General features: G+C 38.4%; 1 protein-coding gene across 2 annotated transcripts; it reads left to right on the top strand.

The window, feature by feature from the left end:
• Positions 1–13998: 13998 nt before the first annotated feature.
• Positions 13999–90173, top strand: YTHDC2 (YTH N6-methyladenosine RNA binding protein C2). 2 transcript variants are annotated; one of them, XM_080679940.1, is made up of 29 exons: positions 13999–14400; positions 15553–15643; positions 22909–23105; positions 25154–25353; positions 31664–31830; positions 34056–34158; positions 34979–35135; positions 38234–38341; positions 41514–41662; positions 44312–44447; positions 48640–48766; positions 49213–49278; positions 52307–52485; positions 52729–52825; positions 52906–52993; positions 53080–53160; positions 57629–57711; positions 60766–60871; positions 62575–62694; positions 62999–63271; positions 66362–66488; positions 67720–67925; positions 68278–68473; positions 71843–71952; positions 73253–73545; positions 83251–83422; positions 85837–86040; positions 86816–86998; positions 88230–90173. In XM_080679940.1, the coding sequence occupies exons 1-29, from the start codon at positions 14187–14189 to the stop codon at positions 88308–88310; spliced, it is 4314 nt and encodes a 1437-aa protein (XP_080536066.1). In that variant the 5' UTR covers positions 13999–14186; the 3' UTR covers positions 88311–90173. The 2 variants fall into 2 exon arrangements, with proteins under 2 accessions (XP_080536066.1, XP_080536067.1); XM_080679941.1 differs by lacking the exon at positions 85837–86040.
• The last annotated feature ends 36298 nt before the right edge of the window (positions 90174–126471 follow it).

The following is a 126471-nucleotide window of genomic DNA, read 5'->3' as shown; positions in this document are numbered from 1 at the left end:
GGCTATCTGAAACCAGGAAGAGAGCTCTCACCAGAACCAGTTCCTGCTGGATGTTGATTTTGGGCTTTTCCACCTCCAGCACTGTGAGAAAAATAAATTTCCAGTTTAAGCTACCTGGTTTGTATGTAGTATTGGGTCATGGCAGCTTGAGCTGACTAGTACAATATTTTTAAATCTTCCTGGTGTTAGCCAAGAGACAATTTGTCAAAATGGACATGAAAGAATGTCCCCAAAACATCTGCAAAGGAATTATTCTCAGAGGTCACCAAGCTGGCCTTTCTGCTGGTGCTACTGCTCAGGTTGACTACCTTTGGATGAACTTGACTACTTTTGGATGATGCATCCAAAAAGGTGATTGCAGTTTCTAAAAAACAACAACAACAATAACAAAAAAGCACTACCACTTCTCTCTTAACCTGTCCCGCATGTGAAGTAGGTTTGCTAACTTGATATGTGTTAGAACTAAAAGACTTTTCATGATTTAAAACAACAACAATAACAGTCAACTTTTTCAAACATGCTCCAAAGTAAAGAAAATGGTACAAAGAAAACTCATATATTCATCATCCAGATTCAGTGATTCAAGGATTTTGCTTGTGAAGATTTTAAAGAAAATTTCAGCAAGAGACAAAGTATATTTACAAAGTACTAGCATGGCATGGGGAAAATAAACTCATTGTTTTGTGGGGTGTATATAAACTATCAAGCTATTGAAAAATGTACCTAGTCCTTTTTCAACTATATGTAAAGGTAAATTTGGCCTAAGCTTTAAAAACTGGATTCTTTAATAAAGTGAAAACATGAAATATTCAGTGGTAAACCTTTTTTCTTTCAGTAGGTTTTTGATGTTTCCTTCTCTTCGGAGTGGCCCAAGAGGGGGTTCCCAGAAGAGAGCTCCATGAATAGACAGACTCTCCCTCTTCATACCCAACTTCTTTGTAACTGTCTCCTGAGGGAGAAGCCTAGGGATATTTATTCTCCCAACCCTACTGCATCTTCTCAGAGATTCTCATCTGATTCCTTTTACAATCAGTTACATCCTTAAAGTGTCATCATTTCTACACTTGATTTTTACAGCCTAGTCTTGACTGACATTTTAACAGCATCATTTCCTTTCAATTCTGCAAGGACATATGCCAGCTGACATATTTATATCTCTCCTATCTTTAAAACTATGTAGTGGTTCTACGTCCCAGTAAAGTAAATTTCCTCTGCTACTAGACCATAGACTAGACTCACCTTGATCATCTCAGGTCACTGATTTTTTCCTTGTGTCCTTCATCCTGCCTCTCCATGTTCCCAGTGAGTGGTCCTCAGGGTTGGACTTGGTACTTTCTCTTCTACATCACCTCTTCCCTTAGAAAGTTCTCTGTAAGTTCTTCTTCCAATCTCTTCTTCCCCTTTTATTGTATCTCTTTAAAATTAGATCTACTTAAAACACACACACACACACACACACACACACACACACACACACACACACACATACACACAGCAAGACTGCCTGGAAGAGATGATTTTCTTCTCCTCAGCAAGAGAACAAGTGCTCCGTAAGATACACAATGCATTTGCTGACCTATTGTGTTCACGTTTGTGGGGCTGAGATTTAGTGTTTGGGAAATGGTTTAAGGGGTTCCAGGTGGTTTTGAGGCACATCCTATAAAAATATTCCTTTAAATTTTAAATTCTAAGACTTAAGAGACCATGTCTATTTACATTTTTCTCTATAAGTGCTGAATGTATTTAGGGTTTGATGTTTAGAATATGCCATAATGATATGATAGTAGTTAAGAAAAAGAGGAAGAATATGAACTAATTCATAGCATCTCCAGAGAATCTATTTTTATAATTTTTAAGTATAAGCGCTGCCTCATATGAGCACAGTTGCTGCTGTCTCAACCATTAGTATGATGTATATATTCACAGCTGTATGTTAAAATCAATGACCTTCATGATGTAGGACCTAAAGCAAAAAAGATAGCTTTTTAGTACCACCTTGTGGCTAACCTCTTAATATACATTTTTAAGCTGATTACTATGTAGATAGGTAAGTAGAGACATATACAGAGCTTTAGCAAAATATGCATTTTGATGTATATATAATTATATAGGTAACAAATGGTAGGGCAGGAAGAAATTTTACAATTACTTACACTTCAGGTAGGGGGGATAAATTTCATTTCACAGATTCAGAGATGAAGGACTTAATTTCTCTGTAATTAACTTAATCTCATTCAGGGGCCCCCTAGCCCATCCCTAGCTTGTTTCTAAATTCAAGGCCGTGTGGGAAGGGGCTTCCAACATCAGTCACTTTTGAGTCCTTCATTGCTTTTTTCCAGCTGCAAAACACCTTCAGGTCTGGTGTGTATCTCTATCACTTCTAGACCCTTCTTAGGCACCAGGAATTCTCTGCTTCTCTACACTGCACTGAGCTACCTGCCTAGACATAGCATAGCACCATTCTTCCCTGGGCTGCCCTCTGGCCCTCCACCTGGGAAAGCAGCACATGTCATGCTGTTCTAGGATTTCCCAAACCATCTGGAGGTTTTGTTAGTCCTCTTCTAGGAGCACAGGGCTCAGGATCTTTTTTAGCGACTCACTTTGTGTTAGTACATGACTTCTTCTTCCGCTAAGTCTCCATATTTCTCCTGCTCCCCAGCCACTGGCAACCATTTTTTCTACTCTCTATTTCAATAAGTTTGATTTTTTAAAAAATACATTTCACACATAACTGATTCCATGCAGTATTTGTGTCCGTGGTCTGGTTTATTTCATTCGGTATAATGCTCTCTAGGTTCATCTATGTTGTTGCAAATGACAGGATTTCCTTCTTTTTGTAAGACTGAATAATATTCCATTGCATATATATGACATTTTCTTTATTAATTTATTTGTCATCAAACAGATCATTTTCAAACCTTGGCTATATTGAATAATGCTGCAATAAACATGGAAGTACAGATATTTCTTCAAGATAATGGTTTTGTTTCCTTTGGATATATACACAGAAGTGGGATTGCTGGATCATATAGTAGTTCTGTTTTTAATTTCTCGAGAAACCTCCATACTGTTGTTCTTAGTGGCTGCACCAATTTACATTCCATTATTCATGTGCCTGTGGGCCATTTGTATGTCTCCTTTGGAAAAACGTCTATTTAGGTTCTTTGCCATTTAAAAAAAATTTTTATTGTTGACACTAATGCAGATGTCTCCCATTCCTCCCTCCCCACCTTTATCCACCTCCACCCATTCCCTGCCCCCCATCTCTTGGCCCTCTTCACACTGTTGTCTGTGTCCATGGACTATTCGGATATGTTCTTTAGCTAATCCCTTCACCTTCCTTTAACCAGTCCCTTCCACCCTCCCTCCCCTCTTACATTTATTTGTCAGTCTGTTCCATGCATCGATGTCTCTGGTTCTATTTTGTTAATCAGTTTATTTTGTTCATTAGATTCCACATATTAGTGTGATCATATGGTATTTGTCTTTCTATGATTTCTTTGCACATTTTACAGCTGGGTTATTTGTCTTATTGAGTTGTATGAGTGTTTTATATATTTTGGATATGACCACTTATGGGATATGTGACTTGCAAATCTTTTCTCCCATTTCATAGGTTGCCTTTTCATTTTGTTTCCTTTGCAGAGCAGAAGTTTTAGTTTGAAGTAGGCCTCTTGTTTATTTTTGTTGTCTTTGTTTTGTGTGTCAAATCCAAAAAAAAAAAAAAAAATCATTGCCAAAACCAATGTCAAGGAGTTTTTTCCCTAGGCTTTATTCCAGGGGTCCTCAAACTTTTTAAACAGGGGGCCAGTTCACTGTCCCTCAGACCGTTGGAGGGCCGGACTATAGCTTAAAAAAAAAACCTGTGAACAAATTCCTATGCGCACTGTGGGCCCGGGACGAGTCGGCTGCTAAGCAAGACAGGCAGTGGCACCCGGCGGGCCGGATAAATGTCCTCGGCAGGCCGCATGTGGCACGCGGGCCTTAGTTTGAGGACCCCTGCTTTATTCTATGAGTTTTATGGTTTCAGGTCTTATGGTAGTCCTTTTTTTGTGTATGGTATAAGATAAGGTTCATTTCATTCTTTTGAATGTGGCTGTCCAGTTCTCCCAGCACCATTTATAATTGTAATCCTTCTGTAAAGAAGAGCTGTCTTTTCTCTCATTTATTTAATTATTTATTATATTACTGTGGGCTCACAGCTATTTATGTTGCTCTTTGGGTTATAAATCAATAGTATTTTAATTTTATTATTCAAATTGTGCCAGCATTAGTCCTTAGGAAGGAGTTCCTTAAGGTTGGCTCCTGTGTTCTTTTGATAAGCTTGTATACTGTTTTGAGCAATTCTTTATTTTCTGATATATCCAGATGTTTCATGCTCATCTGGGTTTTGTCCTGTCCCAGCCCTGGGGACAACCTTTGCTCTAGAGAGCCCTAGTTTCTTTTTTTTAGGAGAATGGCATTGAGAAAGTAGGATTTGGGGACTAGGTGTACTTAATGGTTGGGATGTCATTTCTTCTAGGCCTTCCCAGTATTTATACTCATGCATACATACTCATACATTTATTTTTATTTCTCTACCCATCTGTGTGTGTGTATATATATATGTATATATATTAAAAACTATGGTGTGGTTGTATATATATATATGTATATATATTAAAAACTATGATGTCATACTGATACTACTAATTCCAATCTAACACCACAGGGTTCATTCTAGATTTCCCTCTTTCCTTATTTGTAATTCCTTACCCCAACATATGGCTGAAGACCAGAGAAGAGAAAGAATCATAGGAGGGTAGTGTAAATCACTATATGCAGATGCCAGACTTAGCCATATGGCTTCACAATTTCAATGCAAACATAAGGGCAGAAATGTGGGGGAATATGAGTGTTATACTCAGAAAGAAGAGGAGAAACATGAACATTGATGAGCAGTCGCATTCTTTGCCATACCCAGATTGCAATGCAAATATTAAAAATTTTTTTAGTGTGCCATGAGGTGAAAAAATTTGGGAAGTACTGATCTAGAGATACTAAATAACTTGTAAAAATTAAGGAGTAGCTAGTTTTCTTTCAATTAAAGCACAGTATCTAATTAGAGCTAAACACAATTTTAAAATTATTATTAGGAAATATTTTCATATGTAAATAATGAAGTCAATGGGAAAACACCAAAATTTAAATGTAATAAGTAGATTTAGATTTAAGTTTTTAATTCAGAACACATTTTTTTTTCACTTCAATATCTAAGACAAATAACTATCTGAGTATTTATGTATTTACTAGAGGCCCGGTGCATGAAAATTCATGCACTGGAGTGGGGGTGTTCCTCAGCCCATCCTGCCCCCTCTCACAGTCCGGGAGCCCTCAGGGGCAGGAGGCGACCCGGTGATCAGGGGAAGGCAACACTCCATCACACCTCTGCTGCTGCCACTGCCAGCAGTGCAAGCCTCGGCCAGCCCTGGTTACCTGAGCCTAGGATGGCCCTGGGCGGCTGGGCAGCTGCCATCCTAGGCTTGCCTGCTCCTCAGGCGTCGGCTGGGCAATTGCCATCTGAGGCTTGCCTGCCCCTCGGGCCGGCCCTGGGTGACTGGGGGGCTGAGGGGGATGGGGGACTCCAGAGGCAGGTGCGTGGAGAGGCCAGGCCCACCTGGGGGCAGGCCCGGCTTTGCCGCAAGCCTGCTGCCCCAGCAGGACTAAGGGGACTGGGCGCCGCCATCTTGTGACTGTGGGTGCCGCCATCTTTGAGGCCAGGGCAGTCAATTAGCATATTCCCTCCTTATTGGCTGTGGGCGCCACCATCTTTGAGGGCAGGGCAGTCAATTAGCATATTCCCTCTTTATTGGCTGTGGGTGTCGCCATCTTTGCGACGGCGTGAGGTTCAATTAGCATATTCCCTCTTTATTAGATAGGATGCCTGCTTGTTGGGTTGTTTTTGGTTTCCAAATTATCATTATTTATAACTCTATGACATTCTTTTCAGCACTGTAAGAAAGTGACTAACTAACATGGTGGGGGTGACAGTTACTCTAACAGATATTAAGTTGTCAATTCAAATTCTGTATGGATGGGGTTGTATGTTCTTTTCAGCTTCAGTGAAGAAGACAATTATTCTCTGGATCTTACTTTATGATACATTATGAAGTTTGTAATGCATCTTCTAAGAATTAGGATAGTTTATTTTCAAAGGTGAATATTTTTCCCCTTTCAGCATAACTATCACTGATGTTTTAGCACAGACTGGGTGACTATATTTGCAAAAAATTAAACATATTTACTTTAGGTAAATTAATTATCTGAGCTAAACAAACTTGAGAATTAGTACCTGTATCACACAACATTTGATTAATACAGAATATTTGATCATGCAAACTGTGCTGGAATTAGCTTTCAATTTAAAACATCAAAGATCACTGTGTGTCTCTGTCTATCCAGAGGTCCCAGAATAAATTTTATAAATGGGGAAAAGGGTATCTGTGCCTTATTATATTATGTAGAAAAAATACTCTAAACTCAGTCTTATAAGTTAATTTAAAAAACAGATGTATTAAGGTATACTCAACATACAACAGCACATACTGTACAATTTGAAAAGTTTTTATTAAGTGCACATATCTGAAACCATCACCAAAATAAGGTAATGAACATATCCATCACCCTGCCCTCCCCCCCAAAAAAAAACTTTCCTCATGCCCCTTTGAAATCCATTTCTCTCCAGTCTATTCCCAGATAACTACTGATTTGATTTCTATCACTACAGATTAGTTTGCACTTTCTAGAGTTTTACATAAATGGAATTATTTGGTATATTCTTTTTGTCTGATTTTTATTCAGCACAATTATCTTGAGTTTCATCCATGTTGCTGTTTGTAACAACAGTTCAGTCTTTTTATATTTGAGTAGTATTCTATTGTGCACACAGATCACCATTTGTTTATCCATTCACCTGCTGATGGACATTTGGATTCTTTTTAGTGTTTGGCTATTATGAACATTTGTGTTCTAGTCTTTCTATGGACACATGCTTCCATTTTTCTTGGATAAATACCTAGGATAGAATGGCTAGATTTTACAGAAACTGTGTTTTAACTTTTTAAAGAAACTGCCAAAGTGTTTTCCAAAGTGCTTTCTTTCCTTCAATAGTGTATGAAAATTTTAGTTCCTCTACTTCCTCTCCAATACTTGGTAAAAATCAGTTAATTTTAGACATTGTAATAAGTATGTGTGTTTAATTTGAATATTCTACTAATTAATGATAGCTACTAGCATTTTTTAATGTGCTTATTTGCCATTTGTACATCTTCTTTGAAAAAGTGCCTCTTCAAACTTTGGCCAATTTAAAAAATTGGGTTGTTTTCTTATTAGGGTGGTTTTGAGAATTATTGCTATATTTTGATATGTGTTTTATCAGATATATAATTTGCAAATATATTCACCCAGTCTGTGCTTTATCTTTTCATTCTTTTAACATCTTTCAAAAAAGAAAAGTTTTAACTTTGATAAAATCCAATTTATCTATTCTTTTTTATGTCGTTTCTTTTTGTGTTATATCTAAACAGTCTTTAACTCAAGGTCACAAAGCTTTTCTTTTATGTTTTCTCCTAGAATTTTATAGTTTCAGCTCTTATAAACCCTATAATTCATTTTGAGGTAATATTTGTATATGGGGTGAAGTAAGGTTTGGGGTTATTTTTAAATTTTTATTTGCATTTGACCATTCAATTATTCAAGCATTATTTGTTGGAAAGGCTATCTTTTCTCAGCTGAATTTTCTTTTTACTTTTATTGAAAGTCAGTTTTCCAAATATATGTGTACCTAATCAAGAAAGAAATTGAAGAAGATAAAAATAAGTGGAAGCATACACTATGTTCATGGATAGACAGAATTAACGTTATTAAAAAGTCCATACTACCCTAAGCAATCTATAGATTCAGTGCAATTCCTATAAAGATATCAATGCTGTCTTTCACACAACTAGAAAAAATATTCTAAAAATTTAAATGGAACCAAAAAGACTCCAAACAGCCACAGCAATCTTGAGAAAGAAGAACAAAGTTCATACTACCTGATATCAAACTATACTATAAGACCATAGTAACCAAAACAGCATGGTACTGGCAGAAAAGCAGACATATAAATCAATAGAGCAGAATAGAGAGCCCATGAATAAACCCACACCTACATGGTCAAATAATATTTAATAAAGGAGGCAATTACATACAATGAGGTAAAGATAGTCTATTCAATAAATAATGTTGGGAAAATTAGACAGATATGTGCAAAAGAGTGAAACTAGATTACCTTCTTACACTCTACACAAGAATAAATTTTGTGCATCAAAGAAAACCATCAACAAAATGAGAAGACAACTTATTGAATGAAAGAGCATATTCGTCAATGATACATCTGATAAGGGCTTAATATCCAAGATTTGTAAAGAACTTAGACAACTCACCATCAGAAAAAAACAAACAATCCAATAAAAATATGGGCAAAGGCTCTGAATAGACACTTCTCCAAAAAGGATATGCACAAGGTCAATATACACATGAAAAGATGCCCAACATCACTAATTATCAGAAAAATGCAAATTAAAAAACACAATGAGATGTCACCTCATTCCTGTCAGAATGGCTATCATCAATAAATCAACAAACAACAAACTGTTGTTGAGGATGTAGAGAAAACCCTCATGGACTGCTGGTGGGAATGCAGGTTGATGCAGCCACTGTGGAAAACAGTATAGAGTTTCCTAAAAAAATTAAAAATGGAACTGTATTATGACCTAGGTACTCCACTTGTAGGAATATATCTGAAGAAACCAGAAACACAAATTCAAAAGAATATATGCACCCCTGGGTTCATTGTGGCATTATTTATAATAGCCAAGATTTGGAAGCAGCCCAAGTGCCCATCAGAATATGAATGGCTAAAAAAGCTGTGGTACATATACAATGGAATACTTAATACAAAGGAAGGAAATCTTACCTTTTGTGACAGCATGGATGGGCCTGAAGAGTGTTATGCAAAGTGAAATATGCCAGTCAGAGAAAGACAAATATCATATGATTTCACTTATATGTAGACTCTAATGAACAAAAACCAAACAAACAAAATAGAAACAGTTATAGATATAGAAAACAAAATGACAGTTGTCAGAGGGCAGGGGTTTTGGGGGCTGAGTGAAAAAGGTGAAGGGATTAAGCAAAAAATAAAAATTAAACTCATAGACACAGAAAACAGTATGGTGATTATAAGAGGGAAAGGGGCATGGGGGAAGTGGGAAAAAGTAAATGGGGATAAATGATGACAGAAAGAGACTTGATGTTGGATGATGAACACACATACAATATACAAATGATGTGTTATAGAATTGTACACCTGAAACCTATGTAATTTTATTAACCAACTAGAGGCCCGATGCACGAAGATTCATGCAAGAATGGGCCTTCCTTCACCTAGCTGCCTACACTGCCTTTGCTCTGGCCCGGAGCCGCCTTTCCGCCTTCCCATGCTGCCCAGAGATCCGGAGTGGCTGGGGAGGTGTGGAATGCCAGATAAAACAAGTGTCCCGCCTCCGGCTGCTTGGCGCCTATGTATGCAAATTAACCCTCCATCTTTGTTGGGCTAATTTGCATACTCACTCCTGATTGGCTGGTGGGCGTTGCAAAGGTACAGTCAATTTACATCTTTCTTTTTTATTAGTGTAGATGTCACCCAAATAAATTAAAGAAACAAATATATTTGTCTATTAATGAGTATTTATACTGTACCAATGATCTACTGTCTATCTTTATGTGAATACCACACTGTGTTATTGAATATAGCATTATAATAAGTCTTTAAGACCAGTAGTATAGTCCTCAACATTTTTTTTCTATTTCAAAGTTGTTTTGGCTATTCTAGTGCATTTCCATATGAAGCATCATCTTGTTTGTTTTTAAGAAAAAATTGTACTGGTATATTTTTAAATTCGGATTGTGTTGAATTTATAGACCAATATGAGGAGAATTGATATCTTAACTCTTTTCAGGTTCTGATCCCTGAACACAGTATATCTTTTCATTTATTTAAGTCTTTCATTTTTCTCAGCAATGTTGTAGTTTTTGGCTTTAAAAAATCAATTGTAATAAGATAATTCTCTTTCTTATACATGTTTTTCTGATTATTTGCAGTTAATTACAGTGAAAAGTGAGGTAAACAAAAAGGTGACATATTATTTTAGCTCATTACTCATTAGTCAGAAGTAAATATATGTTCCCACCCAACTGTAAGGGGGCCAGGAAGGACAATTCTGTTACATACCTGAAAAGAAAATAAAACCAGAAATATTTAGTGAACAGGATTGTTGACTGACATAATATTCTTGGTTGCCTACCCAACAGCATTTAAGCATCCCTTAGTACTTGCTAAGAGAACACCAATGTTATCCACTCTTTTCTAGGTGACGATCTATTTTAGGAAAGACCAGACCTTTCATGATAATTCCATTTCCCTTTTCTGGTTATTGGGTTAGCCATGTTCTGGTTAGGATATATAAGGATGCCTATTTTTGGGATTTCCGGGAAAGTTTTTCTCTCTTTTAAAAAGGGACATCAGACAGGACACTTACCTTTCTTGCCTTTACCTGGTGCTATGTGATGATATACTTACATGGAGCTGCAACCAAGAGGAGTAGCAGACACTCAAAGAATGGCAAAGTGGCAAGCTGGAGAGATTCTGAGTGATTGAGGGTATTGGTGTACAATGTTGAAATAATAAACTCTGGAACCACCCTACCCCTAGACTTCTTGCTACATAAGATGATAAATGGCCTTATTTGGGGCATTTTTTGCTTGGTTTTCTGTCATTTGATGTCAAAAGCATCTAATTAGTACTGAATGCTAAGGATGAGACAGTAAAAGCATCTAATGAGTAGGGAATACTAAGTACTTCATCTGCATACGGGTAATATAATCTAATTTAATCCCCATAATAAAGCTATGATATAGGTATTTTATCATATACATTTTATAGAAGCAGAAATTAAAGCATCTATAAAATGTATATGATAAAATTCTTGCACAAGGTCACAGAACTATAAAGATTAAAACTTTACGTCTGTCGGACACTAAAAATAACTTGAAATCATTTAAAAATACTAGAGTTCTGGTGCATGAAAATTCATGCACTGGAGGGGGGTGGTCCCTCAGCCCAGCCTGCCCCCTCTCACAGTCCGGGAGCCCTCAGGGGCGGGAGGTGACCTGGCGATCAGGGGAAGGAGATGCCCCATCACACCTCTGCTGCTGCCACTGCTGGCAGCCCAAGCCTTGGCCGGCCCTGGTTACCTGAGCCTTGGGTGGCCCTGGGTGGTTGGGCAGCCACCATCTGAGGTTTGCCTGCGCCTTGGGTCGGCTCTGGGTGGTTGGGGGGCGCTGAGAGGACTGGGGGACTCTGGAGGCAGGCGCGCGGAGTGGGGCCCGGCCTTGCTGCATGCCTGCTGCCCCAGTGGGGCTGAGGAGACTGGGCGCCACCATCTTGTGGCTGTGGGCATGCCATCTTTGAGGGTGGGACAGTCAATTAGCATATTCTCTCCTTATTGGCTGTGGGCGCTGCCATTTTTGCAACAGCATGAGGGTCAATTAGCATATTCCCTCTTTATTAGATAGGATTCCATATTTTCCCTATTTTATTTTATTTTATTTTTTAAAAATATATTTCTTTATTGATTTCAGAGAGGAAGGGAGAGGGACAGAGAGATAGAAACATAATGATGAGAACCATTGATCGGCTGCCCCTGCATGCCCTCCACTGGGGACCGAGCCCACAACCCGGGCATGTGCCCCTGGCTGGAATTGAACATGGGACCCTTCAGTCCAGAGGCCAATGCTCCATCCACTGAGCCAAAGCAGCCTATTTTAATTTTTTTCTGAAGCACAAGTAAAAAGTAGAATTGCAGTGTTTCACCCTAAGAACCCAGATATTTCCAGGCATATGCAAAAATATCAGATAATGTATAATCTGATTAATCTTATTACTTACTTCTATGTAACTTTAGGCAGGTCTTCTCTTTTATTTCAACAAACATGTTCCATATCCTTACTGGGCACTAGAAATACAAATACTTAGAGCATTTATCTAAAAAGAAAGGAAAGAAAAAAGGAGAAGCAGAACATTAAATCAATGCTTGATACTTGCATATTATGTCACATTAAAATTCTGTAAAATGAATATTAAATATAGTCATTTACAGATAGGAAACCTGAAGCTTAGCCACAAAGCTAGTAAATAGTGAAATAAGTAGTCAAGCCACAAAGCTAGTAAATAGTGAAATCAATAAAAAAAATGGAACTAAGAAGTTGTGAAGTGAGATTGAAAGCAGTATGTGGCTGACCACATGTATAATGTTTTCAGTCTTATCGCAATATATTTAGTGCATCCAGCTATTATCTACTATCTATGTTGTCCTGGTATGAAGCTAGGCTGGGCCTGGTTTTCATCCATAACTCATTACCAATAAATTGTATGGCCTTCGGCCAGTTTTAATTTCATCTGGCCTGTTTCCTCATTTGTATCATGATTTAATATAACTACTTCATCTAGTTTTGTGAGGATTGGAAAAATAGTGCCTCTGGGCACTTAATATATGGCAGACATTATTATTGCACACCCAAAGAAATTAAGATACACGGAGATCAAGGTAGTAGTAAGTGTTTACACAATTCATTGGTAACCCTGAGAGGACCAGAATGTAGGACTTATTTCTGCTTATCCAGAACGCTTTTTAGTAGCCAGCCAAAGAGATTTTGGAGGGTAGAGACAATCAAACCTAATTGTAGATTCTAAAATATGGCCAAACAATGCTTATTTATTGTGCATCTAGCTGCTGATGAAATAGTGACCAACAAGATAAACAAGGTTCCTGATCCTAAGGTGCTTATATTCTAGTGGGAAAAGCAAATAATATATAAACAAAATAATTTCAAACAGTGGTAAATAACAGATTGATGTGGGAGAGCCTGTCCAGGTAAGGGATAGAATCCCGCTTTAAATGACAAGAAAGAGGCATCCATATGAAGTACTGGGGGGAAAACTGCCTTGTGCAGGAGGAAACTATGCAATTGGAAAGTTCCTCTGACCATAATGAGCTTGTTAAACATCAAGGTACAGAAAGAAATTAGTGCAACGGGGGAGCCTTTGTTGTGCTTTACATAGGCGTGTCATTCACCTGGCTTATATTAAAAAGATAACTCTGGTTGCAGTCTGGAGAATGGATCATTGGAAAACCAGAATGGAAGCAGTTAAGGTAGCTGGGATTAGGTTTATGTTAGTGGAATTGTATACTAGAAAGTGGGAATTCTCATAATCTTCCTTGACCTCCTAAATTAAAGGATTCCACCTTCCTATTCCATCATCTCATATGGCACATAACTATCATTCAGTCATTTACTTGTTTATTGTCTGTCAGTCCCATTTAGGACTGGCGATAAAATACAGACGCTGTTAAATTTGTATTTCAGGTAATGCATGTATGTATTCTTTTAACCAAATGTGTTTCCAAATATTGCACGGTACGTACATATGCTAAAAAATTATTCGGCATCTGAAATAAAAAAACAACTGGGCACCCTGTATTTTTATTTGCTACATCTGGCAACTCTACCCTCACTAGAACGTAAACTCCAAGATGGCAGGAAACCTGTATGTTTGGTTCCCCAATGTATATCTAGGACGTAGCATAGTGCTTGCAGGGCACATAGGAGGAGCCTACCCGTGCTTACTGAATAAATGAAGGAAGGAAGGATTCAACACAGTAACGAGTGACTGAACAAAGGTATGAATAAGAGCGCCTTGGTTCGAGGGGCGGATGGAGACAGGAGAAGACCAGCTGGGTTGGGAGCGTTTGAATGAGAGGTGCCGCGGCCCGAGGGGTGGGGGTGGGGGGGGGCGGCGGCGGGCGCGCTGAGGTCACAGGCGCCGCGGCCCTGGTGACGTCATCACGCTCGCTCTCTAGGCCACGCCCGGGTTTTAGTGGCGCCCGCGCCCTCGGCTGTTGTGGTGACTGACTGGGGCTTCCTGGTGACTTTGGCACCGCGCAGGCAGCCAGTGGAGCGGTCCGGTCCGGCAGAGGCCCGCTGTCCTTATCGGTGACTGTCAGCCCGCAAGCCTGGCCGCTTCCCGGCGGGGTGACCTCAGGGCCATGTCCAGGCCGAGCAGCGTCTCCCCACGGCCGCCGGCTCCTGGCGGCGGTGGCGGCGGTGGTGGCGGCGGCGGCGGCGGCGGGGGCGGCCCGGCTCAGTGCGGCCCTGGGGGCGGCGCCCGGGCCAAGGGGCTGAAGGACGTTCGCATAGACGAGGAGGTGAAAATCGCAGTTAATATCGCTCTGGAGCGCTTCCGATATGGGGACCAGAAAGGTGAGGCTCCCGACCGGGACCCCGCCAGCGGCCCCACCTCCCACACCCTGGCCCCCGGTGCGAAGGGGCTGCCTCCGTGCAGGGAGGGCAGACCGGGCCCAGCTGGGAGCCTCCAGTGGGATGTGAAGGACCGCCGGGCATCCTGCTGATTGGCGGCGTCCGGGGCGCTGGTGTAGGTGTAGCATCAGGTGAAAAAGTCCGGTTGCTGTGCGGCCGGAGGCGTTTCTTTTCACCAGGGAGAGGCTGTTCGGCAGCTTTGGGCGTCTAAGCCACCGTGTTGAACTACTGATAAGCCCCTACATTTTTTTTTTTTTTTAAGGAAGTTGTGGTACGTTTAAGCCACACAAGAAGAGCAGAAGGAAATCAGAAATCAGACAAATAAATGCACTGGCAATATGTAGTGCTTTGGTTAAATCCTAGAAACATCACGCTAAACACATTAAAAAAAAATCAAACCTGTTTTGGTCTATGAAACTTGCACACCTGTTAAGGTTGGAGAGCTGCTTGCCTTGCGTCACACGGTGCAGACCCAGCAGCTGACCTCTGGTGATAAGTGCAGTAGAGTGAGGCTCACTTGGGTTTGCTGGCCTAAATAGGGGGCCCCTAACTCTGGAGGCTTGCAGTTCCAAACTGGGAATGACCTGTACAGAGTGATTCTGAACTTACTGTAAACAAAGGTACAGCCTCAGCAATAAATAACAGCAAATCTGTTTTGAGCTGGTGAAATAGGAAGTCTGTACAGTTTTGTAGGCAAAGAAAATGCACTCAGGTGTTTGATGTCGATCATTCGTAATGCTTGAGCATATAAAACCATGGAAGGAAATGAACATTTTGTTAATTAAGCAAGTAAGGACTAAGTTAAAATAGTAAAATATCTTCATCGGTCATCATACCAACACAAGCTTCTAGCATAAATAAGTAGAATCTTTGGTGAACCATTAGAATTCTTTACACACTTGGATTTAATTTTTATTACTATAACTGTGGTAGACATTCAGTAGCTATTGAATATCTACTTTTCACAGAAAATATAATGTGATTATATGCATATATGATTTTTTTCATATTTTATATCTATGTATGCATATTGAAGCACTTTGAAAGAAAACTACCTGTCCCCAAATGGTACTTTGTGTGTTTTTTCCCTTGTAGAAATGGAATTTCCTTCTTCTTTGACCAGTACTGAACGAGCCTTTATTCATCGATTGAGCCAGTCTCTTGGGTTGGTCTCTAAAAGTAAAGGGTAAGCTGATAGCTTTTCTTACTTAAAGACAATCGTTTACCAAGAAAAGAACAATTATTCTGACTACATTTAAAGTCAGTACTGTTCTAGATTCACATTCTTAATTATATTGTATGTATATAAACTGATTCATGTCTGTACTAAACTTAAGCTCTTTCCTTTTCCTTCAATCCCCCCTTTTTTTTGTTTTCCCTAGGGGCAAAAAAAAAAAAAAAAGAGTAAACTTTAAGATGTAAGAAAAAATAGTTTAAAATTTGAAGTTGATTGCTTGAGAGAAATACTTCCTTATTTTATTGAAACAATCTTTTTTTTAAAAGAATGAATGGACTAAAGATAATAAATATAATTATTTACAGAATTTCTCTCTTTTAATGTTACAGTACTGTAATGGTAAGCTTTAGAACACATTGATTTTTTTCTTCTTACTAAATCAAGAATCTGATGATTAGAACTGATTAAATAAAATGGAACAGGAGGAATCAGTACATATTTTTGAGTCACTGAACCATAGTGGGGAAAGGTCATTTGAGCTATCCAAATTGCAGAGCTTTGAAATTCTGTGGAACTTTCATTTTGAGACTAAGGATGGTGGGATTGCCGTATAGCAGGGCTTCTCAATATTGGAGCAATTGGCATTTTGGACTGGATAATTCTTTATTTTGGAGGGCTTTTTTTTTTTTGCAATGTGGATGTTTAAGCCTTTACACCTATATATACCAGTAACAACTTTCTCCCCAGTTGTAACAACCAATGCCTCTAGACATTGCTAAAATGTTCCCTGGAGAGCAAAATTGTCCCTGGGTGGGAACCATGGGAGGGGGGCATAAAATTTCAGCTTACTCACTTTTAGGTTAAGAGGAGGAAAACAATACTTTATTAAGTAAATATATTAATAAATAAATAGTAGGAAGATTCTAAGGTGAAATTAGCTGATGTAGTTATGTCTTGCATATGAATGTCCACAACAGTGACAGATTACTGACAAGGGATTTAGCTTAGGTGAATGTTAATTTTGAACATCACTGAGGCCAGTGCTGGAACAATGGCTAGGTTCCTAAACACCCTATATTAAGTCCTCTGGATAGGTAAAATACTGCACTTGGAAATAAAAATAGAATATAGGGGCATAATCCTTTGTCCAAAAAACACCTTGATTAATGTTTTGAGATTCAGGTTTCTCTGATTTTAGAAAGGTATTAGGATATAATTTCAATATGTTATGTAATACTCCTAATAAAGTGTAGGCATCACCTTCAATCACATTAATATTTCTACTCGGAAATGTATGATTATTCACACTAAAATAAATAAAGACTGGAAATAGCCTCATGTCAATTTAATCAGGTTTTGCTGCCAGTTGAAGTTGCTGCAGACTTATAAAAATCTTTCAGAACTGTTTGGGTTTAAGAGTTGCAGATAAGAGGTTGTGAGCCTGCATTAGAAAACATGTTATAAATGCACAGTTCTGCAGTTATACCATTTCTGTGGTTAAATGGGTTCTGAATTCTGAACAATTAACTTAGAAATGACAATTACAAATTACTCTTAGAAAAGCAGTCTATTTGAATAGACTACCTCTACTTCTGTTCAGTAGCGTGATCATTTAAGGAATGGCCTAGGAATGGAGACACATCTGGGAAAGAGGAGAGCAAGAAAAGTTATCAGGACAAAAAGGGGGTATAAGAAAACACTGAAGAGACAGGGAGAGAGGAAAAAAGGAAAACAGATGCTAAGGGAAGCAAGGTAACCCTGCCTACTTATCCAGGCTCTAATAGCAATGTCCAATGTTCCACAATACCTCTTAGGAATTTCCTTAGCACTTTCGCTTCTCATTTTATCTTTTTAAAAAAATATATATTTTATTGATTTTTTTACAGAGAGGAAGGGAGAGGGAGAGAAAGTTAGAAACATCGATGAGAGAGAAACATCAATCAGCTGCCTCCTGCACACCCCCTACTGGGGATGTGCCCGCAACCAAGGTACATGCCCTTGACCGGAATGGAACCTAGGACCCTTGAGTCTGCAGCCCGACACTCTATCCACTGAGCCAAACCGGTTAGGGCCCCATTTTATCTTTTAACAAATGTAGTACAATATTTATCTAGTGGTCCTTGTGCTTTTCAAATGCCTTTCCTTCTTTTCACACATACAAAGAACTAAATCACTTTGATTTAGTTCATTGGTCATGAACTAAAATGAAGGACCCCCGGGCATCCTGCTGATTGGCGGCGTCGGGGGCGTGTAGGTGTAGCATCAGGTGAAAAAGTCCGGTTGCTCTGCGGCTGGAGACGTTTCTTTTCACCAGGGAGAGGCTGTTGGGCAGCTTTGGGCGTCTAAGCCACTGTGTTGAACTACTATTACACCGTGTTGAACTACTATTCTCTATTTTGGAGGGCTTTTTTATTTTCATTTATTTGATAATTTTTTAAAATAAATCTTTATTGTTCAGATTATTACAGTTCCTCTTTTTTCCCCCCATAGCTCCCCTCCACCCGGTTCCCACCCCACCCTCTGCCCTTACCTCCCCTCCCCCCACTGTCCTCATCCATAGGTGTACAATTTTTGTCCAGTCTCTTATTTGAGAATTTGTGCCTGACTTACATTTCATGGGTTTTTCTGTTCAACCTTGAGTAAAGATTTTTTTTTTAACCTCTTAGCATTAACTTCATTAATTTAGGAAGTTCGTTTTTCTGCTTTTTAAATGTTGTGCCTGGTATTTTAATCCCTTAATACATATTTGAGAGAGAACCTGGTGTAGAGGAAAGGTCAGGAAACCTTGATTTTACTCCCAGTCTCTCACTGCCTTATTCTCTAGCTTTGGTCATGTCTTTAAACTTTAAAGGCCTATTTTTTTTTAAGGCTCATTTTTTAAAATGTAAAATATGAAGGAGTAAATTTCTTTGTTTTAGTTAAGATTCTGTGATTCTGTGATAGTTTGAGTTTCTTCTAAGGTTTAAAAAAATAGATTCAAGGCTTACAGTGATAATTTATAATTTTTTTCTGATCACTTATTTTTTAATCTCCCTTCTTTTAAAAATTTGAAAGATCTTTTCATCTATCTGCCTAACAGAAGTATAAATTAAGGAGATATGAAATTAAGCATTTACTGGGCATCAAATGCATATGTATTATTTTTTTAGAGGCATTAGTTCCTTGGTGGCTGTGAGCTTTTTAAGCAGTCATTTTAGATTTTGGTTCTTATCTGATCTTTTAAACTGTTTACAGATTTGGAAAGTGGGGAATAGTGATGCATATGGTTGTATTTGAATATCTTAAATAGTAACATGCTATATAAATGTTATGTAATTGATGAACTGACTCTTAAAATTGCATAAATTTGATTAGTTATATCCTTTTTTTTTAAAAGAAAAGGCATTGAAATGCCAATACTTAATCATAGCATGTATTTGATACTTGTACCTTTTATTTTATTTATTTTAAAATATATTTTTATTAATTTCAGAGAGGAAGGGAGAGGCAGAGAGAGAGAGAAATATCAATGATGAGAGAGAATCATTGATCGGCTGCCTCCTGCAGGCCCCCCACTGGGGATTGGGCCCACAACCCGGGCATGTGTTCTGCCCAGGAATTGAACCGTTACCTGGTAGATTCTCAACCACTGAACCACCTTGGCCAGGCTACTTTTACCCTTTAAAGTTAGGGTGTTTCTATCTGTAATTTTCATGCATTTATTTTTATACTTAAAAATTGCATATGGGGCTTGCATTTTATTACTTTTAAAAGTTCATTTGAAATTCAGTTATCTAGCATTTTTTTCCACACCTTGTAGCTAGTTTCTAGTTAATTTTGCTTTGTAAAGGAGACTTATTTTATCAAAGCATGGTGTCATTTACTTTGGAATGAAAGCATAATGAGGATATCTCAATGTGTTAATTTACACAGTAGGACAAATCTGTGATGTATTGAGTGTTTCCATCCTATGAAATAATAAATATTTTACCAAATTTTACTAATCTTTTTTTAATTGTCAGTGTCACTGTGGTGTTGTGTGGTAGGAACAAGCACAAGTAGAATCTTTTAGTAACACATTAAAAAACTATGAAGTTGATGTTATCTTTCTGTCCCACCATCAATGTTCAAATTAATTCAGTAAATTTTAGATGGTAGTGGCTAAGTCCTCACACTTGCTTTGTATGAGTTTTGTTTTTTGTTTTTTGTTTTTAAAATATATTTTTATTGCTTTCAGAAAGGAAGGGAGAGGGAGAGAGAGACAGAAACATCAATGAAGAGAGAGAATCACTGATTGGCTGCCTCTTGCATGCCCCACCCTGGGGATTGAGCCTTCAACCTGGGCATGTGCCCTGACCAGGAATTAAATCACGACCTCCTGGTTCATAGGTCAATGCTCAACCACTGAGCACGCCAGCTGGGCTGTATGAGTTTTTTAATGCATATATTTAAAAATGTATATATTTATGCATATATAAATAATTTAATAACATTATTTTTATGCATAAGTGCTGTATTATTATTAGGCATTTTAATTATTAGGAAAGTTCAGTCTGACTCATTATTTTAGTTGTGAGCTTATTAAAGAAAGAGTATATTTTACTCTGTAATCCCAGCTTCTAGCACAGTGTCTGGCACACAGTAGGTGCTCAATATATGATGTTTGGTTGAATGAATTAAAAAATGAATTAAAGGTGAAACATAGCAAAAATTTCCTAACATGATTTTTAAGGAAATGAAAGCATTTTGGAGCTGATAGAAATAGAGATTTTATTTTTTTATTTTTTTAATTTTTATTTATATATATATATTTTTAAATATATTTTATTGATATTTCACAGAGAGGAAGGGAGAGGGATAGAGAGTTAGAAACATTGATGAGAGAGAAACATCGATCAGCTGCCTCCTGCACACCTCCCAATGAGGATGCGCCCGCAACCAAGGTACATGCCCTTGACCGGAATCGAACCCGGGACCCTTCAGTCTGCAGGCCGACGCTCTATCCACTGAGCCAAACCGGTTTCGGCAGAAATAGAGATTTTAAAATGAACTAGTATGCACTGTCAGAAAATTACAATGATTTACTTTTGATCATATAGTTATTTCGTTGAAAGAGTATTACTAGCTGAACAGAAGCCTCCTAACTCTTGCTTTAGTGCTCACTTTAGCATGCTTCCTGCCTTCTGTAGTTTAAAATTTTGTAAAGTAAATATCACAGAAGGGGAATGAGTGATTGAGTCTATGGTAGCTGTGCTGAAGTTTTAGAATGGTCTGTGTACAGAGCATATCTCTAGAATCCAGTAATTCCACTTTACCGTGGAGATAACTAAAATTTCTAGATCAGGTTAAATTTAATTATTTCATATTTATGACATCATTTAAGTATCACTAAGCATATTAAGGAGTAGATAACAGTATAGAAAACTTATAATTCATTGAAGAAGTCCAGAAATTAAAAATCATGGTAAATTGAAAGCCTCACTTTGAAGGCTTAGTTGGCTAAAACTATAGAGGTTAACCCCTAGTTACATATCATTCTTATAGTGAAGATACTGAAAAAATTTTAATCTAATGAAAATTAGGAAAATCATACATGTATTTGTCATTGTGTTTGTGGCTATGTTGCTCATTTCTGTGATATGAGAGTGCATTAACAAATGATAAAACATTTAATCAAATATTTGGAGTAAAATTTTAAAAAATGTAAGAAATGATATTTTCCCCCTCACTATAATTATAATAACAGGTTTCATTTATTTAGTGCTTACTGTGTAACAGATACTGCCCTTTATATGCATTATCTTATTTAATTGTATACATAGTCCTTTAAGGCAGGTGGTATTATTATTATTATTATTATTATTATTATTGTTGTTAGTACTAGTGTCCTGGTACACGAAATTCGTGCACATTAAAAGGGAATTAATTAGAGGAAATATTTTAATATTGCTATTTGCCCTTTCTCTATAATAGAAGTGTCAGAGAAGAAAGAAAATTAGTAAAATGTATATGAAAATCTTTCTCCTGTCAGAGTCTGGGGCATGCCGCAGGACCCAGAGTCAAGTTCCCGCCCTCCCGCACACGCACCTCGAAATAGCGCGAGACCCAGACCTGGCCGGCCCCACCCCCGTCAAGCCCCGCTGGGCGGGGGGTGCAGCCTCAGGTCCTCCACGCACGCTGGGTGGGGGGGGGGGGGGGCGCGGCCTCTGGTCCCCGGCCTGGGACGGAGCAGGGGGTATGGCCTGAGGTCCATTGTCAAGCCCGCTGGGTGGGCGAAGGGCACAGCCTCAGGTCCCTGTTGATTGTTCATTATGGCTCATTATGGGAACCCCGCCTCCGCTGTGGGCGCAGCCATCTTGTGTTACAGGAACCCAGCCTCCGCTGTACGTGTTGCCATCTTGTGATGGCGTGAGGGTCAATTTGCATATTACCTCTTTATTATATAGGATTATGTTAGGCTCAGAGCTATTAAATAATATACTTATAGTCCCACAGCTAGTAAGTGATAGAACTGGGATTCAAAACCATGTCAATGAGCTATTTACCAGTACTACTTTGAACTGTATTATAGAGATATATATTATTAAATCATTCAAAACACATTTGAAAATTTCCTGTGTGTTTAACATGGTCAGTCCTGGACCAGTTGCAGAAATAAATATACCTACCTCAAGTAATTTGAGAACATTTATAAATCAGCATTGCCTTATATATGAAGGCTAGTATCAGAAGCTTTGAAAAATTTTTTTCCCCAGTATGCATTTGAAAATTCTTATCAATAATGTTGACTTACGCTGTTTTGGGGGTCCAACCACTAATGTTGGCTCTCTTAACAGGTCTTCATGAAATTGTGACATTACCAGCATACTGTGGAGACATTCAGTGGGATATGTTAGTCTGGACAGTGAACCATAACTTTTTTATTATCACTTTTAGATTTTGTTGTTCAGATTGAATTCCCCACCCCCGCCCCCGTATGCTTCCCAGCATGCATGAATTAATTGTTGTCTTACTCCATGAAGTCCGCTAGGACAAACTTTAACACTTGTGGGTAAGTAAGCCATTTTTCTGATTTAAAATTGGATTTCCAGCATTTTGAAATTTTAATTTAAAGTGGTCTTGTCACTAGCACCACAGCTCTCTTTAATTGAGTTTTTGAGATTTTCAGCATCTTTTCCCAAATCATTTTGATTTTTTTCAGTGTTTTGCTTGAGATGTGTTTTCTAAGTAGGCATACATCATATGTGAACAAATTGACTATATATAGTAAATAAATGATTTTTATTAATATTCAGAAAGGGAGCAAATAGATACCTAACTGTGAAGAAGAAAGATGGATCAGAGACAGCTCATGCAATGATGACCTGTAATTTGACTCATAATACAAAACATGCTGTTAGGAGCCTAATTCAAAGATTTCCTGTCACCAATAAAGAACGTACTGAACTTCTGCCTAAAACAGAAAGAGGAAATGTGTTTGCAGTTGAAGCTGGTATGTATTTTCTGGGGAGCTTCTGTGTTTATCCTATTATTTGATGACTGTTCTTTTTCCATTTTAAATTTATTTTTAAAAACTAAGATGAAGTAAGATTTCTCAATGTGAATAGCTTATTGAAATGATTAAAACTTATAAAAATTTTGGAATGAAATGCAGTGTTAAGGCATGTCATGAAGTTAGATAAGTTTTCTTTTTAACTGTCATAGTAATAGCTACCATTTATTGAGCATTTACTCTGTGCTAGGCAGTATACTAAACTCTCTATATAGGGCCTCAGAGCAATTCTTACAAGGTAGGAATTTCCCCTATCTCATAGGTGAATAAACTGGGATTCAGAGAAGTTAAGTAATTTGTTCAAGGCCATTCAATCAGCCAAAAAACTGAAGAGCTGGGATTTGACTATAAGGTCTAGACTTTCCTATATTATGCTGCTGTAACATGCTAATGAGTGAGATTTGGAATTGAGTTTTAGCTTCTGGTAAGAGACAGGACAGAATGTTCAGTACATTAATTTGTTGAAAAGTAGATAATATATATTTAGGTTATAAAATTAAGTTGCAATTTCACTGTTTAAAAAAATAACTTCCCTAGTGAGAAAATTATTTATTACCTGAAGTGACAGTGTGTGCATAATTTTCAATCTATTGGAGTAGGTTTGCAGAATCCAGAAAACACATGGTACTAGATATCAAGGAATTTAAGTTCAAATACACACATGCAAAATATTTTTAATTGTGTGGAGAATATAAATACATCACGTCTCTATTTGATTCCTGTCTGTTTAGGTAAGTGTAGATGTTGGCCAAAATACTCAATTAGGAAATTTGATAATCATTAGGGCCTTATATCCTATACTAGAGGCCCAATGCACGAAATTCATGCAAGAATAGGCCTTCCTTCCCCTGGCTGCTGGCACTGGCTTCCCTCTGGCACCTGGGACCCAGGCTTCCCTCTGGCCACCAGGAGGCACCCAGAACCCAGGCTTCCCTCACAGCCCCAGCTTTGTCTGGAAGGTTGTATGGTCTAATTAGCATATTACGCTTTTATTATTATAGATAATAAAACCTGAATATGCAAATTGACCGAATGGCAGAATGACCGGTCGCTATGATGCACACTGATCACCAGGGAGCAGACACTTAATGCAGGAGCTGCCCCCTGGTGGTCAGTGCACTCCCACAGGGGGAGCGCTGCTCATCCAGAAGCCGGGATCATGGGTGGCAAGCACAGCGGTGGTGGCAGGAGCCTCTCCTGCCTCCAAGGCAGTGCTAAGGAGCAGTGAGCCTGGCTCACGACTGGCGGGCGAGTGAGTGTAGTGGTGGTGGCGGGAGCTTCTTCCGCCTCTGCTGCAGGTGGGCGGTAAGGAGCGGGGCCCCCGGACTGCGAGAGCCCTGGACTGCGAGGGGGATGTCTGACTGCCAGCTTAGGTCCGTTCCCTGGGGGTCGGATGTAAGCCGGCAGGTGGACATCCCCTGAGGGGTCCTGGACTGTGCGAGGGCGCAGGCCAGGCTGAGGGACCCCTCCCCACCCAGTGCACAAATCTCATGTACCGGAGCTCTAGTTTACATGTATTATTCTATTTGGTCACATGATCTTACATGTTTAATTTAAACATATAGAGTATTTTTTTCATGACATGTTTTCACGTTGTACTTTGTAAATATAATGCACATTGTTTCCTATTATAATATTTCCTAATTTTCTGGTCATTGATAGAAACAAGCCTGAAAATCGTTTTAAGATATCAAATCATGCTTTATTATTAATGGTTATTGAATGATTGATTTTTGTTTATTTGTAAACATTATGCACCAGAAATACTTTTGAGAAATTTGTTTCCTAAATAATACTGAAATTTGTAACATACTCTCTTAAGAATAGTAAGTATAGGAGTACAACAGTTGAGGCCTTGCTTGCAAACTTTATGTAGGCTGAGTAGAGAAGAAATACTTGAATGAAATTATATTAGAAATGACTTATTTTGTTTTTAACACATTTTTAAATGTTGATTATGAATTTATTTTTTCTATTCATTTTCAAAGAAAACCGGGAAATGAGCAAGACAAGTGGGCGACTCAACAATGGCATACCTCAGATTCCAGTAAAAAGAGGAGAATCCGAATTTGATTCTTTCAGGCAGTCTTTGCCAGTGTTTGAGAAACAAGAAGAAATTGTTAAAATAATTAAAGAAAATAAAGTAGTTTTGATTGTAGGAGAAACTGGGTCTGGAAAGACTACACAGGTTTGTTTCCTTGTTGTTTATAGCAGAAAAAATATTTTATCTCATGTGACAGTTTTATAAAGTAAACCCTTGATTTTTCAGACCTTTATTTAACAGACCTTGGATTTAACAGACAAAATTTCCAGTCCATATCATATGTGAAAATTAACACTCTGTTAATTTAAAAATGCTTTTAACTAAGATTTGCTTATAATTAAATTAACAGGTTATTTTTTTGTTATTAGTTACTGTTATTTTTAACAAATTTTAACAAATAGGCCATTGTTGGAAAAACTGTAGTAATTTCACTGACATAAATAAATATTACATGTCTACAACCATAGTGTACATATTTAAATCCAAGAATCTCTGCGGTAAACAGTGTTTGGCAAATGATTAGCTTGTGATCACACTGCATTGCAGGTAGTAACTGGTTCTGTTGTTGTGTAGCGTAACTTTCTGCAGTAGTTTTAATGTGTGCTGGCCTATGTCTGGATGTGCGCTAAACAATCCCCCATCCGTGTGCATTTGTTTACTCTCAGTGACTGGTGAATGCATGCATTTACTAGACCTATTCAGTATAAATTTAAAATTACTGTAATACATATAGAAAACTTTTCTATGAAGTTAAACTGTTTATACATATTTAATTTTAATTATACAAACATGTCTACATAAATAAAAACAGGTAAACTAATTTGTCAATTTTTTAACATACATATTCAGAAAGCTTACTTTATTACATAAAAGACTTTCCACTTTAATGGACATCCCCTTGCCTGAATGGGTCCATTATATCAAGTTTTTACTGTATTAAATTTATACTATGTGTATTTAAACAAAAACAGGCAAAGAAACTTCTGGTTACTTTAATGGTTATTTCAGAAATAAGTTATTACTGGGAGTTAATTTAAGACTTTGTAGAAAGGAAATATTTTCAAATATTTATTTTTAAATTAGTACATTGCACCTTTATTTAAACGAAGGTGAGGATGTGATTTGGCATCAATAGAAGGAATGTGGACTTTGACTTTCAGTTCAAATTCCACTTTCCTCATTTATTGGGTGTAAACTTTTAGGCTGTAAGCTAGAGTTTTCATTTGTAAAATGGAACTAATAATAGCTACTATTCAAGGTGAAATTTAGAGATGTATATAAAGTGCGTAATACAGTGATTTTATAAGTAGCAGCTAAATTAAAAGCAATGTTAACAACATGCTAATATAAAATTGACTGTAGAATAGAATTAATATTACAAGTTTGACTTGGATGTTCAGAATCAAAGTGCTTTATTATCATGAAGTTTCAGTCCTGGTGAGAGTTTGGAAGTAAGAGTGGTACAATGATAGGACCTTTTCTTGGTTATGTTCTCTAACATGTTAGTATGTTAAAATAGTAAAATCACTTTGCTTTTGATAGAGATTCAGATAGAATAGCTAATATAATTTTACATTCTTTTCTTTTATGGACAAATATATTTATTTTGACAATTGCTTAAGATTTCTTATGGTTATGTTGGTTGGTTTAAAAAACCGTCAAGGAATGCAAGGTGGTAGGAGAGTCTGACTATACACTTTACAAATTATTTACTTGTAAGATTTAACTGTTTTCACAGAAGTGTAAGTCTTTATCCCTAAAACTTGACACTAAAACCAAATAATTAAAAACATAATTAAATTCTTATCTGAGGATAAATAATAAGATTTTTCTTCAGCATGGATTTCTTTTTTTTTTTTTTAATATATTTTATTGATTTTTTACAGAGAGGAAGGGAGAGGGATAGAGAGTTAGAAAGAAAGAAACATCGATCAGCTGCCTCCTGCACACTCCCCACTGGGTATGTGCCCGCAACCAAGGTACATGCCCTTGACCGGAATCGAACCTGGGACCCTTGAGTCTGCAGGCTGACACTCTATCCACTGAGCCAAACCGGTTAGGGCATGAATTTCTTTATGATTAAGTGAAATTCCATGGAGTCTAATCTGTCCAGATGTCTTAGATTGTTATGGTTGTTTTAGTATTACTATAAGTTTTGCCAGTGAGTGTTATTTGTAGTGTTTTTAATTTTATGAATAGAGATTGTGAAAACTTTGGTAAATATAATGAATATATTTTTATTAAAATTCTTTGAATGTCCTTGCTATTAATATTTGTACATTGGAATTATGTATGCCTATTTTCACAACTCGGTATATCATTTTACTAGCTATGAAAGGATACTTGAGAAATTAATTAGGAATTAAATAATATGCTCTTCGTTAATCTGATAGGTTTAAACCTGAGAAATAATTGTATGTTGTTTGGGGAATTAAAATAAAATAACGTTTCTGGTCTATGAAATATAAATATAACCGGATTTAAAATTAATATCATTAGCTAGTTTCATCTTGCTTTAGTAGCATTAGGAAGTTAAGTATCTTTTGAATTTTCATGTTCATTATTCATGTTTATTATGTAAAATTCAAACATTCTGAAAAATATTACATAGAAAGTGAAAGATTCCTAATTTTCTTGCCGTACTCTGTCATTGTGTTTTTGTCAGAAACTTGGAGTATATATTTCTCTGTTGTGTTTTTTTTTGTGTATGTGTATGTGTGTTTTGTTCTATCTATACTAATAATAGGGGAATAGGCAAATTGTCCAGGATGCCATCACAGTAACAGTAACGACCGAACAGCAGGCTGCATGGGGCGACCAGGCTGGCAGGGGGGTTAGTGAGGGGTGACCAAATGACTGAACAGCAGGCTGCATGGGGCGACCAGGCCGGCAGGGGGGTTAGTGAGGGGCGACCAAATGACTGAACAGCAGGCTGCATGGGGCGACCAGGCTGGCAGGGGGGTTAGTGAGTGATGACCAAATGACTGAATAGCAGGCTGCATGGGGTGACCAGGCTGGCAGGGGGTTAGTGAGGGGTGACCAAACGACTGAACAGCAGGCTGCATGGGCGACCAGGCCGGCAGGGGGGTTAGTGAGGGGCGACCAAATGACTGAACAGCAGGCTGCATGGGGCGACCAGGCCTGCAGGGGGTTAGTGAGGGGCGACCAAATGACTGAACAGCAGGATGTGTGGGGGTGACCAGGCTGGCAGGAGGGGCATTTTGGGGCGATCAGGCTGGCAGGGTGGGCAGTAAGGAGAGACCAGACCGGCGGGGAGGGGGGGGCAATTAGGGGTGACCAGGCTGGAAGAGGGGGGGCAGTTGGGGGAAACCAGGCCAGCAGGGGGGGCAGTAAGTGGCGACCAGGCCCGCAGGGGGGCAGTTGGGGGTGACCAGGCTGGCAGGGGGGGCAGTTAGGGGCGATCAGGCTGGCAGGCAGAGGCGGTTAGGGGTGATCAAGCCGGCAGGGGGGTCAGTTAGGGGTGATCAGGCAGGCAGGCAGGTGAACAGTTAGGAGCCAGAGGTCCCGGATTGTGAGAGTGATGTCCAACTGCTGGTTTGTTGGACATCCCTGAAGGAGTCCTGGATTGGAAAGGGTGCAGGCTGGGCTGAGGGGTCCCCTCCCCCACCCTCGTGCACGAATTTTGTGCACCGGGCCTCTAGAATACTAATATATATATATATATATTTTAAACAAACATGGGAATAGTATCATACATATATTTTTCATCTTGCTTTTTTTCACTTAATAGATATTGAGTGGTGGTTGTTTTTTATGTCAATACTGAGAAATTATCTCATTTTTTAAACAACTTTATAGTATTCCTAAACATTTTTTGTAATAAAATGATAAAAAATGACAGTTTATTATGTGCTTGACTTTTGCAAGAGTTCTAGCATTTAAATCAAGATGGGTAGGCTATTTATGATCTCTTAAATAAGGAATAAAAACTAAAACTTGCAGATGTTAATCTGTCCAAATTTACATAGGTAGGAAGTGGCAGAACAGGAATCTTATTCTTGTGTTGTACTTACTTATATTGTATCCTAATGTTTCTGTGTCAATTTGTGGAAATGATTTAATACAGTAAATTCCTAGAAGTGGATCCTAAATGATGGATCAAGAATGTGGCACTTAATGTATTGCTAGTTGGATTAACTAGTTATTGTCTATTAACCTGAAAAATTTATTGTATTAAAATTGTATTGAAAGATTCTATTTCTCTAAACCTTGGGCTACAGTGGATATAATTTTTTTTTTTTTTACTTTTATCAATCTGACAAGCAAAAAATGTTTTAATTTGCATTTCTTTGCTTCTTAGAGAGTTGGATATTTTTATTTCATTACCTACTTATATTCTGTGACTTGCTTATTTACATCTCGTTTTTCATTTGGCTTAATCATTTTGGATTTACTTTTAATAGTACTTTATATATCATAGATACATGCCTGTTGTCAGATATCTTGAGCATAATTTTTTTCAATTTTTTGTTTGCTTTACTTATAGTATCTTGGTTAGTAATTTCACATTTTTACTTAGTCAAATCTATCAATATGTTTTTAAGGACTTTTGCAATGCTAAGAAAGGCATTTCCTACTCCAAGGTTAAGCATAGGGAATACAGTTAAGCAAATTGCCGTAACTTTGTGTGGTGATAGATGGTTACTAGACTTCTTGTGGTGATCAGTTTGTATGATATACTGCATACATGTCAAATCAGTATGTTGTACACCTGAAACTAATATATTTTCCTATGTCAACTATACTTTAATTAAAAAGAACTTTACATTCCAGAATGAAAAATTTTTTTCCCTATAATTATTTTATCTTAATATCTTTTTATTTATAGTTTTAAAATCCATCTGGAATTTATTTTCTCATATCAAGTAGAAATCTTACTTTTTCCCTCATGTTAATATCTAGTTGTTCCAATATAATTTTTAATTATCTTTTTTTCCCTTATTTAAGATACCACTTTTGATCAAATACTAGGTTTCTATAGTCCGTGGGCCAATTTCTAGAATTTTTGTTATGTATATTTAGTTTTATTTTTGCACTAGGATCTCACCTTTTGCTTTTTGTAGCTTTATAGTATGTAGAACAATATTCCTCTTCATTATATTTTCTTTTAAAATGTTTCTTAGCTTGTGTACATGCATGCTTCTGGAAGTAGTCGAGTTAAAAAAAATCCAGAGGCTAAGATGTGTATGAAAAGATGCTCTCACTCATAGTTAAAGAAATGAAATCTGAACAATTTAATTTTCAATTATCAGTTTGGCAGAAATTTAAAAATGATCAATATCCAATATTTGCATAGGTGTTGGGAAAACAGCGTCTTCTGCTTTATTGATAGGAGTATACATTGTTTTGTAGGGAAATTTATAGTTTTCTGTTCAAATTTAATTTATATTCTCTGACTATAAAAGTATGTGAAGATAGATATTCAGTTCAGCACTGGTAATAGCAAGTAACAACATCAATAATAACAAACCCAAAAAACTGGAAATTATTTAAGTGTAGTTATATTTGTTAAATTATAGCACATCCATAGGATAGGATATACAGTTATTAAAGTGGATTAGGTAATCTGATATGTTAAGTGAAATCTACAAATTACAAAATTGTGTAAGTAATCACTTTGTTTGAATAAAAACCAACTTAGATACACAAATATTCTAAATTGTGTAAACATTTTTTTTTTTTTCCCTGAAAGAGTTCATAAGAAACTTAATGGTAATTTTTTTTTTTTTTTTTTTAGGAGAGGACTATTGGTAGTGGAAGGGGTAGAAAGACTTACTTTTACTTTTGAATATTTCTGACCTGTTTGAATTTAATCATAGAAAAGTGTCTGCAATCCTAGTATTAGGCTATTTTTTTATGCTTTTCACTATTAAAAACCCCAGTGGAATTTTGATTGTCGTTTCATTGACTTTATAGAATAATTTGAGAGAATTGACATTTTTGTAATATTGATTGTTCACCTTCAGGAATATATCATTTATTTATATATTCAGATCTTTTATGCTTTTCATTAGTGTTTTAGTAGTCTTTGTATAAGTGTTAACTATTTCTTTTTATATATTTGATTATTTTTATCATGTAGATTCATGAATATTTATTTTATATATGGTTTATAATTAATTAGTTTAAATTTTTTTACTCTCCCAGATTTGGCCATTAAGTAATCCTTCCACTTGGTTCCTGTGTCCTTTTGGCATGACTCCACATCACTTTTTTACCACTTCCTTACTTCGTGGCACCGCAAGATGTTTCAAGTTGATCTTGAACAAGATCTTTTTAAATCACATTTCTAGTCGATTATTAGCAATTACATGAAAGTTGTTGATTTTATGATTATTTTGTATTTGGACATGTTACAGAATTTTTTAGTTTTAATGGATTTTCTGGGTATATAATTATGTCATTTTATAGCACTTTAAAACTTGTATTTCAGATTCCTCAGTTCCTATTAGATGATTGCTTTAAAAATGGTATCCCTTGCCGAATATTTTGTACTCAACCAAGACGATTAGCAGCTATTGCTGTGGCTGAAAGAGTTGCTGCAGAGAGAAGAGAAAGGATTGGTCAAACAATTGGGTATCAGATACGATTAGAAAGCAGGTAAAGATAATTCTTCACTAGCTTATCTCATCTCTTATCATTCTTAGAAAAGATAAATGCCTATGCTTCACTGAATATGGAGAATGTGTTAGTTGAAAAGTTAGATGATTATTTATTTATTCAAGTAGTAATACTTCTATGACAGATCATTGAGGTTATGTCTAAACTTAGTGAGATTTTTAATAAATAGTTGAGAAAGGATTTGGGACATAGGTACATTTCTGAATTTCATAGTTTTATGATCAAGTACAAGTTATTTCACCTCTTTGAGTCTCAGTTTTCTCATCTGTAAAATGGGGCTAATAAAGGCATTTAGAGTACGTTTATGTGAAATTTATAGTAAGTACTCAATAAATGTTAGTGACTGAATTGAATATTGTTAGTATTAGTAGTACTTCATCAGTAGTACTATTCTGTGCTCTAATAGTTTGGATATGGTGGTTTAGAAAGCTGATCCCTTTTATGATATACTTTTGTCCCCAAGCAAAAAGTACAGGGTGGCTCCAAAAAACTTATGCACACTTTGAATGATTATAAAGTCAATGTTTATACAGTTTATTTTCAAAATTAAAAGAATTTACAGAAATGAATAAATTTTTTTGTCAATGCCTGTTTTCAAACTGATGACCGTTCTGGTCCAGGCATTACTGATAACATGAAGCAATGGAATGACAAACATCAATAATCATTTTGTTTGGTATTTGTGTGCCCTCATTTCATCGATTATTGCTGGTATTGTATCATAAACTTTTTTTTTTTTAAATATATTTTATTGATTTGTTACAGAGAGGAAGGGAGAGGGATAGAGAGTTAGAAACATCAATGAGAGAGAACATTGATCAGCTGCCTCCTGCACACCCCCCACTAGGGATGTGCCCGCAACCAAGGTACATGCCCTTGACTGGAATCGAACCCGGGACCCTTGAGTCCGCAGGCCGACGCTCCATCCACTGAGCCAAACCGGTCAGGGCTGTATCATAAACTTTACCTTAATGAATCTCCAGTAAAAAAAGTCCAGTGGCACTTTAGGATAAATTTTCTTTGCTCAGAACTTAGTCTGGCTTCACTCATTATCACAAATCAGTTAAACCTGAAAAAGAGTGAAAATTAAGTAGTTATCAGCTGTTAAAGTATATATACATTTTTTGGGAACATTCTATATTTAAGGTCTTTTAAAAAATCTGTTTATGGCTTTTTAACAAAATAATCATCCTATCTAATAAAGAGGGAATATGCTAATTGACCGTCACACCCTCACAAAGATGGCGGCACCCACAGCCAATGAGGAGGGAATATGCTAATTGACTCACACCCTCAAAGATGGCGGTGCCCAAAGCCACAAGATGGCAGTGCCCAGTCTCCTCAGCCCCGCCGGGGCGGCAGGCACGCGGCAAGGCCAGGCCTGCTCCCAGGCGAGTCCGGCTGCTCTGCGCACCTGCCTCTGGAGTCCCTCAGTCCCCTTAGCCCCCCAGCTGCCCAGGGCCGGCCTGAGGTGCAGGCAAGCCTTGGATGGCGGCTGCCCAACTGATGCCCAAGGAGCAGGCAAGCCTTGGATGGCGGCTGCCCAGCCTCCCAGGACCGCCCGAGGCTCAGGTAACCAGGACTGGCTGAGGCTTGCGCTGCCAGCAGTGGCAGCAGCAGAGGTGTGATGGGGGTGTTGCCTTCCCCTGATCGCCGGGTCGCCTCCCGCCCCTGAGGGCTCCCGGACTGTGAGAGGGGGCAGGCCGGGCTGAGGGACCCACCCCTCCAGTGCATGAATTTTCATGCACCAGGGCTCTTGTTTAATTAATTAAAGGCTGTTTGTAATAAAAATTTTGTGAGATTGTCAGGCATAAAATAAATATTTCACATAACTTTGCTAATAAATCATATATACAGTATTATATTATTTACTTTAAAAATATTTTTATTGATTTCAGAGAAGAAGTGAGAGGGAGAGAGAGATAGAAACATCACTGATGAGAGAGAATCATTGATCATCTGCCTCCTGCATGCCTCCTCCTAGGGATCAAGCCTGCATCCTGGGCATGTGCCTGACTGGGAATCAAACTGTGACCTCTTGGTTCATAGGTTGACACTCAACCACTGAGCCACACCAGTTGGGCTATATTAGTTACTTAAAGTAACATTTGTTAAAGTGCATATGAGACTAGCATTTAATGTGATCATGTTTTAATTACATATAATGCTTGTAATTGTGCATGCTATTTTGATTTTTTAAAAAGGGTTTCTCCAAAGACACTTCTGACATTTTGCACTAATGGGGTATTGCTTCGAACATTGATGGCAGGAGATAGTACATTGTCAGCTGTGACACATGTTATTGTGGTAAGAATATTGCTGAATTTACCATAAATTTCCATAAAATTTAAATACATAATTACATTTTTAGAATAGGCTATAAGTGAGAACCAATTTGTTTTTGTTTGAACAGGCTATTATAATCAATACATATTTTATATTTAAGCTATTCTTATCAGATTTTATGAGAAAATAGATAGTTTTTTCAAAAGTGTTTTTTTATGTATGAAAACGATACATGCATGCATTTACTTAGAGCTCTCTAGAATGGTGAACGTTTTCTTTTCTCTGTATGTATGCTTAGTTATCTGATTCCTCCTTTAATATGTATTTACCAGCCTTAGGGCATACTTTACAGTCACTTAACTTCATGGTGAAGCTGCTAAATTAACTAGCTGCTAATGAAGAAAGTAGATGAATTACCACCCTACTTAAGAGTTATAAGCTTTTATCCTGTTTGTATAAAAACAAGTAGATTGAATTTTATAAACTTGTAATAAGCAGCTTTTGTAAACTTATTAGTTCTGTGTATTCAAACCAAAGGATGCACCTGAGCCCTGATGCTAACAGATTTTGTATATTATATTAAAAGAACATTAAATCAGACTGTACTAATTCAGAGTTTATTTTAGTTTGTGTGGTTTTATATTCTGTGAAAAACAACAACCTATATTAGGTTATTAATGTCTATTTCTGAATTGTCCATAAAACAAAATTTTCACTAATACTGATTGGTCTTGTCCACAGTCAATTTGAATTAGTGTAAAACCTAGCAGTTCCATAATTGTAAAGACTTAGTCATCTATAATTTTTAACTATTCCATGGTTTTATTTTTGTTTACTGCAGGATGAAGTACATGAAAGAGATCGATTTAGCGATTTTTTACTTACAAAGTTAAGAGATTTGTTGCAAAAGCATCCAACTTTGAAACTAATTCTTTCTAGTGCTGCCTTGGATGTAAATCTCTTTATAAGATATTTTGGGAGTTGTCCAGTGATATATAGTAAGTTAAATTATAAGATTTCTTTTAGCATTTTTACAAAAGAATGCTTTTTGGCATGATTATATTTATTGTAATCAGAATTGGGAAATATTCTGAAGTAAAAAGTATCCATTTTTGTTTCCTTTGAGATATGCTTAATTAGTTGTTGCTCAATTATTTATCCTTTTCCATCTACAACTCTTTGCTATTGTGTTGTGAGGCCAAATCTTTAATACTAAAAGGAAATATTCTTTATTTTGGCCCTGTATTCCTCTTTAAATTCTGTCCTATAGCTTCCCCTTTATTGCTAGACTCCTTGAAAGAGTAGACTACATTCCCTTGTTTATTTCTCATGTACTTCTGCACATGCTGTCACTTACCTTTATTCTTGTCCTTTAATCAAGGACAAGGATAAAAAAATATTAAATTTATCCTCAAAAATAGAAAAAGTTGTGTTTACTTCAATGATACAGTGCAAACATATATAGGAAAAACTTCACAATTGCCCCTGTCCTCTTGTTATTCCATGTTCTACTTTCCCGAGATTAATTGATGTTAAAGCTTAGTGTATAGCCTTTTTTCACCTTGTCCATGCTCATACGACATTTGCAAATACACATATATATTGCGTTACAGAAATTGGTTTTACAGAAATGAGCATATACATTATTTTGCAGTTTGCTTTATTCATATGACACTACATCGTGAATAGTTCTTCAGATCAGCGGTCCTGGATGTAGTTCATTATTTTAAGCAGCTGTTTTAATATTTTATAATATGAATGTACAATGATTTATTTAACTATTTCTTTATTTTTTTATATTCAGATTGGTTTTAGATCCTCCCTTTCCCTACAATAAACAATGTTGTAATAAACATTCTTATATGTATGTCCTTATATACTGGTGCTCTTATTTCTAAGGATAGGTTCCTGAAAATAAACTTGTTGGTAAAAGAATATATTTTTAATTTTAACAGATTTTTCAATTTTACTTTCTTAGAAGTCTGAAATTATTTACATTTCTGTAGTGTATAGGCCTGTTTATTTGTATATCCTATCCAGTATTGTTTTGACACTAATTTAATTGCCAAGCCTATGGTTCATATTTTACACAAACATCTTAATTAAATTTTCTTTAGTATTTTTCATGGTTGGCCCCCTTTTGTGTGTGTGTGTGTGTGTGTGTGTGTGAAATGCTCAGATCCCATAATTTATTTGACAAAACTGCCTTCTGAGACTTAATTACATTATAGTTTGCACTTTCTTTTGTGGTCTCCTTTGTAGGTTTATTCTTTTGCATGGTGCTTAAATGTTGGTATTATGGTTATTCCCTTGATCTATTTTCTTTTCCTTATACACCATCACTTCCTTTCTTTTCTTTGTTTTTCCTCTTCTTTTCTGCTCTATGCTACACTCTGTGAGGTACTGGAGATACACAGTTAGTGTCCCTAGAAGTTCTCAGTGCCCTTCTACTTTTTTATTTTTACTTATTTAAATGAGTTAAAAAAATTTTTTTATTGATTTCAGAGAGGAGGGGAGAGGCAGAGAGAGAGAAACATCAATGATGAGAGGGAATCATTGATCGGCTGCCTCTTGTACGCCCCCCACTGGGGATCGAGCCTGCAATCTGGGCATGTGCCTCTTGGCTGGAATCGAACTTGGGACTCTTCAGTGTGCGGGCCAATGCTCTATCCACCGAGCCAAACCGGCAGGGCTACTTTCTTTTTTAGACTGATGATTCCTGAATCTTTATTTCCAACAGACTCTTTTCCCCAATTCAGACTGTTCTCTAGAGCTTTGGTCTTAGATATATTATAAACAGCTTACTTCTAATACGACCCAAACTCAATACTTAATAGTTCTACAAAAATCTTTTCTTATGTTGTCTGTTTTGATTAATCATACAATTGACCTAGTCACCTAAGTCACAAATCTGTATATTTTTCTTCTCAATATTCTTGGATGATAAAGCACATGAAATACGTGCATCTGCTAATTGAAAGCTAATTTTGGCACCTCACAATTGACATGTCTAAAACAACCCCAACTTGCACCAGCTAATTAACTTGTTCCTTTTTCAGTTTTCCTTGTTACATCAAGGAATAATCTCATCATCTATCCAGTTTTGTAAGCCAGAAATCTAAGACCCATGATTGACTTTTCCCTATCATTCCTCCATATCCAATTGAATGATGGGTTCTGTGGGTTTTACTTTCTGTCTCTTAAGTCTCTTTCTTTTTTCCATTTTTACTATCACCAACCTCATTCAAGTTGTTCTCTTTTTTTACCTGAACTTTTGGAATAACTTCTACCTGCTCTGTTCCATCCACTTTGCTCTCTTTTAAATCCATTCTCCATGGTGCAGTCAGAACGGTCTTTTCTGAACTGGAATTCGATGGCGTTGAACACTCCCCTGAGCTTAAAACTTTGAATGACCGTTACTTTAAGATAAATACCCTTAATAAGACTTACCAATTCTCCTGCCTCATCTTAAATTACAATCCCTCTCAACACCCCCTCTCCTACTATGTTCCAGTTAGCTTGAAACTAGTTTGGTCTTTTCATATCTTTCCCCACAGTGGGCTCTTTGCATGTGCTATATTTCCCCACATAGCTTAGTTATTTTGTTTACCCCTTCTCTTGGCCCTCATTTTCTCAGTGAGGATGCTTTTCTTAACTCAGTAACCCCCTCACCCCCATATTACTGGTAGATATTGTCATGACATCTTGTATTTTCTCTTTGATAACACTTGTCACAACTCTATTTTAAAATTTATATTCTGGATTATTGGATTAATGTCTGTCTCCTCTGCTAGCTTGCAAGCTTTAAGAGATCAGGAGGTAGCTCTGTTTCTGCTTATCATTTGTATTCCTGGTGCCTAGCATGATGCCAAACACATGATAAGTAGAGGGTAAACATTGCAAAAAACAAGCATATGAACAGTTTTCTAAAATAAAGATCACAGTTATATTTAAAGGGCAATATCATGAGGATCACTTGACCTATGGAATTGCTTTTGGATTTTACACTCAATGTTTGTTAACTTGGGAATCTCATGGTTTTATGTGAATTATCTCTGAGATGCAATAACTACTTTTAAAAATGTATGTTGTTTAGTACAGGGAAGACCATTTGAAGTAAAAGAAATGTTTCTGGAAGATATTTTAAGAACTACTGGATATACAAATAAAGAAATGTTAAAATACAAAAAGGAAAAACAGCGAGGTAAGCTTTTTTATTTTTTATCCCTCCTCCCCCCCCCCATTGATTTTTAGAGTGGAAGGGAGGGACGGGGGAAGGCAAGAGGAGAGAGAGAGGGGGGGAGAGAGAGAGAGAGAGAGAGAGAGATCAACATGAGAGACATATCGATTGGTTGCCTCCAGCATGTGCCCCGACTGGGATGAGGATCAAACCTGCAACCCATGTATATGCCCTTGACCAGGAATCGAACCTGAGACTCTTTGGTGCTCAGGCCAGTGCTCTAACTACTGAGCAGACACTGGCCAGGGTGGGAGGTTAGCTTTTTATTAAACACATATAAAAAGAAAATTACTATTCCTATTGACTTTTTTTTTTTTTAAAATATATTTTATTGATTTTTTGCAGAGAGGAAGGGAGAGGGATAGAGAGCTAGAAACATCGATGAGAGAGAAACATCGATCAGCTGCCTCCTGCACACCCCCCACTGGGGATGTGCCCGCAACCAAGGCACATGCCCTTGACCGGAATCGAACCCGGGACCCTTCAGTCCGCAGGCCGACGCTCTATCCACTGAGCCAAACTGGTTTCGGCTCCTATTGACTTTTTAGAATACTCCAGTATTATACTATGGAGGTACAAGGACAATTGAAAGTGCCTTGTATATAATTGTGTAATATTATATTAGAATACTGTCCCAAATATACCTTTTACAATATGGTTTATGTCCAGAAGTTATAATCTATAGTGAGGAATTGAAAGTGGATGCCATATGGTGAATACTACAGAAAAGGGTGGGTGGGGAGAGGTAGTAGAAGGTAAAAGGGGGATAAAAGACTTGATTTGGGATGGTGAATACACAATACAATATACTTATCATAGAATTGTATTATAGAATTGTACACCTGAAACATATAATTTCATTAACCAATGCCACCCCAATAAATTCAAATTTTAAAAACTTAATTAAAAAGAAAGAAAGGGAATACCAGAATTGAGAAGGTTGTGTGCATCTATATCCAAAGATTCAACCACTGCCCTGGCTGGTTTGGCTCGGTTGGCTTGGCATTCCATGCACTGAAAGGTTGCTGGTTGCCACACTGAGTTCCAGCCAGAATGCATGCCAGGGTTGCAGGCTAGATCCCCTGTAGGGACATGCAGGAGGCCGCCAGTTGATGTTTCACTCTCACATTAATGTTTCCCTGTCTGTCCCTCTCTTTCTAAAAATAAATCAATAAAAATACTTGAAGGAAAAGATTCAACCATTGTTTGAAGGAGGGAGAAAAGTATGATATGCCACAGCATATCTTAGGACAAGAGTAGGGAGCGGGTGGGAGGGAACTCATCTTTGATACAAATGTCAAGGTTTTCAAATCTTGATATTGTTATGAATTGCTTCTATTCTTTGATTTTAGCATTATTTACCTATTAATACATTTCTTATGACATATCTCAGATTTTGAATTAGGATTAACCTCTTTTTATTTACCTTCAGCTACATTATTTATGATGGAAGATTTGGCTTAAAGCTTTGATTCTGTTGTTTTGTCTGTATGACCTTGGATAAATAACTTTGGATTTTCCACTTAATAAAGTTGTTAGCAATACTTATTTCATAGTGCAGTGCTAAATCACTAATGTGTAAATTATAAAACTTCTAGATCTTGAAATTTTCGAACATGAAAATTGTATAGAACTTATATCTCAAACAACTAGCTAGCATGGTGGCAGAAGTTCAATAAATTGTTGTCTACAAAGCGCTATATGAATACCAGTCATTGATTTAAACAGTATTTATTGTATGGCTAAAATACTGTTCTTTGAATTATGGTTATAGAAGTAAACATTTTACTAATAGATGAATAGATAAGGTTTTTAAGCAGTTTCATGTGTCCTTATGATTCAGCATAACACATTTCATTAAATGTTGCTAATTAATATTAAAAAAAACTATTTATATAAAAGGCTAATATGCTAAGTGTCCGACTGACCAGTCACTATGACGCACACTGACCACAAGGGGGCAGATGCTCAATGCAGGAGCTGCTGTGACGTGCACAGAGAAATGGCACTGCGGATCTGGCGCCCACAAAGCAACACTCAGCTTCTCCCAAGTGGGACATAGGCCCTGCCACCACCCTGGAGTGACAGCCCACCAAATCGCAGCCGACACTGCCAAGACCCCATGGCGCAAAATGTGGCCCACAGCCCCGCCCAGCCTGGAAGCGGTTGTTGTGGGCACCGGGTAATGATGTCACATAGCAACGCCTGGCTTCCTCTCCCTAGAGACGACTAGCCTCCTTGCAGTTTCTTCAGGCCAGGAACATGACTTGCTTTATAGCCAAGTGCAAATATTTTACATTTTAACCAAATGTCTGTGAAGCATTTTCCCGTGCCTCATCTCATTTGATCCTCACAGAAGTCCTGGAGTAGGTAGATAGGAGACTTGGTGGAATCCTATTTTCTCTTCATTAGCTGGAAAACGGAGATTTAGAAAGTTTAGAAACTTGACCCAACTGAAAAGAAGTAAGAAATGGTGGACCTTGAAAATGACTTCAGGTTTTCTCACTGCACAGAATATAGTCAAACACTGCTGCAGTTAAATATTTTACCCTTTGTTCTCCCTGCATGATCTACAATAATAATTTGCATTGTGTTGGTATTTACTGCTGTGTTGCTGACAATTACTTGAAAGAGAAGTTGGGGTGCTTCACTGGGCTGGAAAAAGTTTAGCTACATCAGAAAGCAGGTCTAATTAAGCAAGTTTATTATGTAAAAGGCTAAGTTGACTCACACATGCGCGATACATACAAAGCTCTTGCGCCAATCGTACACGTGGGTTTCGATCTGTCATTGTCGATTGTGAATTTGGTTGACACTTCTATTATAAAGGGTGAAGAGCGATATTAAAATATTTCTTCTAATTAATTTCTGTTCAATGTGTACAAATTCGTGTACTGGGCCACTAGTATTTAATAAAGGGAGTAGACTCTTCTCTTTCTGACATCTGGCTGTATAAAGATGTTAATGTCTTTGCTCAGGTTTTTCACGTTACTTTAACTGAAAATATGAGTGTAATTTATTTTAAATAAGGCCAACTTTAAAGTATTTTCAGATTCATTAAAGTCCTAAAACAAAGGAATATATTTTGCAAAGCAAATAATATATTTATAAATTCTTTCTTTGATAATTAATTTAGAAGAGAAACAACAAACCACACTTACAGAATGGTATTCAGCTCAAGAGAATACTGTCAAGCCTGAATCTCAGAGGCAAAGAACAATTCCAAATGTGACTGAAGAGTATGATTTATTGGATGATGGTGGTGATGCTGTTTTCAGTCAGTTGGTAAGACCTAATTGGTTTCATACTGATATTTTAAGTAAAAATTTTATAGTTTAAAGAACATCGTAAGAGATCATAATATTTTATGCATTTTTTGATTGTTTAAAGTATTATATATGCCTCCTTTTTCCCCAATTGACCCCCCCCCCCCCCGCCACTCCCATGCCCTAGGACAAGCCCCAACTGCCCCAGTGTCCGTGTCCATTGGTCATGCCAATATGCATGCATACAAGTCCTTTGGTTGATCTCCCACCCCATTCCCTCCCCTGCCTTCTCTCTGAGGCTGGACAGTCTGTTCAGTGTTTCTTTGTCTCTGGATCTATTTTTGTTCATCAGTTTATGTCGTTCATTATATCCCTCATATGAGTAAGATCATGTGGTATTTATCTTTCTCCGACTGGCTTATTTCACTTAGCATAATGCTCTTCAGGTCCATCCATGCTGTTGCAAATGGTAAAAGTTCCTTCTTTTTTATAGCAGCGTAGTATTTCATTGTATAGATGTACCACAGTTTTTTAATCCACTTATTTGCTGATGGGCACTTCAAAATATCAGACATATGTTGTAGCAATATCTTTACCGATACAGCTCCTAGGGCAATGGAAACTAAGGAGAAAATAAACAAATGGGACTACATCAATATAAAAAGCTGCATAGCAGAAGAAACCATTAACAGCCAAAACCGGTTTGGCTCAGTGGATAGAGTGTCGGCCTGCGGACTGAAAGGTCCCGGGTTCGATTCCGGTCAAGGGCATGTACCTTGGTTGTGGGCACATCCTCAGTGGGAGGTGTGCAGGAGGCAGCTGATCGATGTTTCTCTCTCATCGATGTTTCTAGCTCTCTATCCCTCTCCCTTCCTCTCTGTGAAATATCAATAAAATATATTAAAAAAAAAAAAAAGAAGAAACCATTAACAAAACAATAAGAAAGCCCACTGCATGGGAGAACATATTTGCCAATGCTATCTCAGATAAGGGTTTAATCTCCAAAATTTAAGGGAACTCATACAACTTAACAAAAGGAAGATAATCCAATCAAAAAATGGGCAAAGGACCTAAATAGACACTTTTTGAAAGAGGACATACAGAAGGCCGAGAGACATGAAAACATGCTCAAAGTCACTAATCATCCGAAAGATGCAAATCAAAACACCAATGAGGTACCATCTCACACCTGTCAGAATGGCTATCATCAACAAATCAACAAACAACAAGTGCTGGTGAGGATGTGGCGTAAAAGGAACTCTTATGCACTGCTGGTGGGAATGTAGACTGGTGCAGCCACTGTGGGGAACAGTATGGAGTTTCCTCAAAAAATTAAAAATGGAACTCCCATTCACAACCCAGTAATCCCACTTCAGGGAATATATCCGAAGAAACCAGAAACAGCAATCAGAAAGGACATATGCACCCCTATGTTCATAGCAGCACAATTTATGCATTATTAATTTTTTTTAGTTTATTTTAGGCTACAACACATTTTTTCGGAATGACTTCCTAACTTTTCTTTTTGTAAATAATGCAATATCTTTTACTGTTTCATTTTAACTGTAAATTATTTCAATATTTTCTCTAAATATTTTGAAGTACATACTTGTAGATATTATGCATATGCATTATTATTGCTTGCTATTTTGTCATCTCAAATGTTTAAGCGCCTATGAGCTAACTAATATAAGACATGCTGACTTAAGAGAAAATTGAGAAAAGATAGTTGGTGTTAGAGCAAATAATCAATACTGTTATTGTTTCTATCACCAATCAGCTTTGTGACTGTATAAAATCAATTGCCTACTAGTTCTCATCTCTTATTTTTACAAGTGAATATTTTGTAGAAGCCCTGCCTGCTCATCCATAACTCTTCATCCCCATTCCCAAGTGGTGCCTCTCCTACACTGGGTTCCGTGAAGTCTGAAAACTGGAACTAGCTGATTTCCGAGGACCCTTCTGGTCTTTGACTCTGGTTTGGAATTCTTTAAAAGGCGTTGATGATAATGCAGAATATAGCTGGGACTATGCACTTTCTATAAAAGAAATTTAATTTACTGTTTTGAGCATGAGAAGGTATATAATGCAGATATGCTGCAGTTTTTTGCCATTATGAACTACACATGAGTTTTAAAATGCTTTTAAAGAATGTTTAAAATTGTTTTTTAATATAGGGAACATTCATTGATTATTAGTTCTTAAGACTGGGCTACACATTAACATCACCTAAGGAACTTTTAAAGCCCTATGGAATCTGGCCTCCATCATCAGAGATTCTAATGTACTTGCTCTGGGGTGGAACCTGGATCAATATTGAAAAGCTCCAGGTGATGGTCCCTCTGGTGTACAGTTGGGAGAGAGAACCACTGGTATACATTTTGCAACATCCTCTCAGAAGCATACTTAGTTAATATTTTGTCTGGATCATACTACTTTGTTGACAAACATTCTTATTCTCAGATGAAAGATGAATGTAAGAAGAACATATAGTAATGTAAGTGATATGTTTATGATGAGATGAGAAACTTATGTCAAAGTCTATGCTATAATATTATATGGTTAGTAGTATGTGATCATTATGGCCATTTCATGTTCTTTGCAAGCAAAGGTTAAGCTGTTAGGTAATTTATAACCTTTGCTTTTTTTTTTTTTTTTTTTTGTAAAGACAGAAAAAGATGTGAATTGCCTTGAACCATGGTTAATAAAGGAAATGGATGCTTGTCTTTCTGATATATGGCTGAATAAAGATGTTGAGGCCTTTGCTCAGATTTTTCACCTTATTTTAACGGAAAATGTTAGTGGTAAGTATAATTTATTTTAATTTATTACTCAGAATTATGCTGAAAATTTAGTTTAATTCAAAATGTATGTACTACATTTTTTATTCACAACCAATAATTTATTCTTTTGGAGTACTTATTTGAAATGCACATATTAGGATCTTCTTATTAGCATAATACACTAAATAAATGTTGTGTTAAATCAGGATTTTTAACCTAGTTATACTAGAATAGTTTAATGGGGTCTGTGAGTGTATGCCAATTATGTGCAAAAGTATTTTTTTTTAAAATATATTTTATTGATTTTTTACAGAGAGGAAAGGAGAGGGATAGAGAGTTTTAGAAACATCAATGAGAGAGAAACATCGATCAGCTGCCTCCTGCACACCCCCTACTGGGGATGTGCCCGCAACCAAGGTACATGCCCTTGACCGGAATCGAACCTGGGACCCCTCAGTCCGCAGGCCGACGCTCTATCCACTGAGCCAAACCGGCCAGGGCCAAAAGTATTTTTATGTTTATGTATTGTACACATACCTTCCCACTCCCAGGGGATGGCTTGGATTTTTAAAACATTTGTGATTTCAAAAGGAGAAGAAAAAATTAACTTTGCTCTAAATTTTTAAGTAAGTGAATGGAGAATTTTAACATATCTTTAGTTATATGAGCTCAAGTTCTAATTCACATGTACATGCTTTCACTAGTGAGTTATCCTGGCATGTTTTCACTAGTGAGTTATCCTGATGTTAGTTGATGATAGTGGATATTGGCAATCAGAGATGAGTTTCAGAACCTTGAAGGCTTCCTAGTAAAAGGTAAATAAAATATCATAGAAAGTCAGTACTGGAAAGGATTTAGATGTTCTTTCACCTAAACTTCTCAGCATTATCCTATATAATAAAAGGCTAATATGCAAATTGCCCCCTCTGGAGTTGTACCGACCGGGAGTTCGACCGCTCACTATGATGTGCACTGACCACCAGGGGGTGGCACAGACGGAAGGAGCCCCAGCCAGCATTCGGCAACTGTGGGAAGGAAGGCCCTGGTTGGCCCTGATCACCGGCCAGGCCTAGGGACCCTATCTGTGCATGTATTTCGTGCACTGGGCCTCTGGTTATTATAATTACTAGAGACCCGTTGCACTAAATTCGTGCACTCGGGAGGGAGGGTCCCTCAGCCTGGCCTGCGCCCTCTTGCAGTTTGGGAGCCCTTGGGGGATGTCTGGCTGACAGTTTAGGCCAGCCGTGGGCAAACTACGGCCCGCGGGCCGGATCCGGCTGTTCTATCCGGTTCTCTTGCTCTGCCCTCCGCTCCTTTACTTTGAATTTATATTAGTTCACACAAACACTCCATCCATGCTTTTGTTCCGGCCCTCCGGTCCAGTTTAAGAACCCATTGTGGCCCTCGAGTCAAAAAGTTTGCCCACCCCTGGTTTAGGCCCACTCAGCCGTCAGTCAGACATCCTTAGCGCTGCTGCGGAGGTGGGAGAGGCTCCTGCCACCGCCGCTGCACTTGCCAGTCTTGAGCCCGGCCTCTGGATGAGCGGCGCTTCCCCTGTGGGAGCACACTCACCACTAGGGGCAGCTCCTGCATTGAGTATCTGCCCGGTGCACATCATAGCAACTGGTCATTCCGTAGTTCGGTCAGTTTGCATATTAGCCTTTTATTATATATGACTAGAGGCGCGGTGCATGAAAATTCATGCACTGAGCGGGGGGTTCCTCAGCCTGGCCTATGCCCTCTCACAGTCCGGGAGTCCTCAGGATATGTTCTACTGATGGCTTAGGCCCGCTCCCCTAAGCCGCAGTCTGGCCTCCCTCTGTGGGAGGCGACCATATGGGTGATCAAGGGATGGCGCCGCCCCCATCACCCCGCCGTTGCCACCTGGCCTCCCTCTGTGGGAGGCATTCGGATGGGCCCATCAGGGGACAGTGCCGGCCTCACCCCATCACTCCTCTGCTGCCGCTGGTCGCCGCTCCCCCCATCGCCGTTCCCTCCCTCTGCCCGTTGGCATGCGCCTTGGCTGGCCTGGTGCCACCTGCTTGCCAGCCCTTCCCACCCCCCCCAGCCAACTGGTCGTTCCACCAATTGGTCGATTTGCGCGTGAAATTGCGCAGCCCTGCCCACCCGCCTGCCTCCCCGCCTTGACACCCTAACCTCTATACCCAGAGCTTGAGTGCGCCTGTCCCTGTCCCTGACCCCTCTGGCCTTCTCTGGCTGCTTCAAGCCCCGCCCTCAGTCCCATGAGTCGCCTTGGGCTGGTCCCACCTCCTCCTGGTGCTTCCCTGCTTCCGCCCTATCTTTGGAGCAACGCAGTGGCTCTGCCCCATCATGGTGCCGGAGGAGAGCGTGGAAGCGTCGTGCCTGCTGCAGAGTTTCGAGCGCTGCACTCCTTCCCCTGGCAGGTGGGTGGTGAGGTGCTCTGAGTGAGAGTGGTGGGTGGCGAAGGACTGGTGAGGGGGCACTATGGGCTCTCACCCCCGCCTTCCCTGCCACGGGATGGTCCCGCCTCCTGCTGCCTCCCTGCTTTTGCCTCATCTCTGGAGCAACGCGGCCGCTCTGCCCTGCCGCGCTCGCAGCCTCCTGCTGATTGGTTGTTACAGCATGAGGGCATCACGACCATTTGCATATTAGCCTTTTATTATATAGGATTATTGATCACTCCCTTCCTGAAACATTTTTTTTACATTAACTTCTGATATTCCATACTTGATTTTTCTTCTTCTTATCTCCCTGGATGGAACTACTTGGTTTTCTTGGTAGTTTTATTCTTTTTTTGGACCTATAAATATGAAATGTCCCAGGCCTCAGTCCTTTGACCTTCCTTATACTTACTATGGATCTCATTTAATCATAGCTTTATGTATTTATTTAAAATTATTTGTAATTTTATGTCTCCAATCTTGACCTCCCTCTCTCTTCAATATATCTGATCACTTGACATCTCTAGTTGGATGTCTATTGGATAAAACTGGATTTGCCCCAAACAACTTTTGATTTCTTCTCAACTTGCTCTTTCCTTAGTGTTTCCTAAGTATTCATAATCAATTGTAGATCTTTTTAAAAATGCAGGTGCCTGGCCATCCGAGACCACCTGAATCTGAACCTAGAGTACTATCATTCACTTACTAGTAGTTGCTAAGTCAACAAAACATAAAATCACCCTTGACTTTATTCTCACACCCCACATATAACCCATTAAAAAATCCTGTTAGTTTTACCTTCTAAATAAATCCAAATCTGACTACTTTGCACTTTCCCTCTGCAGCCATCCTTGTATAAGTCAACATTTCTCTCCTGGACTATAGCAGTAGCCTATTAACTGCTTCTGTTGTTATTTTAGACTCTTCTCCAGAGAACAATCAGATTGTACCTTTCAAAAAGGAAATTAGATCATGCTGCTTCTATGGCTCTCAATTACACTTTGAATAAAAATCAAAGACCCTTCCCTGATTTGGTCTTTGGTTGCCTTTTTTTATCTCATTTTCTACTTTTTCCCTTGTTCACTCTGCTTTAGCCACCCTTACCGTCATTCCCATATTTGGGCCTTTGTTTTGTTGTTTCTTGTGTCTGGAATTTTGTTCCCACAGATACTCATAAGGCCCAATATCTATTCCATTTAGCTCTCTATTTAGATAGTGACTTCTCAGAGAGGTCTTTTCTTATCATTTTACTAAAATTGCACCCTTTTCTCACTATATTTCCTTACCCTGCTTTATTATTCTTTATTGTACAGTTGACACTTGAACAGTGTGGGGTTAGGCGTGCAGTTCCCCATGCAGTTGAAAATTCCACATATATTTTGACTCCCCAAAAACTTAAGTACATTTCCACCCTGGCTGGTGTGGCTCAGTTGGTTGGAGTGTTGTCAAGTACCAAAGGGTCATGGATTCAATCCCTGGTTGGGACACATATGGGAGGAAGCCCATTAGTGTATCTTGGTGAGCTTAAGATAGTCTAATAACTATCTTTACTTCTCTGAAATTCCAAAGATAGTCCCTATCCCATCCTGTTTATACTAAGGGCATATTAATAACAGATCCTTTGGGATGATATGAGTTAAGGGTTATGTAATGCTGTTAATCATATAGTTAGGTGAAGTAGCCAGTCCCAGTTAATTCTTCTGATGCTCAATTCTTTAATTTAAATAAAAGTTAAAATGATTTTAAATAATTTGGAAATTTAACACATATATATCTTTTTCTTATTTTAGTCGATTACAGACATAGTGAAACCAGTGCAACAGTTCTGATGGTTGCTGCAGGACGAGGTTTTTCAAGTCAAGTGGAGCAGTTAATTAGTATGGGAGCCAATGTCCATAGCAAAGCATCAAATGGCTGGTAATTTTAAACTGCATCCATTTTTTGTGTATCTTTGTATAGGTACACGTATCTTTTTTGATTTTTCATATTTATCTTTATATTAAAAGCTATTGTGTAATAATTGCTGGTACATCTCTAATGGGTGAATGAAAAATTTTGAGCAACTACTAGTTTTGTAATTTTTTTTTTAAATATATTTTATTGATTTTTTACAGAGAGGAAGGGAGAGGGATAGAGAGCTAGAAACATCGATGAGAGAGAAACATCGATCAGCTGCCTCCTGCACACCCCTTACTGGGGATGTGCCCGCAACCAAGGTACATGCCCTTGACCGGAATCGAACCTGGGACCTTTCAGTCCACAGGCTGACGCTCTATCCACTGAGCCAAACCGGTTTTGGCTAGTTTTGTAATTTTGAGAATATTTTTTCTTTGTCTTAATTTGATACCTTTGAATTTTGGCAGGATGGCTTTAGATTGGGCTAAACACTTTGGGCAGACTGAAGTTGTGGATCTTCTAGAATCTTACAGGTAAAACTTTATACTATGTTTAATTAATCTTAACTGCTTTTTAAAAAACCTTAGCCATGTAAATGATAGAAAGTGACAAATTTACAGTCTCTGAGATTTTTGTGTGTGTGTGTGTGTGTGTGTGTGTGTGTGTGTGATTCTAAGGAATTTTTCTGATTTTTTTGACGTAGGTTGCTAATAAGATCCACTGTGGTATAATATTTATCTTATTTTTTATTTTATTTTGAAAAAGCAGAAGGGGAATCTCCAGTTTAACATGGTAGCTACAAACATGTTTTTATCGCTGCATTTTCCCAAAACTTTACTAAAATGGTAAGGAAAGGAATATAAAATGTGTAAACTGGAAAAGTTATTTGGCAGATCCAAGTGTTAATTCTAGTATGGTGGGTTTTGTTGTTATTTTAATAGTAGCACTCAGAACCGGCAATCCTTTTAGTGCTAACATTTTGAATGTTTCAGACATTCTTTTTTTTTTTTTTTTTAAATATATTTTTATTGATTTCAGAGAGAAAGAGAGAGGGAGAGAAAGATAGAAACATGAATGATGAGAGAGAATCCTTGATCGGCTATCTCCTGCACAACCCACACTGGGGATTGAGCCCACATACGCCCTGACCAGGAATCGATCCATGACCTCCTGGGTCATAGGTTGACGTTCAACCACTGAACCACGCTGGCTGGGCTGTTCAGACATTTTTATGGTGTCAGGTATAGCACACTAGACACTACAAATTACCAAGTAAAGTTATTATCTGGGTAATATTTTAATTATCCTGGTTAATTGGTCTTTCTTTTTATTTCCCAGATTATGACATTATCAATTAGAAATTTCAGATATTTAAAATTAAATTTATTATGTTTGTTGCATAATTGGTATTAAAGTTTATAGCTTAAAACAAAGAATGTAATAGCATCTTCATTTACCTGTTGAAAAGCAAGAAAAAAACTTTGAATGTTTTAAAATGGATCTTAAAGTTTAAGTACTGCAATTATAAAGTTGCATAAGTTTAATATTTTCCCTACTTAAAGCAGTCTTATGTTTATCTTTCTGCTAAACTCTTTTAGAGAGATTAGAGATTGTATTATACTAATTTCCTAGAAATCTTATTGGTAAATACTTGTGATGGTAGTAGTTTATATCTTTACTAGAGGCCCGATGCATGAAAATTCGTCCAAGAGTAAGCCTTCCTTCCCCCAGCTGCTGGCACCGTCTTCCCTCCAGCACCCGGGACCTGGGCTTTCCTCCTCTGGCCGCTGGCAGGCACCTGGGACCCGGGCTGGCTTCCCTTGGCTGCCCGCAGTCACCTGGGACCCGGGTTGGCTTCCCTTGGGCTGCCCGCAGGCACCTGGGACCCGGCTGGCTTCCCTCCAGCCCTGGCTTTGTCAGGAAGGACGTCTGGAATGATGTCTGGAAGACATCTGGTCTAATTAGCATATTACCCTTTTATTATTATAGATATATAGGATAAAGAATTAAGGCATTTATTTCAGTAATTTATGCTGATTCTGGCTTTTGGAAAATAGCATAATTAACCTACTTTTAGTATAGAACTACCAACTTAAGAATCTTGTTAAGTTGGTACCTATAGAATTTTTTTAAAATGTGGAATTATCTTCAGAGTGTTGTTTACCGTAGTGAAGAATAAGAAACAACCTACTAAGAAAATATAAATGATGACCAGAAGTTTGGTTTTTAAATGTTTATTGAGATAAAATTCATAAACCATATAATTCACCCATTTAAGTGTACATTTAAAGTTTTTTAGTATGTTTACAGTGTTATGCAGTCATTATCACAATCGATTTTGAGAACATATTCATTACCCCAAGAGGAAATCTATACTAATTAGCAGTCACTCCTCATTTCCCCCAACTCTCCCAGTACCACTACTGTACTTTTTGTTTCTATAGATTTGTCTATTCTGGGTATGTCATATAATTGGAATCATATAATATGATTGATGGTCTTCTGTGATTGGCTTTGTTCACCTTGCATGATGTTTTCAAGGTTTATCCATGTTGCAGCATCCTTTTTCTAACTGAGTAATATTTCATTCTGTGGACAGACCACAGTTTTTTATCCATTCATTAGTTGATGAACATTTTGGTTGTTTCTACTATTATGAATAATACTCGAGGCCCGGTGCACAGAATTCATGCACTCAGAGGGGGTCCCCCAGCCTGGCCTGTGCCTTTTCACAGTGTGGGAGCCCTGTGATTGATCGCCCCAAAGAGGTAGGCCCCGCCCACCCATCTGGGGCTCCTTGATGGATTGCTCCAAAGAGGTAGGCTGGAGCTGAGGGTCCCGCCTCCACAGCAGGCGCGCAGGGCTGTGGGAAGCCCGGCGAAGCCACATGGAGTAGCCGCTGGGGCTGTGTGCCCGCGTGGCCACGGGAAGCCCGCCTCCGCTGTGTGCACAGCCATCTTGTGATGGTGTGAGGGCATCACACGTGAGGACATGATGACTACTTAGCCTTTTATTAGTAAGGATTAGTATGAACATTTGTCTACAAATTTTTATGTGGACATATATTTTTATTTCTTTTGTATATACCTAAGAGTCAAATTGCTGGGGCATATGGTAACACTATGTTTAACATTTTGAGGAACTGACACATTGTTTCCAAACTGGCTGCGATATTTTACATTCCTAATTAGCAATGTGTGAGGGGAAAGTTCCAATTTCTCCACACCCTCTCTAACATGTTTTTTAATGAAGTGTTATCTCATTGTGGTTTTGATATTTGTTTCTCTAATGACTAAATAACATTTTTTTCATGTGCGTTTTGGCCATTTGCCTATTTTCTGTGGAGAAATTTCTTCAGGTTGTGTTTTTTAAAAAGCACTTATTGCAAATTTACTTAGAATAATGTACTGTAAGCCAAAACATGAATTATAGCTAGGACATTAAGTATCACTTATCTTTCTTGATGTATATTGAAAATTTGAAGAAGGACATAGTGGGGCTCATTGGCCTTAAAGGGTTACTCTTTTTAATTAAAATTGACTTGGCTGCTTTTTTTTTTAGTGCTTCATTGGAATTTGGAAATCTAGATGAAAGTTCTCTGGTTCAAACAAATGGAAGTGACCTCAATGCAGAAGATAGAGAGCTCCTGAAAGCTTATCATCATAGTTTTGATGATGAAAAAGTAGACTTGGATTTGATCATGCATCTTCTGTACAATATCTGCCATAGTTGTGATGCTGGTAAATAAGTGTGGTCTAAAAGATCTGGAACAAGAATGTATACTTTGATTTAAACATTAATAATTTGTGTGTACAAATTTTTGTATAATTTCCTTGAAAATAATGCATAACCTCTTAAGTATCTTAAGTATTACAGTTTATCAGTACTTGAAAACATTTGATATAGTTCATTATAGCTAATTCTATTGCTTGGTTCTGGTTTTACAATGAAATTTAATATTGACAAAATAATTTCTCTCCAAGGTGCAATATTAATTTTTCTGCCTGGATATGACGAAATTGTTGGACTGAGGGATCGCATCCTATTTGATGATAAGCGGTTTGCTGACAATACACATAGGTAAAAGCTAAAGCTTTATATTTTTTGATTTAAATAAAAGATAGGTACCATAGCATATTTTCTCTTTAAATTGTCAACAGATATCAAGTCTTTATGCTTCATTCAAACATGCAAACATCTGATCAAAAGAAAGTTTTAAAAAACCCACCTGCAGGTGTTCGAAAAATAGTAAGCTTCATAAAATTTTCTTTTTTCTATTTTAGTAGTCATTGGTTCTGTTTTCATATTAACTATAACATAACATCCCATTGCAGATCCTTTCCACCAATATTGCTGAAACCAGCATCACAGTCAATGATGTTGTCTTTGTTATTGATTCTGGTAAGGTGAAAGAGGTATGTATGCTTAAGTTGTATTTTCAACTCAAATGAGGAAGGTTAAGATGCATTTAAGTCCATGCTTTCATAAGCAGAATTCACTTTAATGGGAAAGTTTCTGGTTCTAGATAAATTTAACAATAAATGTTACTTTCACTAAAGTGAATATTCTACCTTAAACAATTCAGTGTATAGGATTTATCTTGTTATTTTAACAAATTATACAAAAATGTAGCTTTTGCTCACTAAATACTAGGAAGAAAGTAAAGGGTTTGGCTAGTTACAGTGAAAATTTTGTCAAACTGTGGGCATTTGATTACATGTTTTCATTCTACATGTAGGAATGGCCCATATCCTTCTTATTTATTATTATATCTTCAGTGCTCCAAGTATAGTAGGCAATCAGGAGATATTTAATGCAAGGGAACCATGCTGAAAGGAAGCAAACAAAAAATAAATTTCATTGGAACACTGCCATGTTTAATCTTTGACCTATTGTCTGTGGCTGCTTTTACACTGTAATGGCAGAGTAGTTGCAACAAAGACCCTCTGCAAAGGCTAAAATATTTAGTACCAGCCCCTGCTATAAATAAAAGTCAGCATTTATTTCCTTTTAGTAATGGAATGCCTAGCAACTCTTATTTCACTGAAAGAATTGAAAATGATAAAAGGAGTTGATTTGTCAAGGAAAGAAATACTATCCATGTTGTAGAAGGCAAAGTATGTCTGTTCTAGTGGATATAAATGATTGTTTTTAATGTGAAAATTTTGTTAATTACTTTATAATATTTTCGGTGTTCATATTCAAGATGTTTCTAGGAATATCTTGTAGAAAAAATTTTATAAAATTTGGACATTTCATTGTAGTTGGATACTGTAAAGAAGGGGTACATTTTATTTTTTATAGGAGAATAATTATGAACTAGAGGCCCAGTGCACGACATTCATGCACTCAGGGGTGTCCCTCAGCCCGGCCTGCACTCTCTTGCAGTCCGGGAGCCCTTGGGGGATGTCCGACTGATGGACATCCTTAGCGCTGCCACGGAGGCAGGAGAGGCTACCGCCACCAACCCTGCACTCGCCAGCTGTGAGCAGCCTTCTTTTTTTTTTTTTTAATTTTTATTATTCAGATTATTACAGGTGCTCCTCTTTCCCACCCCCCCATAGCTCCCCTCCACCTGATTCCCCACCCCACCCCATACCCTTACCCCCCGCCACTGTCCTCATCCATAGGTGTAAGATTTTTGTCCAATCTCTTCCCGCACCCCTCACACCACCTTTCCCCTGAGAATTGTCAGTCTACTCCCTTTCTATGCCCCTGATTCCATTATATTCACCAGTTTATTCTGTTCATCAGATTTTTTATTCACTTGATTTTTAGATTCACTTGTTGGTAGGTATGTATTTGATGTCACTTTGTTGTTCATAATTTTTATCTTCACCTTTTTCTTCTTCTTCCTCTTCTTAAAGAATACCCTTCAGCATTTCATATAATCCTGGTTTGGTGGTGATGAACTCCTTTAACTTTTTCTTGTCTGTGAAGCTCTTTATCTGCCCTTCAATTCTGAATGATAGCTTTGCTGGGTAGAGAAATCTTGGTTGTAGGTTCTTGCTGTTCATCACTTTGAATATTTCTTGCCACTCCCTCTGGCCTGCATAGTTTCTGTTGAGAAATCAGCTGACAGTCGTATGGGTGCTCCCTTGTAGGTAACTAACCGTTTTTCTCTTGCTGCTTTCAAGATTCTCTCTTTGTCTTTTGCCCTTGGCATTTTAAGTATGATGTGTCTTGATGTGGTCCTCTTTGGATTCCTCTTGTTTGTGGTTCTGTGCGCTTCCAGGACTTGTAAGTCTATTTCTTTCACCAGATAGGGCAAGTTTTCTGTCATTATTTCTTCTAATAGGTTTTCAATATTTTGCTCTCTCTCTTCTTCTGGCACCCCCATAATTGGGATGTTGGTACGCTTAAAGTTGTCCCAGAGGCTCCTTACACTAACTTCATATTTTTGGATTCTTTTTTCTTTTTGTTTTTCTGATTGGGTGTTTTTTGTTTCCTCATATTTCAGATCTTTGGTTTGATTCTTGGGGTCTTTTGATCTGCAGTTGAATTTCTGTATATTCTTTATTTCAGACAGTGTATGCTTAATTTCTGACTGGTCCTTTCCATTTTTTTGGCATTCTCATTAAGGTCCTTGAAGGTCACACTAAGCTCCTCGGAGGTCTCATCAAGTTTCTTGGTGGTTTTTAGAAGATTCTTGAGTAACCTTATAAATGTGGTTTTGAAATCTATGTCCAGTAGTTTGCTTTCCTCCATTTCTTTCATTCGTGATATGTTTCTTTGTCTCTGCATTTTGCTGCTTCCCTGTGTTGATGGGAGTGGTTTTCTGTGGTAGGTGACCAGTGGTTCAGCCTATCACCTGAGGTGGACACTCTTGGTGCACCCCTTTGTGGGCTGTGTGCACAGTCTTGTTGTAGTTAAGCCTTGATTGCTGTTGGTACACTGGGAGGAATTGACCTCCAGGCCAATTGGCTGTGAGGACCCGCTGTGTCTATAATGGAAGAACTGCTGTGCTGGAGACACACTTATGGGGCAGGACTTGCTTCAGTGGGGCTTTGGTGCTCACTGAGTCTGCCTTTTGAATGTGTCACTTATGGATGTGAGTGGTTGAAATCTGTGTCATCTCACACTGACCACTAGATACACTAGCTTCTGGATCTCCAATGGGGTGCAGGTCAGCTACTGTCTGAGGCCACCCAGCAGGAGCTACAGCGAGAACTACAGGTTTCTCCTCTTTGCTTGGGGTTTGGAGGTTTTGGAGCTGTCTGACCAGAGCTGCAGTTTGTTTGGTTAAGCTGCGATAGGGCAGACCATTCATATGCAAAAGCCACTGCGTGGAGCTCGGGTGGGTTTGTAGATTGTGCGGGGCGAGGTCTCAGGGAGTCACTAGGCTAGGGTGTGGCAAAGAGCGATGGCTGCCAGTCAGCCGTCTCTGTGTCTCGTGTTTCCAAGTCCCTGTGTCCCGCGCCCCAGCACAGTAAACAATGATGGCTGTGCCCACAGCTCTGCAAGAAAGCCACCCTCACTTTCCGACTCGATGGCAGACAGTTCAGCTTCTCCCCGTAGGAGTTTGGGTCCCCAGCGTCTCGCCAGAGACTGGAGTTCATAGTAATCGGGAGCTTGTCTCCCTTTGGGTTGAAAAAAGCAGTGCACCCAGTCGCCCGCCGCCAGCCCAATTCGCGTGCCTCTGTACCTCAGATTTTCCGTGCTTGTGCATGTCTCAATGCTCTTTTCTCTTTCCTTCTAGTTGTAGAACTTCCACTTAGCCAGCTTTCCCCGTGGTTCTGGGTGATAGATGTTTTGTCTTTTAGTTGTAGTTTTGAAATTGTTGTGTGAGGCAGCAGTTTAGATGTTTACCTATGCCGCCATCTTGGTTCGGATCTGTGAGCAGCCTTCTGGCTGAGCGGTGCTCCTCTTGTGGGAGCCCACTGATCACCAGGGGGCAGTTCCTGCATTCAGCATCTGACCCCTGGTGGTCATTGTGCATCATAGCGACCGGTCTTTCTGCTGTTCATTCAATTTGCATATTAGCCTTTTATTATATAGGATATTATCATTAAAAATCTGAATAGTGAGTCAATGAAAATTCAGATTTTATTGCCCTAAAATTATCTATAGCTCAAGTAGATTTTGAATATCTTAGAAATTAATTTCTTTAGGTGTTATTTATCAAATAAACATGCCAAATGCAACATGTTATTAAAAACTAAATAAGTAGCATCTTTTCTAAAAATCCTACAATTAAACTATTATGAGAAACACATTTGTATTTGTTTTATATAGTTATTTTTTGAAAGGGATATTATTGTCACTAAAATGTTTGAAGCATATTTTAGTCAGGAATGCAGTCTTTAAAAATATTTCTCTACAGTAAATTTTCTTTGAGGAAGTATGCTGTAACATTCTGGATAGGCTAACTACATTACAGTAGTAGCTCAGCAGGAGATAAAGTGGAAGGGATTAAAATTTTTTCACTTTGGGATAGGATTGTTTCAGCTATTGTTATTCTTATTTCTCTAGATCAAGCTTCCTAGAAAGTATTTTTAAAAATGTTTTTTTCCTGATCATATGTATTCTTCACAATGATGTAAACCCGATGGACAATGATGTGAAGAGAATAGATTAGTTCTTTCCCATCTTGATGCCTTATGAGAACTGACTGCTATTATTTAACTATAGAAGAGACAAACAAATAGCTCAGCAAGGCACAGAATGAGGAAGTTTTTCAGGTCTTCTGAGTTTTTATTCTTTTTCCTTAGAATGTATGTAGTCAGAAATCTGGGTTAAAAAGAAATTAGTACTCTGCTGTAATTATCTAATCAAGGGGCGGTCTGAATTAAACTTGGCATATTAAAATATATTATAATGGTTTTGCTATTTCTTCTTAAATGCCTTTTATGTTTTAACATGAAGATGATTTAAATATTACAGAAATCCTTTGATGCACTGAATTTTGTTACAATGTTAAAAATGGTGTGGATTTCCAAAGCTAGTGCCATACAACGAAAGGGCAGGTAATGTATATTTAATGTACATTCAAAAATTGCCTGTAAAATGGAAACATATTCATATGTATTACATATTAATGTATATTCCACTTTCTGTAAAATGTTAACATTTTCATGTTAGTCTTCATTTTATATTAATTTTACAAAGCATACTAATTTAATACTGTTTAAAAAATATCACATTCAGGTTATGTTAAAATTAAAAATTTTTGCCTGGTATAAACCACATTCATGACATGTAAGAAACTTAAAACAAAAAATAAAAGCAAAAATGTCAAACATTTACAATATGGGATAAAGGACTAATTTTTGTATTATACAAAAAAGCTTTTAAAACATTGGTTAATAAAGACCAGCACATTAACTTCACATATGCTGCCTTATGTATATACCAAAATAAATGCAAATTAATGAGGTACTGCTTTTTGCTTATCAGATTGACATTGATGAAAATGTTAACAGTGCATGCAACAGAGTTGGCAAAAGCATGGGCCTATAGGCTTTCATAGTTTGCTGATGGAAATGTAAATTGGTGTGATTTCTTCAGAGGGCAGTTTGAAACTGTTTATCCAAATCTACCCTTTCATAGTGGATTCCACTTCTCATAATTTATCCTGAATATGCTTGCACATGTGTGCAAAGATGTATGTTTAAGAGTGTTTTTCATAGCATTTTTTGTAACAGTTTGGGAACACTGTAATGTCCATCAACAGTGAAGTGGTTAGATTGCTAAAGCCACACAGGGTATACCAGTGTAACTGTTAAAAGGAAAATATATAGATGTATGTCTTTTTATATGGGATGAGTTTTCAGAATATATTAAGTGAGAAAAGTAAGGTATGGAACATGTGTCTCATATTTTGCTGTACTAAAAAATATATATGTTTGTATGTATATTTAGATATAAATGCATTGTCAAGTCTGAGAGAAACATTGAAAAACTATTATTTGCTCTGAGAAGAAGGATTTGTGGGGCTCTTGAAGGAAGGAGACTTAATTTTTATTCTAAATTTTGTTGTAGTTTGGTTATTTTAGTACATGCTTGCATTTTTCATTTTTTAAAAGGCAAGATTAAAAAATACCATATTTTTCAGTAATTATTTGACCTTTTTTTTTGAATTTTAACTAACAGGAAAACATATTGACTAGACACTCTTATTAGTGTTTTGTCAGGGATAAAAATCAGAAATTTTGTAAGTAATCATTGTCATTTTTCAACATATTTTTTTGACAGCCTTCACTATTCAAGTGTTAGGGATGTAACGAATAAATTGGATGGGTAAAGTTTGAGATGGGGGAATATTGCATGCAATTCATCTTGGAGTCCAATAAATTAAGCAATTTTAGTACTATGTGAACTGTGCTACAACTGGATAAAGTCTCTAGGAGTTATGGTAGAATCTGAGATAAATATGAATAAAGAATTGTTGTGGAAAGGCATTTCTGGCAGAGGGAAAGCATATATAAAGGCCTAAACGCAAGAGAGCAAGAACGTTGTTTTGATGGAGTTTAATTTAGCAGAGAATTATAAAAAATGCATGGAAAGAGGTAAGTCACAGACAGGTCCTTAAGGACTATTCTCTCTCATGCGCACATGCTCCTTAATAAATCAGGGGATTGCAGGATTGTAGTATTCTTTCAGCTCTTTACGGAATGAATTGGTAGAGACAAAAATGATGGTAGGAGGCTCCTTCATTGATAATTCCATTTACAATAAGGGAGATATGAGAGTAGCCTGGATTATTAGCATGGTGGTAGAAATAAAGAGAAGTAAATAATTAACTTATGAGATAAGAATATTACTATCATCTGTCCAGGGGGTGAGGGGTAAGGAATAGAGTGGAATCAAGAATGTCATACAGGTTTCTATTTTAGAAAATTTTGTGGATGGTGGTGCCAGTGTCTGATAGGGAAAATGCGGAGAGTAGTTATGTTGGGGAGAAGAATTAACTTTTGGTTGTGTTGGCTTTGAGGTGACTGGAAAATCAAGTGGAGAATTAACTTTTGGTTGTGTTGGCTTTGAGGTGACTGGAAAATCAAGTGGAGCTAAGAGGCTTCTGAAGTATAGGTTAGAATTAGGATAAGGAGATCTAGATGGATAGAAATTGAAGACAGGAGGATAATTAAGATCACCTTGGGAGAGAGGATAGAGTGAGGAGAGCAGAGGGCTGAGATCCAAATTCAGAGGAACATCAACATTTAAGGACTGTGCAAAGAGAAATCTCTCAGAGGAGGCTGTGTAAGTAAGAAAGCTGATGGGTATATAGAGAGGAAAGTATTTGATGGAGGAAGGAATGGTACAAACAATGCCAGATTTTGTAATTTGCATCACATTGTTATAGTTATGTGTGCCATTTTGGACTATGAGCTTTGCGAAGATAGGAATTATTTCTGTATCTTTATCACTTAGTATATTCAGCCTTGCCATTAGCTGATATGGCAACTTTGGGTGAAATTAAGAGACTACTTTTCCTTAAGATATTTTTGTTACTTCCAATAAATTATACATGTCTTTATGATAATGGGGTAAATAACACTGCCTTGGAATTGTGTAGTTGATCATTTGTACAACTCTCATCAGTGTGTCTGAACTCAGTGCTTGGTATCAGCTCAGTAAAGATGATTAAACTTAAATTACCATATGTTTATTCATGCTTTACTTTTTTACTCACTTTCATATACAATTCTTTTTTATTTTTACCATTACCCTAGAATGTATACAGGTGGACAAAAGTAGGTTAATAATAATAATAATTACAATAATAAATAAACAATAATATAAGAATAAACTCTGTGTTTCACTTACTGACAATTGTAAACCTACTTTGCCCACCCCTATATATCAGTTAGGTATCATTCATGAATCTCACTTTATAAATGAGATAATGGAGTCCTAGACAAGTGAAGTGCCTTCATAAAGGATAAGTGTCAGAGTAGGAATTCAAATTCAGATGTCCTGATACTGGTTCATTGTTCTATATCATCTAAATCACATTGGTTGTACAGTTTACTTACTATAGTCTTTATTCCTGAGTCTTAATTTTGTATTTTACTTTAAAGGGCAGGGCGATGTAGACCTGGAATTTGTTTTCGTCTGTTCAGTAGACTCCGATTCCAGAATATGTTGGAATTTCAGACTCCAGAACTTTTGAGAATGCCATTACAGGTAGAAATTTACTTAACTCTAAAAGCCTATCTTTGTGGGTGAGGGAGGAGAAGGGATCATTTCAACTTATGCTGATTGGACTTTTCAATAATCAATGTATGAAACAATTTATAAAACAAAATTATCAAATATATATTATGAAAGGTGGTTATGTAAATAACTAATATTTTTTATATACAGAAGATTTAATTTATAAACCTCTGAAGTTTTAAAGAATTACTTGAGTGCACTTAAGTTATGGTATAGTTTATGAGAATAGCATTTGTTTTTGTGCAACATTCTAGGAGTCTGTCAACCATGTAGTTTTCACCTATTACATTTTCAATGAGAATTAGAAAACAAATTATTTGAGGTCCAAAACATCATACCAGAATCTCAGTTTAAGATGCTGAGATTAGCTTGGTAGATTTGGAACTAAGTTCACTGAGATTTCCTGGCCGTTATTGTTTTCCTTCAAGTGTTCTGACTTCATGGAACACCAGACACTATAGTTCCTAGGGAAAACTATCATAACATTAATTCGATTCTCTGCTGTGCTGAACCAGGTGCTGATACCTAAACCTTTAAAGAGACACTGGATCATATTTTTGGTAACCACATATCTAGATGACTTCCCATTTCCTCATGCTCATGTGCCATTTTATGTTCTTCTTAGGATAAAATACAAAATTCTTAACAAGTGCCTAAATTATTTCTCCTGCTTGTGTCTCCAGTTTTAATTTTTTAATTCTTGCCTTTTGTTCTCTCTTCACTCATATCAATAGTTTTCATTTCCCAAGAACATCTTTTTTTTTTTTTTTTTTTTAATGTATTTTATTGACTTTTTACAGAGAGGAAGGGAGAGTTAGAAACATTGATGAGAGAGAAACATCCATCAGCTGCCTCCTGCACACTCCCTACTGGGTATGTGCCCACAACCCAGGTACATACCCTTGACCGGAATCGAACCTGGGACCCTTGAGTCCACAGGGTGACTCTCTATTCACTGAGCCAAACCGGTTAGGGCTCCCAAGCACATCTTATTTGTATTGATCTTAGGGCCTTCATATGTGCTATTCCCTCTCCTGAGACTCCTCCCCCTTATTTTTTTTATAATTAACTCCTACTCAGTCTTTATGTCTTATTTTAAATGTCATTTCCTCAAGAAATTGTTTTTGATTTCAATGGCTTCCTTTTCCTGCTTCTTCCTAAACTTGATTAATTTACCTCTTCAGCTCCCTGTGTCCTTCATAGCATTTATCACAGTTGTAATTAAGGAGTTAATTATGTAATTGTTCTGTTCACACACAATGAAAACTTCATGAGGGTGGACACTTGTCTGACAGTCTGTCCTCTTCTTTTTCTCCAACTTGCTGCACAGTGCCTAGCACTTAGCACTTAAATATTTGTTGAATAGAGCAGAGATTCCAGAAGGTAATATAAAGGAAAAAGAAGATATTTTGGACAGTAACTCTTAAAACTGTGTGAGGAGACATTGTCACTGGTGGCAATGGTAATTTTGATATGAGTTGTTGGAGGGTGTTCATAAAAATTTTGGAACTTAGGGCAAAGTATGAGCCTATGTTTCCTTGAAAGACATTGTTCCCTTTACTGTTGTTCATTTTAGTCAGAGACTCTACTAGTCTTTGGGAACTGTAGTTCTCATGATTTCTTTAAAAAATAAATGTCAATATTTCAAAATTATTTGCTATTCTTATTTACAGGAACTTTGTTTACATACCAAGCTGTTAGCCCCAGTTAATTGTCCTATTGCGGATTTCCTTATGAAAGCTCCTGAACCTCCACCAGCTTTAATTGTACGGAATGCTGTACAAATGCTTAAGGTTTGTGTCTTAGTGGTTTCATTTAACTTATATGAAATTTAAACCAAATGAGAACACATCTTAACTAATTTTATACTTTAAAAAATTATCTTAACCATGTACTTTGAATAAATACTGTTGTGGTAATTGTAATAAAACAGTAGCTCGTTTTTATATATTTAAAGCAAAATATATTTTTTGTGTGCGATGTGATAGCAAAATAAAATTTATATTCTCATTTCCTTCTTATAGACTTTTAGATATGTCACTTACTTAAACATAGTTTTTGATTATGTCAAATTCTGTTTTGTATTCTTTCGTTTAGACAATAGATGCAATGGATGCGTGGGAAGATCTCACTGAACTTGGATATCATTTGGCTGACTTGCCAGTAGAACCACATCTTGGTAAAATGGTCCTGTGTGCTGTTGTTTTAAAGTGTCTGGACCCTATCCTTACAATTGCCTGCACACTAGCCTATCGAGATCCTTTTGTCCTGCCAACCCAGGCCTCTCAAAAACGCGCAGCTATGCTTTGTAGGAAACGTTTCACTGCCGGAACTTTCAGTGATCATATGGCACTTCTCAGAGCATTCCAGGTACTACATTGTTATTTTATTTCTGAAAATGTTGCTGGTTAAACACATTTCTGGAGCAAGTGTAAGATATTAAAAAAATAGGTATGATTCCATTAATTTTGTTTCATTATAACATCACATTTTATTAATTGCCTAGAAAAAAAAAATCTTCCTATTGTTAATGTTAAAATTATCACAGTTTTTCTCTACTTTTTTTCTTTCATTTTATCTTTGTAGGAATATGTATATTGTAGGTGTGTACATATTTATTTTTATTTATACTTGTATTTATTTTTAATACTCAAGTTTCTTATCTTTTAATTATATCTTTGGCAAGGAATGCTCTAAAATTTTAGTTAATAACACTGTATGTTATTCGAAATATATAGAACAAAGCTTGGAAGAAATTTACCTTGAATTTAATGTCTATTTTTTTTTTTAGAGTACATCTTTTTTTTTTTTTTTTTTGTATGAGCAAGACACTGTGCTAAGAACTTAATTTTATAAAGCAAAATAAAAAAATCACTTAAAACCTATTAAGATAATAGTAGTGAAAAATGAAGAAACTGCTAAATGGGAAAGGAAAGATAAGGAAAGTGAGACTCTGAAGAAGGGAAATTATATATAATTTAGAAATTCAGATGCAGGGGAGAATTTTGTTATTTCTTCAAAAGGTAGACATGTTATTTATCCTTAAATTCTTTTGAATGTAGTCTATGCCTGTACATTAAAAAAGCGTTTTTTTGTTTATGCAGAAAATACTTTTTCCCAAGTATTTCCTTAAAATACATACAATTTACAAAAATATTTACAAGCTTCTTTTGTGTGAGTATTATTAAACAACTAGAGGCCCGCGCACGAAATTTGTGCGTGGGTACGGTCCCTAGGCCTGGCCTGTGATCAGGGCCATCTTCCCCGGCTGCCTGCAGCTGGCCCCGCCTCCCACCAACACCCATCCCTGGTTCCCCGTTTGCCATCAGACGGTCGGAACCTGATGGTCAGGGGAAGGGATGAGAGGTTGGCCGTTCCCACCTGCTTGTTGGCCCCGCCCCCATTGTGGGTTGCCCTTTGTGTGTGGGGTGACTGGTGGGCGGGGGCCTTGGTCTGGCACCGCCTGTGTCCTCCACCACCCACCCTCAGTTCCCTGTTTGCCATTGGGCAGTTGGAGCCTGCTGGCTGGGGAAAGGGACCAAGAGGTGGTCACAGCGCTTTATAGTGACTGGTTGAGCGGTCATTCTGGTATTTCTGCTGTTAGGGTCAATTTGCATATTACCATTTTATTATGTAGGATAGAGGCCTGGTACATGGGTGGGGGCCGGCTGCCCTGCCCTGATGGGGGCCCTGGATTGGGGTGGGGGTCCCTCCTGGGGGGCAGGGCTGGCCAGGGCGAGGGGTTGCGGCCATTCTGGTCTCTGGTCGTTCTGGTCATTCCACCGTTTCAGTTGCTGGGCTTTTATTATATAGGATGGATAACGCATTGCTCTTAATTGGGTCTATGATACCTTGTATTCTCACAGATCAGTTGAGTGACAATAATTAGAGAAAGATTTGGAGAATTCTTATCTATTCTTTTTTTTATTTTTATTTTTTTAAATTGATTTTTTACAGAGAGGAAGGGAGAGGGATAGAGAGCTAGAAACATCAATGAGAGAGAAACATCGATCAACTGCCTCCTGCACACTCCGTATTGGGTATGTGCCTGCAACCAAGGTACATGCCCTTGACCGGAATCGAACCTGGGACCCTTGAGTCCGCAGGCTCACGCTGTATCCACTGAGCCAAACTGGGAGGGCTCTTGTTTATTCTTTGCTTTTCCCCCGGCTCCTTGAAAAGAAGAGAGGGAATAGATAGATTACTGCTTTGATCTATCAGTTATATTTCAAAGCAAAAGAACTCATTTTAAAAGAGGAGCTATTTTATACTGCACATAGATGGTTTCTAGAAATCCCACTTTCCATTCTCAGACTGATTAGGAGGTTGATACAGAGGTTATTTTTGGAGGAATGGAGGATTCTTAGATATAAATGTGCTATGATGACTTAGTTTTAAAGGCTCTATACTTTAGTGAAGGATAATTAGCACCTGTATCTGAAAGGTAAATATTTTTACATAGCTGCTCATTTAGGTTTCCTGATACTTAGCTCTCTCATTGAGATTTTTATGAACTCAAAAAACTTACTTAGCATTTGAGTATAAATTAACTAATGATAAATCACAGTCTTAGATTTTATTTTTTATATTTAAATTTTAAACTATGTATTTTTTCTTTCAAATATATTTTTATTGATTTCAGAGAGAGGAAGGGAGAGGGAGAAAGAGATAAAAACATCAATCAGCTGCCTCCTGCGCGCCTCCTACTGGGGATTGCTGCAACTTGGGCATGTGTCCTGACCAGGAATCGAACCAGCCACCTCCTGGTGCATGGGATGATGCTCAACCAACCAAGTCACTCCAGCCAGGCGTTAAATTATTTATTTTTTAAAAAAATGGAGGTATAATTGGCAAAAAGTTTCAGGTGTATGGCATAATGATAAGATATTTGTATATATTGCAGAATGATCACAGTAAATCTAGTTAGCATCTATCTTCAAACAGTTATAATTTTTTTTTCTTGTGATGGGAACTTTTAAGATCTACTCTCTAGTCTGTTAATTAGATTTATTCTGAAGATTATTTCACAATATATACAAATATCGAATCACTATGTTGTACACCTGAAACTAATATAATGTTACATGTCAAGTATATCTCATTAAAAAAAAAAGTTTATTTTAAACAAGTTCTACTCTCATAGCTACTTCCAAATATACAATACAGTGTTATCAACTATAGTCCCCATGCTGTACATTACATCCCCAGCATTTAAACTTCATTTATAACTGACAGTTGGTGTCTTTGACCACCTTTACCCATTTTGCTCACTGCTGGCAAGTATCAGTCTGTTCTCTCATCTACAATCTTTTTTTTTCTTTTTAATAAAGTCTTAGATTTTATAAAATAATTAGAAGAAGAAGAATTGACCTTGAGTGGTTAATGTAGTGATTTTCAGTTACTTTATTGCCTAAGAAGTGTCTGGTACATGTATCATGTTATATAATTATATTTTTATAGGCATGGCAGAAAGCACGAAGTGATGGGTGGGAGCGAGCCTTTTGTGAAAAGAATTTTCTTTCACAAGCTACCATGGAAATAATCATAGGCATGAGAACTCAATTGCTCGGTCAACTTAGAGCATCAGGTAATGTTTTCCCACAAAAAACCTATTTAAACCACTGAGAGAACCCTGCCCGTACCTCGTAGTATTTCTAGTATTAAGCCATCTTATATTATTTTTATGACATTACCACTTTTTTGTGATATTCATTACCTGCTTTGTAGACTTCTATGTGACCTCAGCTTTTGTTTGTTGAAAAAAATTGACACTGTAGAATTGTCATTGAGAAATGTGTGAATACCTTTTGATACTGTTGGCATTGAACACTTTATAATATATTTGTTGGTAAAGATCAGTCTAGATATTACAGTTATATTTTATCACTATTAATAAACAGATATTTAGCTCTATGAAATATAAATTATAAAAAATTAACTAGCTTGATACAAATGCTGGCCTTCATATTTTTGGAACATAAAACAACAAGTAATCACTTGAAGGCATTTTGATTTTTTTAAAAATGTAGCTATTTTATTTTAGAATTGCTAATTCCTTTTTGAGTAGCATAATACATTGAAAAAATAGAAGAAAACTACCAGAGTCTGGATTTACAGATGAGCTGAAGTGCCAAAGTAACATAAGGAATAAACCAGAGGATTTAGAGTTGTCTCAAATATGGGACAATATGAAGGACTTTTGAAATTATTACAAGAATGGTTTAGGTTTTCAGCTATGATTTTAGTGTGTTTCAGATAGCAGCTCATGAATAACTTGACTGCAAGAATGTGCAATTTTTTAAAATGTATTTTTATTGACGAGAGAGAGGAAGTGCTCATGAATAACTTGACTGCAAGAATGTGCAATTTTTTAAAATGTATTTTTATTGGAGAGAGAGAGAGAGAGAGAGAGAGAGAGAGAGAGAGAGAGAGAGAGAGATATCAGTGATGAGAGAGAATCATTGATTAGCTGCCTCCTGCTCACCCCACACTGGCATGTGCCCTGACTGGGAATCGAACTGTGACCTCTTGGTTCATAGATCACTGCTCAACCACTGAGCTATGCCAGCCAGGCAAGAATGTGTAATTTTTAAAAAGTTTCTAAGCCCCCAATGAATCTTCTACTTTCTTTAGCCTGAGCAAATGTAAACTTTCTTAGAACATTGATTCTACATTTTAAGTTAGATTTTATTAATTATTGTGGAATTTGAATATCATTAAACTTACATAGGTTCTACAATTTTTTAAATAAAAAACACACAAATTTAAAAGTATGTTGTGAATAGGAAAAGTAGGTGTGGTTTTTTTCCTCTTTCTAGGTTTTGTTAGAGCACGAGGTGGTGGTGACATTCGAGATGTTAACACAAATTCCGAGAATTGGGCTGTCGTTAAAGCTGCATTGGTGGCAGGCATGTATCCTAATTTAGTCCATGTGGACAGAGAGAATTTAGTATTGACAGGGTCAAAGGAGAAAAAAGTACGGTTTCATCCCACTTCAGTTCTCAGTCAGCCTCAATATAAAAAGGTAAAACATTTTTAATGCTCTTAGGCCTTGAGGTGAAACTCATCTAATTTAGATGTTTGAAAAATCAATGAAAAATGTTCTAAATACTGACCTGCTTTAAGAAATTAATTATATATATATGTGTGTATAATTCAGCATTGGAACAAAATTTTGATTGACTCTTCGAGCTGGAAGAGTTAATGTGTTAAGAAATGAGAACTTTTGTCCAAACTACATGAGCAATGACTTGCTTTAATTTTTGCTTGGGTATGCATCACCCATTTTATTAAGGAATGTTTTACAGTTTAAAAGTATTACCAGTAAATTAGGTGATAAACATAATTAACAATTTTTAAATTTATTCTCCTAATAGATTCCTCCAGCCAATGGTCAAGCTGCAGCAATTCAGGCACTGCCCACAGATTGGCTTATTTATGATGAAATGACCAGAGCCCATAGAATAGCTAACATTAGATGTTGTTCAGCAGTGACACCCGTCACTGTATTGGTATTCTGTGGACCAGCTAGGTTGGCAAGTAATGCTCTTCAGGAATCTTCATCCTTTCGAGGTAAATATGTTATGAAGGAAATAAAAATCTATTTGAAATGAAGTTTTTTTTCTTTTTACTAAACCAAACAAATTTTGAAATTATAAAAACTTATGTAGTGTTAGCTCCCTTTTGATATAAGGCTAATTAGAAAATACTAAAGCATACCACTGTTCTTGAAAGTAATTAATATAACTTGATTTGTATTTTTTTATTAATCTTGCTGATAGGAAGTTTGCTTCTCTCTTCCACTGAATTTAAATGATTACCAAAAATAAAAGGTATCTGTTTAAAGGAAATAATAATAATAGTTACCCATAATCTTATTACTCTTATGTAAACATTTTTTAATATTACCTATTTTTTTCTATAGATATATACATATTTTAAATTATTTTACCCATACTATTATTTTATATTCTGTTTTGATTGTATAGAATATAAAAAACATGAAATATTTTATATTAATGGCTGCAAAATATTCTATCACATTAAAGTGGTATAATGTACTTAAAACGTTTCTTTACAATTGGACATCTTGATTATTTCTAATTTTTTGCTATTTGGTGACTCAGCCAATATTTATTGAATAACTACTATATGTCAGGTATTGTGGTAGGTATTGAGTATGTAACAGAAAACAAGATAGACAAGTTATTTCTGTCCTTAGGAGTTTACATGGTTGTGGATGGTAGAAAGACAGCAAAAAAGTAAGTGTTTTATATAGTACTATGAGAGAAATAAAGCAGGCTGCCTTAGGGATGACCTACTTTAGAAAGAAACCCTAGACAAATTTCTGAGGAGATATGATTTAAGCTGAGACCTAAAGTATATGAAGAAGCTAGCCATGTGAAGATACATAAATAAGTTGGCAAGGGCCAAGATTCTGCACTAAGAAAAGATCTAGGAATTGACCTAAGGGTATGTGATTGGAAACACAATGATCAAAGAGAGAGTGGGGTGGAATAAGGTTTGAGTACTGATGTTTTTCTTAATTTGACCTACAGTTTCATGATTTAAAGCTATTAGCCTTTTTTCTATCATATATAATATCCATTTTTGTTAGTTTTATATATTTTGAGTTCTGTGGTGTTTTTGTATTGTTTTGTTTTTTAAATCCTCACCCGAAGACATGCTTAGAGAGAGAGGAAGGGAGAGAGAGAAAAACTTTGATTGGTTGCTTTCTCTCAGTGTCCTAATCTGGGATTGAGCCTGAAACCCAGGTATGTGCCCTGACTGGGAATCCAACCGGCAACTTTTCAGTGCATAGGGCCATGCCCAACCAACTGAGCCACTCTGGCCATTCTAGTTCTGTGTTTTGACTACTATAGATTCATATTGAATAATCTTTTTCTATACTGCTCACTTCAAAGCTAAAAAAGTTTCATTCTTCCATGGACGTGAGAAGTGTACTCTGTTTTGTTTTTCTTCTTTTGGTATAATTTGATTTTTAAGATAATTTTTTCAACCATGTTGAGTTGACTCTGTTTTAAAATGTAGATTTCATATTTTTCCAAGTGCTTTCCCTCACCTGCACCAAAATAATCCTTATGTATTGTCTTTTGAAAGCTTACATTGATTTCATATTACATTTGGCATTGTAAAACTCTCTGTATCTTCTGTTCCTTTAAATTTCTGCCTTTAAATTATAACATGTTATTCAATAGTTTTGTATTTGAATAAGCTCTAATATCTGGTGGAGGATCTACCTGTAACTCTTTGCTGCTTTTCTGTTATTAAGTTATTTGATAACCTTACCTATTTTTTTTTTTTTATGAACATTGAGTAGTCATCTTCTTGTAAACCTTTTGGCACTAAACAGTTCTTTTGTTATTTTAATTTAGTGTTTGCTTCCAGCAAATTAAATATATTCTTCTATTTAGCTATATCTTCTATTAAATTTAGCAATTTTTTGGTAACTTTGTAAAGGTTGGATATATTTCTTAAGATGATTCTTAAGGTGTTTTGTTGCTGTTTTTGAATTATTGTGGTAAATAGGTTTTCTTTCTCTTTGCCTGTTTTCTTGCTTAATAAGAACTCTACCTCAAAGAGTATATTTTTATGTACTCTGTTACTTTACTAAGCTCTTATTAATCCTTTAGATTCTTTATTTCTTAAGTTATATTACCTTCAGGTGGTAATATTTTAATTTGTTACCAAAATTTATTTTTTCATTTCTTTTTCATGATATTGGAAAACCATGTTAATGGTCTACTTTGTCTTTTTTTAATTATAAAGTTTTAAATTCTAAAGTTGTACCATTGATTATAATGTTAATTCTTGTTTTAATAAATTATTTTATTCATTAAATTAAGACAGAATTGTTTGGTTTTTAATGTTTTAAAAATGTGTTGAATTTGTTAAATAACGTCTGAGCATTTGTTCATGTAATCAGAATTTATTTCATTTATGATGTGGTGTATATTTTTTTTTTATGGAACTACCATCATATTGTTCCAAGGATAAACCTTTCTTGGACTAAGAGTAATTTATAGCAATGCTAAATATTTTGCTAGCACTTACTAAAATTGTAATATGTTATGTTCATTAGTGAGGCTGACCTACATAGAGTTTGTGTGGTGTGTGCATTTGCACATTTAAGTATCTTTAGGTTTTATCAGTTTTAAGGTTAGGTTTAGATTCTCTCATTAAAGGAACTGGCTATTATTTGATTTCTTAAAAGTTTGAGAGACTTGGTGTTCTGGATTTCTTTGTTGTTGTTCTTTAAGGACATCTCGAATTTCTTCCTTAAAGAGTCCGAGTTTTTCTATTTCTTATTCTGTCAGTTTTAGTAATTACTTATTCTTTCAATTTGTTTTATAGAAATGAATAATTTTTTTTGAAGGTTTCAAGATTCTATAATTCTTTTAAGCTTAACACATTTTGTGTAATTTTTACAATTTTATGTTCAGTTTTGATTTTGTAGTTAGATTTGTGCTTTTTTCTCCCTTTATTAAATTTTTCAGAGGATTGCTTATTAGGTTTCAAGGAACTAGACTATAGTTTTAACTATTAATAACATTTTGTTTTACCTAATATATCAATTTTTTGCTTACTATTTTAAATGTTTTATTCCTTTCTTTATGTTAATTTTCTTCTTCATCTAGTTATTTAATTTTTTTTTTGGATTTTTAAATTTCTTGTCTTTTTTGTTTTGTTTTGTTGCCTTGTGATTAGAGATTGTAGTCTTTACAATTCTTTTCCCCCCTCCTCTTAAATATTGAGATTTAATTTGTGACCTATGGGGTTTAGAGAATTCCTCACACAAATTGTTAGTATATCACGAGGATTTGTGTAAATATGGTATGTCAATCTATATTTGCTTATTCTTTTTGCTATAATATAAAATGGTAAAAGTGAAAATTTTTCTTTCAATATTTGTTTGGACAGCGGATGGTATTCCTAATGATAGTAGTGATAGTGAAATGGAAGATAGAACTACTGCTAATCTGGCAGCTTTGAAACTTGATGAGTGGCTCAATTTCAAACTAGAACCTGAGGTAAGTTGCTCTTTAGTAGTGTGATCCAGTTAGTATGATCTGATAAACAATATAATGCAAATTATATCTTTAATATACAACTTCTTTTTCAGTTTTCATAGGGCCCTCAGGTATTCTCTGTTATATTGGGGTTTATTCCAACAGTGGATTTGAAAAACCTAGATGTAGGTCAGTATTTACGCATGGTAATATTTTGAGTATTTCTGTGTATATAAGGTAATACTGAGTATTGGGTACACAAGAAATCCCTTTATTTTAACTATTTCTAAGAGAAAGATATGAATTCCATTCTGTTTTCTCTTTTCAGATATCTCTGAATAGGGAAAGAGGAATGTTTCTTTTCAAATTCAAAATATTTCTTGACAAAGCCTACCCTTAATTTCATCTCTACTTTTAAAGGTCATTTTATAGCTTTTTGTTTTGTTTTGTTTTGGCAGCTAAGCTGAGAATAGTTAACATGGGCTAGATTTACCTTTTTAGGATTCTTCCATCATTTGAATTTACTATATATAGTCTCACTTGAATATCCAATAGCCTGTCACTTCACTGAAATTGTTCTTGCTGAGGCCAATATTGTCCTCCATGTTGTCAAAACCAGCCTGCTGTCCTTGACAAATTTGACCTTTTCTCATTTTTTGGCAGTATTGTCCATAACCTTCTTTTTGTAATTTTATCTTTCTCATTTTTCCTCCTCACCCCTGTCCTAACTTCTTTGTCACCAGATACTGTGACATTAATCTTTCTTGATTCTTCTTCTTTCTAGAGAGGCCATTCCTTCTTAGGTTCTTTCACGGACTCTTCTGTATGTGTTTGTGCCTTAAATGTTAGATGTACTCCAATACTTTGTGCTTTGCTCTTTTCACTGTCTCTGCACAGTCCTTAGGGACTACCTCTAACCATTTATGCATTGATGACTACCATGTTTATATCTAGCTTAGGCCTTTCTCTGGACCTATGAATCCAGCTGCCTTCTGGACATCATTATTTGGATGTTCCACAGTCACTAAAATAAAATGAATGGAACTAAATGTATTTTTGTTTGTTTACTCTGCTTTTGTTTTTCCATATTAATCACACTCTACCACATATTGTCTCTCTCAATAAACTGTTTCATTTGATTTTGTGCCTCAAATATGGTAAAGAAGAAATTTTATTTCATTCTTGCAATAAAAAGAATGAAATTAGTAGTAAATTATATGAAATGTAAAGCTTGTTCTTTGGAAACATTCACAGACCCTTAACTAATAAACAAATAGGTGCTTGCAAGCATATTTGAACTGAGGAAACTATTTTATTATAGGCCGCCAGTTTATTGCTGCAGCTCAGACAGAAGTGGCACAGCTTATTTTTACGTCGAATGAGAGCTCCATCGAAACCGTGGTCTCAAGTGGATGAAGCGACAATTAGAGCAATTATAGCTGCTTTAAGCACTGAAGAACAGTCTGCAGGTTTACAACAACCATCTGGGATTGGCCAAAGGCCAAGGCCTATGTCTTCAGAAGAACTTCCTTTGGCATCATCTTGGAGATCAAATAATAGTAGGAAAAGTTCAGCAGATACTGAATTTCCTGACGAGTCTACTACTGCAGAAAGGTAAATTAATGGCTTGAAACAGGAGACATTTTCTCCAGGAAAAGGAGTTATTTATCATGGAATTATGTGCTTTTATAATATTTAGAAATTACGTTGTTATCATGTAAGGTACACAGAAAGGTCACAGTAAAATGGGAAGAGATTTTCCCTTTTAAAACCTCTATATAAAAGCCTAATATGCAAATTGTCCCCTCGGGAGTTCAACCGGGAGTCCGGGAGTTCAATCGCTTGTTATAATGTGTGCTGACCAGGAGGCGGCGTGGAACATGGTAGGCATCAGTAACGCAGCGCTGGCAGAGGGCAGCAGTGGATGTGCTGTCAGCCCTGATGGGCCCCGACGAGAGAGAGACCGCGGTGGGATGGTAGAGGTGAGCAGGCAGCGCCAGGCCAAGGCAGGGTGCCAGGCAGGGCTGTGGGCCTGTGAGGCTGGGGGCGTGAGCTGGGGCTGTGAGGCTGGGGACGCGAGCTGGGGCTGCCGGGGCGAGATGGGGCTGGACATGCCCTGAAGCCCTCCTGTGGTCCCTTGCAGGCAGGCCAATCTCCCACAGTCCCTCCCTGGCCAGCCAGTCCCAATTGTACCTCTGTAGCGGAAAGAAGCCAGAGTCATCACCAGAATATGTCTGAAGACCAACTATTGGCACAACGTACCTCTGCAGCCGAAAGAAAGCATCGTCGTCGACAGAATATGTCTGAAAAACTGTCATCAACAAATACTACCAATACTGATAGGAACTACCTTCACAGCAAAAATGAAGTAAATAAGGATGTAATTATTGAACATAATTGTGGTGGAATGACTGTTACATGTCAATTTTGCCTATCACTAAATTTCTCAGATGAAAAACCATCTGATGGAAAATTTACTTGATGTTGCAGCAAAGGTAAAGTTTGTCCAAATGATATAAATTTTCCAGAATACCTGGCATATTTAAAAAAATTAATGATAAATGAAGATTCTGACAGTAAAAATTTTATGGAAAATATTCATTCCATAAATAGTTCTTTTGCTTTTGCTTCAATGGGTGCAAATATTGCATCACCATCAGGATATGGGCCATACTGTTTTAGAATACACGGACAAGTTTATCACCGTACTGGAACTTGACTATCCTTCAGATGGTGTTTTCGGAAGTTTGCTCAACTCTACGTTTTAGACATGGCCAAAGCAACAAGTAAAAGATTAGCAATGCCAGAAAACCAGGGCTGCTCAGAAAGATTCATGATCAATATCAACAACCTCATGCATGAAATAAACGAATTAACAAAGTCATACAAGATGCTACATGAGGTAGAAAAGAAAGCCCAATCTGAAGCAGCAGCGAAAGGTATTGCTCCCACAGAAGTAACAATGGTGATTAAATACGATCGTAACAGTGATCCGGGTAGATATAATTCCCCCTGTGTAACTGAGGTTGCCATCATATTCAGAAACGAAGATGGAGAACCTCCTTTTGAAAGGGACCTGCTCATTTATTGTAAACCAGATCCCAATAATCCAAATGCCACTAAACTGAAATCAGTATCCTGTTTCCTTAGATGCAATGACATATCCTATTCTTTTTCCACATGGTGAAAAAGGCTGGGGAATGGATATTGCATTAAGACTCAGAGACAACAGTATAAGCAACAATAATACTAGACAAAATGTAAGGACATGAGGCACACAAATGCAGTATTATGGATTTCATCTCTCTGTCCGGGACACATTCAATCCTATTTTAAATGCAGGAAAATTAACAGTATATTGTCGATTCATATTAAAAAATGGAAGCCAGGGGAGGGTGGGGGGAGGTCAATGGGGGAAAAAAAGAGACATATGTACTACTATTTTTAATACTTCAAACAATTAAAAAAATGTAAAAAATAAAATAAAATAAAATAAAAGTAAAAAAAAATAAAAAATAAAAAATAAAAATATAAAAAAAATAAATAAAAAAAATAAAAAATGGAAGCCAATTGGATAAATTTTATTAAAGCAAACCAATCTAAGTTGAGAGTTGAAAAACATAGTGGTTTGATAGATCATCTCACTTCTAGATCTGAAAATCACAATGTGCTGATTGGTAAAATGAGAATACTTCCATCGTCTTTTGAGGGTACTCCCAGAAATATGCAGCAGCGATATCAGGATGCTATGGCAATTGTAATGAAGTATGGCAAGCCCGATATATTCATCGCCATGAAGTGCAACCCAAAATGGGCAGGTATTACAAATAATTTACAATGCTGGGAAAAAGTTGAAAACAGACCTGACTTGGTAGCCAGTGTCTTTAATATTAAGCTGAAGGCTCTTTTAAATGATAATGTAAATTTATTTGGCAAAGCTGCAGCTAAAATTCATGTCATTGAATTTCAGAAATGTGGACTGCCTCACGCTCACATATTATTGATATTAGATAGTGAATCCAAATTACGAACGGAACATGACATTGACCATATAGTTAAGGCAGAAATTCCGAATGAAGACCAGTGTACTCAACTTTTTCAAATTGTAAAATCAAATATGGTATATGGACCATGTTGAATACAAAATCCAATATTAAATATTAAAATATTTCTTCTAATTATTTTCCTTTCAATGTGTATGAATCTGCACCAGGCCACTAGTAATTCTTATAAGTTTTAAGATAATATGAAGGATTTCAGGCTACTGGTATGTGAGTTATTTAATAAGAAATTTTTTTTTTCAGGAAAAACTCAAAATGTTTAATTTTAAGAATTCACAAATTTAGGGTCTGTTGAGAAGATAGCAACATTTTTTATTATACATTTTAGTTAATACATATCAAGTGGCATTTTTCCTAAGTACCCTACAGCAAGAAGTGATAGCTATAGCCATTTAAAAGAACAATCCACAAGTATTACTTAGATATCAATATTGCTGACTAGTATTCCTACAGAAAAATCATGCATTTATTCAGTGATACATTGAATGCCTGTTGTTCTTGGTGTGAGGGATAGAGCAATGTACAAAACAAAATAGACCTCTTCCTTCAGAGAATTTACATTTTATTGAGAGGCATATAATAAGTAAACAAATTTATTATTGTGACAAAATTTGTTTCAATTTAATCAAATTCTTTTATTCTTGCATTTAGCAATTAGATATGACATTTTTATTTATTATATGATTGTCAGTAGTTAGAAATCTCTTCTTGAATTATTTATCCAAAAATATATTATGATATAACTAGAGGCCTGGTGCATGGATTCATGCACCATTGGGGTCCCTTGGCCTGGCCTGCAGGGATCGGGCTGAAACTGGCTCTCTGACATCCCCTAAGGGGTCCCAGATTGCGAGAGGGCGCAGGTCAGGCCGAGGGACCCCACAGGTGCACGATCGGGGTCAGGGAAGGACCGTGGGAGGGCTGTAGGGCATGTCTGGCCTGTCTTGCCCAGTCCTGATTTCGGGACCCTAGCAGCAAGCTAACCTGGTCAGAGCGTCTGCCCTCTGGTGATCGGTGCATGTCATAGTGACCGGTTGAACAGTCGAATGGTCGGACACTTAGCATACTAGGTTTTTATTATATAGGATATGATAGTGGTTATAATGAATCATTGGGCATGATTCAGAACTATTTCTTGTAAACACATTTAATAGAATCAAATATGTTTCTTATCGTTAGAAAAAATTTTCTTACCTTGTTGATAACAAAGACAACATTTTGCCTGTGATGCTAGTTTTGGCAATATTGGTGGAAAGTCTCTGTAGTAAGAATATGATTTCACTGGTAAAAAACTGAAAATAGAAACAATGGAAACAAAAGATATGTGATGTTCAAGGATCAGATGGGGATTTCATTACCTTTTGATCAAAATTTGCTTATTTCAGTGAAGCATAAAGGCTTTATTAGTTCAGACTTCAGTGGAAGAGGAATAATATATATTGGTTTCCAAGTTCTTCAGATATCCAGTTTTAGGAATAATTTAGCCAGTTGCCAAGAAAACCACACATTGTGTGCAGCTGAACCTTTCTGATGTAGACCATCCTAAACAAAAGAATAGTAAAAACCATATTTTCTACTTTGACATCCCCCACTTTTTTGAAAAGATTATTCTAAAAGCTTACTTGAACAGCATATTTAGAATGTGCACATACATTTCCATAGATATTTCAATGTTGTCTTATTATTCCTACACCTGTCTATAAAAAAAACCTGTTAGATTCATATAGAACTGTGTGTGTGTTTATAAACGCATATGTATTATGTGTGTATCTATATTCACATACTAACAGAGGCACACAGACCTTTTTTTAAATAAAAACTTCCTTTTTCCTTTATAAAGTAATACATATTCATTTGATAAAATTTGGAAATACAGAAGAAAACCAGAATTATAAAGTGTAATTAGTTATACTTAGAGACTGCTTGCCTTATAAGTTCATTTTTCCCTCCTTGTGATACCAGGATCAAGCATTTCCTTTTCTTACAAGATGTAGCCTGACATTTTTCATTCTCTTAGCTGTTGAACAATAGGACTTTTTGTAGAATTGATCGATAATGCCTAGAGTTGATGTATCTTGGTGAGGAATAGAATGAGGACTCTTAGGAAGATTTATTTTTGAAGAGAGGTTATAATCTTTGTGGGATTACTTTTTAGAGAAAAATTATTTATAGTTAGAGTTTTCACTCTAGGATGGCAAGATGTAGATTAAATAAATGTTATCAATAAAAACACACTTTTTGTCAGTGAATTTTTTTTCATTTTTAATAAATCTTTATTGTTCAGATTATTACAATTGTTCCTCCTTTTTCCCCCCATAGCTCCCCTCCACCCAGTTCCCACCCTCTGCCCTTACCCCCCCCCCACTGTCCTCATCCATAGGTGTAAGATTTTTGTTCAGTCTCTTCCAGCACCCCCCACACCCCTTTCCCTGCGAGAATTGTCAGTCCACTCCCTTTCTATACCCCTGATTCTATTATATTCACCAGTTTATTCTGTTCATCAGATTTTTTATTCACTTGATTTTTAGATTCACTTGTTGATAGATATGTATTTGTTGCTCATAATTTTTATCTTTACCTTTTTCTTCTTCTTCCTCCTCTTAAATAATACCTTTCAGCATTTCATATAATACTGGTTTGGCGGTGATGAACTCCTTTAGCTTTTTCTTATCTATGAAGCTCTTTATCTGCCCTTCAATTCTGAATGATAGCTTTGCTGGGTAGAGTAATCTTGGTTGTAGGTTCTTGCTATTCATCACTTTGAATATTTCTGCCACTCCCATCTGGCCTGCATAGTTTCTGTTGAGAAATCAGCTGACAATCGTATGGGTGCTCCCTTGTAGGTAACTAACTGTTTTTCTCTTGCTATTTTTAATATTCTCTCTTTGTCTTTTGCTCTTGGCATTTTAATTATGATGTGTCTTGGTGTGGTCTTCTTTGGATTCCTTTTGTTTGGGTTCTCTGTGCTTCCTGGACTTGTAAGTCTATTTCTTTCACCAGGTGGGGGAAGTTTTCTGTCATTATTTCTTCAAATAGGTTTTCAGTATCTTACTCTCTCTCTTCTTCTGGCACCCCCATAATTCTGATGTTGGTACGCTTAAAGTTGTCCCAGAGGCTCCTTACACTGTCTTCATATTTTTGGATTCTTTTTTCTTTTTCAGTTGGGTGTTTTTTGCTTCTTTGTATTTCAAATCTTTGACTTGATTCTTGCAATCCTCTAGTTTGCTGTTGGATCTTTGTATATTATTTTTTATTTCAGTCAGCGTATGCTTAATTTCTAGTTGGTCCTTTTTTATATCCTCGAGGGTCTCGCTAAATTTATCAGCCTTTTCTAGAAAATTCTTGAAAAACCTTATAACTGTGGTTTTGAACTCTATGTACAGTCATTTTCTTTCCTTCATTTCTTTCATTTGTGACCTGTTTTTTGTCTCCCCATTTTGCTGCTTCCCTGAGTTGATAGAGTGGCTTTGTGTGCTAGGTGTCCTATAGGGCCCAGTGGCTCAGCCTCCCCAGTTACCTGAGGTGGACACTCTTGGTACACCCCTTTGTGGGCTGTGTGCACAGTCTTCTTGTAGTCAAGCCTTGATTGTTGTTGGTATCACTGGGAGGAATTGACCTCTAGGCCAATTGGTTGTGAGGATCAGCTGTGTCTACGCTGGGAGAACTTCTGTGCTGGAGACACCCTTATGAGACAAGACTTGCTTCAGTGGGGCTTTGGTGCTCACTGAGTCTGCCCCCTGAGTGTATTCCTTATGGATCTGAGGAGTTGTAATCTGGATGGTTCCACTCTGACCCCTGGGTACACTGACTCTTGGATCTCCAAGGATGTGCTAATTTAGCCTCTGCCTGAGGCCACCCAGCAGGAGCTATGGAGAGATCTGCAGATTCCTCTTCTTTGTTTGGGTTTTGGAGGTGCCCAGATGAGGCCCAGCTATGAAGCAATGTAAGCTGCTGTGTGGCCTTGGGCCTTCTTTTGGATGTTCTGGGTCTCACTGACTCAGCTGCAGTTTGTTAGGTAAGTTTAGAATTCAAAGGACCAGGTCATTCATATGCAAAAGCCTCTGTGCTCAGCTTGGATGGGGCGGAGTCTCAGGGCGGAGCAAACAGCTGTGGCTTCGTGGGGCAGGATCTCAGGGCGGAGCATGCAGCAATGGCTTCTGGTCAGCCCTGTCCTAAGAGGCCCCTGGGTCTCAGTGTCCTGCGGTAATCGCTGCAAGCACCTCTGAGAGAAAGCTGCCCTTGAGTTTTACCCGCTGCCAGACAGTCCAATTTCTCCCCGTATGAGTCTGGGTCTCCAGAGTCTTGCCTGGAACTGGAGTTCAGAGCAGTCGGGAGCTTTTGTCTCCTTCCCGATTGAGAAAGCCAACCGTGTACTCAGTTGCCAGCCCTATCCGTGTGCGTCTCTGTCCCTCTGCCTTCCGCAGGTCCTGGTGAGTCTCAGTGTGCTTTTCTCTTTCCTTCTAGTTGTAGAATTTCCACTCAGCCAGCCTTCCTGTGGTTCTGGATGATGTCCGTTTTGTCCTTTAGTTGCAGTTTTGAAATTGTTGTGCGAGGCAGAAGTTTAGGTGTTTTACCTATGTTGCCATCTTGGTTTCTCCCTTGTTAGTGAATTTCATTTATTTTTAATATAATAAATATCCTTTGATAAATACAAAAATAGTCACATATTCTATTTGCTTATATTTTCTTTCTTTTTAAAAAAATCCTCACCTGAGGATATGCTTATTGATATCTTTTTAGAGAGAGAGGAGGGTTGGGGTTGGGGGTGGGGGAGAGAGAGAAAGAAAGAGAGAAATATCATTGTGAGAGAGAACATTGATTGGTTGCCTTCGTATGTACCCCAACCAGGGATTGAACCTGAAATCTAGGTATGTTCCCCAGGTACATCCACACCTTTTGATATATGGGACAATGCTCCAACCAACTGAGCCACACTGACCTGAGCTGCTTATATTTTCAATTAACTCTTCAACTCTACATTTGAAGCTTTGTACATTCTGCACCTCAGCCTTATAATATTCTCCATCCTATAAAGTTTTTACCTAAAAGCATATTTTGAATTGAAAATATTTAAAAATAGTTTAAGAAACTATTAAAATAATAGAAATTGCCCATGTCCCATCCTAAAGCCAAACCAATGTTTTTTTCTTTTTTAAAAAATTTTTTTTCTTATCATTTTCAAATAGTAATTTAATGGCAAAAGATTTCCATAAGAAAAAATGAGCTATAAATGTGTTCTATATCAGAACTCTTTATTCCTCCTAAATGAAAATTTAGGTGGAAAGGTTTACGGGTATACTTTGTTTCTACTTGAATGAAATGTTTTGGGGAAACAAAATAAACATGAGAAAAAAAAGCTAAAATAAGGCTCAGAGTAAAAGATCAATTTGAAAACCACAAAAATAGATATTTAATTTTATTGAAAATACCATTTTTATTTTAATAAGGTTTTGCTTTCATTAAGTTCTGTCAGCTAATTTTCAGGTCAGTTAGGTAGCAGGGTAAGAATGATGGAATTTTAGAAGTTGTAACTAAAAAAGTCATTGAACTTTGGTTATGAGAGGAAAAAATCTTTGAAAAGTTAATTTTTGTACTTATCAAGTTGTTAATGATTCATATATGCATACATCACATTTTTATTAATATCTTTAAGTTTTGGCTATTTTGTTTGTGAAATTAACAATCCTTCATCTAAGATATTTATAGAAATGGAATAAATTGTGGGCATAAGCTATTTCAACTTGTCTTGTAGGCAGGACTTGCAAGACTCTATGGAAGCTTGTGAATTATTGAACACTTACCCTTTTCTGCTTTTAATTTATTCATTATAAATATTGTGAAACACAGCAAAGTAAATGAAATACTATAATGAACTCCACAGCCCAGATTCAATAGTAACCAAGATTTCACCTACTTGTTGTATGTAGCCAAATATTTTTCTCTTTTGCTTTCTTTTTTTGTTTACATATTTCAAAATAAATACCATACATTCTGTCATTTTACCCTTCCACATTTAACTATGCATCTCTTAATACAACAGGCATTTTTTTTCTACATAATCAAAATCCAATCATCAATTTCAATAAAATGATAATTTCCCCAGTTCTCTATAGATTTATTTGAATTAGCATCCAAGGAGGACTTATGCATTGTACTAGGGTGTTGTGTTTCTTGAGTCTCTTGTATTCAGAGCAGTTCCTTTGTTGGCCTTTTTGAAGAAACTAGGTCAGTGGTACTGTGAGATGTACAGCAGGTCCTTGAATAACATCATTTCATTCAAAGTGTTTCATTATAATGTTGATGAGATGCCATAGTAACTTAACTCTTGTTTATGTCAATTAGCGTATGGTAAAATTGGTCCATTATACATCATTTTGCTTAAAGTCACAGAACTTGTTGATGACACTGAGTACTTACTGAACCACATTCTGGATTTGTCTCTTCATTTCTCCTGGCGTTATTTATTGCTATACCCTAAGTAGTTCATGTAAACTGGTAGTTAGCTCTCAGTGCTTGATTAGATCCAGTGTTTGGGCGAGAATATTCTATAGGTGGTGCTGTCACATTTATATTGCACGATTTTAGGAAGTACTTAGTTTATTTTTAAATGTCTGGTTGTTCCACATTTATATACTTTTTAAGCTCATAAATTAAGAGACTTGCCCAGGATCATGTACCTAGTTAGTTGTAAATTTAGTACTGTCCTAGAAATCTTCTATCCTGACTCCAGCATTATTTCCACTTTACCTTACTACAATTTTTAGTATGCTTTTAATATTTATTTTACTTGGCTCTAAGGTATGCTGTGGAGGTGGAAGGGAAGTGGAGTGGGTGATATTCTTGTAAAGGCCATTGGCTTAGATGTAGTTAAATAATTTTATAATGTTAAAATACATTAAATGTCAATATAAAATATAATTGTTAAGTTCTCTCCTGTACCATCCCAAAAGAGGATAGGGATTTTGTAAGGGGAATAATATTTGGGTAACTGTTAATATTAAGTTAAAGACGTTTGTAGATTGTTTTAAAAATACTTTTTTGCATATTTGCTTTTGTAAACTGTACCCTAATAGTCCAACTGTTTCTTAATTTCCAAATGTAATAGAAGAATGAAATTACCTTTAAAAAAGTGTCCTATCAACTATAATGTCTTTGAAACTGATTTAAAATGGCGTCTGCTTTGTATTATGAACTTATATATAACTTACATATAATAGACATATAATGGGTTGTCTTTGCTTCATCCTTCTCACTCAAGAGTATTGATGAAATCTCCATCTCCAGCACTACATCCACCTCAGAAGTACAAAGATAGAGGAATTTTACATCCTAAACGAAGCACTGATGACCGACCAGATCAAGCTTCTGCAAAATCTACAGAAGATTACCCAAGTCCTTGTGCTAGCCCTTCTCCTCCATCCTCAGGAAAGGTAGAGTATCTAAAAGTTGATGTAGCAAGGAACACGTTTGTAGCATATCGAATATTACATATTTAAAATCATAAACCACTTATTTTCAGTTACTAATTGTGGGCTCTGTTCTAGATATATATTGAAGCTGGCAAACTTGCGACACCTTGAGTAAATTTTTTGTTTCTTTTGCTTGCCAATTTTTTCTAGTTATTACCATGTTGGTGTCTTTTAAAACTAACAGATCATTCACTGATGGCATGTAGCTAAGTAGTTCATTATTTCCTTTCTATTTCTTGAGAACTTCTTTTTTGTTGTTAAAACAAATAAGAAGATTATCTTAACTTTGGTTTGTAATTTCAGAATTGAAAAGAATGTTTTTTTTTATTGTTAATTGATTTTATCAACTCAATGGATATACTATAAAACAAGACAGGATGGAGCTAGGAACATAGGAAATTTTGATAGGGAATTGAGAACTATTTATCTTTTAAAAAATTTGTAAAATGAATGATTTCTAATGTTTAGAATATATTTAGTTTTACCTTCTTGTGTTGTTAGTATCTGAGTAAGTATTTGACTAGGGTTATTTGTTGTACTGTATGTTGTGTTCTGGTGAACCTGCAACATTTTTGGTGTACAGGGTGACATGACACTCAACCGAGTCATTCAACTGGGTCCTCTAGTTGTTTTTATTAAGATTTTCTTTTTACCACTTTTTTTTTTAGCAGTTTGAGTTTGATATGATTTGGTCTGTTTTTCTGTTTCTTCTTCATTCTGTGTATTTATAGTTTCCATCAATTTTGAGAAATGTAAGACCACTACTTTTTCACCTTTTTTGTTGTTGTTAATCCTTATTTTGAGGGTATTTTTTTCCATTGCTTTTTTAGAGAGAATAGGAGGGAGGGGGAGAGAGCGAAACATTGATGTGAGAAAGGCACATCAATTGGTTGCCTCCCACACATGCCCCAACTCGTGTGGGGATTGAACCTGAAACCCAGGTACATGCCCTTGACCAGGAATCGAACCTGCGACCCTTCAGTGCGTGGGCTGATGCTCTAACTGCTGAGCAACACTGGCCAGGGCTCTTCACTTATATTTTATATTTCACCTCTCACTTCTCCTTTCTGGGATCCTGGATATACAAATCTAAGGCTACTTGATATTTTCCCACAGGTCACTGATGCTCTGATTATTATATTTCAGTTATTATCTCTCTGCTTCATTTGAGAGGTTTCTGTTGCTGTATCTGTAAGTTAGTTCACTGGTATTTTTATTTGTAGTGTCTTCTTTACTATGCATTCTTTCTAGTGTTATTCACTTCAGATACTATAAGTTCATCTCTAGAACATCCTTTGGGTCTTTAAAAAATACCTTCCATTTGTCCTGTGATCATGTTCATGTTTCCTTTACCTTCTTGAAGATAGTAAGCATATTTATCATAACTGCCGTAACATTCTTGTCTCCTAATTGCATCATTTCTGAGTCTATTCCTATTGATTAATTTATTTCCAGTTATGGTTCATATTCTTCTGTTTCTTTGCATTCCTTATAATTTCGTTTGGCTACATGATTTTTGTTGTATTCCTTTAAGTAGTGTTAGATATCCTTCTGGTATACAGTTAAGTTAGTGGCAATCAATTTAATCTTTTCAGGATTTGCTAGTAAGCAGTGCTAGCGTGGGTCCAGAGCAGTTTTTATCTGGTACTAATTTAGTTCTAATACTAAGGTGTGATATTTCTGTGGACTAATGACCCATTATTAGTCCAAATTATTTCTATTTTGGTTGGGGATAACATGAAATATTCCCCGCCACATGTGTGAGCGCTCAGAATTGTTTGGTCTACTGCTTTCCTTTGGGTCTTTTCCTGGCCTCAGATCATTTTTTCTCACTTGTGTGCAGGTCAGCACTTAACCAAAAACCGTGGGAATCCTCTGCAGTTCCCTATGAGCTCACTTTCTGTGCAGCTTCCTTCTGTCTAGTTCACTGCCACGCAATTACTAGTTGCCTTGGTCTGTCTCTGCATTTCAGCAAGACCACTGGTTTCTGCTTGTTTCCTTTCCTTGCACTGTTACCTGGAAACTGTATCCTGGCAATAAGCTGGAGCAATATTTGTTTTGTTTTCAGACTTTGAAGTTTATTAAAATATTTTCTGAAAGTACATTTGGAGTATAAATCAAAGTTTGGTAATCCAGGATCCTTTCTTGATAAGGGATTTTGAATGCTCTGAAACTGAGTACTTGGTTTGGGCTCTTTAACCTCATTTTGATTGAGCCTTGTGTAGGTTTTCAGGAATGAATGACAGAGCTGTTAGCATTTGTTGAATATTTGGTAAAATATTTTGGTTTATATGTTCATGAAGATGTTATTTAATGGAGCCTATTGATTCCGAAAGGTCAAATTACCTTTCAAGAATTTATGCATTCTTTTATAGGGGTCAAAATCTCCTTCACCAAGACCAAACATGCCTATTCGATACTTCATAATGAAGAGTAGCAATTTGAGAAACCTTGAAATTTCTCAACAGAAGGGTATTTGGTCTACAACCCCTAGTAATGAGCGGAAGCTAAATCGAGCCTTTTGGGAAAGCAGCATGGTTTACTTAGTTTTTTCTGTTCAAGGATCTGGACATTTTCAGGTGAGCCATCCTGAAGCAGTAAGGGTTCTTCTGGCTGCAGGTTAGACCATAGAGATAAAAAACAAACAACAACAAAAAAACCCTGGCTTTGTATTGCATCGGAATGCAATTTTGTTTGTCTTAGAATGAGAAATACATTGCACCTCGTCAAGGGCATGATAAATAGGGATCCCTTTGTTTTTGCCTTATCTTACCAGAACCTCTCCAGATAAACAATTTCTGCTTCTGAAGACAACTGTAGATTTAGTATTTCTGGGTAGACTAAAAGTAATGAGAATCTTGAATTTTTGGTAAAATGTTTATTTAAATAGGCCAAGGAAGTTAGTATTAACAATCAAGAAACTGAGTGTGTGTCTTAACTCATATATCTGAATTTATAAAGTAATGAATTTGATATTACTATAATTTTTGCAAATAAAAGCATAGAGGTTAGATTGTATCCATTTATCATGGAATAAATGTGGGTTTAGAACTATTGAAACATCATTTAGAAAATATCTGTCATATCTGAAATTATGTTAGAAGGCTGGAATTGATCTTTCCTATAAAATTTGCTTATATATCTTTTTATAAAAACACTTAATAAGTAGCTTATTTTTTAATTTATCTCTATTGTTGAAAGTATTACAGATGTTCCCCCCTTTTTTGTTAGCTATGTATTATTTCTATATTATATTTTTCCCTTAAAAAAACCCTCATAGCTTTCTCAGATAAATTGAATTCAGACATTTAATATTATCCTCACTTTCACCCTTCCACCTCATTTTACCCACAGGGATTTTCTAGGATGTCATCTGAGATAGGAAAGGAGAAGAGCCAGGATTGGGGCTCAGCTGGCCTAGGAGGAGTATTTAAGGTGGAGTGGATACGAAAAGAAAGTCTTCCCTTCCAGTTTGCACATCATTTACTCAATCCTTGGAATGATAACAAGAAAGTCCAGATAAGCAGAGATGGGCAGGTATACAATGGCATTTAATAGTTTTCTTCTACTTTTCTTTTTATTTTGTTTTGCTGTTATTTAGTGATTTGTTTGAGGAGCCAATGTAAGAATATATATCCTATTTTCCACATGCACATGGTGGGAAATAGTGGTTCAGATTGTAAAGAAGCTAGTAAAAACCTACTTGCAAAATATCTCTTATAGAGTTCATTGCTTTTTTAACATTTTGTAAATTTGACTTCTCTCTATCATTGCATATATAAAATATTTCTTAAGTTCTGTTTTGGAGACTCCTGTTATCCTCCTAAGATATGATCAAAACTGAGTGTAATTCTGAAGTATTGTAATTTTACTAAAGTCTAAGGATAACAACAGTATTTAACTCCATTAAGACTTTAACTAATTATGTAATGTAAAAAATATAACCTTTTAATATTTTTGTGGCTTGTTTTATTTCTATTATGTTTTACCTTGTCTTCATGATGTTGCTGACATACATTTTAAACTAGTTAGGGTGATGGGAATTAACATACATATGGACTACTGTGCTAACTGCTTTATATAAGGTAATTTAATGCATACAATGAGTTATTAGCCCAGTTATATGTAGGATAAAATAGATTCAGAGAAATTAGTTTTGCCTAAGGTCACACAGTTAATAATTTATTTGAACCAGTGTGACTCACTTCAGATTACCACATGAAGAGTGGATTCTTTTTAAAAGCACATCTTGTCACAAGAGGACTGTAAATAACATTCTTTTCAGTTATATAAGAATATTTTTATTTTTAATCCTAAATAGTGATTTTGAAATAAGTCTAATACCTAAGATAAGATTATTATATATTCATCTAAGCTAGTCTTTTGGAAAAAAAACACCAGAAATATCTAATATGCTATGTTTTATAGTTCAAGCTGAATGCTTTTGCTAAATATCCATTGGAAACAAAATTCATTATTTCCAGATTAAGAAAAAAAATTCTAGCAGAACTCCATGGAAATCTCTCACCAAGTTATCACAAATAGTTGTGATATTTGCAGGTTAACTACAGTCTTAAATTCTGGAGGTCAACTTCATAAATCTTAAAGCAAAGAATTAGAGCAATGTATACCATATAATTTTAGTATATGCTGGTAGAAAAATAAAATTTAAAGTGATTTTCTTACATTTTTATCAGTGTAGGTATTGGTAATTTTAAAAATTCAGTCCAGTTATTTTAATGTTTATTCTGACTTTTGATTTATCTAGGAACTAGAACCTCAGATTGGGGAACAGTTGCTACAGTTATGGGACCGCCTTCCATCAGGAGAAAAAACGACAACTGATTGACACTCAGGTTATACCATTCTTGACTTTGAGTACTGGCAGTATTTGTGATCATTAAGGATATCTTTCAGATTACTTATCTTTTTATCTTTAAACCTTTCAAGAGCACTTAGTTACAGAATGCACTGACTTCCAAAAACTTAGGTGGGCTTTTCTGGTTTAGAATATTGCTTTAGAACCACCATCTTCATATAAAAGAGAAAATGATAATTTTAATAGTGATAACATAGAATGATTATGTAATGTTTATTAATTGTATGTTTCTAATTGAATAAAACATAGTAGTTTCATTATTTAACACAACAGCAGTTATTTTAAATATACTTAATTTGAAGTTGAATATTTCATTTGTTTAAAACACTGAATTATAATTCATATTGATTATTTTTTTAATGCAAAGTAAGTTTGTTTACTTTTTATTGTTGACACTATTACAGACGCCCCTATTTAAGTTGTTTACTTTTAAGAAAGGCCTGAATATATCAGTACATCTGCGCACCATTTTAGAAGAGTCAGCTCTTAAGATTTATGATTAAAAAGCAAACAAGCAAACAACCAGATTAAAAAATGTTTCTTTTAAAAATAGTGTGTGCTAATTAAGGACTATTTATTCTGCCATTTTTAGCCTAAGATACATTAAGAAAAAAAGGAGGGGTATTCTTTTTCTGCAATTATGTAATGCAGGAAAGTCTGAAGAAAGGCAACATTTCTCCCAGTTTGTGATCAGATCGAATTCAGTGCTTAGTTTTCTTCCTGGTTCTGCCTCTTTTAACCTGATGAGTGCCATACCCCATTCTTCCTCCCATATTACAGTATTCACACATCTCTTACATGAGCACAGTAATTATGACCTTTTTGTTTTGTGTAGGGCAACTTGATTTAGACAAGTTAGAAATTTAAACAAATTATACAAGTAGTTTAACAACTAGTGATAACTTGCTTGCTGTATGTCTTCCAACTGAAGCCCACAAGCATCACAGTTCTAAATGCCTTCTATTTGTTTTCCAGTACTTTTTATCCTGCTATGTTTTTGGATATGATTTCTTTCTTATTTTGCACTTATGGTTTAATAAATGGGGTGGTGATGGTGGTGATTTTTTAAAAAATAAAACTGTGTTAGCGCCAACTATCTACTTCTTTGCCAATTCAGAATTATTTGGTTTGAACTCTTTACCACCACTATCTATAAGTTTCCTAAGAAGCTTTTTGAAGGGAAATAGAGGTACAGGTAAAAAAAGAAATGTCTTGGTCACTGAGCTCTAAATAGAACAGTTTGGTAGCACTTCTCATGATACATTTGGATTATTCCTATATAACAAAACACCAACAGGAAATTAATTTAAAGACAAGAAGAACTCTGAGTCATCTGCTTCTGTATTTGAGAACAAAGAAGTGAAAATTTATAGGCCAACATAAAATCTTGAGAACCCTTCTACTTCCTCTGGGAAAGCATTATATGTTGGTGTATTAGTTTAGAATGTCATCAGTGATTTTGGCCTGTATTTGTAGATACTTGGTTTTTAAATTTATTTTATACTTTGAGACATACCTATAAATTGAATCTATGTGAATTATGTTCCACTATATGTGTATTACAGTTTTTTTCCCTATTAGAGCAACTTGTGTTTCTCTAATAATGTTTACATTTTGTTTAGGTGTATATTTAGCAGTTCCTGGTGTTCTAAATTTGGAAGTTAAGGACTTTTGAAAAATAAAACTTGTTTCATTTTTATCTGTTTTCTAATATCTAGCCCCCTGTGGAAATGATGACTTTGTTGATATCTAAAATGAGTACAATTTGAATGTAATTAAAATGCTGTTTTTGGAAGAGATGAACTTTAAATATACTTATTAGATGAAATTCTATTCAATTATTTATATCTTGTTATTTCTGATACTACATATTAGGACTAAGGTAACAGTGATCATCAATATCCCTTGAGATATTAATGAATTTCAAGCACCTTGAAGAATATTATAATGACATTGAAGGTGATGGTTTCATATTAGTACAACCTCCTTGAGAAAAAATAACCTTATTATGATAGGGGCATAGAAAAAAATTTCAAGACATGTCTATATATATAAAAGCCTAAGCAACCCTTCGACCATTCGACCAATACCTGTGATGTGCACTGACCACTAGGGGGCAGACACTCAATGCACAGGCATGGAAACATGGAACAGACTAATGAATCTCAGAGGGAAGGGTGGGAAGAGAGTAACCAAAGATTTTATATGCATACTAGAGGCTCAGTGCACAGATTCGTGCACCGGTGGGGTCCCTTGGCCTGGCCTGCGGGATCAGGCCAAAACCAGCCCTCTGACATCTTCCGAGGGGTCCTGGATTGCGAGAGGGCACAGGTCAGGCTGAGGGACCCCATGGCATGAATCCGTGCACCGGGCCTCTAGTTTTAATATAAAATCTTTTGAATATTAATAAAATATTCAGCCATCCACCTTCTGTTCTTAGCCAGCACCCTTCATTATGCTAACTTGCCATTGTACCCACTGAACAACCCAGCCTCAGTCTAACAATTACAGCAAAGATATAGGCCAAAAGGAAAGAATAAACTTTAAGGAAAGACAGGTTCATATAAGAATTCTTCCTCATAGACTCATTCTTTACCATTTAAAATATTATATCCTGAAACAGAGAAATTCTTAAGGAGTAAGTTAAATGAGCTTCACCTCTGAATCAACAGCAGGGCAAAATACATTGCAACTGAACATGTAACTCACAAGTGACCATGCTTCCGGGTCTGAGTGAGCCTCGTATAATATAGATCTTCACTGTGCTCCAGAATTCTCCACAATTCCGTTCTACCCAAAGGACCACACACTGCCAATATGCCCACGGCCACTGGATGCAGCTTGGTCTTTCAACCAAATGGGAAATTTCCACTTGGCAGTCTAATACAATCCCAAACTCTGCATATTCAAAATTGAACAACTATTGCTTCCCCACAGCCTGTTCTACCAAAGCTGTCTGTCCTCTTTTCAATTGATGTCAGTTCCCTTCTTTTGGTGGCTCAGGCCGGAAAACTTGGAGTCATACTTGATGCTTTTTTTTTTCTCAGTGTTACCAGAAAGTTTTCTTGGGTCTACATTCAAAATATTTCTAGACTCCAGCTGTTTCTCACCACAAACTGTCATAACCACTCTGAACCGAGCCATCATCATTCTCACCTGGGTTATTGAAATAGCTTCCTAAGATTTCTTTTCTCTCCCTTCTGCCACCAATCTCTTCTCAACAGAGAAATTTTAAAACATTAAATGAATTAATATTACAGTGCTGCTCAAAACCCTGCAATGGCTCCCCATTTCACTCAAAAGCCAAAGTCTTTATAATGGCATAAACACCTTACATGATCTGGTCCCCCATTATATTTCTTACCTCTCCTCATTCCACTTTAGCCACATTGAGCTCTTCACTATTCTTTTAATATACCAGGCATGTGCCAGCCTCAGAAACTTGTTTTAGCTGTATACTCTGCCTGAAATGCTCTTCTCAGAATATCTGTATGGCCAACTAGTTGTTACCATTTAGCATAAGTTTACTGTAAAGTTTTCTTTAAATTTTAACTTTTAGAATTAACATAAATTAACTTTTTAACAAGATGTACAGTACAGCTCTATGAATTTTAACACATGTACAGATTTATATCTTTTACCACAATCAGGATACATTTCAATCACTCCCCCTCATGCTATATCCCTTTGCAGTTATAGCCTCCTCCTGTCCCTAATCCCTGGCAGCCATTGATCTGTTCTCTGACATTCTAGTTTTTGCCTTTTGAGAATATCATATAAATAGAATTACTTTTCAGCATAATGTCTTTGAAATCAATCCAAGTTATTGTGTATATCAAAGCTCATTTCCAGACTTCTGGTCAAAATGGAGAGTAGATAAACACTATACTCGCCTCCTCCAACCACTACATCAAAATTACAACTGAATTATAGAAAACCATCATTGAGAACCACCTGAAGACTAACTGAACAGAAATCCTATAAGGATATAAAGAAAAACCATGTTGAGAATGGGTAGGAAGGGTGGAGACGAGAAACGGGCAGGTCCCACACCACGGTGTAATTAAAAATTGTGAGGGATATCTGGGCTGTGGAGGTCTCCCCTAAGGAACAAGAGACCCCAACTCCACACTGGGCTCTCCAATCCAGTGCTCCAGTGCCATGAAGAGTCCCTGTAACATCTGGCTGTGAAAACCAGCAGGAATTACATCCAATTGAGATGGAGGGCTGCTGGAGACCTAGGTGCTACAAGTCTTAAGGGCCCAAGTGCAGATTCACTCGTTTACAAAGTTACTTGCTCTGGCCTCCAGTACAGGAACAGCAGCTCAAAGAGTGCCAGGGACAGATGGGGAGGAAGTAAATTGACTAGATTCAGGGTGAAGTCTGGAGGGGCAGAGATCAGGGTATGGAAGCGCTGGCAAGTGTTCTTTTATTCAGCCCTCCCCTCTGCTGCCCTGGCACAGGTGGTCACCAAATCTGAGCTCTCTATTAACCTGCCTAACCTGTTTGCAACATCAAACACATGGATACTACCCAACCTCTTCTAGCAGAGTCTCCACATGAGCAGCCTGACTCAGCTCACGCTGTGGACTTTTCTAAATTCTCAGAGGTCCAACCCCCTCTCCCCATCACCCCCCCCCAAAAAAAAAAAAAAACGTAGCAGCTGGCCTTGGTGTACCCTGTACCTCTTGCTAATTTACCTCAAGCCTGGCGTAAGCTCTGACTGGTCTCAACTTGTATTATAGCCTCTTCCATTAGATAGCCCCAAGTCTGGGATAAGCAGCAGACATTTTTGGCTTGGAATGAAGCCTCAAAAAGTGGCAACAAACATGACACAAGTGGCAGCTGGCCTCAGCTAACATTGTGGTGCCCACCAAAGGCCCTAGTCTGAAACTAGTGGAAACCAGCCCCAGTTCACACAATAGCCTTATTCAAGCACCTCCAAGCCCAGCACAAGTGGCAATCAAGCACAGACCACTTTGTAACTCCTACCACACAGTGCTAAACTGGGCACAAGCAGTGGCTGACCTTGACCTGCACGCTCCCATGAGACTCCAGAACCAACACACCGGCTGGCTGGCTTCAGACCACACCAGAGTACCACCCAATCAGCTCCACAAATGACTCAAAGAGTGGACTTGGCTGGTACTAGAGCTCTGCTAAAGTGACTCCCATCCCACAGGGTCAGCCCCAGCACAACAGCTCATCAGCTGTAGTCATGGCCAGGCCTCACAGCCAGCCTGATGTGTCACAGATGTGACCATTCCCACCCACTGATGTGTCAACAGCAATCAAGGCTCAAGTACAACAGGAGGGCACACACAACCCACAAAAGGGACACCCCTAGAGTACCCAGCCCAGGTGACCAGGGAGACTGCACCATTGAGCCCCACAGGACACCTACTATATAAAGCCACACTGCCAAGACCAGGAGATGTAGCAAATCTTCCTAATACAGAGAAACAAACAGGGAGTCAGCCAATATGAGGAGATAAACATGTCCCAAGTGAAAGAACAGGACAAAACTCCAGGATAAGAACTAAACAAAATGGAGACAAGCAATGTAGAGGCAGAGTCCAAACCACTGATTATGATGATTATAAGGATGCCCAATTAATTTAGTGAAAAAAATAGATGGACACAGATTCCTATCTCTTAAGCAAAGATAGAGGAATCATAAAAAAAAAGGAGATAGAAAACAAACAAAAAAAAAACAAATGAATACAATAATTGAAATGAAAAATACATTAGAGGGAATCAACAGTACATTAGATGAATAGGTAGTTGAATAAGCGATTTGGAAGACCAGGTAGCAGAAAACACCCAATTAGGAATAGCAAAAAGAAACAAGAATAAAAAAATAAGAATAAGCCTAGCTGATGTTGCTCAGTGGTTGAGTGTTGACCCAGGAATCAAAAAGTCACCAGTTTGGTTCCAGGTCAGGGAACCAAACTGGTTGGGTTGTGGGCTCAATCCTCAGGGGACGTGTAGGAGGCAGTCTGATGTTTCTCTTTCATTGATGTTTCTATCTCTCTACCCTCCTCCCTTCTTTTTCTAAAAATCAATAAAAACATTTTTTTTAAATGAGGATAGTTAAGGAACCTTTGATACAATAGCAAGTGTACCAAGGGTAGCAGAAAGAGAAGCGAGAGAGCACAAAGGATTGAAAATCTATTTGAAAAAGTGACTGAAATCTTTCCTCTCCTGACAAAATAGACACAGTCTAGGAAATACAGAGTCCCAAAGATGAACCCAAAGAGGCCCACACAATCACACATTATAATTAAAAGCAGCAAGAGAAAAGCAGTTATGTACAAAAGAGCTCCCACTGAGACTGTAAGCTGATTTCTCAACTGAAACTTTGCAGGTGAGTAGGGATTGGCATGAAATGTTTAAAGTGATGAAAAGCAAAGACCTACAACCAGGATTGCTCTACCTAGCAAGGCTATCACTTAGAAATAAGGAGAGAGACCATTTCCCAGACAAGAAAAAGCTAAAGGAGTTTATCACCACTAAACAAGTTTTACAAGAAATGTTAAAGGGACTCCTTAAAAAAAAAAAAAAAAGAAAAAGAAAAGATAAAAAATATGACTAAGAAAATATAGGAAAGACAAAAATCTTTACTGATAAAGACAAACACTTAAAAAAAAGCAGTGGGTCAACAACTATAAAGCTAGTGCAAAGGTTAGAAGACAAAAGTAGAAAGATCATGTGTAATTACAACACTAAATTAAGGGATACACCAAGAAATAAAAATAATGGCAAAAAATGTGGTGGGGCGAGTAAAAATATGATTTTAGAATATGTTCAAACATAAGCAACCATCAACTTATAATAAACTGCTATCAACATAGCTTGGTATATATGAAGCACATGGTAACTACAATCCAAAAGTCTATAAGAAACATAAAAATAATAGAGAAAGGAATCCAAAGACACTATAGAGCAAGAGAATAAGAAAGAAATGGAGAACTAGAAAAACAATCAAAGTAATAAAATGACAATAACTACATATCTATCAAAATTATTTTAAATGTAAATGAACTAAATGTTCCAATCAAAAGACAGGTTGTCTGAATGGATTGAAAAAACCAGACCCATGCATATGCTTCATACAACAGACCTACCTCAGATAAAAAAAACACACACACTGATGAAAGTAAAGGAATAAAAAAAGATATTTGTGCAAATGGAAACAACAAAGCTAGGGTAGCAGTACTTATATAAGACAAACATTTTCCAGGATAGACCACATATTAGGCTATAAAACAAGCCTCAATAAATTTAAGAGTGAAATCCTATCAAGCATCATCTCTGATCACAATGGTATGAAACCAGAAATCAATCCCAAGAAGAAACCTGAAAAACACAAACACATGGAGGCTAAATAACATGCTACTAAAAATGAATGGATTAAGAAGGAGATCAGGGGGGAAATCAAAACATACCTTGAGAAAAATTAAGATAAAAACACAGTGACCCAGGTCGGTTCTTTGGGGACTCGAAGATGGCGGTGGGACCGGTGTGGGGGTGAGTGTGTGTGTGAGAGAGAGAGCATGTGCGTGAATGAGTGTGTGTGAGTGCTGTGTGCAGGTTTGCAGCGTCTTGGAGTACCTGCAGCATCTTCCAGGGAAGAGACTTCCAGGCTGCTGCAACTCGGTGCCCACCTTCTGCCACCACTGCCACTGCTGCCACTGCCACTCTCCACGTCCGGTGGGACAGCGTGGCCCCGCCGCCATAAGTCAGGGTCCAGAGCTGCGGTGTTGATCACAGAGGGGGCAGTCGCCACCCTCGCCTTGGTGCCACTGGAACCGCAAATTGGACGGGAAGTGAGTAAACTGTGGCCAGGCTGCAGGGCCGGGTGCTGGGGGTGGATGGAGGTGGATGGAGGTGGATGGGGGTGATGAAGGTGAATGGAGGTGGATGGGGGTGATGGAGGTGGATGGGGGTGATGGAGGTGGATGGGGGTGATGGAGGTGGATGGGGGTGACGGAGGTGGGTGGAGGTGGATGGGGGTGATGGAGGTGGATGGGGGTGATGGAGGTGGATGGAGGTGGATGAGGGTGATGGAGGTGGATGGGGGTGATGGAGGTGGATGGGGGTGATGGAGGTGGGTGGAGGTGGGTGGAGGTGGATGGGGGTGATGGAGGTGGATGGGGGTGGATGGGGGTGATTGAGGTGGGTGGAGGTGGGTGGAGGTAGGTGGAGCAAGGTGGGTGGAGGTGGGTGGAGGTAGGTAGATGGAGGTGGCTGGGACAGCGCTGATTGCTGGGCGCATTGGGAGCTCAGGGCAGGAGTCCCAGGCTGAGACTCACCAGTAGGAGCGGGGTGAGTTCCCTGCCATGTCCCACCTGGGATCTGTCTGCAGGAGGGAGCCATGTAGCCGAGCTCAGGGCTAGCAGAGATGTTGATAGACACTCCCACCAGTGATCCTGAGGGACCCTTGACTATCTAGAGGAACTATTGAAGGAGAGCAAAAAGGAGACCACAGTGGGGCTGGGGCAGGAGGGCCTGCCCACCTCTAGAGCAGGGGAGGTCCCCCCTTCCACACTCCGTGGAATGGCTGGTTGTGCCCTGCCCTGCAGTGACCTGAGGCAAGGAGGAACGGCTCTGGGCTGGAGAATTCTGTGCCCCTGTGACTATGTCAGGCAGTGCCCAGGACACAGACATTTGGCCTGGTGGGCCTGGGAGGAGGCCCCCCTGGGGACAGCAGCACTGAAAGAGTGGAGTGCCAAGCCAGGCTGATTTATTTGATTGCATTTCATACACCAATAACAAACTATCATAAAGAAAAGTTAGGAAAACAATCTCATTTATAATTACATAAAAAATATAAAATAGCCCTGGCCAGGTGGCTAGGTTGGTGGGAGCATTGTCCTCTATACCAAAAGGTTGCAGGTTTGATTCCTCCAGTCAGGGAACATAACCTAGGTTGCTGGCTTGTCACCCCTAAAATTTTGATGTGTGCATAAATAAAAAACGTTGGTGTTACTTACTTGTAAATAACACATTCTGACGTAAGCAGTAAAGGGATTTATTGGAAGGAAGGATGTCAGTCAATAGAATTGATGGGTTGAACCAGATATGAAAAGAAGGACGTGGGTGGACAGAATTTAGAGCCAAGGAAAGGTCAGGCCAGTACCTCACCCCGGGCTTCGCTGCCACTGGACATGGTCAATGCTAGATTCTCACTTCTTTCTTCAGTGATTTCCCAGTCTCCCCTGTGTCTTTGTCACACCCTCTCAAGAATCAAAGTGTATGGGAGCAAATGACTGGCCACGTAACTGCCTTCCTGCTAAGGAGAAAGAAGCAGAAGGATCTGGCCTCTTCTGCCATGGGAGGTGGGACCCTGCCTCCCACCAGCCCTAATACAATGAAGTATCACTGCAAATAGGAAGGAGGTTTGGGTTATAGTTAGATATTTTTTAAAAAGACATAAATCTGCTACAACATCTATTGATTCCTTATGACTATAAGATTGGTTTTTATTTTCCCAGTGGTTGAAATAATGTATACACAGGGGAGGTTGTTAAATTGTGACCCAGGCATAATTTAGGAAGGTTGGAGAAGGCCATATATTCCCTGAGATTGTATGCAGAATTTTGATATATTTGCGTTTTGCATTTCCGGGGGTTGGGGGGTGGGATGGTCTATAACTTTTGTTTGATTCTCCGAGATGCCCACATCTACAAAAAGTTAAGAAATACTACCTGGAATGTTCTACATAATTACTTTCTCCTCGTGAAATTTCATTTCATTTATCTGTAGTGTCACTATTTACTACCTTTGGTCCACTAGATGGTACTGTTGTATGCATTTTCAAACACCAGTCACGTTTTATTGATACAGATGAAAAACCATGGTGGTTTAAATGGCAAGTTCTCAAGATCATTTTAGGATTAAAAATAATTTTACCAATCACAGACTTCAATCTGAAGAACCCGATGCCCAAAAAGTTAAGGGAGAGATTTGACCAGAACCAGGCCTTTGGAAAAGCCAAAAGGGAAAGGAACACCTGGACGTGGGGCTCTCCTCCTTCAACCATACCATAATTTAAAGGTGTGCTCTGGCTGCTGAGGGACTGGGGCGGTATTGGACTTTAGATTCTTTGACCCTGAGCTATTTGTATATTTTACAGTCATGACTTAAAATGTGTTCCTTCTCGCTTGAGGGATCAGTGGTAATACTCAAGAGGGCTTTAGTTAAGGAGGAAGCTTGTACAGATCCTTGCTGTGACTGTCTCCTACTCCCTTGCCTGGTCAGCTTTAGACATGTCTTACAAGTATGTGCATTGTGTTCTTCCCAGAGCCACTGATAACCCTATAAATGTATTTATAAGAAGTATCGATGGCGTATGATACTGGTGTTTGGATTCCTCAGACCAAAAGAGAGAGGACACCCAAGTCAAATGGGGAAGCCACTCCAGAAAAGTGGCTGCACAGTTCCTCTGTGGCATCTGGTGTTCAGACCCATAAACCAAGGCCCAAAGAGGAGCCAAGGTCTGTGCTCAGGACCCACCTCTTTAGGGGATAATCCTTCCAAATTTCTCCCAAAAAAGAGTCTTGAAGTGCCCAAATCTTCAAAAGATGTGCTGTTTCTTTTTTGCCTCCACTTCTCTGTTCTCTTTGCTCCTTGATCCTTTCTGATTTGGGCAATATCCCTAGGCACACCTCTCCAAGGCAGGAATCAAGGTGCTCACCATCCACACCTCTTTCCATCAAAGCTAGCAATATTGAATCAATAAAGCACCCTTTTAAAGAGCAACCTTTTCATTTGCACTGATAAACATACCTAACTAGATCTTTTTTTTTTTTATTAAGGTATTATATGTGTACATATCTTACCATTGCCCCCCCACCCCACTCCCATACATGCCCTCATCCCCCAATGTTTTGCATCTGTTGGTTACTCTTATATACATGCATATAAGTCCTTCAGTTGATCTCTTATTTCCCCCACCTCTCCCTAACCACTGTAATTTGACAGTCTGTTTGATGCTTTACTGCCTCTGTATCTATCTTTTTGTTCATCAGTTTATAATGTTTTTCATTATCCCCAAATGAGTGAGATCATGTGGTATTTTTCTTTCATTGACTGGCTTATTTCACTTAGCATAATGTTCTCTAATTCCATCCAGGTGCCTACAAATGGTAGTAATTCCTTCTTTTTTATGGCAGCATAGTATTCCATTGTGTAGATGTACCATTGTTTTCTGATCCAGTCATCTGCTGACGGGCACTTAGGCTGTTTCCAGATCTTAGCTATTGTAAATTGTGCTGCTATGAACATAGGGGTGCATATATCCTTTCTGATTGGTGTTTCTAGTTTCTTAGGATATATTCCCAGGAGTGGGATTACTAGGTCAAATGGGAGTTCCATTTTTAGTTTTTTGAGGAAACTCCATACTGTTCCCCACAGTGGCTGACCAGTCTGCATTCCCACCAGCAGTGCACGAGGGTTCCTTTTTCTCCGCATCCTCGCCAACACTTGTTGTTTGTTGATTTGTTGATGATAGCCATTCTGACAGGTGTGAGATGGTATCGCATTGTCGTTTTGATTTGCATCTCTCGGATAATTAGTTACTTTTAGCATGTTTTCATGTGTCTCTTGGCCTTCCTTCTGTCTTCTTTTGAAAAGATTCTATTTAGGTCTGTTGCCCATTTTTTTTATTGGATCATTTATCTTCCTTTGATTAAGTTGTATAAGCTGCCTGTAGATGTTGGAGATTAAACCTTTATCAGTGATAACATTGGCAAATATGTTCTCCCATACAGTGGGGTTTCTTGTTGTTTTGTTGATGGTTTCTTTTGCTGTGCAAAAGCTTTTTATTTTGATGTAGTCCCATTTGTTTATTTTCTCTTTGGCTTCCATTGCCCTAGGGGCAGTATCAGTGAAAAAGTTCTTTTGGCATATGTCTGAGATTTTGCTGCCTGTGGATTCCTCTAGTATTTTTATGGTTTCCCATCTTATATTTAAGTCCTGTAACCATTTTGAGTTTATTTTTGTGTATGGTGTAAGTTGGTGATCTAGTTTCATTTTTTTGCATGTATCTGTCCAATTTTCCCAACACCATTTATTGAAGAGACTGTCTTGACTCCATTGTATGCTCATGCCTCCTTTGTCAAATATTAATTGCGCATATTGGTTTGGGTCGATATCTGGATTCTCTGTTCTGTTCCATTGATCTATATGTCTGTTCTTGTGCCAGTACCAGGCTGTTTTGAGGACAGTGGCTTTGTAATACAGCTTGAAATCTGGTATTGAGATCCCTCCTACTTTATTCTTCTTTCTCAGGATTGCTGTGGCTATTCGGGGTCTTTTTTTATTCCAGATGAATTTTTGGAGAGTTCTTTCTAGGTCTGTGAAATATGCCGTTGGTATTTTAATGGGGATTGCATTGAAACTATAGATTGCTTTGGGTAAAATGGACATTTTGATGATGTTGATTTTACCAGTCCATGAACTCGGTATGTTCTTCCATCTGTTTACATCTTCCTCTATCTCTTTTTTCAGTGTCCTGTAGTTTTCTGCGTATAGGTCTTTTACCTCCTTGGTTAGGTTTATTCCTAAGTATCTTAATTTTTTTTGGTGTGATGGAAAATGGGATTGCTTTTTTAGTCTCCCTTTCTGTAAGTTCACTGTTGGTGTATAGAAATGCCATAGATTTCTTGGCGTTAATTTTGTATCCTGCTACATTGCCGAATTCATTTATTAAGTCTGTTAGTTTTTTGATAGAGTCTTTCGGGTTTTTTATGTACAATATCATGTCATCTGCAAATAAGGACAGCTTTACTTCTTCTTTTCCAATTTGGATGCCTTTTATTTCTTCTTCTTGTCTAATTGAAGTGGCTAATACTTCCAGTACTATGTCAAACAGGAGTGGTGAGAGTGGGCATCCCTGTCTTGTTCCTGTTCTTAGGGGAAATGGTTTTAGTTTTTGCCCATTGAGTATGATGTTAGCTGTGGGTTTATCATATATAGCTTTTATTATGTTGAGGTATGATCCTTCTATTCCCATTTTGTTGAGAGTTTTTATCAAGAAAGGGTGTTGGATTTTGTCAAATGCTTTTTCTGCATCAATTGATATGACTGTGATTTTTATCTCTCAATTTGTTTATGTGATGTATCACATTTATTGATTTGCGGATATTGTACCATCCTTGCATTCCTGGGATAAACCCTACTTGGTCATGGTGTATTATCTTTCTGATGTACTGCTGGATCCGATTTGCTAGAATTTTGTTGAGGATTTTGGCATCTACGTTCATGAGGGATATTGGCCTGTAATTCTCCTTCATTGTGTGGTCTTTATCTGGTTTTGGTATTAGGTTGATGCTGGCTTCATAGAAGGAGCTTGGAAGTGTTCCTTCCTCTTGAATTTTTTGGAATAGTCTGAGGAGGATAGGTTTTATTTCTTCCTTGAATGTTTGGTAAAACTCTCCTGTGAAGCCATCTGGCCCCGGGCTTTTGTTTGCCGGAAGCTCTTTGATGACTGCTTCAATTTCTTCCATAGTTACTGGCATGTTGAGCTGTTTAGATTCTTCCTGAATGAGTTTTGGAAGGTTATATTTTTCTAGGAATAAGTCCATTTCCTCCAGGTTGTCCAGTTTGTTGGAATAGAGTTGTTGGTAGTATTTTTTAACAATCCTTTGTATTTCGGCGGGATCTGTTGTTATTTCACCTCTTTCATTTCTGATTTTGTTTATTTGGGTCCTCTCTCTTTGCTTCTTGGTGAGCCTGGCTAGAGGTTCATCAATCTTGTTTATCCTTTCAAAGAACCAGCTCTTGGTTTTGTTGATCTTTTGTATTGTTTCTTTGGTCTCTATGTCATTTATCTCTGCTCTGATCTTTATTATTTCCTTCCTTCTGCTTACACTGGGCTTTTCTTATTGCTCTTTTTCTAACTCTTTGAGTTGTTGGGTTAGGTAATTTATTACCATTGTTTCTTTTCTTTTTTTTTTTTTTTTACTGTTTGTTATTGAATTTTTTTTTTACATTTTTTTTAATTGTTTGAAGTATTAAAAATAGTAGTACATATGTCTCTTTTTTTCCCCCATTGACCTCCCCCCACCCTCCCCTTCCCCCCAGTACATGCCTTTACCTGCCCCCCCCCCAGTGTCTTTTATCCATTGGTTATGCTTATATGCATGCGTACAAGTCCTTTGGTTGATCTCTTACAGCCCCCCTCCCCCCCAAAACCTCCTCTGCCTTCCCACTGTAGTTTGACAGTCTGTTCAATGCTTCTTTTCTTCTGTATCTATTTTCCCCCCCTTTCTTCCCTTTAAAAAATCTTGCCTCTGCAGACTAGAAATAGACATAAAATAACAAATAAATGTTTGAGTCCCAATTTCAATGTCCAACAGTTCTGATTCCCCGTTTCAATGTCAAACAGTTTACCATTGTTTCTTGTTTTTTGCAGTAGGCTTGTAGAGCTATGAACTTCCCTCTCAGGACTGCTTTCGCTGTCCCATAGATTTTGGATTGTAGTGTTTTCATTGTCATTTGTTGCCATGATGTTTTTTATTTCTTCTTTGATCTCTCTGGTAACCCAGTCATGGTTTAATAGCATGCTGTTTAGTCTCCATGTGTTTGATTTCTTTGGGTTGTTTTTATTGTAGTTGATTTCCAGTTTTATGCCGCTGTGGTCTGAGAAGATGCTTGATATGATTTCTATCTTCTTGAATTTGAAGAGACTTTGCCTATGTCCCAACATATGGTCTATCTTTGAAAATGACCCATGTGCACTTGAGAAGAATGTATATTCTGTGGCTTTGGGGTGAAATGTTCTGAAGATGTCAATTAATTCCATCTGGTCTAGTGAGTCATTTAGGATTGATGTTTCTTTGCTGATTTTTTGTTTAGAGGATTTGTACAATGGTGATAGTGGGGTATTAAAGTCTCCTACTATGATTGTATTGCTGTCAATCTCTCCCTTGATATCCTCCAGGAGTTTTTTATGTATTTGGGTGCTCCTGTATTGGGTGCATATATGTTTACCAGAGTTATTTCTTCTTGTTGGATTGCTCCCTTTAGTATTATGAAGTGGCCTTCCTTATCTCTTTTTATGTCCTTCACTTTGAGATCTAATTTGTCAGATATAAGTATTGCTACCCCAGCTTTTTTTTCAGTTCCATTTGCCTGGAAAACCTTTTTCCATCCCTTCACCCTCAGTCTGTGTGCGTCTTTTTTTCTGAGGTGGGTTTCTTGTAGACAGCAGATATATGGGTCGTGTTTTCTTATCCAATCCATTACCCTATGTCTTTTGATTGGGGCATTTAATCCATTTACATTTAAAGTTATTATTGATAGGTACTTATTTGTCGCCATTCCTATTCTTTACCCCTGTGTTATTTCTTCGCTTCCTATTTCTTTCTTTCTTTTTTTTTTTTGTTTACAGCAGACCCTTTAGCATTTCTTGCATTGCTGGTTTGGTGGTAATACATTCCCTTAGTCCTTTTTTGTCTGTGAAGCTCCTGATTTCACCTTCAATTTTGATTGATAGCCTTGCTGGGTACAGTATTCTTGGAATCAGACCCTTCCTTTGCATGACTTTGTATATTTCATTCCATTCCCTTATGGCCTGATGAGTTTCTGTTGAGAAATCAGTTGCTAGTCTGATGAGGGTTCCTTTGTATGTAACTTTCTGTCTCTCTCTTGCCACTTTTAAGATTCTTACTTAGTCGTTGGTGTTTGCCAATTTAATTATAATGTGCCTTGGCGTCGGTCTTTTGGGGTTCATTTTGCTGGGGACTCTGTGAGCTTCTTGGATTTGTGTGGGTTTTTTCTTCCCTATATCAGGGAAATTTTCTGTCATTATTTCTTCAAAAAGGTTTTCTATTCCCTGCTCAGCTTCCTTTCCTTCTGGAACCCCTATTATGCGGATGTTGTTTTGTTTCGTGTTGTCCCAAAGTTCCCTTAGGCTCTCCTCCTGCCTTTTAATTTTTTTTTCTAGAAGTTGCTCTACTTGGGTATTTTTTCCCATCTTGTCTTCTAGCTCACTGATGCGGTCCTCTGCTTCTTCTAGTCTACTCTTGATGCTTTCTATTGAGTTCTTTACAGCAGCGATGTCATTTTTCATTTCTTCTAGGTTCTTCTTCATTTCCTCTTGGTTCTTGCTCATATCATCGAATTTGTCTTCCATTCTTTTCAGCCACCTTATGACCATTTCTCTGAATTCTTTCTCTGGAAGGTTTCTTGCCTCCATTTCGTTTACTTCCTTTTCTGGTGATGCCTGCTTTTCTTTCATATGCGGGCTGTTTTTTTGTCTCCCCATGGTCTCTCTTCTCTGGGTGTCTGGTTATGTAGTTCTCTCTCTCCTTATCCCAGGCGAAATCTGACCCTTCCGTGGTGGAGTGTAGAGCTCCTCTGAACCCGTGTGTTTGCGCCAATTGGGGAGCGTTGTTCTGGTGCTCGCAGCTGTTCCGTGGGTGCCGCAGTTGTGGATTCTTAGGCTTCCGATAAGCTCCACTTTCCGGATCAAGATGGCGCAGACTCCGCGTCCAAGCCCGCAGCTCCGGGAGGGGACCCAGCCGCAGTTGGTGCTGCCAGGTCAGGGGAACCCCGTCTAGCAGTCCCCCACCTTCTTCTGGAGTTCAGCTGTCTCCCAACTTGCCAACAAACACTCCTTGTGCGACCCTCAGCTGTTCTTTCTTTCTGCTCCGGGACAAGGCTTGGAACACGTCTGTCTATTCCGCTGCCATTATGCCCTCTACCTAACTAGATCTAAAACTTAATTTCAGTAAGCCATTGTGAAGGTTGCTATGATGGATATTCTCTGTCTACAGATCCACTCTCTTTTGTGCCCAGGATGCTGACTTTTATGTCCCCTGACTTCCAGTTGGTTTGGTCAATGGGAAACACCAGCAAGAGATGGGAAGGGGAGAGGAGACAGAGCTGGAGAATGTCCCTGTTTGTTGGGTCCCTGGGCAGGTTGGCTGTGTCCTTTATCCTCTGCTGAAGGCCATAGCTCCTGCCAGACAGCACTCTCCTGCAGCTAGGACTGTCTGGTTTCCAGTAACTTCTTGTTCCTTCCTTTGCTCCCTCAGGCCAAGGGGTGTTAGTATCTTCCTCTGTGGGGTGTTTCATTCTCCCTTGTAGTTTGTCCTGAACCCTGCCTCCTCCTTTGTGAGCAGACCCTTCATTAAAATATCTTTATTGTTTTCATCTGTTTCCAACTAAAACCCTGACCCATTCAGCAGGAAACTTCTTGAATTTCTATATTATGAGTTTCCTATAAACATCTAGTTATGATGCTGGATTTAAAATGTGTGTGAAGGCCAGGGGGGGAGGGTGTCAATGGGAAAAAAAAAAGGAGACATATGTACTACTATTTGTAATACTTCAAACAATAAAAAAAAATAAAATTAAAAAATAAAAATAAAAAAAAAGTGTGTGAATTTTCAATATGAAACATTAATGGTCAAGTTTTATTAGATTTAATTGGAAAACATTTACTGAGTGCCAGGCATGACATGAGCACTTCTGTCTCTCATACTATTTGATTATTATCATAACCCTCTCTCTAGGTTCAATCAAAGGTTTGTAAAAACAATAAGTTGATATTTTTCACCACCCCAAGTCAAGTCTCCTCCCATCACCATTTGTTCCCCCTTGACTCTCTTCTACTTCTCCCCACACCCCAAGACAACATGTTTTTTTAAAAATTTATCTTTATTGTTGAAAAGATTACAGATATCCCTTTTTCCCCCCATTGGCCCACTCCACCCCACTTCCCCCACTTCCCCCAGGCCTTCACTGCACTATTGAAAAACAATCAAACAAAAAACAAAAATTCCAATAGGTTGAAAGTTTTTAGGCATTTAAGAATAGTTGAACATTGACATTTTAAAAAAAATGTATTTTATTGATTTTTACAGAGAGGAAGGGAGAGGGATAGAGAGCCAGAAACATCGACGAGAGAGAAACATCCATCAGCTGCCTCCTGCACACGCCCCACTGGGGATGTGTCCGAAACCAAGGTACATGCCCTTGACCAGAATCGAACCTGGGACCCTTCAGTCCACAGGTCGACACTCTATCCACTGAGCCAAACCGGTCAAGGGCGAACATTGACATTTGTATTGTGAATTTGATTGTGTTTTAAAACATTATTATTAAAATCCATTAATTATTACTAATCATAGTTTCTATGATAAACACCATGATATGTTACCAAGATACATCTTTAGGAAGGAAGAACTTATTGCCCCCATACTGCTGGCATAAAGCACTAAGATGCCAGACCCTTGTGGGTATTATCTGAGTTGAAGAGAACTGCCTTGCCCAAGTCATGCCCCTTTCCCAGGGTGGTCCATCTCCAGTGTTGATTGGTGTTTGGGGTATAAAGGCTTGAGACAACTTTGAAGAGTTGCTTCTCATTTTCAGAAATTTATCGTGAGAATACTCCTTTATGACATTATCTTTCCCAGAGTTGGACCAAACTTGTGACATTTGATGCCAGGAGTGATGCAAGAAAACAGATGCTGGGATAGGATTTGGGATCTGAATTATGTACCACCTGGTTAAATTTGAGGACTCTCATTACCAGTGGTAAGTGGAGTGCAGATAGCCTCTGGCACAAGATAGCAATGCAGTTGTTAAAACTTGTAAGTCTGCTTGAGTTACATGACTACTCACTGTGAACTGGATGAGAGGGGTCAATGCTGGGTCTGACCTGGGCCATGTACTTTGCAGGTGGGGAATAGACGGGCGTTATGATAGAGAGTCAATAGAACCACATGGAGGAGTGTGGGAGTTTTCTAAAGAAAGGAATGATGTGTTCGGTGCAGTAGGAGATGCAGTCCTTGTTACCAAGGCCCTTGTTATGGTCTGTAATGCTCTACGTGACCTGGTTTGTCTTTCTAAACTTCGTCTCCTTCCACTTCCCCCAACCCTGCCTCCCAGGTTTCTAGGCAACACTCAGCCTTCTTGCAGTTCCTAAATAAGCCAAGCCTTCAATTCCTGCCTGCAGGCCTTTGCACCTGTTCTCTCTCTGTGGGAGGCTTTCCCCTCCTCTTACATGATCATCCCCTTATTACATTTGGGTCTCTGCTCAAATATTACTTACTCAGATAGTTCTTCCCTGACCCCTTCCAGGGTCACTGTATTTGTCTTACTCTTTACCTAGCTTAAATTTTCTTCATAGAACCAAAGTGCACTTGACATTAAATTATTTTTTGTTTGCTACTTTGAATATGAGCTCATAGAGCAAGAATTGTGCCCTTTTCAGCACTGTATCTGTAATCCTTAGATTAGTGGTTGGCATATAGTAGGTGCTGAGTAATAATTACTGAATTAATGAGGATACAGGGTAAATGGTAAAATAGAGATGCCAAACTGGGAAAAGTTAGTTTTGACTGGAGAAAACATTGACAAAGGCTTCATGGAGGACAAAGAATTTGAACTGGACATTGAAGGATGGGTACAATGGACAGGCAGAAATGGAAAAGTTCAGGTAGAGACTTCTGTGGGGAAAGGCACGTTTGTGGGGAAAAAGACACATATGGGAGTGATTAGTCCATTGTAACAAGAGTTTTGGGGTGGTCTGGTGACATAGGCCATGTGGTTTTGGGGCTGGTTCATACTTTGGTCCAAGTTTAGTTGATAAGTAGCATCTAACCATGGAGTTTATACTCTGAAAAGTATTGCTGCTGTTCTTTCTTTCAAAAATCTTTATTGCTGAGATTATTACAGATGTCACTCCTTTCCCCCCCCATTGCCTCCCTCCACCCAGTTCCCATCCCACGCCAGGCCTTTGCCACCCTATATAGACATTACCTGTGTCTATAGGTAATGCATATATGCTTGTAAGATCTTTGTTTAAGCTCTGGCGGTTTGGCTCAGTGGATAGAGCTGCAGACTGAAGGGTCCTGGGTTTGATTCTGGTCAAGGGCATGTACCTCAGTTGCAGGGTCCTTCCCAGCCTGGGCCCTGGTCGGGGCTCATGCAGGAGGCAACCATTCGATGTGTTTCTCTCACAACATCAATTTTTCTCCCTGCCTTTCCCTTCCCTTCCACCCTCTCTAAAAATCAATGGAAAAATATCCTTGGGTGAGGATTAAAAAAATAAAAAAGATCTTTGTTTAATCTCTTCCCACCCTTCCACCCCCTCTGAGAATCATCAGTCTGTTCCATTTTCATGCCTCTGATTCTATTTTATTCATCAGTTTATTCTGTTAGTTAGATTTCTTACTAGTTTATTTTGATTTTTAGATTCAATTGTTGATAGGTATGTATTTGTTGCCATTTTGTTGTTCATACTTTTGGATCATTTTCTTCTTCTTTCTCTTCTTAAAGAATACCCTTCAACATTTCATGTAATACTGGTTTGGTGTTGATGAACTCCTTTAGCTTTTTCTTGTATGTGAAACTCTTTATCTGACCTTCAATTCTAAATGATAAGCTTTGCTGGGTAGAGTAATCTTGGTTGTAGGTCCTTGCTATTTATCACTTTGAATATTTTTGCCACTCCCTTCTGGCCTGCATAGTTTCTGTTAAGAAATCAGCTGACAGTCTTATGGGCATTCCTTGTCGATAACTAACTGTTTTTCTTTTGCTGCTTTTAAGATTCTCTCTTTGTCTTTAGCCCTTGGCATTTTAATTATGATGTTCTTGTTTGGGATTCTCTGGGATTCCTGGACTTGTTAAGTCTATTTCTTTCACCAGGTAGGGGAAGTTTTCTGTCATTATTTCTTCAAATAGGTTTTCAATATCTTGCTCTCTCTCTTCTTCTGGCACCCCCATAATTCGGATGTTGGTATGCTTGAAGTTGTCCCAGAGGCTTCTTACACTATCTTCATATTTTTGGATTCTTTTTCTCTTCTGGTTGGGTGTTTTTTGTTTCCTCATATTTCAAATCGTTGATTTGATTCTCAGAATTATCTATTCTACTATTGAATCCCTGTATATTATTCTTTATTTTAGTCAGTGTATGCTTAATTTCTGACTGGTCCTTTTCCATTTTTTTGGAGGTTTCTAGAAGATTTTTGAGTAATCTTATAACCGTGGTTTTGAACTCTATATCCAGTAGTTTGCTTTCCTCCATTTCTTTCATTTGTGACATGTTTCTTTGTGTCTGCATTTTGGCTGCTTCCCTGTGCTTGTTTCTATGTATTGGGTAGAGCTTCTATGTCTCCTTGAATTGGTAGAGTGGCCTTGTGTAGTAAGTGTTATATAGGGCCCAGTGGCTCAGCCTCCCCAATCACCTGAGGTGGGGCACTCTTGGTGCACCCCTTTGTGAGCTGTGTGCACAGTTTTGTTGTAGTTGAGCCTTGATTGCTGTTGGTGTCCCTGGGAGGAATTGACCTCTAGGCCAATTGGCTGTGAGGACCAGATTCGACTACAGTGGGAGAGCTGCTGTGTAGAAGACACACCTATGGAGCAGGACTTGCTTCAGTGGGGTTTTGGTGTCCACTAAATCTGCCCCTTGAGTGTGTTGCTTATGGATGTGAAGAGTTGTAATCTGGTATGGTCTGATACTGACCACTGGGTACACTGGGTACACTGGCTCTTGGGTCTCTAGGGAGTTGCAAAATCAGCCACTGCCTAATGCCACCCATCAGGAGCTACAGATGGGTCTGCAGATTCCATCTCTTTGTATGGGGTTTGGAAGTGCCCAGATGAGGCCCAACTATGAAGCAAGGCAGGCTGGTGCTGGTGCTGGGTCTTGGGCATTTTATGGATATGTTTGGGGCTCCCTGACCCAGCTGCAGCTTATTTGAGAGAATTTTAGCCTGAGCAAGGACAGGCCATTCATATGCAAATCTCCTGCTTTTTATTTCTCAGTTTTGTAGGAAAAAAATTATATTAAGCTCAGGTTTCTATGGAAAAGCCCAAAATATCCAAACAACAACAACAACAACAAAAATCCCAAACCCCAAAACTCTAAGAGAGAGAAAAAGAGGTTGCGGCATAGGTATTTTACAGCAAGTAGTTTTGACAATAAAATGATCAAGAAAGGAACTAACTGTGAAACTTTGGTACGATTCAGTGTTATTATGGCTTGAGGAAATGTCTGATTCCTGGTTTGAACTTAGAGAAAGGGGAAAAAATGGAAAAATTCTGGTCATTTTTATTCATGTGTAGTTTACTCCAATTCTATTTGATTATTATTGTTTCCCCATAGTTAATGTTAGATATTTGTGGCATTAGTTCTCTGCAACCAAAACACTTTTTCATACTAAATAAGAAAAGGAATTGGTGAAGTGAATTTGGAGCTTTCCCCAAGATTTCCATAGTTTAGGTCAGGGGTCCTCAAACTTTTTAAACAGGGGGCCAGTTCACTGTCCCTGCACACAGTTTGGGTGGGGTTGTAAATTGGATGAGGCTGGGTCTTAGGGAATCACCAGGGTGGAGCAAACAGCATAGGAACAATGATCCCTGCAAGCACCTCCATCTGGAATAAAGCTGCCCCTGAGTTCCTGCCCCGATGCCAGACAGTCCAGTTTTTCCTCATATGTGTCTGGGTCCCCCAGAGCCTCACCCAGCACTGGAGCTCAGAGGAAGCAGGAGCTTGTAAGCTCAGAGGAAGCAGGAGCTTGTTAGTTCAGTTTGTGGTGCCGGCCTTTAAGAGGAATAGCTGTGTCACTGAGCCCCAATCCACACTGGTTTTTACACCCTTAGTTCTTACTGCCCATAGGGATTTCTTTTCCCAGCTCTGGGACCGTCGCTGGGGGTCTCGTGAGGGGCTGGGACCCCTTGCTCCTCCTGGCGGTCTCCGCACAGATGATCTCCCTCCTGATTAAAAAAGCAGTACACGTGGGTGCTGGCCCAGCCCATTCCGCACCTTCGCACCTCCTACCAATCTCAGTGTACTTTCTTCTTTACTTCTCTAATTGTAGGACTTCCATTCAGCCAGCTTTCCAGCGGTTCTGGATGATGGTTGTTCTGTATTTAGTTGTAATTTTGATGTGGTTGTGGGAGGCGGTGAGTACAGGCATTTATCTACGCCACCATCTTCAAATCTCCTGCTTTTTATTTCTTACTAGATGTTGTGCAAACCATTCCTTAGTGGTTTCTGATTTTAGTTTAAACTGATTTACCTACCTATTCACCACACCAGTTAGTTAATGCTTAACCCTAGTAGGTGCAGTTTAAATGGTTAGCTGTCCTATTATTTCTGTGTTCTTCTAGGATCCTAGCATAATGTAGAGAAGACCAAGATTCCTATTAAGCCAGTGGCTAATAAGGGAGTGAGTGATGTGGTGTCTCAAGCCTGTCTCACATTTTGAATCAAGCCTCACAATGACTATCAGAAGAGGTTTCAGATGTTTGCATTTTTGGTCTTCTTTTGGATATTTAGTATATATTGTACATAGCTCTGCCTATTTAAATATACAATATTTAATCAGGTATTTAAATATTCAAATTAGAGACAGTTCTGGAAAGATGATAAATAAGAGTAGGTTTGCCTTATTTCTCCATCTGAAATCTACAGAAATAAACAGAAAGAAACAAATATAGAAGGAAAAATTATCTATAATGAAACTAGGAAACAGCTAAATTCCACATCACAGATTAAAGAATATCTTCTAGATTCAACATCATTTGGACCAAATTGAAGAGGGAAGCTCAGAGCTGACTCCTATATCCTCTGATATTGGGAAAGAGACAGATTTCAAAGTGTAAACTAATGGATTAAAAAGAGCCCCACTCATAACCTTTAACTTGATATGATAAGGAATTGATCTGTGGCTAGATCAAGGAGAAATAGGGAGGACCTTGACTGGTACACATTTCTATTCCCAAAAAAATGGCAAAGGAGATCATGTTGAAAGGGGCCATGTGCCTATTCAATCTTTATTGCTTATGACCTGCTCCAAGACTAGGATAACTTTAAGAATGGTCAGGGTCCGAAAGGGAGTACCCTCACAGACGAATATGTTTACACAACAGTGGACTTCTCAGTTTTGTAGGAAAAAAATTATATTAAGCTCAGGTTTCTATGGAAAAGCCCAAAATATCCAAACAACAACAACAACAACAAAAATCCCAAACCCCAAAACTCTAAGAGAGAGAAAAAGAGGTTGCGGCATAGGTATTTTACAGCAAGTAGTTTTGACAATAAAATGATCAAGAAAGGAACTAACTGTGAAACTTTGGTACGATTCAGTGTTATTATGGCTTGAGGAAATGTCTGATTCCTGGTTTGAACTTAGAGAAAGGGGAAAAAATGGAAAAATTCTGGTCATTTTCATTCATGTGTAGTTTACTCCAATTCTATTTGATTATTATTGTTTCCCCATAGTTAATGTTAGATATTTGTGGCATTAGTTCTCTGCAACCAAAACACTTTTTCATACTAAATAAGAAAAGGAATTGGTGAAGTGAATTTGGAGCTTTCCCCAAGATTTCCATAGTTTAGGTCAGGGGTCCTCAAACTTTTTAAACAGGGGGCCAGTTCACTGTCCCTCAGACAGTTGGAGGGCCGGACTATAGTTAAAAAACAACAACAACTATGAACAAATTCCTATGTGCACCGCACATATCTTATTTTGAAGTAAAAAAAACAAAACGGGAACAAATACAATATTTAAAATGAAGAACAAGTAAAGTTAAATTAACAAAGTTACCAGTATTTCAATGGGAACTATGGGCCTGCTTTTGGCTAATGAGATGGTCAATGTCCGGTTCCATATTTGTCACTGCTAGTCGTAACAAGTGATGCAAGTGTGCATCAGTTAGTCTAGATCTGGTTGGAGATTTCAGATGTTTCATTCTGGAAGAAGTCTGTTCACAGACATAAGTGCTGCCAAAGATGGTTGCCATTTTGAGTGCATGGTTCCTGAGATTAGGATATGTCTCAGAGGGGAGAGATGCATAGAAATTAGGAAGGCTGCTTGACTTGAATGCGTCTTTCAGAGAGTCACAGTTCTGCAGTTCAACCAGTTCCATTTGGTAAATTGTATCCACATTTTCAATGTCAATAGAAAATGGGTTACGGAAAAGCTGTATATCCTGTTCATGGAGATGAAGCTCTTTAAATCTAAATTGGAACCCCTTTGCAACTTTTCCAGTGAATCCACACATGTTTTGTTTGGGAATGCAACCAATGGTTTTTCCACTAACAGATTTTGAGTTGTGGGGAGATGGCAGAAATTTTCCTCCTTCACTTGTTTGATGAGGAGGCCTAATTTTACTTCAAATGCTTTCACATGTGATTGCATATCACAGATGAGCTTCCCCTTTCCTTGAAGTTGCACATTGAAACTGTTGAGTAGCTCTGTTACATCTGTCAGAAAGGCAAGGTGCCATTTCCATTCTGCATCATTGAGCTCTGGTACTTCTTTGTTTTTTGAAAGCAGAAAAGCTGTAATCTGTGGAAGTAAGTCATAGAAATGTTTCAAAACTCTCCCTCGACTCAGCCAATGGACTTCTGTGTGGTACAGAACATCTTCATAGGCAACATTTAGCTCAGACAGAAATTCCTGAAATTGTCTGTCGTTTAGTGCATTAGCTCTAATGAAGTTAACACAAGTTACCACAATTTTCATAACAGAGTCCCACTTCAGTGATTTACTACACAGCGCTTGTTGGTGGATGAGGCAGTGTATGGCTATTGGATGAGAATGGTTATGTTTGTCCATCTCTTGGTTAATGCGAGCAATTACTCCTTTCTTAGACCCCACCATGCTAGGAGCACCATCAGTTGTCACACTGGCTAGTTTAGCCCAGTCCAGCTCCAAACCATTTACAGTTTGGCAAACCTTTTCATCGATATCCTCTCCTGTAGTTGTTCCTTTGATGCTTTGCAATGCAGCAAGCTCTTCTGTGACTTCGAAATAGTCATTCGTCCCACGGATAAAAATTAGAAGTTGTGCAGAATCACGAACATCATTACTTTCGTCGAGTGCCAAGGAAAAATAGGAAAGTTTTTTTTGCAGAGTTTTGCAAATGCTGATGCAAATTGTCTCCCATTTCTTCCATCCTTTGTGTAATTGTAGGTCCTGAAAGACTCACTGTACTAAATAAATCGGCCTTCTCTGGACACATCTCTTTGGCAACAGAAAGAAGGCAACAAATTCTCCCTCCATGAATGGTCTGCCAGTGCATGCTATTAGCTTGGCAACTTGAAAACTTGCTCACAGTGATGAAATATTTAGCTGCTTCTGCTTCACAAAAGTATTTTGCTGAGTTGTCAATGTATTTTTCAGTTTTAATATTTTATCTTTTCTCACTTCTCTGACCAAATAATCATATTTATCTTTATGTTGAGTTTGATAGTGTTGATGCAAATTGCATTCTTTGAACACAGACACTATATTTTGGCATATCAAACACACAGCTCTTTCCTTGTACTGCATGAAAAAGTAATCATAAGTCCACTGTTCTGTGAATATCCTACACTCCGAGTCAATTTTTCTCTTTCTTGATATCATTGTTTCCTAGGGATTCCAAATTGCTATTAGTAAAATACCAATATATATATACAGCGCTACAAAAACAATATACCAGCAATAACTTTGCCCACACAGAGACATATAGACTGCATTGCCCATCAATGCAATCTGATCAGTGCCCATCAGTGCAGTCTGATCAGTGTCCATCAATGCAGCCTTGCCAGTCCACATCATTTCAGCCTCACCAGTGCCCATATTGGTGGAACTCCGCTTTTACCTCAGGCTCACACTGGTGCGGTGCGGGAACCGGCACGATTACAGAGACGGTTCCTCCACCACCTTTCCAATTCACACTACCCTGTGCGAACCGCACTGCGATCTGTGAACTCGCACAGGAATCTGATTGCATGGGTGAGAAGACCCATGCAATCAGATTCCACTGCAGGAAAAAAGAAGGCCTGTATGCCTTTTTTCTTCCGAATCTAATGCGAGTTCAGCCATATAAGCATATGGCTGAACTCGCACTGCTCAGAGATCGCAACAGTGTGAACCGGGGCTTACACAGCACACAACATACAACATCATACACAACTGAATAACAATCATAATATAAATGCACTTACTGTCAATTAAATTGGGTTTCCTACTCCTCGGCTGTCTGCAGAGCTGGATTAAGTTCCCATGGGGCCCTAGGCAGATTACCAGTTTGGGGCCCCCATGCGGTAACACTGAGCACTGACCATTTGCATTAACACTGAGCACATACAATTATCATTACCACTGAGCACTGACTATTTGCATGACCTCTGAGCGCTGACCATTTGTATTACCTCTGAGCACTGACAATTTGCATTAGCACTGAGCGCTGACTATTTGCGTTATCACTGTGATGCAACCCCCCTAGAAACCACCCCCAACCAACTAACCAACTTTAAAAAAAAAAAGGCTCTCATAACTTCAAAAAAAGGCACCCCCTATCTGCAAAAAAAAAAAAGACCTCCTAACTTCAGGAAAAAAAGGCCCCCCCTTAACTGCAAAAAAAAAAGGCCCTACTAACTGCAAAATAAAAAAAAAAAAATAGACCTCCTAACTTCAAAAAAAAAAAAAAATCATAACTTGTTCTTACCTCGGTCCTCAGGCAGCAGCAGGCTCTGCACAGGCAAGCTCGTGACTCCTCTGATCACACCCGAGACTGAGAGGAGGACCGCCGCAGGCCAGATAAATGTCCTCCGCGGGCTGCATGTGGCCTGCGGGCTGTAGTTTGAGGACCCCTGGTTTAGGTAATTTCTGTTTCCTGTATTTTGAGATGGTTAAGAGTTAGTTGACTGGAGGTAAAGATTACATGGAAAATCTTTGTTAGTGGGTGATTTCTTTTTCTACTCGCAGGATTTCTAATCTACACAGATTACCAGTTGTTCCTTGCCAGTATTTCCTACAGTATTTCGGTAGTCCAAATTCAAGGTACTAATTTATGACTCTGCTGTGTGTGACTTGGTGGGGAGGAGGTCAGTTTCTTAATGTGCTCAGGTTTTGCCTTTGTAAAATGCATATACTATATAACTCATAATGTTGTTGTGAGGATTAAACAAGACATCATAGAAAACACCTGGTTCAGAGCCTGGGACATAGAGGGCATCCCAATAATATACTATTGTTTCCTATTCAACCATAAGAGCTTAAGTAATGAAATATGATAATGCCAAATGGCATGCTTCCTTCACTGAAGAATTTTCCCTCCTAGGAAGTAGCCAACCCATGACATCTGTTACATTACTCTATATTCTTAAAATTAGCATAGCATAGCATTCTTCTGGATATTTTATGGATGGAAATAATTATAAATTTTATTTTTGGTTCACATAATGGCCTCTGAGCATATGGAATTCTCCTAATTCATTGGCAACGAGTTCATAAACCTGTTGGATCTGCAGCTGTGAACCTACAGTATACATCCTCTGGGCATTTTTAACAGATTTTTACTTGGTGATAGTTAATAAATTAATAATTGGTGCTAAGAGAATTTAATGTATCATGCCAGGAAAAGCAGAAATAGCATGTTTCTATAAGGTACATGCTATTAGAACAAAAGAAAATCTTGAAGGGTGACTTGACCTTGGCCCCACCCACTTGGGATGGTAGAACGAGTGGCCTTCATTTAAACACCAATTACTGATGCTATGGAAGTTACTATGCTTTATTAGAATAGTGGTATGATGGGAACTTTTGAATTATTAATGATTGGTGCTTAAGTATTAAATTCATACAGACTACATTTATAGCTTTGTAAGGAAAAGTGATGCACATACTGTCTTTGAAAAACTGTTAATGTTGAAAGTCATATTCTACATAATTGCTCTCCTTTAGTAAGAAAGATCTCTTTGTACAGTCTCATCATTATTCTCAATATTTTCCCCACAGTTCAACATAATCGTAGGCATCCAATAATAAGAATTCAGAATCCATACATTGCTTTTTAAAGAGCTTTCTCAAGTTATTTTGCATTAAATCTGTTATTATTATTAATTATCATTACTTAATGTCCAGGGATTGGCAATTTTTGTTTGCCAGAGATTATAGGTTGTAGTGCCCTTCAGGTAAAGAGTTGTGTCCAGAGAATGAGCTGTCCTAGTAAAAATAGTACCTCTGTCTTCATTAATTTCCTTAGAAAATGGAGAAGGGAGTAAGAAAAGTACTGGAAGAGAATATTGATTTTGTGCCTTTTCTTTTTTTTAATCTATGATAAACTCCTAAATGTGATCCAAGGCCATGTGAAAGGCTAATGTCCCACTGTCTAGTCAACATCTCTCAAAGTAAAGATAAACCACCATGCGCAAAACTGTGCCACGCTCACTGTGTGGACTCCCTGCCCCTCTCCTCCCCCTGCCCCCATGTGTTCCTGGTTTTGGGTTTCCTAAGTCAGCAAATACCATCACAGTTCACGGATATGCATATGCCAGGAACTAGGGATTATTCTTAATCTGGATACATCCCTTTGCTTCAGCTTCCACTACCACAACTGACCATTTTACTTCTTAGTATCTTTCAAATCGATCGATTTCTCTCCATCTTCCCTGCCACGGCCCTGAACAAGCCATCAGCATAATTCACCTGGAGTACTGCAGTAGCCATCTAACTGGTCTCTCCATTTCCACTTTTCCCTGCCAATCCACTCTTAAACTCAACAGACCATTTAAAACCTAATCTGATCACATCACTGCCCTATTTAAAATCTCTGCTCTTTAGGATTTGGCCTGTTTGGCCCAGCCTCTGCTTATCTCTCCAAGCTTGTCTGAACACCTCCTCTTCATTTGCTGCATACTGTCTTCTTAGAAGCCTTCAGCTGTGATGTGTTCCTTCCCGCAAGGACTCACCTCAGTTAACTCTTTCAGACCACAGATCAAAAGTTACCTCTGGAAAGCCTTCTCAGATACTTCAGGCTTAGTCAAATCCCCATTATGTGCTTATATTGCACCAAGTAATTTTTCCTTGAGTGTTTACCACACATATACATTGTGTGTTCATTTGTTCAATATTTTTTGGTGCAGGAACCCTGTCTATAGGTTTACTATTGTAGCATGATGCCCAGGACATTGTAGCCTTTCCCCATTATTTTTACATTAATTCCTTAGCTTCATTCCTGGTTCTTTTTTATGTGTCATCTTTAGGGTTAGGTTGGGGGAGGAAGTAAGAGCTGATGATAGCCATCTTGCCAGGATCAGGAAATTACTTACTTCTATTCCCTATAATTGTATTCATAATTAAAATGTTAGTGGCTTTCGTATATTTTATCTTATTGCCACAATATGAGACGTTCACTAAGGTAAGAAAACTAAACTATAGGATTTAGGATCATATATAGGTGATAAAATTATATAAAAAACAATTAAGTGATTACCATAAAAGTCAGGATAAATATTATCTTTATGGGGAGGGAAGGGATTGTAATTTGGAAGGGACTGGTTGGGGTCTTCAGAAGTGTAGCAAATTTTTTGTTTGTGGACATGAGCTACATAATTTGTGGAGCCAGTAAAAATGAAAATGTGGAGTCCTTTGTTTTCAAAATTATTAAAAATCTCAAGACAGTGACAGCAGCTCACTAAACCAAGCATGGGACCCTTTGAATGGTGGATCTCTGTGTAACTGCACAAGTTGCCTGCCTGTGAAGCCAGCCTTGGTGGGAATTGTATGAGTATTCACTCTATAATAATTTGTTAAGCTAGATATTTATGTTTTATGCATCTTTCCTCTGTGTTGCTATGTTTTACAATAAAAGTTTAAAATAATTGAATAAAACGAGATTTCACAAATAACAAAGGATTAATTAAAACTCTATGATTACCTTGAGGAACTCCCACAGATTAGGAAGAGATAAAAGGGCAGAAAATATAAACAAAAAGTCAAGACATATGAATAGTAGGAGGAACTGTGTTAATATCTGTATAACAAATAGGAGGCTCCACAGGAGAGAAAAAATTAATAAAGGAATAAATATTTTAAGAAATAATAACTGAACATAAGGGTGCATATATTCTTTCCATTTAGTATTTCAGGTTTCTTTGGATATATTCCCAGCAGTGGATGGACCTGGAGAGTGTTATGCTAAGTGAAATAAGCCAGTCAGAGAAAGACAAGTACCATATGATTTCACTTAATGTGGAATCTGATGAACAAAATAAACTAACAAAAAAATAAAAACAGACTCATAGATACAGAGAATAGACTGACAGCTATCAGAAGAGAGGAGTGTTGAGGGACTGGGTGGAAAAGGTGAAGGGATTAAGAAAAAACACACACACCACAAAACCTCACAGAAACAATAGTATGATGGTTACCAGAAGGAAAGGGGGAAACAGGGAGAGGGCACAGGAAAAGGGAGATGCTTTAGCCAGATAGGCTGAGTCCTGGGGTCCTCTTACCCTCCCTGCCCCCTTCAGGGCTGAGGATGCTGCTGCCCGGCATGCATGGCTGAGAAGCATGACCTTCCAAGAGAGAGAAAGGAGGTTTACGAATGGTGACAATGTGCCTCATAGGTCTGGTCCTTTAAATAGGAAATCAAATTCTCAGTAATGCATAAGCAAGTGAGAACTTACTATTTTACTAGAGGACCAGTGCACAAATTTGCGCACCAGTGGGGTCCCTTGGCCTGGCCTGCGGGATCGGGCCAAAACTGGCTCTCTGACATTCCCCGAGGGATCCTGGATTGCAAGAGGGCACAGGCCAGGCCGAGGGACCCCACCAGTGCACGATTGGGGCCGGGGAGGGACACAGGAGGTTGTCCAGCCATGGAGGGTCTGCAGGAGGACTCCAGGGTGTATCCGGCCCATCTTGCTCAGTCCCGATTGGCCAGACCCCAGCAGCAAGCTAACCTACTGATCGGAGCATCTTCCCCCTGGTGGTCAGTGCATGTCATAACAACTGGTTGACCAGTCATCTGTCTGCCCCCTAGTGGTCAGTGCACATCATAGTGAGCTGTTAAGCAGCCTTAGCATATCATTAGCATATTACACTTTGATTGGTTGAATGGCTGACAGGATGACCGGACACTTAGCATATTAGGCTTTTATTATATAGGATAGGGAAAACAAAGATGTGATTGTGTGTGTGTTTTATCTTGTAATATCTACACTAATAAAAGAGAAACATGCAAATTGACCATCACTCTGCCACACCCACCAGCCAATCAGGGGCAACTATGCAAATTAGCCCAACAAAGATGGCAGCGGCCACAGAGCTGGAGTGAGCAGGAGGCTTGGGTTGCCCCCAGTGATGGAGGAAGCCAAGCTTCTCGCCCACCCTGGCCGGCCCTGGCCTCTGCTCAAGGCTACAAAGTTTCAATTATAGAAGATAAATAAATCCCAGATACCTGCTTCCATCCAGCCCTGGCCTCCGCTCAAGGAGGCACTGAAAAAAAAAAAAAAGAACAAAAAAAAGGAGAGGCTGGGAGCCTGGATCACGGGGGGTGGGGGGGTGGGGGGGTGTGGCCAGCCTGCAAACAGCCCTCAGCCCCTCACCCAGGCTGGCCAGGCACCCCAGCGGGACCCCCCACCCTGAAGGGTCTGTAGTCACCTTGAAAACAGCCCTCAGCCCCTCACCCAGGCTGGCCACACCCCCCCCCCCCAGCGGGGACCCTCACCCCATGGGGTCGTGGCCAGCCTGCAAATCACCACAGGCCCCTCGCCCAGGCCGCCCCATGCCCCAAGGGAACCCCCACTCTGACCTGGGACACCCTGCAGGGCAAACCAGCTGGCCCCCACCCATGCACCAGGCCTCTATCTATACTAATAAAAGGGTAATATGCTAATTAGACTGGCTGACCTTCCAGGAGACCTTCCAGATGTTCTTCTGCACAAAGCCATGGTTGTGGGGCCGAGGTAGAGGCAGTTAGAGGCCAAGAGGGGAGGGCAGTGTGGGTGATCTGGCTGGTAGGGGGCGGGGCCGTTGGGGGTAAGCAGACCAGCAGGGGGGCCAGTTGGGGGTGAGCAGGCCGTCAGTGGGGGTCAGTTGGAGGTGATCAGGACAGCGGGGGTGGGGGGCAGTTTGGAGTGAGCAGGCCAGCAGGGGGGCAGTTGAGGGTGAGCAGGTTGGCAGGGGAGGCAGTTGGGGGAAAGCACACTGGAAAGGGGGGCACTTGGGGGTGATCAGGCTGGTGGGGGGGCACTTGGGGGTGAGCAGGCCAGCAGCGGGGGGCAGTTGGGGGCGAGCAGGCTGGCAGGCAGAGTGGTTAGGGGCAATCAGGCAGGCATGCAGGCAGGTGAGTGGTTAGGAGCCAGCAGTCCCGGATTGTGAGAGGGATGTCCGACTGGCGGTTTAGGCCCGATCCCTGTAAACCGGCAGTAGGACATCCTTCGAGGGGTCCCCGATTGGAGAGAGTGCAGGCCCGGCTGAGGGACAATCCCCGCTCCATGCACGAATTTCGTGCACCGGGCCTCTAGTATATATATATAATAGAATTTTTCATTTTAACAATTTTTAAGTGTGTAGTGCTGTGACACTAAGTACATTCATAGTGCTGTGCAACTATTATCACTATCCCTCTCTAGAACTTTGTCATCATCCCTATTCTAGATACCTCATGTAAGTGGAATCCTACTTTTTCCTTCTGTGACTGGTGTATTTGTTCTTCTGTGACTGGTGTATTTGTTCTTCTTGACTGGTGTATTTCACTTAAAATGTCTTCAAGGTTCATCAATGGTGTAGCATGTGTTACAATTTCTTTTTTTTAAAACTGAATAGTATTTCATTGTATGTATATATCTCAAGTTTTGTATCCATTCATCTATCCACACACATTTGGGGTTGTTTCCACCTCTTGGCTACTGTGAATAATTCTACTATGAATGTGGGTATACAAATATTTGTTTGGGAGCTTAGTGTTTTTAATTTGAAAAATTACATGATAGGTATCTATAGTTTGGGGTTGGAGCATTATATATTCTTATTTGTGTTAATGTTTTTTTCTTCCTTGATGAGTGTCCCAGCATGAGAGAAAGGAGGACCTTTTCAAACATTTGGCTAGAAAAACTGGACACAACCTGGTAGTTTGAAGGCAGAGCACTAGTAAATGAATGCTAGTTTTTCTTTTCCTTTTTTTCTGGTGACCAAATCTTTCTCAGGTTAGTATGCTGCCAGTCAACTTTAGAAAGTGAAGGTTCGTTTGATTTTCTAAATCCTAACTGATCTTTAGCTGCCAGTGTTTTGGGTGGCAGCTCAGGTTCAAGTGCCCAGCAGTTTCTGACTTGGGCCTGCCTCCAGCCTTTGTTAGGAAGTGAGAACTTTGTTCATTTTATGCCCCTACACTTTGCTGAGAGAATGAGTTGGTGGTGATGGAAGGAAAGCAATCAGAAGAACAAAACTGAAACACAGGAAAGTGCTAATCTGAGTGAAAGCCCAGCAGGGAAGTGAAAGTAGAAGGCTACGTTTATCAATCTACCTCCCTGCAGAGTATTTTTTTTTTTTTTGGTGGTGGTGGTGGTGGGGGGGGGTGGGTGTGTAACAAGGCTAACATGTGATAGAGACCTCCTATGAACTTAAGGCTTTCTGTACATTTTCTACCTGTAGAAATAATGCTGCTTCTCTTTGGTGCACTGTATTCATTTTGCTATCTTCAGGAGAGTTAAGATTATAGGCATTTGCTTCTGGCTTAGTATTATTGTTGTTGATACTGGGAGACAGTGTCGTGATAGTTTCTCATCCATGAAAATCCACACCAACCAACTACACTGCAGAACAGACCATCAGAGTCACAGTAACCATGGTAAACATGCCTCAGAAATGAAAAGATACCTGAAGCAAAAATGTTGCTAAAAGATGAAAAGAAGATGAAGAGCACTTTCTGGAATTAATCTAATTATTCCACATAGTTTTATCTCAGCAGTAAGGAGTTACATATATCTGTTATTAATCAAGAGAAAGGTCCATTTAAAAGCTCATAAGTGGCATAAGTGATAAAAATATCTCCAAAGATGAATAGGAGAACATTTTAAAGAAAAAGTAGAAGCAATATTTACATATAAGTGTCATAGAGAATATGCACACACCCATTGCTGTCAAATGTGAGTGTAACTGGAGTAGTATTCTTAAAAATATTTGTGGTTTGCATTTTGTCTTTTTTCATGCAGCCTGAGGGATTCATATGGCTGAAGGTGAGGGGGAAGCTATAGGACTGTTACAGTAGGAATGTAAAGATAAAGAAAGAACTAACATTCATTTCTGCCACTTCAAAAAGGATTTTACATTAGAGCAATAGACTTGCCAGAGGAACTTGAGGAACAGATAATTTTCTCAAAATTTAAGTGTATCAAGAACCAAACAGGGAGGATTTGGATCTGAGTATCAGACTTCCTTCCATAAAGGAACCCTCATCATCTATGATAGCTATTCCATAAGACTTGCTGCCCTAAGGATGGGATGAAATCCTCTTTCCTGAGGGATTGTGGAATTAGTGGGAAGGAGAGAGGCAGAAGAGTTAAGATCGTAGGCATTTGCTATCTTCTCTGGGCTAAAATATCTTATCTAATAAAAGAGTAATATGCAAATAGACCATACCTCCGCTACACCCACAAGCCATGCCCACCAGCCAATCAGGAGCGAGTATGCAAATTAACCCAACCAAGATGGCTGTGGCCATGGAGAGACGAGGAGGCTTGGGTTTCCCCAGCAATGGAGGAAGCCAAGCTTTCTGCACACCCTGACTGGCCCAGGCCTCCACTCAAGGCTACAAAGTATCAGTATAGAAGATAAATAAATCCAAACATAAATGGCTGCGGCTACGGAGTGAGCAGGAGGCTTGGCTCCGCTCAAGGCTACAAAGTTTCAATTATAGAAGATAGATAAATCCCAGATACCAGGGCCTCCGCTTGGGTCACTGGGGGGTGTGGCTGGCCTGCAAACCACCACAGGCCCCTTGCCCAGGCTGCCCCATGCCCCAAGGGAACCCCACCCTGATCTGGGGCACCCTTCAGGGCAAACCAGCTGGTCCCCACCCATGCACCAGGCCTCTATCCTATCTAATAAAAGAATAATATGAAAATTGACTGTCACTCCAACACACAAGGTGGCTGCCTCTATGTGTTCAAAGATGACTGCCCCCATGTGGACACAAGATGGCCAGCAGGAGAGGGCAGTTGGGAGGGACCAGGCATGCAAGGGAGGGCAGTTGTGGGTGATCAGGCCAGCAGGGGAGGGCAGTTTGGAGGGACCAGGCCTGCAAGGGAGGGCAGTTGGGGGTGATCAAGCCTGCAGGGGAGGGCAGTTAGGGGTAACCAGGCCAGCAAAGGAGGGAAGTTGGGGGCGACTGGGCCTGCAGGGAAGGGCAGTTGGGGGGGACCCAGGCCTGCAGGGGAGGGCAGTTAGGGGTGACTAGGCCTTCAGGGAAGGGCAGTTAGGGGTGACCAGGCCTTCAGGGGAGGGCAGTTAGGAGTGACCAGGCCTGCAGGGGAGGGTAGTTAGGGGCAAACAGGCTGGCAGGGGAGCAGTTAGGCATCAATAAAGCTGGCAGGGGAGTGGTTAGGGGGTGATCAGGTTGGCAGGCAGAAGCGGTTAGGGGCAATCAGGAAGGCAGGCAGGCGAGCAGTTGGGAGCCAGCAGTCCTGGATTGTGAGAGGGATGTCCGACTGCCCGTTTAGGCCCGATCCTACCGAGATCGGGCCTAAACGGGCAGTCGGACATCCCTTGAGGGGTCCCAGATTGGAGAGGGTGCAGGCTGGGCTGAGGGACATACCCCCCTGTGAACGAATTTTGTGCACCGGGTCTCTAGTATTAAATAATCCGGAGGGAACAACAGGATCAGGAAGCCGAGTCCCTGATTGTTATATTGGTGTTGAGAGTAGGGGATTAACTATGAATTACCCCCTAATTAGTGGCAAGGGACACATCAAATTAAACTTGCTGACTCAGTAGTTTTAGGCGTAAAGCAGGAGGCAGGCCCTACTCATCTTTGCTTAATGGTGGCCTAGACAGTATTTTCTAGGGAGCTTCCAAAATTCTCTAGGAAGGCACAAACTTTGCTAAGGGTGTAGCTGAGCCATTTGCTCTAGGTTGGGTGGGAGGTCAGGGTGGATGGTGATGGAATTGCCATGTGGCTGAAGATCACACAGGAGACAAGCGAGACTTCCAGCGGCCCAGTAAATCAGTGAGCACTGCCCAAAGCAATCCAAAGACGCCAAAGCACACATTACATTTGGCACCCATTTGTGGTATAAATGCTGGCAGAGGGAGAAATGACCAACCTTGCGAGGATGGTGGATGTAGAGGTCAGAGAAGCAAGAGGATACTACCCAGATCATAGACCCCTTTCTCCTCTGCCATGAATATACATCCTCTTGGAGGGTAGGGGTGGTGGACGGGAGAATTCTGAAAACCTGGCCCTGGTCCCTGCCTGCCAGTCCCCAGTAAAAGTCTAGTTATATCTCCTGTATGATCAGGCCAGGGGCTCTGCCTCACCATCTTCAAAAGACGTGCTACTCAAAGTGTGCACTCAGACAGACAGATGACTACGTTGGGCTAAATGTCCATGTTTTCTCCCTGCTCCTGCTGGGTGAGTGCTTGTGAGCACTAGCAGAAGAATTATAGGCAAGATTAAAAAATGTACATTTTCTCTGCCCACCCAAGTGAAAGGTGACAAACTTGTAGCTCCAATCAATCAATAAAACACTAAAAAAACAAACAAACAAACTATGTAGTATGCCAAATGATAGACACAACAAATTAAGGTCAGAAAACCCTTGTGACAGTTTTTGACATTTTAAAATTCCAGTAATGTGTTGAGGAAATGCTATAAACCCTGGGGGTTGGTTGTTTCTGACTGGAATGTACTAGGCAGGGAAGAACTACTGTTCCTAAGGAGAGCGGGTGTAAAGGTGAGGCTCTGGGCTCAAATCCTGACTCCACCATCTCCCACACTGAAGCTCAGGCAAGTTGCTGGACGCCTCCGTGTCCTCATTTGGAGGGAAGGATCCAACAGCTTCACAGGGTGGTTAGACACATGAATTAATACATGTAAACTGCTTGGTAAGTGTTCATACATCTTCACTCTCATAAAAAAAAATGTGCACTATCAGTGGCCTTGTGTGAAATCATAAACTGGAGGAGACTGCCCAGCAGTAGATAAATCACGGGCCCTATTGGAGGGCTTCTCTGCCGGGAGCCGTTTGAGTGTCCTGGGTCTGCACACTTGGCAGCAACTTGATTCTAAATTGGCAGTTCTTTGGCTGGTGATGAATCATTATTTTACCTTGTTAGAAAAGAGCAGAAAAAGACGATGATATGAATGGGTCATTACCAAGAATCCCATTGCA

This window comes from Plecotus auritus (genome assembly GCF_963455305.1).
Source record: "Plecotus auritus genome assembly, chromosome: 7".
Taxonomy (NCBI): domain Eukaryota; kingdom Metazoa; phylum Chordata; class Mammalia; order Chiroptera; family Vespertilionidae; genus Plecotus; species Plecotus auritus.
Note: the sequence above shows the minus strand (reverse complement) of the source record. Positions and strands in the feature narration are given on the sequence as shown.

Bases quoted from the DNA above. Each gene is read 5' to 3' on its own strand.
- YTHDC2 (XM_080679940.1), top strand. From the start codon at position 14,187: ATGTCCAGGCCGAGCAGCGTCTCCCCACGGCCGCCGGCTCCTGGCGGC. The intron at 23,106-25,153 runs GTATGTATTTTC...TCATTTTCAAAG, and splicing joins TGTGTTTGCAGTTGAAGCTG to AAAACCGGGAAATGAGCAAG. The intron at 25,354-31,663 runs GTTTGTTTCCTT...CTTGTATTTCAG, and splicing joins GGTCTGGAAAGACTACACAG to ATTCCTCAGTTCCTATTAGA.